Source organism: Artemia sp. Qi Xiang Cuo, chromosome 9 (assembly GCF_049724085.1).
Source record: "Artemia sp. Qi Xiang Cuo chromosome 9, ASM4972408v1, whole genome shotgun sequence".
Lineage (NCBI taxonomy): Eukaryota > Metazoa > Arthropoda > Branchiopoda > Anostraca > Artemiidae > Artemia > Artemia sp. Qi Xiang Cuo.
The window spans coordinates 60790076-60918988 of record NC_142802.1 but is presented as its reverse complement, the minus strand read 5'-3'; the positions used below and the strand labels follow the sequence as shown (position 1 = coordinate 60918988).

General features: G+C 35.8%; 1 protein-coding gene across 1 annotated transcript; it reads left to right on the top strand.

The window, feature by feature from the left end:
- Positions 1-14322: 14322 nt before the first annotated feature.
- LOC148948898 (uncharacterized) lies at positions 14323-111690 on the top strand. The gene is made up of 10 exons (XM_089094124.1): positions 14323-16137; positions 20551-20683; positions 39513-39671; positions 41044-41190; positions 55711-55847; positions 61727-62797; positions 63670-63853; positions 93086-93277; positions 109359-109475; positions 111553-111690. Exons 1-10 carry the CDS (start codon positions 14323-14325, stop codon positions 111666-111668), a joined length of 4071 nt encoding a protein of 1356 aa, XP_088950250.1. The 3' UTR covers positions 111669-111690.
- Positions 111691-128913: the final 17223 nt, after the last annotated feature.

The window sequence follows — 128913 nt, the reverse complement described above, 5'->3', positions numbered from 1 at the left end:
GATTTTTTTCCGGAAACTGGCATTATTTAGAAAACGATAATACAATAAATTAAAAAAAACTGTGCTGTTCTATTAGTAAAGAGAATCTTTCAAGCTTTTATCATCAAAAATGTGGAATTTTGCAGTTTTGACAGAGTAGAAGGATTTTGTACGGGGATTAATTTTACATGAGGAGGGGGGTTTCCAGGGGTGAAATTTTCAGGGGGAAACTTTACAGATTTTTTTTCCGGAAACGTGAGCTAACTTTTAAAATAAATTTTAGGTCTTTTGTCTTAGGGATTTGCTCCTCAAATTTTTAAATTGAAAAATGAGTGTGCTGTTCTATTAGTAAAGATAATCTTTCAAGCTTTTATCATCAAAAATGTGGACTTTTGCAGTTTTGACAGAGTATAAGGATTTTGTACGGGGATTAATTTTACATGAGGAGGGGGTTTCCAGGGTGAAATTTTCAGGGGAAACTTTACAGATTTTTTGTCCGTAAACTGGAATTATTTATAAAACTATAATACAATAAATTAAAAAAAAAACTTTAAAAAATCCGAATCTATAAATAAATTAAACCCAAAATGAACATACATTTTTTTTTTTTTTTTTTTGAAGGGGGAGGGAGGGATTTTTTTTTTTTTTTTGAAGGTGGAGGCAGGGATTTTTCCGTGGAGATGGGGCTAGATTTACTGGCATTATTTAGAAAACGATAATACAATAGATTAAAAAAAGTTTTTTCAACTGAAAGTAAGGAGCAAAATTAAAAAACTTAAAACGAAGAGAATTATTACGTATACGCTAAACAGTTCATGATAAAAAAAGATAGTTTCATTTTTTTAAGGTTAATTTAGATGAGGTTATGTGCGCGCACATAACCTCATCTAAATTAACCTTAAAAAATGAAACTATCTTTTTTATCATGAACTGTTTAGCGTATACGTAATAATTCTCTTCGTTTTAAGTTTTTTAATTTTGCTCCTTAATTTCAGTTGAAAAAAATTTTTTTAATCTTTTTTATTATCGTTTTCTAAATAATGCCAGTAAATATAGCCCCAACTCCACGTCACAGAGCCTCCCGCCCCCTTACAAAAAAAAAAAAAAAAAAAAAATCCCTCCCCCCCCCTTCAAAAAAAAAAAAAAAAAAAAAAATTTATTTTAATTTTTGGTTTAATTTATTTATAGCGTCGGATTTTTGACAGTTTTTTTTTAATTTATTTTATTATAGTTTTATAAATAATTACAGTTTACGGAAAAAAAAAATATGTAAAGTTTCCCCCTGAAATTTTCACCCCTGGGCACCCCCTCCTCATGTAAAATTAATCCACTTACAAAATCCTTCTACTCTGTCAAAACTGCAAAATTCCACATTTTTGATGATAAAAGCTTGAAAGATTCTCTTTACTAATAGAAAAGCACACTCATTTTTCAATTTAAAAATTTGAGGAGCAAATCCCTAAGACGAAAGACCTAAAATTTAATTTAAAAGTTAGCTCACGTTTCCGGAAAAAAAATCTGTAAAGTTTCCCCTGAAAATTTCACCCTGAAACCCCCTCCTCATGTAAAATTAATCCCCGTACAAAATCCTTCTACTCTGTCAAAACTGCAAAATTCCACATTTTTGATGATAAAAGCTTGAAAGATTCTCTTTACTAATAGAACAGCACAGTTTTTTTTAATTTATTGTATTATCGTTTTCTAAATAATGCCAGTTTCCGGAAAAAAAAAATCTGTAAAGTTTCCCCCTGAAAATTTCTCCCCTGGAAACCCCCCTCCGCATGGAAAATTAATCCCCGTACAAAATCCTTCTACTCTGTCAAAACTGCAAAATTCCACATTTTTGATGATAAAAGCTTGAAAGATTCTCTTAACTAATACAACAGAACACTAATTTTTCAATTTAAAAATTTTAGGGGAAAATCCCTAAGACAAAAGACCTAAAATATAATTTAAAAGGTATCTCACGTTTCCGGACAAAAAAATATGTAAAGTGTCCCCCTGTAAATTTCAGCCCGGGAACCCCCCTCCTCATGTAAAATTAATCCCCGTACAAAGTCCTTCTACTCTGTCAAAAATGCAAAATTCCACATTTTTGATGATAAAAGCTTGAAAGATTCTCTTTACTAATATAAAAGAACACACATTATACAATTAAATAATTATATTAGCACTAACATATCACAATACAGCTAAAATTTAATTTAAAAGTTATCTCACGTTTCAGGAAAAAAAAATGAGGAAACCCTCCACCCCATGTAAAAATAATTCCCGTACAAAATCCTTCTACTCTGTCAAAACTACAAAAGTCAACATTTTTGATGATAAAAGCATGAAAGAATCTCTTTACTAATAGAACAGAACACTCATTTTTCAATTTAAAAATTTGAGGAGCAAATCCCTAAGACGAAAGACCTAAAATTTAATTTAAAAGTTAACTCACGTTTCAGTAAAAAAAAATATGTCAAGTTTCCCCCTGAACAATTAACCCCTGGCAACCCCCCACCTCATGGAAAATTAATCCCCGTACAAAATCCTTCTACTCTGTCAAAACTGCAAAATTCAACATTTTTGATGATAAAAGATTGAAATATTCTCTTTACTAATAGAACAGCAAACTCATTTTTCAATTTAAAAATTTGAGGAGCAAATCCCTAGGACAAAAGACCTAAAATTTAATTTAAAAGTTATCTCACGTGTACTAAAAAAAAACTTTTGAAACCCTCCTCCACATGTACACTTAATTCAAGTACAAACTCCTTCTCCTCTGTCAAAACTAAAAAATTCCACATTTTTGATGATAAAAGCATGAAAGATTCTCTTTACTAATAGAACATCACACTAATTTTTAAATTTAAAATTTTGATGATCACATCACTAAGACAAAATTCCTAAAATTTAATTTAAAAGTTAGCTCACGTTTCCGGAAAAAAAAAATTGGAAACCCACCTCCTCATGTAAAATTAATTCCCGTACAAAATCCTTCTACTCTGTCAAAACTACAAAATTCCACATTTTTGATCATAAAATCATGAAAGATTCTCTTTACTAATAGAACAGCACACAATTTCTTGAAGTAATTGATGCTTAATTGAGAAAAAGGTGAAAATTATAGGTTTTATGAAATTGATCATAAGACTTAGATTATTCTATCAGATACGTTGGCACTTTAAGATGAAATTTGACTCGCATATGCTTGCGGGTATTAAGAGTTTGAATCTGATAATAGATATCTTAGCGTTGCATATGCTTTGTTTTAGATGTTAATTTATTCAGTTTCTTTGGTATATAATGTAATTTCAATTTGGATTTTTTAAACAGTTTTGAATGCCCATTTTATCAGTATAAGTTCAAAAATGTATGGGGTTTTTGATTGTGAGTACATTGGGGTGAAGAAATCAGCGTGTGGTGTGATTATTGAATGCTCATTTCTTCTGATGACTACTGATCTTCAGGAGGTCTCTTGTTATCACTGGTTTATAAACTATAATATGTATGCGTACAGTGAAGAGAGCTGGCGGAGTACACTTTACTTTATAAACAAAATGGGTTTGTATAATAGAACGATTCATCCATCATATACCAAGGGGAAGGATTTACCCCATGTTCAGGATGAAGTTAGAGAGATATGCTGTTTTTTTGGCGTAACTGCACTGTATGCAAAAGGGAATGTACCCTCTGATAGACTTTTAATTGAGAAATGCAAGTCAGATATACCAATATTCAACCTGTAAGATTTTGGTTGTGAGAAATTTCCGGGTAAGATACATAACCCCGAGGATGAAGTTCGATTTTTTAGTAAATGGGTACCAATACATATTCCTTCTCGGAATATGTGTGTCAGATATTCTAAGAAGAAGAAGAAGCAAGTCCCTAATATAGATTGGAATCATACTGAGTGGACGACAAACAATGATGTATTATTACAATAGACATCACACTCATGACTAACCAACGGTCTTTTTAAAGACCACCAATTCTATAAACACTTCGTAACTATGGTAATATAAATCTTTTAGGTTCAATGTTTGAAGCTAGCTTCAGCTGAAGCTTAGGATAGTAGTGGACATCCTACTGTAGGGACTCATTTGAATGACAATTAAAAGTTCTAGTGCTCTGTTTAAGTGAACAAAAAAAAAAAAAAAAAAACTGAAAGGGTAACTATGCTCCATTCAATGTTCAATGTCCCCAAAGTTACACAATCCAAATTTTTAGAAAGCCATTTTGTTCAGCATAGTCGAAATATCTAATAACTATGTCAGACATGCGTGTGTGTGTGTGTGTGTGTGTGTGTGTGTGTGTGTGTGTGTTTGTGTCTGTGTTTTTTTTTGTGTGTTGTTTTGTTTTTTTGTGTGTGTTTGTGTGTGTGTCTTTGTTTATGTGTGTTTTTTTCTCTGTGTGTGTGTGTGTATGTATGTGTGTGTGTATGTATCTGTGTTCGTACATGTGTATGTCTGTGTGTGTGTGTATGTGTGTGCGTGTGTGTGTGTGTGTGTGTGTAAGCCGTTACCAAAGCCTAAAAGTAAAGTACAAATTAAAAGCAGTCAAAAAAAGAAGAAAATAAAACCATTTGGTTTTGATTTTGGAAAATGTCCAAAAAGTGTCCTTTTTTTCAAAAAGTTAAACTTTGTTAAGATTATTTGCTTATGGTTTCTTTTTTTTCAATTTGAAGTGTTTCTTTTAAAAGAATCTTTTCATAGGTGACGTTTTGAATCAAAAACTCTTCTTAGGAAGTTTCCCGCAGTGTTTAGACAGCATTGAGCTTGTAAACATTTAAAAGAACAAGAAAAAAAAAAAGCTCATATCTTCAAAAATCTGCAACTTTGTATTTTTTGTCAGAAGAAAAATAGACGAATATAGAAGTTAGTAACGTAATTTAATTTTTAAAGACATCCATTTAGAAAAAGAAAATTAAAATTTTTATGCAAATAAAAGCTGCATTAACTAAAAAACGATCAGAAATTAAATAAAAAAAAACAAAACAAGTTTTTAAGACTGAAAGTATGGAGCGACATTAAAACGAACAGAAATAAAATCTGCAACTTTGTATTTTTTGGCAGAAGAAAAATAGACGAATATAGAAGTTAGTTACGTAAGTTAATTTAGTACTTTACTAAAATGTACATCAGTGTACATGTGTATACTCACATGTACACACATGTACACACAGATCAATTCTAAATTTTTCAGTGGAAGATATAAAAAGTAATACCATACTTGTGAATATTTTCACGGTAGATAAAAAGTTCTAGTTCCTGTAAGGGTATTTCAGTCCTTTACGTAGATGTAACAGAAATAAAATCTGCAACTTTGTATTTTTTGCCAGAAGAACACTAGACGAATATAGAAGTTAGTTACGTAATTTAATTGATTACTTTACTAAAATGTACATCAGTGTTCATGTGTATGCTCACATTTACACACAGGTAAACACAGCTCAATTCTAAATTTTTCAGTGGAAGATATAAAAATTAATACAATACTTGTGAATATTTTCACGGTAGATAAAAAGTTCTACTTCCTGTAAGGGTATTTCAGTCCTTTACGTGCATGTAACAGAAATAAAATCTGCAACTTTTTATTTTTTGCCAGAAGAAAAATAGACTAATATATAAGTTACTTAGGTAAGTTAATTTATTACTTTACTAAAAAGTAAATCAGTGTACATGTTGTTTATATCAAGTACACACATGTAAAAACAGTTCAATTCTAAATTTTTCAGTGGAAGATAGAAAAATTAATACCATACATGTGAATATTTTCACGGTAGATAAAATGTTCTACTTCCTGTAAGGTTATATCAGTCCTGTACGATGATGTAACAGAAATAAAATCTGAAACTTTGTATTTTTTGCCAGAAGAAAAATATACGAATATAGAAGTTAGGTACGTAAGTTAATTTATAACTTTAATAAAAAGTACATCAGTGTACATGTGTATGCTCAAATGTACACACATTTAAACACAGCTCAAGTCTAAATTTTTCAGTGGAAGATAGAAAAATTAAGAACATTCTTTTGAATATTTTTAATGAAGATACTATGTTCTACGTACTGTATTGTTCTGTCTGTCATGTTCGTACATGTAACAGAATTAAAATCTGCAACTTTGTATTTTTTGCCAGAAGAAAAATAGACGAATATAGAAGTTAGTTACGTAAGTTAATTTAGTACTTTACTAACAGGTACATCAGTGTACATGTGTATTCTCACATTTACACACCTGTAAACACATTTCAATTCTAAATTTTTCAGTGGAAGATAGAAAAAGTAATACCATACTTGTTAATATTTTCACTGTAGATAAAAAGTTATAGTTCCTGTCAGTGTATTTCAGTCCTTTACGTACATGTAACAGAAATAAAATCTGCAACTTTGTATTTTTTGCCAGAAGAAAAATAGACGAATATAGAAGTTAGTTACGTAAGTTAATTTATTACTTTACTAAAATGTACATCAGTGTACATGTGTGTACTCACATGTACACACAGTTCAATTCTAAATTTTTCAGTGGAAGATAGAAAAATTAATACCATACTTGTGAATATTTTCACGGTAGATAAAAAGTTCTAGTTCCTGTAAGGGTATTTCAGTCCTTTACGTATATGTAAAGGACCCAAAAGCTTCCCCCAAAAGAGACTTTTCTAAAATGGTGCGCAGTTCAACTGGACTCAGAAATACTAAGCTTTAATAGCGTGAATCATGCTTCAAAAACTCCGGAGTGCTAAAAGATTAATTAAAAATAGGACGTTAGCCCAATAAGTTCTATCAAATAGTTCATAGTGTTAAATTGTAATGAAGGAGCGACTTAGCTCAATTGTAACCAAAACTCAAAAAATGGAATTTTGATAACAATTGACAAGAATTGGGTTTTTTATGCAGATTGCAATTATATAAATTTCATTACGTTTAATATCTAGCCAGCAAATGCTCCAAGCCTCAGAAGAAAAAGGGATTTTGAAAACAGGGAGCCCGATTTTCGACAAAGGGATACCCCCCGTGCAACTGAACCCCCCATGTAACTGAACCCCTCTATAACCGGAACCCCGTACAACTGACCCTCCGTGCTACTCGACCCCCCTTTAACTACTCCCCGTGCAACTGAACCCGTATGTAACTGAACCCTCGTGCAAGTCAACCCTCGTGCAACTCAACTCCCTCAAAACACTTTTCAGGCATTTCTTGTTAATTTTTTTTATTTCTAAACTATTTAAAATTGACAACACTGTGCAAATCATCACTTGTGTATTATACAGTACACATTCATTCCATCTCCTCCAAAACACTTTTCGGTCATTTCTTGTTAAAATTATCCAATCGCTAATTATTTTTTCTATGTAATTACAAAAAATGCTATCTCGAGTATAAACGATTCGAAACTGATGGAGTATCTAATTTGAAACCTGAATATATACAAAAAATAATAGGCTATTAAAAAAGAATATAACCCGTTTTTTTTTAATAAAAAAAAAAAATACGTTGAAATTTGAAAGTGCGTCGTTCCTAGAGTTTAAATACACGTAGGACTGTTTTTATGCAAATTACCATGCTAACCATCCAATTCATTTAAAGTATACATTCAAACTTACGCCTAAGGCATAGATATGTATGTAAACTTTCAATTCATTGTACGGTTACTACTGTTATCTTTGCAAAGTTGTGCAATATTTGAAACAAAAGTTGCAATAATAGTCACAGATCATTTTGTCATGTAATTAAATAAAAAAACAACTTTTTTAAACTGAAAGTAAGGAGCAACATTAAAAATTAAAACGAACAGAAATTGTTAGGTATATGAAGGAGGTTGCCTCCTCCTAAACACCTCACTCTTTATGCTAAAGGTTTTTAGTATTTTAAAAAAAAGCTTCTTATTGTTCTAATTGAACGACTCTTGTGTTTTCGGAGTCGTTATTAAGGAATTGGGACAAAATCAAAACTTTAGCGTAAAGAGCGAGGTGTTGAGGAGGAGGCAACCCAATTCATATACATAATAATTTCTGTTCGTTAAAAGTTTTAATGTTGCTCCTTACTTTTAGTTGAAAAAACTTGTTTTTCTTTCAATTTGATTTCTGATCGTTTTTTAAATAATCCCAGGAAATCTGGCCTCACCTCCTCGGATAAATACCCTCCCCACTGAAATATCCTCTAAACAATTCAATCCCGGTGAAGATCCATCCAGGACAATTACCGTTAATAACTGCACGTGTAAAATTAACACAGAAAAGAAAAAGCAAGACATATAAAAAGAATTTATTATAGGAATTCTTGCAAATTCTCCCAGTATATAATTTCCCCTGACAAATTCATCCCCTGGAAACTTCCTTCTTCACGGAAAATTCCCCCGTGGAAAAACCCCCAGCAGACAATTCACCCCGCCCCCACCCAAAAATGTATATATGCTTCCGAATAAAAAATACTATTAGTAAACATTGGGCAAATGTTATAACTTAAAAACCTGTCCCCTGGGGCTGTGTGGGGATGAAGGTCATGTTATAGGAATCAAAGGCATAGATATTGAGCCTTTCAACTATGATGAACAAAATGGCTATCTCAAAATTTTGATCGTACGATTTTGGAGAAAAAAGGGGTCAGGAGGGGGGGGGGTCTGGTTGCCCTCCAATCTTTTTGGTCACTTAAAAAGGGCATTAGAACTTTTAATTTCTGTTTCACTTATCCGTCTCACGATATTTTAGGGCCACTGGGTCGATACAATCACCCCTGGGGGAAAAAAACAAACAAACACGCATCCGTGATCTTTCTTCTGGCAAAATGTAAAAAATACCACATTTTTGCAGATATGAGCTTGAAACCTCTACAGTAGGTTCTTTTTTTCTGAGACAATTCTTTTGATATAACTGTTGGTATTAAAATTCCGTTTTTCAGAATTTCCGTTACTATTGAGCCGGGTCGCTCCTTGCTTATAGTTCGTTACCACGAACTGTTTGACACTGGTATATCTGATTTTAAGCCTTCGTTGGATGGAGTTTTTGACTACCAATGATATTTTGAAGGCATTTTTATGGAGTAAATTTATTAGGATAGAAATAGTCAGGGCTTGCTGTTGCTGGAGTAGCTAGTTCTGATGATTCCAAATTGACATTGAACAATATTGGACAAAGCGAGAAATAATTTTTAGAAAACGATCACTTTTTGCATAATATTTGCGGCAGGAGGGTATGTTAAACTTTGTCCGTGTTCTTAGTTTGAGCGCTAGGGGTTTTTAGTGCGAGTTTAAGGCTAACAGATTTTGGTTCATTCATACCCCATAGCCCTAACTGTCTAATTGCTGGCGAGGGATAGCCCTCTTTCAAAAATTTTGTAAACTATGTGGCTCGTGCACGCGCTGTGAAACTGCACCACGCATTGTACGGTGAGGTTAGAAGTTGATCTATGTGAGGTGCGAAATTTGCCCCACACTGAGGAGCAAGTAGCGCCCCAAGGTGTACTCCCGTCGGCAGAAAGTGGACCCCTGGTTTATTGTCTTTATTAAAGCCCCCGCGCAAGACTACAGTTGTTTAAGAGTTGCCAAGCAACTGCTGTTGATTCCCAATATCTACTGGTAGATATATTCTGAATTACGTAAATTGGTAAGTTATTATACATTTTTTTATATTTGGTAGGGAAAAACGATAACTTCTGCTTCAATCTTTAGGCTTTAGCCATTAATTAAAGGAGCACCGCTATTATTGTACTATTTACTATTTCAGTTTTCACGATATGGATCAAGTAATTACTTTGAGTGCAATTTATAGTGTCAATTTAGCATGAAAAGTTGAGTCTAGTCTTTAATTTGCAATGACTCGTAAGGGATTCGTGATTATTAATATTTCCTAGGCATTGTGAAGAATTTGTAATGAATAACTTGCTCCACATCAGGTCAGTTTAAAAAAATATATATATATATGTAATTTTTTACTTGAACCTGATATTCTTAATTAAAATTTTACTTAAAATAAAATATTTAAGTTGTATTTTCTGGCACTTCGTTTGAAGCGTATCGTGTTTTGAAGTTTGACAAAAATCGTTTTCAGGTTTAACCTTTTCTGGTAACCCAGCCAAACTTTAAAGCGTTTTCATCTTACGAGTTCCAAGCGTGTTGGAGACGGGTTCTTCGAAATTGTAATGTGCCACAATAGCATGGTTGAACACGGGCTCTGAGAATACCCAAATACGGCGCTTAAAACGATAATTTGCACAGACCGTGTCGAACTCCGTGTTGGATGTGGGTGGCCTGAAAACGGAGCTCTGTTTTTTTTTATATGATGGTCTGTTTCTTCTATAAAAGTGAAATATTGCAATCATTTATGAGGGCTGACGCTTCAAACACTAATTCATAATTTTTGTCCATTGCTGGAGACTGATAATAATATCAATTTTTTCACTTAGTGTTTTAATGTTATAATTAAAAAAGGATATACTACGTATTAAAATACATTAAGATGAATTAATATCTTTCACTTCACACTAATGGTCAGTATTTAAATAAATTGATCTTGAACACATGAATTCTTGAGGGACGAATGTGCCATCCCGAGGCAAAATATTCAAACTGTGAACTTTAATACATAGCTTTTTAACGATTTGGAATCGACAGGCTGTGTAAAATTTTTTATTCCACAGCCCCAAGGCCGTACCCAGGCTTTTTTTTGGAGGGGGTTTCACTCTTTTTTTTTTGGGGGGGGGGGGTAGAAAAAAAACTCAGAAAACGCATACAAAACTTGTTTATATCCGTTTTTGTTACGTTTTTACGAGTCAGGCAAGCATTTTTTGGGGGGGAGGGTTCAAACCGGGGAAGCTTTCCCCCCTGGATACGGCTCTGGCTGACCCTATCGCAGTTGCGGCCCTATCGGTCCCACATTGCATTGCGGCATGATTCTGTCGTGAGCAGCTACACCTTGTAGCGACACTATCTCTTTGCTACTAAACACGACTCTTGATACAAAGATTACATTTGAAATGATCCCTTATTCATCTTTTTCTGACCTTCCGTTTTATGTGATGGCCCCTGAGGAGAAGGGGGTGGAAGAAAACGGAAAATCACTGGCATCAATGCTAAAATGCGGTTTCCCTTGGTTTTCAAGATAGGATACTGTAAACATCCGGCTAAATATTCTCAACTATAGATCCCAATAGTGTACTTATCATTTCGACTTCCCATGGCTATTTTCTTGCCGAGAACCATTTCTTTGAAAAAAGTCTTTGCTTTTATTTTTGGCTACTATTATTCTCTCTTTACTAGGTTGAAGCTACAATGGCAATCAGGTGGTTATAAACTCGAATTGCTAAGGCTCCTTAAAAATGTTGGGGATAAAAGAGCGGGCAAAACCTTTATAATACAAAATTCACTAAACCTAAGGTTGTCCATCAGAAGATATTATAAAAAGACAATTTACATAATTTTATAAAAAGGAGATGAACACCCCCAAAAAGGGTATATTTTGATGAAAATTATTCCATCAATTCAACACGTCTAGAAAACAGCTGTTGCGGAATCAAACAGTTCGTGGTAACGAACTGCGAGTAAACTGCGACTCGGACTAATAGTAACCGAAACTTTTAAAAGATTGTAGAGACTTCAAGCCCCCATCTACAAAAGTATGAAATTTTGTATTTTCTCCGAGAAGAAAGTTCACGGAGGCGTGTTCATTTGTTGTTGGTTTCTTATGGTCATTGTGTCAAGCCGATTGTTCTAGAAATCGGGATAGTGCTCATTCAAAAAAAAAAAGTTAAGTTGTAGTGCTCCTTTTAAGTAGTCAAAAAGACTGTGCTACAGGAAAGTGGCATTTTCTACCATCTTGTGGCAAACGACTACAATTTTGCCCCAAGAGAGCTAAGCTGCAATCAATTGAAAATCTTCAGATAGTCAATCGATCTAAAAAATATTAAGAAAACTATATATTGACCTTACCTGCTACAGAGACAGTAATGCTGAGCGGTGGCGCATGCACTCCTAAAAAGTTATGTGGCCCAAGAAAATAAAGGGTTCATAGAAGATTTACTTTAAATCTTCATTTTTCTAAGGGCCAGTGGGTCAATGTTAAGGCAGGGGAGGGCCCTGATGCTTCAAAAGTGTGTTTTTATGTCCAAATTGTTTAACTCTCCACGAGCCTCCAGACAACTATAGAGGGACATTTAGAGGGGGGGGTAGAAATTAACCTCTAATCACCCTTCATTTTGACTAAACCTGAATATGGGTGCTGCGAACTCGTTTTAATATCGAAAAAAATTCTAAAAAGAAGAAGTTTGGAAAGCAATATATTACTGCTCCAGCACAAGGGCCGTTGTATTGGAATAAAAAGTATATTTAAACCACTTTAAAACTTTAGCGTAGAGAGCAGGGGGCTGAGGAAGGACCAGCATTCCTCATATGCGAAATAATTGCTGTTTGTTTTAAGTTTTAATGTTGCCCTTTACTTTCACTTGAAAAAAGTTGGTTTTTTATATTAAATACAGGAGAGAAATACGAAATTATAAAATTGTTTCTAAGTAACAAAGCATATTACGCTATACAAAAAGGCTGATTTATGCCAGTTTGTGCCACAAACTAAAAATGTTGTTTCGATTTGCGCCACAAACACTATCATCTGAAATCTGTGAGATAATCAGTCGATCTAAATTATAAAAAAAACTGTTTACATGATTACCAAGTTATACAGGCCAAACTACCCCACGACGGCGCATTTTTACTTAAACATGTGCGCAGTCTGTACAAAGTGCACACTTATTATAAACCCTGTATGCAGTATACTGGCCAGCTGTAAAGTATTGAGTAGAGTTCTTTGATATTAACCAGCTATTCAATATTGAGTTGCTTCACAGCAACCATTGGGACCAAGGCCGTACCCAGAAGGGGTTTTAACCCTCCTCGGAAATGTTTGTCTGACTGGTAAAAACGTAACAAAAATGTATGTAAACAAATTTTGTATGCGTTTTTGACGTTTTTTTGGTGTAAACCCTCTCCCCCCCCCCGAAATTTTTTTTGAGTAAAACCCCCTCCCAAAAAAAATCCTGGGTACGGCCTTGATTGGGACGAAAGCAAGTGGATTGTTTTGTTGGTTAAAGGGGAGGAGGCTAACATCCAAAAAGACTATGATCTGCATTTGGAAATTTTCATGAGGAATACTTCTCATCTAAATAGAGGTTGTAGAGGTTGCATTTATTGCTTAGATTTCCTCCCTTTACCTGAATATATTTCAACTGAGCTTACTAAAGCGCGTTGAAACTATTATAGCTTCATTCTCATATGGTCAGTGCGATGTCTCGGTGGAAAACTAAAGCTTTAAATTACCAACGAATTATAATTGAACTTTCAGATGAAGATTGGGGATTTGAGGGGAGCGCTTTTTTATGTTTAGGAAGATCCTAGTACAAGATAAAGAATAGCCTCGATATAGGCTCGAAGAAACATAATTATTGAAGCAATGTCATACAGCAGTTATAGTTTAGTATAAAGAGTAGAGAGCTAAGAAAGGCTGCACACTATCCTCATTTTTGGCATTAAAAAACGTACAAAAATCAATTAAATACAGAAAACAAGTTTCGAATATAGAGCACTTAAAATGAGCATAAATTATCCCTAATGAAAAAGACTCGCGGCCCTTCAACGCCACACTCTTTACAGCGAGTCTGAAAAGTGCTTTCTGAAATTATTTTCGAATACAGCAAATTTAACCAGTCGGTAATTTCAATGGGCTTATTTACCTGTTTACAATTTTGGTAACTACTTATTAGAATACATACAGCTAAATCAGCAGTTTCATTGTAGAAGTAATGTGAGAAAAAACCTAATTTGGGACAAGAAACTCATTTGTGATAAACTCAATATAAAAAAAAAACAAAAAAAAAACACTCGTAGAAGATGAATAAAAATACTGATAAAGATTTTTGCATTGCTCTTTTATTGGAGCATTCATTCTTGGAGCTTTGAAATGCAAAAAAGTGACGTTTAAAAAAGACAGGCTTTTAAAAATTTTAAAAAATTTTAAAAATTATGGTGGGATGTTGAGTCGGTAAGGCAGCCCTCTTGTAAAAAACGAAGCTAATTTCTATTCCTTTCAATCTCTAATATTGTTTTCATTTTAATTTGAAAGGTTTGTGTCTTTTTATCTAATGGCACTACGAAACTTGTTTCATTAAAAAAATAACTACAAAAGGTGATAGTTAAGGGCTGATCGAATAAAAAATTCATGCCAATACCAAACAGAGAAAACTAGGCTAGAGACATTTCTGACAAATTTCTTTTAAGCTGTTATATTTCAAAGCTCTATTAGCATTTGTATCTAATTACATTACCTAACAACATTATATGCTTACATGATTTATTTTTTTGTACACAGCATAGACAATGTCACGCTTCCGAGAGATCCTTGGCAAAACTCAAAATATGGGCGATAATAAGCAGAATCAAGTGGAAGCAATTTATCTTAGCCCTGACCCTGAAGAAGGGAAAAACATATCATCCAAAGAACTATGGAGTCATTCAAAAATTGTTAAAGTAGCTGGACCACTAAAAAAAATGGCAGCAACCCAATTGGATCATGAAGCATATTTAAGGAAGGTAAGAGAAAAACTACAGAAAGAAACAACCAGACAGAAACGTAACGAAAGTCGACGTTCTTCGCTTGCTGAAAATGAGCTTTTATCCAGACGAAGCAGTGTTAGCAGCATGACTTCTGTTGTTTCTTCTTTAGATAGCTCACCAAAACATTCAGGAAGATCTACACCTAGGCGCAGGAATAGTGGGTTCACAAAATTATTCGGAAATCTCCTGGTAGAACCTACTTCAGAGAATTTCTTGTGTATGCGGAAAACAGCAACAACCGTAACAGGGGCAGTAAAATTTGGCGTACTACCTGACAAACATGACAACAATGACGAAGCCAGTGAAAAGAACACAGCTGGTCTTAGCTGGAGTAGCAGTGATGAAGATGACTTTTGCGATGGTGCTAGCTTACAAAGTAGTCGCCCACCAAGTAGAGCCGGAAGAACCAAATCAGGCACCAGGTCTCCTAGTGGATCAATTGTTGTTAATGAAGACAATCTCCCAATATTTAATACAGATCTTCCTCCGCAAGGACTATCGAATTTGTCAAGTCCTGATAGAATTATCTCGAGAGATAGTCGGCCCAGTTCTATAGGCAGTAGGAGATCGTCACTTTTGCCCAAAATTTTGGCCCTTAGTCCATGGAACACAGGTTCTCCAGGAAGCAGTAGCTCAAAACTATCGTCCCCCATTCCTCTAGTGCCACAACTACAGGCATTAAACAGACGAGTTAGATCAATGCTCGGCTCCGTTAGCTCTATTTTAGATGGATACTCGAAAGAACCCACCTTACATAAGGAAGGAACTACAAATTTACGTGTGTGCAAAACAAAATTAATTGCCATGAAAAGAAGAAGAAAGGCGTCAAATATTGCACGATCACAAGAACTCAGGGTCCAAGAACGAAAAGGCATTGAGACAAAAAGTAATACAATACTCTCAGATGGCCTTAAACAAGATACTCCATGCATTGAAGATGATCAGAAATCAGAGAACCAAAATAAATGCAATTTGAGCAAAACCGACGCTAGGCGAACAAAAATGGTTACTAACGGCATAACAAGTAATGAAAGAACTCTAGTGAAAGAAACGTCGAACAAATATAATCGTGTGAAGGGACAGGAGCACAAAAAACAAACCATAAACAAATTTCATGACGAACATTCTACTAAGGGTAATAATAATGACGATAACTTTTCTAAAGGAACTAAAAATAAGAACCCATTCACTGCAAAGTCTTCTCTCAAAAAGGAGGACCAGAGCAGCAAGTCTACGGCAAAAGGTCCAGTGATTAAAGTCAGTACTTCAACATACAGAGCAAGCCGGAAAGGACTTTCACTTCCTCCTAAAACGCTTGATCTCTCCAAGCTGCAGTTTCCTAATGTCAAGCGTTTGGCTGTACCAGACTCTGAACGAGAGCAGTTCATTGACAAAGACCGAGCCTCAGCCGTGCTTATAGGTGATACCGACATAAAAACAACTATGGCTAGACAACTTAGAACCAAAAAAGGGCGTTACGTGATGCCCCAAGAATCACCAGTCAGCATCTACATTTCTCAAGCTGAATATGAGCTACGTGTTGGAGGTTTAGAAGCTGCGAGGCAGCTGTTAGATAAGGTAATTTTTATCTGGATTTAAAGCACAAGTTGATTCGTCTTTTGAATAATCATATAGATGTATAATCGTATTGTATGCTTCTTTTGGAATACATATTTTAAAACGGAGATTTTTTAATTTTAAAAAAGTAATAAATAGAAGATTTATTTAAGGAGCAGAAACAAGCCATAATTTTATAGATTTAAGCTATTCTACAATTCTTTTCTCCACTTTCGGACATCCTTTCTAGAATTAAGCAACTTCTCCCATTCTGAATGCGCCATATGGTATTTATTATTGTCAGATAAGTAGTGTCAAATGATAAAATTAATCTATAAATATAAAATTAATTAAATGCTTGGCATACATAGTGTTTTTGTGGCTGTTTCACTAAAATTGATTTCACGATTAAAATCATGTATTTACAACTGTACGGCTTTGACTCCTAATTACCCTACACCAGCCACTCATTTAAATTTTGAGAAACGGCTAAGCGGACGTAACATTGCATTCCCTAGGTTGAAGTACATTGTTCCAACCACAGGCTGAAAAAGGAAAGTCAGCGTCTTTATGGTTATTAAATAAAAAAAAAAACACATTTTTTTTAACTGAAAGTAAAGAACGACGTTAAATCTTAAAACGAACAGAAATTATTCCATATATGAAAGGGGCTGTCCCCTCCTCAACGCCTCGCTCTTTACGCTAAAGTTTTTTATTGTTTAAAAAAATAAGAGTTGTGAGAAAGTCAAACTTTAGCGTAAAGAGCGAGGCGTTCAGGAGGGGACAGCCCCTTTCATATACGGAATAAATTTTGTTCGTTTTAAGTTTTAACGTCGTTCCTTACTTTCAGATAAAAAAAAAACTTGTTTTTTTTACTTAATTTTTGAAGGTTTTTGAATTAATGCAGGTTTTGATTTTGGTTAACCGTATATGAATAATTAAAACAAAATTTGCATATTAATTTTACTTTTATTTGGTTAAATGGCTTTCTCGAAACTTGTTTAGTTTTATTTACGAATGTTTTTATTAGTAATAAATATACGTAACTTACGAATTAACTTACGTAACGAACTTCTATATTCATATATTTTTAATACGTATATTAGGGGGCTCGCCCCCTAGTCAATACCTCGTTCTTTAAGCTAAAGTTCGAATTTGGTTCTAATTCTTTAAAAACGTAATCATAAAGGCTGTTATTTAGAATAAATAGCTCTTTTGAAAGTACTAAAAAATATTTGGCTTAAAGAGCGAGGTATTGAATAGGGGGTGAACCCAATCATACACATAATATTTTCTGTTCGTTTTAAGTTTTGATGTTACTCCTTATTTTCAGTTGGAAAACTTTTTTTTTTTTTTATTTATTTAATTTCTGATCTTTTTTTAAATAATGCTGGGAAATTCGGCGCCCCTTTCATAGCAGTGTCCCTTCCCCCATGAAAACTTCCTTCTTGGAAAGATCTTCCCGCATAACCCCCAATTCACCCCCCCCCCCTACAACCAGAAAAAGTCCCCCCTGAAAACGTCTGTATACTTCCTAATAACCGATACTATATGTTAACATTGGGTAAAGTTCATAACTTTCAGCCCTCCCCCCGGGGACTTCGGGAGATTAAGTCATCCTAAAGGACATACTTATCATATTTTCAACCATGCTGAACAAAATAGCTATCTCAAAATTTTCATAAGGTGACTTTGGGAAAAAAATGAGCGTGGGAGGGGGCCTAGTTGCCCTCCATTTTTTTGTTCACTTAAAAAGGGCGCTATAAATTTTAATTTCCGTTCCAATGAGTCCTTTCACGATATTCTAGGACCACTGGGTCGATACGATCCCCCCTGGGAAAAAAAAACAAAACAAAAAAACAAAAACTAAACATGCATCCGTGATCTTTCTTCTGGCAAAAAATGCAAAATTCCACATTTTTGTAGATAGGAGCTTGAAACCTCTTCAGCAGGGTTCTGATACGCTGAATATGATGGTGTGATTTTCATTAAGGTTCTAGAACTTTTAGGGGGTCTTTCTCCCTTTTTTCGATAATCAGCCAAGTTTTCTTAGGCTCTTAACTTTTGATGGTAGGACTAAACTTGATGAAAGTTATATGTTTGAATTCAGCATTGAAATTTGATTCTTTTGATGTAACTATTGATATCAAAAACCCGTTTTCTAGAGTTTCGGTTACCATTGAGCCGGGTCGCTCCTTACTTACAGTTCGTTACCACTAACTGTTTGATAACTTTAAACTTGTGAAGAACGGACACTCCAAACAATTGCTTTTTTAATTACTGATAAAAAAAAGAAGTATTTCCTCACGGCCGGAAAGTGGTACCGTCTACTAGAAGAAATTTCAGTTTGTGATGTCAGTGATAATAGTTGTCTCTTCAGAGGCAACGCTCTGGCGTTGTCTTAGTAAAGAGTGAAATTTCTTAAATTTAATATCACCTTCTTTTTTCTTCAGCCTCTTCGTTTAAAAGCGGTCGATCTTAGAAACTTAAGAGGGGCTCATTCAATTAGAAATAAAAAGTTCTGAAGCTCTTTATAAGACTCAGAAGTGATTACAGGGCATCGTTCAACCTCTCATGCCTATTTTTGTTACCCCGCCAACCTGTATATCAGTCTCCCCCCAGAGATTTTCAATCCAAATTTGAGATGCCATCTTTTTTTAGAATTATGCGAATAAGCTTCAGTTAATTATTTTATATAAGTAACATAAATCAGTAATGATATGAGAAAATCAGTAATGTGGCCCAATCCCCGGGATTTCGACAAAAGGAATATTTTTAATGATTTTTTTTTTTTACAAAATGTCCACAACTTTAAAAAAGCTCTATTCCGAATTGTCAGAAGTCGATTTCGGATTCAAATGTGTATTACCCAAATGTCAGCTAAGAGGAACTTTTTTTTTACCTATCTGCTATTTTTGTTGAATTAATTGTCTATTTTCTAGTATGAATTTTGACGACCTTATTTCTGAATATTGCTTTCATCTTTTAGTGTGGATTCTAAACATGGACTGTGAGGAGCTTTCTTTAAAAATTGTTTGAATCTGCTAAACTATATAGCATAAATCTTTTGACGACAGCAACTACTACTACTACTACCAGTGCTAAGTACTTAGTGCAGTGACAAGTAGCCTGAGGCAGATACGGCCGCGCATGCTCCTCCTCCACCTCAGTGTAATCAGAGCTTTACTCTTTACCCTAGAAAGTAGAGTAGTGTAACTTAGACATGTTACTCTGTAACATGTAACATTATCTGTAACACTTATGTCAGATATGTAACAAGACATGAATACTTCGAAAATGACTAAGATGAATTTTTAATACAGTTACAGGAAAGAATAGACCGGATTCTAATCGTTATTTTCAACCAAATTTTAATGGTTAATTTTAATTTATAAGAAACTGTCACATAAGTATTTTTTTGTTTATTGTTATTACTTTTTTGATGTGTCTATGTCTATTATAGCGTGATTTGAATTGTTGGTTTTTGTCATATTTAAATGATTTTTCTCTCTCTCTTTCCTTCTGTCTCTTTCCTTTCTTTTCTCTTTTTAATGATTAAATGTTTTAGATAGTACGTATTTAAATGTGTAGTAGATAAATTTTCTAATATTTTAATCTTAAAAGTTTTATTTCATTGCCACCCGCCTTTACATGCCACTGAGCCTTTTTTAGGGATTTGTCATTATGTTTACTGAATGATTTTTGTTATTTTTGATTGAAATATTTTGGATGTATTCTGGTTTATTTTAAACTTGGACTGAAAAAAGAAGATTCAAAGAATTTGTTGTTGGTAATGGGGAATAGCTTGGATTAAGGAGAGAGAAGAAATTTTTGACGATATTTAGGCTGGCGACCACCCTACTGTTGCTCAATGTGTGGATGGTGAATCCAAGCTATTCTTTGAATAGCTTGGATTCTTTTCATTTTGTATGCGAGTGTGAAGCTGAGCTGTGGAATAAATATTTTGGAATGTGTCTGGGAGTCAGAGTTGGTTAATTGAGCAGATGTCTGAAAGGAATGTGTGTGCTACTAAACAGTTATGTAAGTTCCTCCATCTAGGGGCTAAACATAGAGACTTATGGTTGAGGGGATAGTTTATTAAGGTGTGTAGGTGTCAAAATTTATTATGGTTGTTACTCTGCAAGCCAGTTTTGACCTCTAATCCCCCCTTTTCGAATTATATTGCTTATAAATTATATTATACATAAATTATTGATTTATAAAGTACATTATTTATGTATTATTTGTAAAATATATTATTTATAAAAATAAAAAATTTCTTATATTATTATTTATATGTAATATTATACAAATTAAATTATTTATAAATATTTTATTTAGAAATTATATTATTTATAAAAGGTAAAAATTGAGTTCTTCTGCAAGTAAATGAATTTCCAAATATGAATTTTACACCACTTCATTTAATCCTAGGCCTTACAAATTCAACCAGGAGATAAAGTGGCACTAGTCGCTCGAAGTAGGTGTAGACTACAACTTGGAGATATTCCTGGCTCCCTAGACGACGTTGATAAAGCCTTGGAAGCTGACCCGTATTATATCAAAGGTATAGCTTCGTTTTTACAGGTTGAATCTAAAAGAAATATTATAACCTAATACGCTTCTTACGCTTGAACAGTAAATCTTGAAAAAAGAAAATGAATAAAAAAGAAGTTTATGCTGAGAGGTCATTTTCATAAATCTCCATTTACTTTAGTAAGAATAGAATTGAGCATTTTTATTTAAACCAAAATACATCCATACAACCTCGACAGACAGGGCACATGCCTGGTGCTATAAATAAGGACTGCATATTGCACAGAAATGGAGACAAAAGTCGCTTTATACCAATATGTATAGTTAGAAGAAGAAAAAAAAACACACACAGATAGGACTATGCTCCTACAGATTTAACTTCCAGATAATTATCAACAACCCCTTACACAGTCATTTTTTGTCACAATGATTTAAGCTGGACATGGGGTTCAGATAAAGACATAAGTAGTATGTTACCTACCATTTTGCGTACTTTATGTTCCTTCCGGTGTATTTGTCCCACTTTACGTTCCTTGACACCTTTACCTTATGTTATTCTACGACGCTCCCATACAAACAGTTTTTTTTTCTGTTAATTTTGCAGGTCATCACACTCTTTGCCAGGGAATGACTCAATTTCAAAAGTTCAGTCTACTAGTCATCACACTTTGCCAAGAGGATTTGCATAATTTCAAAGTTCAATGTCTTTTTTTAGTGGTAAACCAAAAACCAATGTCCCCTTTTACTCTCCAATTATTTTTGTATATATTCAGGTTTTATATTTGATTCTCCATCAGTTTTGAATAGTTTATATTCGAGATAGCATTACAGGCATTTTTTGTAAAAAGCATTTACATAGATAAATGGATAATTCTAAACAATTTTTGGTGAGTAAAAAATATTCTCATGATTATATTAAAAAGAAATTGTCGTGTCATTAAGTTAAGGAAGAAATTCTTTCCTTACATTAGAACTAAGGGTACTTATGTACTTAGAAGTCTGTTGTTTTTAGGAGCTGAAAAAACCTCTAAGTCTCTTATAGGTTGAAATTTACGGTGCGATTTTTTATCGAGATCAATGGGTCTTTTAGATATTTTTAGAAAAAAGTGCTTAGCTTTCGATCGGTAATTAGGGATTAGAATAAAATATTGATTTTTATATGTATTAATTGTTAAAAAAGATTCATTTTTATAAATATAAATGACCCTTTTTTAGGGGTTTTTTTTAAAATACTTCCAGCCCAGTCTGCAAAAAAAAAAAAAAAATTGTATTTTCATTAATTTAAGGAAGAAATTCTTTCCTTAAACTGTGTGGTTACCTCTTTTAAAAATTTATTAATTGTTACAAAATCTTCCTTTTTTTATCAAGATGAGTGGCTTTTTTTTAGAAATGTTTTTTATAATAATTAAATGCCAGTCTGCATTTAAGGTGTGATTTTTATAAAGATAATTGTCCTTTTTAGTGACTGTTTTTGAAAAATTGCTTAGCTTTCGATCGGTAATTTGAGATTAGAATAAAATGATGATTCTTTTAATTTATTAATTGTTACAAAAGCTTCCCTTTTACTAGAGTGTGATTTTTTTATCAAGATCAGTGTTTTTTTTTAGGGATTTTTTTTTAAAATATTTACTGGCCAGTCTTCTTTGAATAATATCTTACTTAAATTTAATGCTTTCAAAACCCTCACCCCCCCCCCATTTCATAAAAAAAAAAATTTTTTAACTTATAAACCTATATAATAAATAACATTTTAGCTTAGCTATCCTTTTTATTTAACGGACCTTATTATCTCATAGGGGGGGATTGACTGAGCCATGCTAATTAACTTTTCCACTTCTTAAATTTCTATTTATGTCTACATTTGATTGAAATCTGATAGTTTTACTTGACTGTCACATGCAATTCTTCTCCATATTGTTTAATAAGGAATGCAAATACTGCTTTTTAAGTTTTAATTTACAAATACCGTCACGGAAGCATGGACGTAGGAGGGGGGGGCGTTGGTCGGGAGGAGAAGTTTATAAACGGTCCTCCGACTAACTATAAAAAACCTTGCTTTTTAAATAAAGATGTTTTTTACAATAATTGAGATGTCTAACATAAACTGAATTATTTTACAAAAAAACAAAATGCATTTTTGCTACATGCTAAATTTTTGTCTTTTTTTTTAAAGAAAGAAGAGACGTGCAATAATCCCCCTTCCGAGACTAAAGCGAGATATGGCGAACCTTCATTAATACAGACCGCAAGGGCGTCTGTTATCAAATTCGCTGGAAAAGTTACACGCGATCTGGACCATCCATCGAGCTCCCAACTTATAGTGACAGAGCCCTCTGACCCCCGCGTTAGCTCCATGGCAACTGGAAGGAAGTTGAAAAGGGAATGGGCTACTTTATACAATGTCTTAGCTCAGCCTACTGAGCTCGACCCCCTTCAAGTTTTGCAAAGGAGTTCAGGTATAGAAGTCCAGTCAGAATTTGTAAGTATATACATAATTTTTTCTATCCCTATTTTCAAAAATAAGACAAAATTTTCTCAGGCGCATAGCTTTAGATGAGTTAAAAAACTTAAAATTTGTTTCTAAGCTATTTCATTTTCTTTCATTAACAAAATTAGAAATAATATATATAACTGTTTGATTATAAAAATTTCTATAAAAAAAAACATACATTTTAAATTAAAAAAAATAAAATGTATAATTAACTATGTCCTTTTAAACAAAAAAAAACAAAGCGCTAATTATAGCTCTGAAATTCATCCATACAATTATAGTAGTTATATAAAACACTGTTACGTTTATCAAATCGTCACATCGAGGTTAATTTTTCCTGTTTTTCAGGTGACCTGACGAATGTTGTACTACGCTCAAAGTATGGGTTTCAAAACTCAGTCACTTCTTTTCGATTTTTAAAGGGTCAGGATAAGAATGAGACTGTTCTTTTGGAACAGTTTTGTGAAATCTGATACCCCTCTCCCACGCACAGGGTATCGATCCTCCTACCGCGACGGAAGCTCCCGGGTCCCAAGGCTTCTCTCCGGGAGGGGCTTGGGGGGAGGGAGGGGGGCTCTAAAAAGGACCATCCAACATTTTAATTGTTGATATGGATGGAGAAAAAAGTTCTTCTCTCTTACAAGTATTTATTTAGCCCAGGTCGAAAAAATCCGTTGGCAAAATACAGAGGAAAATACGGATTATTGAGAAAGTAACAACACCACCAACCTCCGACATATGGAGTTAGTTTCCTTTAACAGAAGCAGAGGAGCACGTGTTAGGACAGCATCCGGAGTCAGTCTAACACTTTTAAAATTTCATCGACAGTTATAATTTGGATTCTCAAATACTTTAATTGTAATAATTGATTGCTATGTTATTTTGAAAAAAAAATTTTGAATAAAATCATTAATTTTTTTCTATAAGTATCTTTTTATAAATTATACTTATAATAATAAGACTAAATTGTAACGACAAAAAAAAATATTTTTTTTTAAATTTTAAGTTTTCATCACGAAAGACATAAGGCAGTGTAACTTTTTTTCTTCTTCTTTTAATTTTTCAGGTGGTGGGGCAATGACTATGAGACATTTACATATTTTTATAACTATAAAAAAAAATTTTTATTTTAAATAAGAAATAAAACTTTTTTTTTCTAAATATTAAAATTATATCAATACCATAGACACCCGTGAGAGAGTATGAAAGTATATTTAAAGTACCAATTATGTATCCACAAGCAGAGGTCAATTATGAAACTACACTTGTTATATAGAATATGAGGATGCATGAGTGAGTCCTGCATGATTTTTTTGGGGACATGATCAGCCTGGACGACTGAATCTGTGATCTTGACATGCTTGAGGACCCAGAGCGGGCAAATAGTTTCATGTGTGAATATTTAGATGATGCTACCAGTAAATTTGACCCGTATCCTTATAATGAAATTCCCTCAGAGGACAATAAAGTCTGGCTCGACCAATTGTCTCCAAACACCTTGGAATATGTACTAGTGACCCTCATGTCACATCCCCCCACTGGGATCGAACAGACTGGGAGTTGTGTTATTGAAAAGCCCCTTTCACCCTCCTCGACCATTCTGACTAATAGTAGTACTAGTACAACATCAGCTCATTCGTCAGCGGACATTTTAATTAGACATTTATAATTAGTGAATTGAGTCCTGAACAAACAGGGTCAGGACCTCAAAAAAGTACTACGTCCCCGGCCTTGCATGATTTTTATCTGTTACAGTCTGCTCTAGGTCATTTGCAAACAGACAGGATAGATTTTAGACGTCCCGAGGAAAACGCTGTCATTATTTTAACTGACCCCGTTAAAAATCTCCATATTTATATCGACAAAACTTGAGCAATTATTGATATTCAGATCAAGACCGGGGGAGTTCAAGGGGGACATAAAGCATCAGTGATCCAACCAGTGTACCGACAAAAGGGGACATCTGGGGACCTTTTTTATTTTAATTTTTAAAAAGGTAACCAGACTTTCAACCTAGGTCTAAACAATTTTGAAGACAACTTTTTCAACTGGGTAAATAAACTAATTTCAACTTTGGATACATTTAGCGAGAGGGGGAGTGGGTCCACCATTTTATACATTGAACACATGGATCTGAATCTCAGTAGATTTAAAAAAACTTTATTTTAAGAGGAGCAGGTAATCTAAAAATAAAATGCCACCCAGATTTGTCGGCGCAAGGAGGAGTTCGGTTTTTCAGATTTGACACAGGGTTGCAATGCTTTAAGTATGCGTTTTTAGCATCAGCACCTAAGAAATTAAATAATGTATAATCAATGAAAAATCTCGACAAACTTGATAGTAACGTTGGAAAAAATTTCCCTAATGTTAATTTTTATTGTTTAGAGGGAAAATATCCGGTATCCTTTAAAGAAATAAGCATATTCGAGAAAGACCATGAAAATCTTGGGGTGTGGGTAGCTGTTCTCCAATACGACACTGAATTTGTAGATGGGGGAAAACCGAATAAAAAAGGGGTTTTGTACTCAGTGAGGACACCGATGGTGGAAAATGGTAAAAATTGTGTATGGATTATAGACGAACCCCCGAAAGATGTACATTCGTATGACCATTTTTCAACGTTCTGGCGATACGTCGAATCATAGCTCGAGCAATTCATAAGGGAGAATTGTTCTAGTGTACCAGGGGTCTTCCCTCAGACAAAGCGGAGCGAACATTCTCAGATCACATGGATCCTTGCTAACTTCATGGACCTCAGTGACTTGCAATTCCGGCCTAAGGAAATGACACTTTACACTTTAAAAATTTTCAATATTATCTTTTGCACTTCGATAAAATGTCTCTGGATTGTGAAACAAGACTGGTTGAGGTATCAGACCCATCAAGGCCAAATATAGTCAAGGAACACAAACTAGTTGCGTGTTCCTACGCACATGCCCGTCGCGACGCCAACAATAAAATGCTATTGGAAGAGTTTTTTTTAACTATGGACGAGGAGGGCAGTATGGAAAAGCTATTGGTTTCTTTAATAAAAACGGCGAACAGAGGAATTTCACGATTACGTCATACCAATTATCCGATAATATTGTCGGATAAAGAGCAATCAGCGTTGGAAATTGGACCGGTTTGCTGGGTGTGTAGGGCCCTTATCCCAAAAGACGCGGTACAGGACCATAATCACCTTATTGACCCCAATTCAACGGGGCATAGTAACTTTCGGGGGTGAGCTCACACTTCGCGTAATTTAAAAATTAAAAAACAACTTTTTCTACCGGTTTTTATACATAACTCTAACTACGATCTGAAGTTTGTGTTACCTGCATTGGCACATCTTCAAAGAAATGTACCAGTGGATGATAATGCTGCATGGGTGATATACAGCTTTACGTACAAAATCATAACTAACTTCGTAGAAAAGTTTCTTGTTTTTGAATTTATGTGAAAATTTGTTGAAGTCGGTGTTGATTACACGAATAAAATTCATTTTTTATATTCTTACAGTTTTTTCACCAATTCATTGAGTGAATTAATTCAAGTGCAGAAAAACGATGACGGTTGCAATGCTTTCCCCCTTCTCAAGCAACAATTTTCAAATGATTTATATGATTTATTAACGGTCAAGGGCATATATCATTATGACCATTATTGTTCCATGTCGAGAGTCTCCGCGGAGTCTAGTCCCTGTCTTGACGCTTTTTACGACAGTCTTCACGGTCGGAGGTGCACCACCAAGGACTACAGTTTATCAATAAAAGATTTGGAAGAGGGAAGGTGCATAAATGGACCTGAATACCGCAGGCTGTATTTGTCGAGTGACGTGTTAACTTTTTTAGACATGCTTAAAAATATAGATAAAACCTATGAGGAGTTTAGTCTTGATGTGGGGTATTATTTTTCTTCGTCTCATCTAGTGCTAGACCTCATCCTGAAAATCAATGGGTAAAAACTTTGGCTAATTATCGACATTGATCAGCATCTGTTCATCGAGAGGTCAATGAGGAGGGGTGTTTGTTTTTCACGGAGACCGTATCTTGGAAACTGAGCCAACGGGGGAGAAGACAGGGAAAAAATCAAATGCAGTTTTCCTCGATATTAAGTCTCTCTACCCCTCGGCCATGTCCCAATATGCACTACTTTGCAGCGACTATAAATGGCTCAATGATCCTCAAGCTCCCCATTTCCCCAACAGTGACAGTGTTGAAGAGACTGAACCGGTTGGATGGCTTTTTGAAATAGAAGGAGAGGTACCAGTCGAGCTTCGCGATTCAGTAAAGTATTTTGTTTTAACGTGTATCAATATAACTTAGTCAAAGGAATCTATGATCCGTTGCAATATTCGATAAGTCGAGGTGGACGGATGCCATATGGAGCCTTCAAAACAAAAACTTATTTCCGACATTGTGCCGAAAAAAACATATATGTACATCAAGTAGCGTTAAATTGGATGTGTAGCAACGGCTTCAACGTCACAACAGTTCACCAAGCCTTCGAGTTTAGTCAAAAACCTTATTTGAAAACGTTTGTTGACACTTTTGTCGGCAAACATTTTGTAGCACAGACAAAAGCTGAAAAAGAAATTTATAAACTCATTTTGAATTCGGCTTTCGGCAAAATGTCTGAGAGTTTTCGAAATAGGAATCGTTGTGACGTTGTGACCGGTTCGGAACAATGTGCTTGAAGTAATGTTGATTCCAATTATACGTCCGTTACAATCCTTGGCCTGGGCATGGTACTTTTGAATAGGAAAAAAAGACACATTGTCCTGAATAAAAATATTGCTGCAGGCAGTGCTATCTTAGAGATCTCAAAAAAGCTCAGGTTTGAATTCTAATACAATGTAGCTAGGGTACGTTGGCCGGAAAAGGGGCAAGTAGAGGTCTGCTACGGTGACACGGATTCTCTACTGCTCAAAGTAGAAACATCAAATCTAATTGATGATTTGGCGCACGGTGAAATTATCAGCTCACGATTGGACTACACCAATTGGAGTGTTGGTCTTTACCCTGAGCTAGTAAAACGTCGGGCGCCCAATCAGCTTTTATTGTTTAAATCTGAAACGGGAAGCGACTTGATTTCCCGTGGTATGTTTGTAGGTCCGAAGGGGTAATTTATACAGACACACGACGAGGAAATCAAGAAACGTTGCATAGGAGTACCCACACGCTTTGTGGACAAGAATTTCGACATAAACATTTATTGGAATTGTATTGTTGAAAATGCAATTCCACGAGCCAAATTGTTGGCAATTCGTTCATTGAACTACAGGAACTATACTGTAAATGTAGAGAAAATAGCCATGAATACCATTTCCGACAAGGTCTATGTTTGTCAAGATGGTGTGACCACCCTCCCCCTTGGACACTATTTAACTTCAGACCGGCCCGAATGTATTGCCCACAGGGAAAGTCTCGGTTTAAATAAAGTCCTGTAAATAATTTCCAAAAAACCTTTTGGGGGGGGGGGGCCTCGCGGCCTTTGGGGGGGGGGGGGGGGCTCGCGGCCCGGGGGGGGGGCGGCCGCCGCCAGCGCGGGGGGCGCACCGTCACCAAAGTTATCTTCTTTTTTTTTTGGGACTTAGAGCAGATTTTTTTTTTCAAGTGCCATCTCTAATTTAATGTTTTTTTTATCTATAAACAAAAAAAAAGTGTTTTTTCTCTCTCTCTGTACCTATGTAAATGTTGCTGTTGTATTTTTTTTTATAAATAAATTTAAAAAAGTGTATTTTTTCAAGTTATCTATATAAATAAACAAAAAAAAAGTGTTCTTTATATATTGGCACACATGTAAATTGTGTTGTTGTATTTTTTTTATTACGAATAAATTTTAAAAAAGTGTATTTTTTTCATTTTATTTTCAATTTTTTATGTGAATATAATAAAATAAAAAAATATGATTCTTTGTCTTTGTCTTTGTCTTTGTCTTCTTTAATAACAGAGTAGTAGGGAAAAATTATTTAGTTATTAGACAATTAGGGTCTACAGTTAGTTTTCAAGGTGAAATGTTGAAAGGAACATATATCAATTTAAAACAAAATTCAGATTGCTTCTGTGTGGGCCCTCAATGTTGGGCAAAACAACACTCTTAACTAAAATAATTAAAAATTTTGATAAAATATTTGCAGAAAAGCATAAAAAAATCTACTACTGTTATAGTATTTGGGAGGAGTCATACAATAAAATAAAAGCAATTGCTGCCACCACCACCATGGGATCGATGCGGATACAGTTCATACAGGGACTTGATGTTTTTAACACTATTGAACCAAACTCTTGGATGATCATTGACGATCTGGCTGAATTTATTGAATAATGGTCCCAGGAAATGCTACAATTGTTTACTGTTCGCTCTCATCATGAACAGATTTTCGTTACTCTAGTTCTACACAATCTCTTTCATCAGACAAATGTATGTGAACACTTGCTTTGAACTGTACCTACTATATAATCTACAGAGTTGTTTGTGATTCTAGCTGGCTAATAACTCTAAATACACAAAACTATCCAGGTGACCCTAAATTTCTGCTTTCAGCATACAATCAGGCAACTAATAAACCCCACGTCTATATCCTATTTGATCTTAATAATAATACACCCGAGGATCTACGTGTAGTCACAGATATTTTTGACAATGAAATTACAGTATATTTCCCCGTGAGCACTAAAAAGACCTATTAGTCGCTATCATGACACTGAAGAAACTACATAAACATAGACATTTTTTTTCATTTCTAAGCACTTCAAAACCTCCGCTTAGAAAAGCAATACTCAAACATGGTATTGACAATGATTTCATTAATCTAATATCTGAACTTTGTTTAAATTTGACCTAGGTTAATGTTCAACTGCCATAAGTATTTAAGAAACAAAAACAGCCACGTCGGTCAATTTCACGTGCATTAGCCTCTAAAAAGAAAGTAAAGCATTTTAAAAGGAAAGGACTTCTTCAGGCGGGCGGTAGCTTTTTCACACTTTTACTGCCGATAATTGCAGGACTTGTAAACATTTTTCTCTAGAGAATATCAAAACACTATAAATTGACTCAAATAGAACTCGCTCTCTCATCCATGAAACACTTTGAGGACAATCTTAGTCAATTCCTCGACAATGAAACTATTGATGATGATAAAAAACTGATTTTACTTCAAGATGCACTTCGTCGAGTGGGCAAACATTATCGATCAAAGCCTACTGCTGCTGACCCCAAAAAAGAATCATCTTCTCAAGAATCTCCTGGTGCTGTTGCTGTAACAAAATTAAATAAGGAGGATTTGGATTCAATTGTATTTAAATTTTGAATTCAAATGCCCCACTCTTTGCTTTAACAAAGAAAACGACTTATACCTTCTCTCTTTGAAAATTGTGATATTCTATCTGAGGTCAATAGAAAAAGGATTATAGTCCAGGGAAATAGTTAGAGTCTACTTGATATAATGTATAACATGCTTACAAATCGTAAAGGGCTAATATCAATTTACACTCATCTATACAAATTTTTAAATACAATAAATTTCCCCAGAAGTATTATTGACAATAGACAAATTCTAAAAAAATTAAATGAACGTGCATCATCATCAACATTAAAATATGAACTTGAAGAAGAAGAAGATTTTAAATCAATTTTGGAAAATACTAGCACACCACTGATAGCTAGACAAAAGCGAAGACGTATCAAGTCAACGTCCCCACCACCAGCAGCAGCCAGTATACAAAAGGGTAGCGGACGTTACACAACGTGTTTACGTTCAAAATGGCTGAAGTTCTGAAAGGTGTTTATGAAAATATTGGCGAGGCTGGGAGTTTAAGTTCCCCCACAACTCTTTCCAAAGTCACGGGTGTTCGCACTAAAAGTGTACAAGACTATCTACAAAATGAACCAAGTTACACCCTGCATAGAAATCATAGACTTCGTGCCAATCAATATCGAAAAACTAAAGCCTTTTACCCATTGGATATAATGCAAGCAGATCTCCTGACTCTAGATGAGCTTCAAAGACGTCACAATACATCGTACAAGTACATTCTGCGTGCACTCAGTGTTTTTAGTCGCTATGCATATGAAATTCCATCGCAATCGAAGAGAGGTGTTGAAGTTTCTCAGGCCATTGAAAGTATTCTCAGGAAGGATTCATATAAAAAATTCAAAAGGATCGTGGTAGTGAATTTGTTAATCCTCATGTTGCAAAAGTACTAGAGAAATATAGTACACTGCTCTATCATACGCACAGTCCTATAAAGGCTTCATTGGCCGAGCGATTGATAAGAACTATTCGACTTTTAATTTCAAGATATTGTACATTGAAAAATACGCCGGCTTTTATTCATGATCTAGATAAAATCATGTTGATTTATAATCAACGACCTCATCGATCATTGTCCAGCTCTACACCAACTGACGTTTATCATTGGGATCATAATAAAACTGACACCTTTCTTAAACAATATTCCAATGAATCAAAAGTCGAGAAGAAGAAGAAAAATGAATTCAATGTTTGTGATACGGTTCGAATTAATAGAACAACTAATGTTTTTGAAAAGGGAACTTACTTGTGGTCCACTGAACTTTTTAAAGTGGCAAAAATCCTAGACACTAAACACATAACTTATCGCCTGCGTGATACAAAAGATGAAGAGATTTTCGGCGGCTTTTATGACTATGAATTGCAAAAAGTTAAAAATTCTAGTGATATCTATCAAATTGAAAAAAATATTAAAGACACGTACTCACAGAGGTAAAAAACAGTTAGTTGTTCGGTGGCTAGGATACAACTCAGATTTTGAGTCTTAGATTGGTATTGAAGATATTGATAATGCCCAATGATTTCTATGTAAATTTCATTTCCAACGTTTCCGATCCTCTCTACAATGACTTTAATACGACAAGTGATTTTTGGACAAAACTCTCCCCCGCCGGCAAATTTTACGGCGCAGATTTAGTGGCTATTTTAGACTGTATTATAAAAAAAAACAATGAAATACAGAGAAAGGATCGTAAATATTAAATAAAAATACGACCGTTTGAATTCGGTGATGAAGGTGCAATGGCAACTTTTGACTCTAATTAGTACCCTATTGCTAACATCCCCTACAGGGAATACAATAACATGCATGAACTGTGTCGAGTTATCAACAAAAAAATTGCAAGTCGAAAAAAAGGCGGTTTCACTTTCAATTACTCGACGGAACAAAGGAGAATTTATATTACCAATCCATTTGAGAATGAAAGAATTTTCCTCAATGAGAATTTACGTGAGGTTCTTGGTTTTAAAAAACGTATTATTAAGACAGAAAATTTCAGTGGTAGTGACCATGTTATCTATGCAGACTATGCATCCAGCTTCTCCACAGACACTTGTATATTTCTCTACGCATCGTTTGTGGAAACATCTCGTGTTGGCAATTCAAATATCCCCCTCCTACGAGTTCTTGAACGAAAAACCAATCGAGAACACGTTCACCACTACAATATAAAGCATCTTCAGTATATTCCCTTAAACACTTCCTATTTGGAACTCTGTCAGTTAACACTAAGAACTGAATTAGGTGATCAAATAGCAATTTAAAAAGGCTTAGCAGTGATTACATGTCATTTTCGACCCTTTTTCAACGACAACGACGGTACAATAACCTAAAAAATGAACGATAGAAGAATTCCATTTGTCTGTCCCGATATTGACTGTTATGTTGGTGCTTTGAGTCCACGTCAAATAGGCAATGCATTGGACTACTACAAGGGGCATACTACAATGTCTGGCTATGGTCTCGGTAACTCGTTTGCTAGGCTATTTCGTTCTGCTCTACCCCTAACCAGAAAATATCTTGTTTCTGCTGCATCAAATTTTGTTGCCTCAACCCTACAGGACTGGGGGTCCGGCAAGAATTTCAAGGAGAGTGTTAAGGAAAATATTAGATCTTCAGCAAGAGCGGTTATTGAACAATTAAAATCTAGACACACTGGGGAGGGACTGAAAAGGATGCGTTCGCGTCATTCACTCATCAGTATCCACCCAGGCAGGAAGCAAAGGACATCAACAAGGACTTTGAGAAATAAAACAACGACGGCCAATAAGCAGCAGCAGCAGCACAAGAAGAAAAAGAAAAAGATTGTTAGATCAAAGAAGGATTTCTTCTCTTGAGATGACTAATCTCCCCTACAAGGACTCATATTCATCAATCAAATCCTCATTGAATCTATTCAATGCTGAAAATGTTGATGTCAGTGTCAAGTATGGCTACTATGAAAAATATCACACCCAACAACCCCTCTCGGACAATATACACTTTCAAATATTTTCAAATGAAGACTATTTCATTGATTTGTCATCAACATTTATTGATTTAAATGTTGTGGTCAAGAAAAAGTCAGATAATACAACTCCAAATGCCGGCGTTGGTCTCTCCTATGAAAACTGTATTCTACACAACCTATTCAAATAAATTAATGTATTTATTAATGGGACATTGGTGAGCAACAGCAATAATTTATCCAACTATGCAAGCTACATACAATTTATGATGATGACGCCAAAGGCGTACAAGGAGTTGAGAGGACAATCATTGGGCTATGAATATCGAACAGGTATTGATACTGACGGTGAATTGACTACAGCAGTGACCCAGGAGTATCATCTAGTTGGAAAATTAAATCATGAGATATTCAATATACCCCAATGGCTACCCCCCAATGTCAAAATTGACATAAAGATGCATATGGCCCCATCGAATTTCATTTTGAGAAAAACACTTCTTACAGCACCCGATTCAAATATTATTATCACATCGGCAATTCTCCACGTTCGAAAACAACAAGTTATGAGCTCTGTTGCACTGGTAGTGGAGAAGCTTAGAGCCAATGGTAGCAACAGTAAAATTTTTGTCCCCCATACAATCACCAATCAACGTCACATTGCCTCCGGTTCTCGTATCTATAGCGATTCATCATTTATCAATGGAGAAATCCCATCAAAATTGGCATTGGCCTTTGTGAAGAGTGGCAGTGCCGTTCGATCCTGGACTGAATATCTCCAAGATTTTAATTTTTTCGGTCTATCTAGTCTTGTGTGCAAAGTGAATGGTATTCCACTGTACACTCTATTATTTGACAAAAAATACTATAGAACTCTGTACGAGTTGACCATGCAATCCCTAGATTATGACTCTCAACTATTTGAAAATGGAAAAACCGATTCAATGTTTTCAAAAAAACATAGGGTTATTGTTTTGGACTTGTCAGGCACACAAGATATGAGCATAGTACGAACTGGGACTGTACGTTTAGAGTGTACATTTGTCAATGCTCTGACTGAGAGTATCACTCTAATATCACTGAGTCAATTTGAAACCTATTGGGAAACAACACCCGACGGCAGTGTTCTACTAGACCTTGCACCATGAACACAAATCAAATAATCAATTTATTTAGTATGGATCCATACATGTCCCAGTACAAGTCCTATTGCATACTTTCGGACTTCATTGAAAAAATTCCAAGTGTTAACAATACCCTAATCATTGTTAATAGCAGTCCATCGACTTTGAAGACTGGCCATTGGCTATGCATCGTTCAAACAGCGAAGAATATGGAATTTGTTGATCTTTTTGGCCTATCGTTTAAATTATACGCTCCATACATCAGCAACTTTATTGAAAGCAGTGGGAAAATCAGTATTCAAAATCAACGAAGAATACAGGATTTAACAACTAATACATATGGCTTTCATGCACTACTCTTTTTCATGTTCAGATGTCGTGGCTACACCTACACGCAGTTTCTCAACATCTACGTTGACTTACCTCAATTGAACGACTTTCTAGTGGAGAAAATAATTAAAAGTTTATTTAATTATTATTTTAGAGCCATAATAATAAAATGTTCCAAAGATTTTTTTTAAATTGTTTCTTAATAAAAAAAAATTTACACATGATAAAACGACTTTTCTAATCTTTAGATTTCATCCACTACTAGGTATTTGTCGACAACAACTAGTGCTGGTAGATTATTTGAATTCACAGTGTACTGATCCTGATGTAGTGCAATGTCAGGGTCACATTTTCTACAGTAGAGTGTGACTTCACTCTTGTCATATATCTTTGTATAGTCAATGATACTATTCGCATTCATTCTATAAAATTCACATGTTTTAATTTGCGTATTTGAAGCAATTTCACAAACAGTGTCCTCAAGTGTCGAATCACATTCCTTCACAGCCAAATAAAAATCAGTGGGCTTATAATCATAACACCCAGTGTCTTCACAACAATGACGTAGAAATCATATTCTCTTGTTGTTCCAACAGTTGAATCGTTGACCTGGTTCCTCCTCCCAGAAAAATCTAAAACCACGACGATACCAAACTCGTAGCAATAAACTAAAATCATGGTTAGGATTATTTCCAATCATACCGGGATATGTACTCTCCCACTACTTACATTTATCATAATGACAATTGGAGCATAGGTGGCCTCTAGGAAGAGAGTCACACACCTCTTCAAGACAGGAATTACAACCTTTAATGTGTACAGCATATCCTCAATTTATACGTGTTGCAGAATCTACACTTTTCATCATACTCCTCAATCATTGTGCAATTTTCACATGATGACCAGCTGCCCTGTGTGGACATACATAACGGACATGTATGAAAAATTTTGTCATGTGTTAACGCTCTCACTGCTAAAATGAAACTGAGCTAGCAACATAAGAAAATTGCCTGAGATAGAGAGAGAGAGAGGAGTAAATCATCCTTGAGCACCATCTTTCTTATGAAAAAAAAAGTCCTAAATTGCTAAAAACTTATGTTTAAAAGTATATTCACAATATCATTTTGCTGCTTCGTGATCAATATATCAATAAATTGTGTAAATGCATTTGGACCACGATGTAGAAGCTTCATACACTAGTCTAATGATGAAGAATAAGTTTTCATTATATCGACAAGCGTTCCCCGAGAAAATATCTTCCTTTGAATAGACAACTCTAGAAAATCATCATCTAGAATTAAACGTTTGTCAATAATAACTAGTGTCCTCATGATTCAATCTTTCCCAAATCTATCCATTTTTTATAGTCCTAAATCTCTCACAACCAACCGCAGACAAATCAGAATCTCTTTTTGTAATCTATAATATATATACTAGTCTACTATAGAAAAAGAAAAAAATACAACTGATTTAGAAAAAGTTCTATTGAATATAATTAAAATAATAATATTCACGGAAGCATTTTGTTCTCATCAATATATTTTAATAGGACATCTAACGCTGACCGAAGTTTATTTATGTGGAGAATATTTACTTTTCCAGCAAAACACAGCTGCTCATCCTGCTTAAACTTTCTTAATGATATAAAATATCTCGCATACATAGTGTCCCATTCAAGACATAGTTTACAGCCAGCAGTTATTTACATAGCCACATTGGGTACTCGTATATCGTTGCTTCTGCTGCTGTCAGTTCCATCATTAATCTCCAATAGTGTAAATGCACCTCTCATTTTTTTTTCTCCACTAATATCCTCTCAAGTAAAAACTATTCTCTTTGAATCCAAGTCTCTTACTAATATGAATTGTAAAGAAAACTAGTCATTTTATTAAAATCCTAATCACCAATCAAGTTATAGTCGTTCCTCTTGACAAAGTGTGTACTGACCTCTAGAATTAACTACCAGAAAAAAAACTTTTTGTTCTGGAGCGGCGTTTAATTAAAAAATGCACTGTAAATAGGTCAAGGAACGTAAAGTGGGACAAATACACCGGAAGGAACATAAAGTCTGCAAAATGGTAGGTAACATACTACTGACATAAATATTCCTTGAAATACTCTTGATTCGTTGAAAGATCATCATTGGTACCATTCACAGTTTTGACGTTTGTTACAGATAGTAAAGAGTGATACAAGACTTAGATAAAATTTTAATATTGTAGATTGATAAGAAAGGTACTGTAGATAACTGGTCAGTGCCAAACTGGGTCACCATTGACTGGGTCGCTATCAAAGACCAAGAATGGCCCAAGCCCTTTAATCTGACATTATGTATCGAAAACTGGTCAGTATTGACTGGGTCAGTACCGAAGACCAAGGATGGCTTTAATCGGACATTATAAACTGAAGTTTGGTCAATATTGACAGTGTCAGTGCCGAAGACCAAAGATGGCTTAGGTTATTTAATCAGATATTGTATGCTGAAAATTGGTCAGTATTGACTGGGTCAGTACCGAAGACCAAGAATAGCCCAGGTTCTTTAACCGGACATTCTATGCTGAAACTTGTTCATTATTGACTAGGTCAATACCGAAGACCAACGATGGGTCAGGTTTTTTAATTGGACATTATGTACTGAAAATTGGTCAGTATTGACTGGGTCAATGCCTAAGACCAACAATGGCTCAGATTCTTTAATCGGACATTATATACTGAAAATCGGTCAGTATTGACTGGGTCACTACCTAAGACCAAGGATGGCTCAGGTTTTTAATCGGACAAAATATACTGAAAATTGTTCAGTATTGAGTGGGTCAGCACCTAAGACCAAGGATGGCTTATGTTTTTTAATCGGATATTATATACAGGAAATTGGTCAGTATTGAGTGGGTCAGTACCAAAGACCAAGGATGGCCTAAGTTCTTTAATCGGACATTATATACTGAAAATTGGTCAGTATTGACTGGGTCAGTACCGAAGACCAAGAATGACTTAGATTCTTTAATTGGGCATTATATATTGAAAATCGGTTTTCTACTTAAATTATGGGGTCAGAAATACTGAAGATTTGATTCGGCGTCTCAATAAGGGAAGCAAAGGAAATTTTTCTTGAAGCGGAAGAGAACTTATCCAAGTTCCATTTCAAAATCAAAAAATCCTAAATGTCTGTCTTATTCGTCTTCCTGGTTTGACCTTATTTTCACAGTTTAACTGGAAATATTCGTATCTTAAATATTCACGCAATAGTAACAAGCTCTCTGACCTATCCCAATAGTTTCTGCTAGGTACGATATGTTCTTAAAGTATTGATTGGTTCTCATGAGCCGATGTAAACCGCCTCAGTGTTAATTGGCAAATGTAAAAGGACGGGTAAGAGTCGACGTGGAAAACATAAATTTATAAGAAAAAAATTAAATAATTCGCTGGCGATCGTCTGTTATAAAAGGAATCGTGTTTCTATCTGTCCTTCACCTGAAACTCAATGGTAAAATCAGGTGTGTTCAAAAGCGTTTACTCACAATATTGCATGGAGGAAAACCCCCTAAACTCATGGAATGGTAATTCATGTTTCTATAGCCTTAATGTGGACTGCCCAGTTTTTTTCCAGTATTTTTTACCGTTCTTTGTAAATTATCTTTGTTTTTGATACATTTTCTGAGATCTTTCCAAGCTCTTTGTTAAGCTCTTGTTTTATAGTGTTTTATCTCATGAACTTGAGAAACGGTGTTTCCATTTCTATAGTATTACCGTCTAGAACCACGACAAAATTGTATAAATGCTGCCTATGGGTAATGCCCTAAAAGTATAAACAAACCTTTCAATTCATACCAAAGAGTATGCAAAACTTGCAACAATGCCTTTGGCGTTTGGCGTTTCTTGCCGTTTTCTCCGTGCAATAATAGGGTAAAATCAATGTAATTGCCGTAATTGGGAAAATTTGTGTAGTAGTAAGTGTCATATTGTAGTTTATAAAACACAAAAACAGAATTACAAAGTTTGTAAAAAATACCAAAATACACCAAACGGTAGATGGTGTCGAGATTTTTCTTTTAGAAACCATCGCCAATTTTCACTGCTATAAGTTACCAGCAATCTTTGACTCGTGCATTCAATGAAAGAAAATCGGTGAGCCTTTATCGTTTCTGCTACGGAGCTAATAAATAGCTAGTGTCTGTTTTCTGTTTCTTCAATTCAACCCGAACTGCCATCCCTGCTGCATCTATTTATTTTCTCTTTACCATTTAAATCTCTAAATATATCATCAGTACATTTTCATTACTTTTTACATTGGTCCCTTTTGCTTTTTATTTTTCCTTTTACCTTTGGTTGTTTTGTTTCCTTTTACCCCCTAACTATCGTTTGTTTTGTTATTAAAGGCAATTGGAATTGTTGAGTTTTTTTTAAAATAATTTTTACATGCATTGGCAGCTATGAGGGCTATAAATGTACTTATTACTATGAACGCTTACACAGTTGTTTCAAGAGAGGGGGAATGAGGGGTAAATCCATAATTTTTTTTTTTTTTTTACCAAAAACGCTTAGCAAAGGTTTGAAAATCGCCTTTGATAGAATACCGCACATTTTTCTAAATATAACAAAAGTTTGGAATCTATATATTTGGTCTCTAAATGGACGAGGAAGTAATCAAAATTTGAACATCATTTTATTTTTAGCATTGCATCAAAAGGGGGAAGTGCTTTTTGAGAACGGAGATTTTGAAAATGCTTTGGTTTACTACCAGACAGGACGTCAGTACAGACCTGAAATGGAATGTTTTATTCGTGGAATAAAAAAGGCTCAACAAGCAATAGAAGCTGCACTTGGAATTGGGCGTAAGTTTGTTTTTACAAATGAGCTTTTTTTCCACATTTTTTTATAAAAAAGTTCAAATAGCGGTTAAATTGATAACCTCTTTGAACTATTTATGCCAAATTTGAGAAGTGTCTTTATAGTAAATGTCATCCCAGTTGCACTTTTGTCTTCCTTGCAATTTCCAACCTCTTGTGTGTTGAAAAAATAATATTCATACACATTTGACATTCATACGAGGATTAGATTTCTCAGAAGAAGAAAAAAACTTAGAAACTTCGGGGATCCTTTTCGATTAGCAATAAATACTAAAATATTAATAAACAATTAAAAAACATCATTTGCAAATATTTTGGTTATACCTTTTTACCAAAATCTTTTAGGTTTATTTGCACCGCACCAATCAACCTCCGGAGACACGAATTGGGGGCAGGGGGTAAAGTGAAATAGCCCTCTAGATTTTATTGTCCTTCCTAGATTTTGGAATATATCTTTTTGGTATTTTCACTGAAAAAATCAACAAAGAAGCAAAAGCGTCCTCCCCCTCAACTAATTGTTTTAAAACAAGTTTTTACTATCTTCATTAAAAACGAACAGAAAAAATTCCTGTCCCCCTTCTAAATTTTCGTAAATTGGAACCCCCTATCGCTGTGGAAAACCTAATCTACACATGCATAATTCTTTAGCTCAATTATGCAACATCTAAGTGATGTGTGTACGTGACATTATGATATAACAAATGTCCTATAGGTTTGCTTGTAGGCCATTTAGATAATAACACATAATTTCAGGGGCCAATTTTTCTGCTCCTTACAAGAAACCAGCAGATTGAAAGCAGAATCTATTTAGGTAAAAGCTCATCCTTCAAAAATGTAAGCAATCACAAAAAATCCTTGCTTTTATGCCCGGACGTTTGTGCGTTAAAATGAAAACCAGCAATGTTATCTTCGTTTTTAACTTTGTTCATTTCAAGTTTTATGGAGACAATACAATTAGCTTTTGAAAATGTCAGCTACTTATGTCTTTAAAGATCTATTATTACGATTACCGAAATTCCAAGAATGAAACACAAAACTATACAGTGTTTTCGTGTTCAATGACTAGTCTTATAGTCCCCAACTCCCTTTTGTGTTTCCAAAAAACACGGGTAGCTTTGCAAAATACGCTAAATTAAAGACAAAGTTTCTGAACAAATCTGAAAATTTTTTTTTTGCCTAATAGTAAAATTGCCTTTGCGATATTAGTCCTTATATTTTATGAATACAAAAAAAAAAAAAAAAAAAAAAAAAAAAAAAAAAAAAAAAATCTGGAAGTTTTTCGAAACCAAAGCTGCCAAATTTGCATTTCACTACTTCTCTTTCTCCATTTCGAAATTTCACCATTCCCTTTTTGCAGCATGGGCTCTCAATAGAACCCCAAAGAAGAGGGGCCAGACCTCAAAGAACGCGATGCCTCTTCCCCGTTCAGTAAGAAATAGCAAAAGTTGGCTAGGTGAATTGGAAGAAGATAGAGTATACTTAGAAAACGTATTAAGAAGGTCTAGTAAGTCCTACTTCTATTATTTTCAAGCTTAGTAATACCGGCACGGTGAGTGTATTCTCTGCAATCATAGAAATGATGAATTGAAGTAAAATAAAAAATTAACTATTGTGGTAGAAGGTCTTATATAAAATAAAAGAATAAACAAAGGAAAAAATAGTAAAGGAATAGGTAAAAGTTATTTTTGGGCTCTTTAGTATAATGAAATAAGAATATTGAAATTTTTATGCGTCAATTCGGAAACAGATAAATGAACATACAGATATAGAGGCTACAAGTATTAGCTGAAAGCTCTGATCTAATCAATAACTGTTTTAAAAGATTTTTAACTTAGTAGTTCATTTTCCAAAAGAGCTTTTACAATTGAATGGCTCACCAGTTCTTGAAAAAAATAATATTAATATGACCTCTTTTTAGAATTAAATTTAAAAAGACAAGTTTTTTTAACTAAAAGTAAGGAACAACATTACAACATAAAATGAGCAGAAATTTATTCCCTATATAAGGGGGGGGGCTACAACTTTCTGAACCCTCGCTCTTTACGCCAAAGTCTTAAAGCTTTTAAAAAATGCTTCTCATTCAATTTCAATGGGCCTTGTGTTTGAGCACTCTTTCATAAAGAATTGTTACAAAAAGTCAAACTTTAGTGTAAAAAGTGAATATTGCTGAAAGTGCAGCCCACCTCACATTCGGAATAACTTTTGTTAGTTTTAATGTTTAATGTTGCTTCTTGTTTTCAGTTGAAAAAAATGTTATTTTTTAATTTAATTTCTCACCGTTTTCAAACCATGCCAGAAAATCCCTTCCCTCTCCTGTGTAAAATTTCCCCCCGGAAACGCCCTTTGAAAACTCCTCTTTGAACCTTCCCTGCCCATGAAAAATCCCCTGGCAGAAAATCCCCCCCCCAAAAAAAGATTCCTTAGATTTCCCAATAACAAATTCTATTTGTCAACAATGGGGATGCCCACTTACAGCCCTTTCCCAAGGCACTAAGGGGGATCAAGTCATCGCTAAGGGCATGGCAGTAGGGAGCAACGTTATAGTTACCTTGGTGCTGAACACGTTTGTTAGGGAGTACGTAGTCCCCTAGTCCCAAGTTCAAGGTCACGGGGAAAAACCCAGAAATATTTTTGTCAACAGAGACCTTGGGAAAAACCTTTGTTACATAACATGTTTGTGAACAATTCAAGATTTTGTGAAAACCTAGTTAGTTTCTCAACAAGGGAAGACTTTGGCGGAAAACCTAGTTAGTTAACTGATTTGTCAACAGGATTTGGGGAAAACCCTTATTGTTATTATTGATTTTAGAACTGGAGGACAGATAGAGGAAAAACCCCATAGCCTTGGAAAATATTCTACATAAAGTGGGAAAGAGTTAGTTAATGTCACAGTTCTGAATTTTGTTCAATAGTATTATTGTGAATATTATTTTGTTTTTCTTTGGAATATTACAAAAATGAGTAATTTCACTGTATTGAACATTAAGAGACAGGAGAAAGAGCATAGTGATGAAGTGAAAATAAGAGCTGCAAATGTTGCAGTAGAAATAGCACCAGGGAGAAGATTAACTTTCGAGTGGGATGAGATGTTCAGTAGATATGTAATATCTCTGAGTCGATTCAAGATGGATGAACAGTTATGTTTTTCAGCCAAAGTGAATATAAGGAATATATCTACCTTACAAGCAGATTTGAATGCAATTGTTGAGCATATAGAGAAAAATGGACTGAGTCATTTACTGAAAAAGGCTTAAGATTGTGTTATATATTTACATAAGTTTGTTGAATAAAAATATTGATGATCATTTTCTTCTTTTTTTTGTAGTTGAACATTTTGGAGAGTTGTTTACTCTTTCCAGGAGAACCAATAGATGATGAGAGAGTATTTGAAACAAACTATTTTCTTTCTTCATTATTTGTTAGTTAGTTTGTAATCAGCAGTGTAAACATCAAGAGTAAAAAAAAGAAAAAATGAATGCATTTGAGAAAGACAAAAATTATGCAGAACCTTGTCACTTTGGAAAAATATTTAAATCTAAATGATCCGTTTAAGAAATTGTCGGTGCAGAGGAGAATCTTCAGTCAAAGAATGATTGATGACATCATGAAATGAGACTCTCCAACCTTGAACTATTGTATGATGCTTTTAGATTGTGGTCCCAATGCATTCACTCAATTTATTGACATACTAATTGAAACAAAACAAAATAGTATTGTAGACTTGCTTTTGAACATTACTTAGATTTTCCAAAAACAATAGGAACAGTTTGTATGGAAAATCTAAAACCTCTCGTTCCAATGAAGCGACGAGAACGGGAAATAAATCCCGTTCAAACAAGTTTAATCAGCTTAAAGTGTGACGTAACCTGTTTACTCCTCCTCCTATTCCGTCTTTATGAAATCTGGAGCGAGTACTCGAAGTAAAAAAAAAGAATATTCTTTTTAGGAGGGTAGTTAGTTTGTAATCTGCAGTCTGAGTGTCTATGTTTATATACATTGGGCAGTTGGTCGTCCTGTGAGAATTGCACTACTGTCAGTGAATATGATGAAAAGTGTAGATTGTGCAATCGATGTAAGCTTCACCGAGGATATACCATTAAAATTAAAGATTGTAATCCATGCCGTGAAGAAGTTTGCGATTCTCATGTCAGAGGATTCCTATGTTCAAACTGTCACTATGATAAATATGATCAGTGGGAAAATACCTATCCTGATATGATTAGAAAAAATTCGAAACGATCATTTACTCTATTCCTGAGAGACTGGTATCGTCGTGGATTTAAATTATATTGGGAATAAGAATTTGGACAACGCTTCAAGTGCAAAAATAACAAGAGAGTGTGGTTTCTACGGCATAGTTGTGAAGATACTGGATGTTATGATTATAAACCTACGGGTTTTTATTTGGCAGTTACGGAGAGTGATTCTTCATTTGAGAATTCTGTTTGTGACATTGCATCAACTGCACAAATTGAAACACGGGGATTTTACAATATAAATGAAAAAAGTATCATTGACTACACAAAGAGATACAATAAGAGTGAAACTACTTTGTGTTGTAGTAAGTGTGATCCTGACTTTTCCCTACTTGATCAATACAAAGTTAATGTAAATGATCTACCACCACTAGTTGTCGTCGACAATGATGATCATCTACATGTAGAAGAAGGAGAAGAAATCTAAACAAAACAAGAAAAAAACATTTTTGTTATGTACATACTTGTTTTATTAATAAACAAATCTACATACATTTTTAAAACACTTTACTCCTAGTGCGCTAAAATCAATATTATACAATTTTGAGAGCATATTTTCCAGCACAAAGTCGTTCAGATGTGGATTATCAACATAAATTTTGAGAAACTGCCTTTAAGTACAGCCAGAACATCTGAAAACGAAATATAGCAGTGCATGAAAGTCAAAGGGTTTAGTCATTGGATCTTGCACTCTCTTCCGACTTGGACTAATGATTTTCTCACTACTTACAATATAGGTTACAGTATGGTAACGATAGAATGTACATGGGAATCAGAGAGGATGGAAAAATTCAATAGTTTTCGCTGTTTGAAAGATGCACAACCAGTGACCAGTATTTCTTATATTCTGTGGACTGCTATTAAGAGTGATAATGGTATGAGTATCACCTTGAGTATTATCAAGGAAATCCGATGGTAGACAATAGGATTTGTATTTGGACATGAATGGATCCAAGTTAAATACAGTAATTATTTGATTAGTGTTTATGGTGCCAAGCCTAGTAGAACACTACCATCGGAGGTGATCTCCCAATAGGTTTCAAATTGACAAAGTGCTATTAACGTACTGATTTCAGTCAAGGTATTGGCAAATTTGTACTCTAAACGTACACTCCCAGTTCTAACAACAGTCAAATATTGAATGCCAGACAAGTCTAAAACAATTACACCATGGGTTTTTTGAAACATTGAATCAGTTATTCCATTTTCAAATGGTTGTGAATCATGATCCAGTGATTGCATAGTCAATTTATAAAGAGTTCTGTAGGATTTGTTATCAAATGATAAATTGTACAGAGGATCTCCATTCACTTTGCACACAAGACTGGACAAACCAAAAAAAAAAAATCATGAGGGGATGTGGTCCAGGACCCAACGGCACTAGCACTCTTCAGAAAGGCCAATGCGAGTTTTGAGGGGATTTCCCCACTGATAAATGATGAATCAGTATAACTACGAGAACCTGTAGCAATGTGACGTTCATTGGTAACTGTAAGAGGAACGAGCAGTTTGATATTATTACCGTCGGCTCTCAATTTTTCCACTACCAATGCAACAGAGCTCATGACCTGTTGTTTTCGCATATCATGTACTGCTAAAGTGAGATTGACAGTTACATCAGGTGCTCCAGCAATTGTTTTTCTCAAAATGAAATTACCTGGAGCAAGTTGTAACTTTATGTCAATATTAACGTTGGGTGGTATCCATCGGGAAACATATAATAATTTATGATTTAATTTACCAACCAAATGATGCTCCTAGGTCACAGGTGTAGTTAGCTCACCATCGGTGTCGACATTTAATCTATATTCATAGCCCATTGCTCGACCTCTCAATTCCTTGTATGATTTTGGTGTCATCAACATAAATTGTATATAGCTTGCATAGTTTGACAAATTATTGCTAGTGCTCACCAGTGTTCCTATAATGTACACATTAATTTGTCTGAACAAGTTGTGTAGAATACAGTTTTCATAGGATAGACCATCAATAGCTCTAGGAGTTTGATTGTCAGACTTTTTCTTCATCACAAAATTTAAATCAATACATGTGGATGACAAATCCATGAAATAATCCTCATTGGAAAATATTTGAAAGTGTATATTTTCGCACAAGGGTTGTTGAGAATGAAATTGTTCATAGTAACCATGTTTGACACTGACATAAACATTTTCAGCATTGAATGATTTCATGATGAAGTAATCAATGGCTATGATTCTTTATGAGGGAGATAAGTCATCTTATGAGAAAAAATCTTGTTTTGATCTAACAATCTTTTTCTACTTCTTTGTGCTTTTTCTTTTCAAAATTGTTGTTGTTGATGGCTTAAGTTTCTCACCTGGATGGAGACTGATGAGTGAATGGCTACCACGCATCCTTTTTAAACCTTTCCCATTTTGTTGAGATTTTAATTGTTCGCCAACAGCTCTTGCTGAAGATCTAAGATTTTCCTTAAGACTGTCCTTAAAATTTTTACCCGAACTCCAGTCCTGTAGGGTTGAGCCAGCAAACTTTGTTGCAGCTGGTACAATACATTTCTTGGCAAGGGGTAGTGCAGAACGAAATAGCCTAGCATACCAACTACCAAGACCAAAGCCAGACATTGTAGTACGCCCCTTGTAGTAGTCCAATCCATGACCAATTTGATGAGGACTCAGAGCAGCAGCATAACAATTAATGTCAGGACAAACAAATAGGATTCTTATACTATTCAGCTTGAACGACAGGTCGAAAATGACATGTACTGACAGAGTTCCAAATATGAAGTGTTTACAGTAATATACTGGAGGTGTCTTATATTGTAGTGATGAACATTATTTTCTGTACTTTTTCTTTCTAAAACACGTAAAAGGTGGATACTGGAATTACCAACTCTGGAGGATTCCACAAACGAACTGTAGATGAATATATAACTGTTCGAGGAGAAGCTGGGTGCATAGTCTGCATAGATCACATGGTCACTGCCACTACAATTTTCTGTCTTAATAATACGGGCGTTAAAACCGAGAACCTCACGTAAATTCTCATTGAGGAAAATTCTTTTATTCTCAAATGGATTGGTAATATAAAATCTTCTTTGTTGCGTCGAATAATTAAAAGTAAAACCACCTTTTTTTCGACTTGCAATTTTTTTGTTGATAACTCGACACAGCTCATGCATATTATTGTATTCACTGTAGGGTATGTTAGCAATAGGGTAATCATTAGAGTCAAAAGTTGCCATTGCACCTTCATCACCGAATTCAAACGGTCGTATATTAATATCATATGAGATCTCCTTTCTTAGAATATCATATGTATTCTTGATAATGCAATCGACGAGAGCAACTTCATATCTACCTTGAAATTTAATGGCAGGGGACAGTTTAGTCAAAAAATCACTTGTTCTATTCAAATCGTCATAGATAGGATCGGAAACATTGAAAATGAAAGTCATATAGAAATCATATTGGACATTTTGTAAGTCTTTAACACCTATCCAAGAATAAAATTCAGAGTGGTACCCAAGCCAGAGAACCAGCAACTGTTTCTTACCGCCCTGTGTTCGAGTTTTTAATACTTTTTCAATTTGATAAATACCACTATCTTTAACGTTTTGCAATTCATAGTTATAAAATCCCCCCAAAATCTCATCATCTTTGCTATCTCGTATTCGATAGGTCATGGGACTAGTCTCTAGAACTTTTGATACTTAAAAAAGTTCAGTAGACCAAAGTTAATTCCGTTTTTAAAAAATATTACTTTACCGATTGATTCGAACCCTATCACCAACAATCAATTTGATTTTTATTCCATTTTCATTGTTAGAACAATATTGTTTGACAAAAATTTCGAATGTATTGTTATCATTGTGATGAGCTTCAAAAGGACTAAGATTGGACAGTGAACAACGAGGACGTTGATTGTAAACTTGCATAATTTTATCCAAATCATGAATAAAGACAGCAGTGTTTTTGAGTGTACAATATGAAGCCCCTGTGGAATATACATCTGGAAGTGAAAAAAGTAAATAACCGCGTAAAGTTTTGGTTGCGATTGTGGAACGCTTGCGATCGACCCTCTTCCAGTGCTGTGTTTACAGTCAAGCTAAAAACAAAGAAAGAATACAAATCTTGTTCACGTAATGCAAGGCTCAACGGGTGGGACGTTCCAAATAGTAAAATGACTTGGAATAGAGTTATCAATAGCAGTAAGTGTTCTCCCCCACCTCAGTTGGAATTAAACCTTATGAATTTTGTGCGCCATTATATTGACATATTTTCCGTATTTAATCAGTGTGTTCAGAAACGTTTTTCTGATCTACTTAGTTCGGTCCTGCCAGTGTCTGTTTGTCAATATAGAGTCCCTGCGATAAGTATGAGTGATTTACATTGGGCGCTGAAGAAATTAAAAAGATCAGATTCTCCTGATTGTGATGGCCTATGCTTTAGGAATTTTGCTTATGATTGCCCATTATTGTTGAACCACCTGCAGTTATTATTCCAGATTTGCATAGCTCAATTTCTGGTTACTGATAGTTTTATTTCCGGTAGTGTCACGCCTATACTTAAACACAGTAAAGATCCAGATTCATGCTCGAATTATAGACGGATTACTGTATCTTGCTTTATGAGTAAGATTTTTGAGTATGTCCTTTTGCCTGAAATAACTTCTAAGTGCAATTTTTCGTCTTTTCAGCTAGGATTTAGAAGAGGGGTTGGTTGCCCCCAGGCGCATCATGTGCTCAGTCGGCTGTTAAAGGAAGCTTTTGCCCAGAAACGTTCATTGTATTGCTGCACAGTAGACATTTCCGGGGCTTTTGATAATGTTGTTCACACCAAGGCCTTGCATTCCCTAGCTTGTTCCGGAGTCAATTATTCAGTTATTTCTACATTGCGATATTGGTATGATGATTCATATGTGCGTATTAAGTGGTTGTCAAATACTTCTGATTCGGTAGCTGTCAGGAAAGGCGTTAGACAGGGAGGAGTTTTATCTCCTTATATATTTAAATGTGTCCTCGCTACTTGTTTAAAACATCTATCTCCTACTGTGTTTTTTAGTGATATTGGTGTAAGTTATATTGCATATGCTGACGATGTCCATTTAGTTAGTTTTTCTTGTCGAGGGCTGGCTCAGAACTTCCGTAAGCTGTCTTCTCTACTAAGTGATATTGGCCTATCTGTTAATGTGGGAAAGTGTGAGTTTATGTGCTTTAATAGTAGCATTTCTGTATCTCCATTAAACCTTGGTCCGATTTCATTACCTTGTTTGGATAAAGTCAAGTGGCTTAGTATATCGGTTTGCCCGTCCATTTCTGAAACTTGCTCCGAGTTGGTTACTTATGCATTAAAAAATATTCTTGTGTCATATGGTAAGATATCTCCAAATAGAGGGCGTTATAACCGTAAGGGCCTGAGGAAAAAAGATTTACGGAGACTTAGAAGTGGTTACTTTAGATATTGTAAATATCCGATGTATTTACCCAGCCGTTTTAAAAATCGAAATATTGTATCCCGTTATGGTGTCATTGATGCTTGCGCGCGACTGGCATTTGTGACTTCTAATATGATTATGAATACTAGTAATGTTGTTTCTGTCACTGACCCCTTAGTTTGTTCTTTTCATCGTGATATCGGTTAATTTGTCTTTTTTTGTCGTTGTTTGATTTCATAATGATGTTGTTATTTTTTCTTTTTTTTCTTTTATATTTTCCATTACTCCGCAGTGTCATTTATAATGTTCATATGTGGGTCATAAATAAGTTATTATTATTATTATATCTAGAAATGAGAAGACGAATGGTTCTAATCAATCTTTCAGCCAATGCGGCCTTGATTGGACTATGACTATGATATAACTATGTATCATGTTTTAGTAGCATTTTCTTCACATGTGGATTGACAAATTCAATTCCTCGATCCGTCTGTATTTTTTATAGGAATTTTGATCAAGTACTGTTTCTAGAGCAATTGCAATCTCCTCTCCACGCTTAAATTTCAGTGGAATGGCATAGGATTAGCGACTCAAAATACTAATTGCAAATAAAATCTACTTGTATGGTTTATTGTTTTGTCGTTGCAATTCATCCAAAGTCATAAGATCAGCTTGCATGATTTGCAGAGGGTAGAATGCCTTAGTTTTCCGATATTGATTAGTGCGAAGTCTGCGATTTCGAAGTGTGTAGCTAGGTTGATTTTGAAGATATTCTTTTGCTACACTCTGTTGAACATTAGAGACTTGAGCAAGTGTACTGGGAGCGCTAAGACTCCCCATCTCCCCAACATTTGCATAATTACGTTTCGGAGTTTCATCCATTTTGCATTTAAATGTGTACCACCACCTCGTCCACCAATGCCTTTTTGTATACAAACAGAGGTGTTGGCGGTTGTCGGGGAAAGATGCTTTTTTCTACTCGCTTAAGATGAATCATTGCTGCTTTTTAATTGGATTTGGGTGTACTTGTTAGCATTAGGGTCTTGAAATCATCTTTTTCAGAATCATCATCCTCCTCCTTTTCATTATTTAATGATGTCAAATCTTTTAAAATGTTTCTGTTGATGACAAGTGCTTTGGGAAAGTTCGATGTGTGTAAATATTTCAAAAGATTTGTGTCAATGGCTAGAGTTTTCTTGCGATTTGAGACAAAGTGAGTTATTAGATCAATGAGATTGTAAAGGTTGCTTACATCATATATACTTATAGTCACCGCAAGGTTGAGCATAATGAGACATAGCCGAGGGTATAGGGAATTTATAACAAGGAAATCTGCATCCGACTTTTCCCACGTCTTCTCATTCGTCTAATCGTCTTCGTCTTCATTTGGAAATTTTGTTTGAGAAGGGGGAAAGCGTTGAAACCGTCATCGTTTTTTTTATACTTGAATCAATTCGCTCAAAGATTTTGGAAGAAAGCTGACAGGAATCTAAAAAGCGAATTTTATTCGTGTACTCATCGCCGTCTTCAACATATTTCCATATAAATTCCAAAACAAGCAATTTTTCCGATGATTTAGGTATGATTTTGTAGGAAAATCTGTCTTCCAGCCATGCACCTTCTATAACTCCATTTCTTTGAAGTTGTGCCATTTCAGCTAGCAAAAACTTCAGATAATAGTTGGAATTGTTTATGAAAACCGGAAGAAAGAGTTACTGTTTAATTTTTAAATTGCAACTATTATGAGCCCACCCCCGAAAGTTACTTTTCCCTGTGGAATTACCATCAATAAGATGATTATGTTCCCGTACTTTATCATTCTCAGCAAGAGCATCCCTACAAACCCAACAAATTGATCCTAATTCTAGAGCACATTATTCCTCATCTGATAGTGACATGGGATAGTTGGTGTGATGCAATCTTGATATAGACTTATTTGCTGTTTTGATTAGTGCTACAAGTGATTTTCCATGTTACCCACCTCTCTCATAGTCTCAATAAACTCTACCAGTTTTATTTTGTTGTTGGGGTCTCGTTGGGCATTTGCATAGGACACGGCTTCAAGTTTATGTTCTTTGACTATATTTGGTTTTGATGAGTCAGATACATCCAACAGTTTTGCCTCGCAATTTAAAGCCACCTTATCACTCTGCAACAGGGAATTTTGAAAGTTTTTAAATTGTAAAATGGCTTTGTCTCCTGCCGGCATTTCTACCCTTTGATTACCGTGAATTTTGCAATATTTCATATGATCATTGAATGTTCTCTCAGTTCGAAATGGGGAAGGACACATGGGACAGTAATGACGTTCCCCTTTCCGAAAACCCTGAGATAACAACTTACTAATTGCAGTAATGGGGAAAAAATGACCATAAGAATTTACATCTTTGGCAGGCTCATATATGATCCAAACCAAATTTTTTATATTATCTACTGCCAGTGTCCTGACTGAAAACAAAACTCCTTTTTTATTTGGTTTCTTTCCCCCATCCACAAATTCTGTATCATGTTGAAGAACCACTGCCCCCAACCCAAGATTTTCATTTTCTTTTTCAAACATAGTTATTTCTTTTAAGGACGCCAGATACTTGCCCTCCAAACATTTAAAATTTACTTGTGGGAAATTTTCTCCACCATTACATGCGAATTCATCCAGTTTTTTCATGCTAGCTTTCGCCGCAAGAGGTCTATGAGCAGCAGCTAAAAATGCACATTTAAAACATTTCAAGCCTACGTCAAAATTTAAACCGTGACCCCCCCCCCTGAAGCCGACAAATCTGGATGACATTTTATTCGTCGGTTTCCACCCACCCCTCTTAAAGCAAATTGTTTTTTCAATTTACTGAGCTTCAGCCCCATAAAATGGTGGACCCACTACCCTTCTGATTGAATGTCTCCAGAGTGGATATTAATTTATTGACCCAATTGAATAAATTATCTTCAAAATTATTTAAGCCAGGGTAAAATGTCTGATTCCCGGTTGAAAAATAAAAATGAAAAATATCACCTGACTTTCCATTTTGCAAATATACCTGTTGACTAATTGAAGCTTTAATACCATCTCTTCCGCCCCAGTTCTGGATCTGAGCACCAATAAGTGCTCAAATTTTGTCGATATACGTATGAAAAATTTCAACAGGGTTGACTAAAATAATACTTCCGTCAGTTAAGTTCTCCTCCGGGGGATTAAAAGCTACCCTGTGTTTTTCACTGGGACCTAGAGCAGATTTCAAGATATTAAATTCACGTAACGCACTTTTTGGGGGCGTGACAGTGTTTTCAAACACTACACCGTTTTGCACAGGGATCAAATCACTAACAACATCAACATTGTCCCCGGAAACATCACTCTCAAGAATATCCACAAGCTTGTTAAGCTCTTTCTTAAAACTGAAAATCAGGGGGAATATTTTGCGACATGCCTTCACTTATATCATCTTCTGATAGTTGGTCCAGTGAAACAGGATATTTCTCTTCAATTCATTGTAATTCTGAACGACACACACACACACACACACACACACACACACACACACACACACACACACACACACACACACACACACACACACACACACACACACACACACACACACACACACACACACACACACACACACACACACACACACACACACACACACACACACACACACACACACACACACACACACACACACACACACACACACACACACACACACACACACACACACACACACACACACACACACACACACACACACACACACACACACACACACACACACACACACACACACACACACACACACACACACACACACACACACACACACACACACACACACACACACACACACACACACACACACACACACACACACACACACACACACACACACACACACACACACACACACACACACACACACACACACACACACACACACACACACACACACACACACACACACACACACACACACACACACACACACACACACACACACACACACACACACACACACACACACACACACACACACACACACACACACACACACACACACACACACACACACACACACACACACACACACACACACACACACACACACACACACACACACACACACACACACACACACACACACACACACACACACACACACACACACACACACACACACACACACACACACACACACACACACACACACACACACACACACACACACACACACACACACACACACACACACACACACACACACACACACACACACACACACACACACACACACACACACACACACACACACACACACACACACACACACACACACACACACACACACACACACACACACACACACACACACACACACACACACACACACACACACACACACACACACACACACACACACACACACATACATCACACACACACACACACACACACACACACACACACACACACACACACACACACACACACACACACACACACACACACACACACACACACACACACACACACACACACACACACACACACACACACACACACACAGTAATAGTAATAGAGAACAATAGTAATAGTAATAGAGAACAGTAGTAATAGTACTAGAACAGTAATAGAGAAAGAGAGGATAAAAAGAATTATTTCTCTGAATCGATTTCGTTTTTTTTAAAGGGATGTTGGGGGGGGAGTGTTGGGCTTATCATACACAAACACACACACACGCATTCCCCTTTTTTCTTTAGATACAATTCGTACTAATCCTATTTAAGAAATAAAAGTATAATAAGAGGCTTGTGTTTAAACATACACAAGAAAGAGAGAGAGGATAAATTAAATTTTTCTTACGTTTTTGATAGAAGAGCTGGTCATACCTTGTGGAGAGTCCACGTTCGTTATCAGGAGTTCTTTGTCATGAATCTCCTAGGACTAGGGATGGTCTCCACTATATTCAAAAGTTTATCCATAACTGAAAAATAAACATGACCGGGAGACTGACTTTCATCTTTATCTTCCACTGAATGTATTTCTTGTGTCATGGATTTCCTAGGACTAGGGATGGTCTCAATCAGGCTCAATAAACTATCCCTAACCGAACGATCGACATATATATATATATATATATATATATATATATATATATATATATATATATATATATATATATATATATATATATATATATATATATATATATATATATATATATATATATATATATATATATATATATATATATATATATATATATATAATAAAAAAGAAAACTTACCTTTTCCATAGAATCACTATAATCCAAATTTCTTTACTCAGACATAATTTATTCACTTAACTATTCTGCACTAGTCTAGTATCGTTAGACTAATGATAATATTATTATTGATTTCTTATATTATATGTACATTTCAGAAGGTCATGGGTTTCCCCATAGTCCCGGCTTTATATCACGAACAAATTATCCAATCACAATAGCTATTACCCAATAGAGATTTTCCCAAAATCCTTGCAAAAGCGACAAATCAGTTAAGTAACTAGGTTTTTACCCAAAGCCTTCCCTTGTTGAGAAACTACTTAGGTTTTCCCAAAATCTCAAATTGTTCACAAACATGTTATGGAACTAATGTTTTTCCCAAGGTCTCTATTGACAAAAATATTTCTGGGTTTTCTCCCGTGACCTTGAACTTGGGACTCAGGGACTACCTACTCCCTACCAAAGGGGAATAGCACGAAGCTAAATATAACGTCGCTCCCTACTTATGGCTATTGGAATTTTTTCCAATTCTTTAAGAATGAATCCTGAAACACAAAGGCCGTTCAACTAAAATCAGAAGCTATTCTTAAAAGTACTAAGAAAATTCAGCTTGAAGAGCAGGGTATTGAGGAAGGGGCACTCCACTTGTTGTGCGGAATAATTACTGTTCGTTTTAATTTTTATTGTTTCTCCTCCCTTTCACTTAGAAAAACGTGTCTTTTTAATCTAACATTACAGTACGTATTTCAACAGCTTTAAGCATTTAAAAATCAAGGCATTTCAAAAATAATGGAAAAAGGGAAAAAGCAAATTTATATAAAAGGAGAAAGGATATTTATCTGGTAATAAATTAGGTGATATGTATAATATCTAACGGTTTTTCTTACTGTAATGAGAAGCTCCCAAGCAGAAAATACAAATAACTCAATTTTCCAGGAAAATTCCTAAGTCAATTGCTAAAGGGCTTAAGTTTCTTAGTCAATTGCTAAAGTTTCTTAAGTCAATACTGTTCATGATATTCCTATTATCTTTAAATAGTTGATAATCATGAACTCCAGAGATAGTTTTTTTTCTCTTTGTTTTATTTATTTATAGAGAATCAACAAGGAGGGAATTCCTCCTCCACCCAGTTGGTAGCAAAGACTCAGGAAGCTTTAGACTACCTAAGAGCAAGAGAGAATTTTTGGAAGTTACAGCGATTGCCACCACCTCCAAAAGTTTTAAAGAAAAAGGTACTATTTCTATTCAATTTCCAAAAGCCAAGAATAGGAGATGTTATCGTATGAGACTTGTATTTAATAAAGTACGATTTACAATCGCCAATATGAGGAGGCTCAAGTATTTATATTCATTTTTAATGTTACGTGAGTTGTGTAAAAAAAAAGCAAAATTTTTTTTTGGGGTGGGGGGGGGGATGAGTGGAACTGTCATCGAAAGCATTAGAAATTTTGCTTGGTCAACTATGTGTCAACTATTAATATCATTCACCAATTCATAGGCTGAGCATATGTACTAATTACTAATATTTCTCAAGTAATTCAGCTGAAAGCTAGAGTCAAACGGGCAGGGCAACAAATAAGCATCGATAAATAAATGTAACCCAATACGAACAGAAATCATAGGCAGCGCAATCGCGCTCCCTAATTAAAGAACGATGTTGGCAAAATGTATTTTTTTGTAAAAAAACAAAAAAAAACGATAATAATAATACACTGTACCACATCGATCTTTACTATAATTAATTTAAAAAAAATCCACAAAATAAGTTTTTCGAAGAAAAGTGAAGAACTCCATTAAACCAAAAATGAGCAAAAATAAAATCAAATAATCTACCAAGCGTAAAACTACCACAAATCAGCATCAATAAATAAATGAAGCCCAAAACGAACAGAAATTAGAATAAATATCCGAGTCAAACTCAAAACGAGCAGAAATAAACATTAGTCGGGCTCAAAACCCCTATGCCTTCCCACGGCCAGAACATAATTCGCCTTTTACTGAAAAAATATAAATGTTTTTACTTTCATAACTTTAATAAATCAAATAATATTAACATTTTGATTACTAAATATCAGTTTATGTATATTAAACTAACAATGCACATTCCTTTGTATTTTTTCAGTTTTTTGAAGTTTCTATGCCAACGCTTTCTATAAAAACCTTATATGCCCCCAGGGCATAGCTTACAACCCTTGGCCTGACGGCTCTGGGCGACTGTCCTCCTCAAAAACATAATTTCTATTGGAAATCAACTACGCTGAACAAAATGGCTATCTCAAAATTTGGATTTGATGAGTTTGGGGAAATGGTGGGCGTGGAAGGGTTGTTATTTGCCTTCCAATCATTTTCGATTATTAAAAAGGACACAAGCCGCTCCAACTTACAATCGAATGAGCCATTTTCGAAGTTTCTACGACAACTTCTTCGATACGAAATGCCCTGGTCTAAGGAAAAAAAAATAAGCAATACTTTGTGCCAACATCGTTCTTTACTTAGGTAGCGCGATTGTGCTGCCTTTGATTAATCAAAAAAAAATTTTCAAAAAAATAAGTTTTTCAAAAAAAGTAAACAACTCCATTAAACCAAAAATGAACAAAAATAGAATCAAATAATTTACCAAGCATAAAACTACCACAAATCCGTATCAATAAATAAATGAAACTCAAACAAACAGAAATTAAAATAAATCAAACTCAAGACGAGCAGAAATTAATCTGAGTAGGGTTCTAAACCCTATGCTTTCTAAGAGCCAGAATATAATTTGTACTTTACCGAAAAAAATTCAAATGAATTTACTGAAAAAAATTTGCAATGCCAGTTTAATATACATATACTACCATTTATTCCTTTAAATCCAAATTAGTTTTTGTTTTGTTAAAATTATAAGTGAAAACATTTAAAAGACTTTTTTTCATTAAAGTACAAATTATTCTGTTTACTTTAATTTCTGATTGTTTTGGGTTTTATTACTTATTGATACTGATTTGTGGTATTTGTATGCTTGGTAGATTATTTGATTCTATTTTTGTTCATTTTTGGTTTAATGGAGTTCATCACTTTTTGAAAAACTTAAGTTTTTGAAAAACTTAATTTAAGCAAAAATTTTTTTTTATTAATTTCTGTTCGTTTTATATTGACATAATCTTTTTCAGGGACTAAGACTGAGCCTCTTCTGAAGTTAAATAACCATCCCTTACATAACAACCTTTAATACCTCCTGGGCATAACTTACAGCCATTGTTCCTAATCTCTGGGGTTTGTTTCAACCCCAGAAGCCTTGTTCTATGATATTTAGACTATTTTGAATAGAATGGCTATCTCAAAGTTTCTATTAGACGCATTTTGGGACAATAAGACGTATGTGCAGGGATGAGAGGGTAGCTGTCCTCTGATCACTTTGATCATAGACAGCGCGCTAGCGCTGCCTAAGTAAAGAACGATGTGGGCACAATGTGTTGTTTTTTTTCTCCATACCCGGGCACTTCGTATCGAAGGAGTTGTCGTAGAAAGTTCGAAAAGGGCTCATTCGATTGGAAATTGGAGTGGCTAGTGCCCTTTTTAATAGTCGAAAGTGATTGGGGGGCAACTTCCCCCCCCCCACGCCCAACATTCCCCCAAACACATCCAATCCAAATTTTGAGATAGTCAATTTGTTCAGCGTAGTTGATTTCCAAATAGAAAATATCTTTTTGAGGAGGACATTCCCCCACAACCCTCGGGGTAAGGGTTTTAAGTTATGCCCTTGGGGCATATAAGGTTTTTATAGAGGCGTTGTCGTAGAGACTTCAAAAAAGGCTCATTCGATTGGAAATTCAAACGACTAGTGTCCGGTTTAATAATCGAAAGTGATTTGAGGGCAACTAGTCTCTCCCCCCCCCCGCCCATAATTCCCCCAAACACATCCTATCAAAGTTTTGAGATGATAATTTCTTAAACCACATTGGCCTGACATCACATAAAGAAAGAAAAACGAGCAAAAATGGGGTTTTTATAGGCCAAATGAAGATACTGAAAAAAGTTCATAAGCCCGGTAATCCACTTCGACCCATTGTTTCTTCTTTTAATTCTCCTACAGCAAAAATAGGGAAATTCTTATCAGTGATATTTCGCCCACTAATTCAGGCTCAAAAATCCTATATTAAAAATTCCGCTGATTTGGTTTCCAAGGTAAAGCAAGTTTCGGTTAAACCAAATACAAGAATTGGCAGTTTTGATGCAGATTCAATGTATACCAATTGTGATCCTCAAAAGGCCGAACTGTTTTTGGAGCAAAAACTTAATTCTAACCCATCTATATCAGAAAAATCTACTCTTTCGAATCAGACACTTCTTTCGCTTACAGCCCTTTGTAACAGAACTTCTTTTTACTTCCATTATAGAGGCATTTTTTATAGACAGAAATATGGGCTCTCCATGGGTGCCCCCCTTTCTCCAATACAGGCTGATATTTTCATGGAAGACCTTGAAGAAAGGGCTATTTTGCAAAGTTCTTGTAAGCCTGAGTTTTGGGTTCATTTTAAAGATGAAATGTTTTATTTTTGGGAGCATGGTGACGAGTCTTTTTGGGTTCTTTTTTCTGGGTTCTTTTCTTCACTTGCTCAACTCCTTGGATCCAAAACATAAATTTACTCAGGAGTCAGAGATAGAGAGGCGTCTCCCCTTCTTAGATGTTCTGGTGCACCGATATGATACATGTTTGGAGTTTAGTGTATATAGAAAACCCACAAACAATGACCGTTACTTAAGTTATTCCTCGAATCATTCACTTGCTGTGAAAATAGGAGTTGTCAATTCTCTAGTTGATAGAGCATTGAAAGTTTGTTCAACACGTTTCTTGGATTTAGAACTCAACCACCTTAGAGATATTTTATTTGGGAATGGTTATCCAATTAGTTTAATAAATTCTGTAATTGAAAAACGCATTAAAAGATTATCAGATAGTTCCACAGAAAACACAAATCAAAGGGAAAACTCAGTTTATCTTCGTCTCCCATACATTAAAGGGATTTCAGACCACATTTCAAAAAATCTAAGGAAAAATAACATTTACACTTAATATAGACCCAGAAAAACTATCAGGTCCCAAATTTATCAAGGAAAAGACCCTATCCCGATAGGTGAAAACTCCGGTGTCTACAGAATTCCTTGTTCGTGTGGTCTTTGGTATATTGGAAGAACTAATCAGCGACTAACAGATAGATTAACTCAGCACTCTAGTTCAATTAATAATACACTTAAAAAGCGGAAAAAACCAGAAAATTTTGACTTTGTCCTTGCAGAGCACATTTTTGAAAAACCAGACCATACTATTTTGTTTAATCAAGCTAGTCTTATTTCGAATGATAAAGGTATTGTCCAGCACTACAGAGAAGCTGTTGTAATTTATAAATACCAACATTTAGTTCTAGCTTTAAACAGAGATTCCGGTGATTTAAGAATAAACGAGTCATATTTCGGTTTTCTCAAAAGAGAAGCCGATACTTTAGTGATCCCTGAAATAAACCCTGAACCACTTTCCCAATCATCTAATCAAACACGTGAACATCCCCTTAGGTCTCAAAGGGTGTCTGCAAGAAATGCCTTAATTAAAATCCGAAATCAAATGACATAGTTTTCCAACTTATTTAATTGCTGGTTCGTTTTGTTTTTCGAGTGAATGAATTGATTCCTTTCCTTGTTCAGTTGTTTGCTAGTATCCGTCGATGGCAGTTCATATTTTTTGGATTTTGTGCAAATCGTGGATATTGGCGAATAACTCGCTTTTATGGTTTTTAGGTATTTGGTTTTAATTCTTTTAATTTTTGGCTTTTATTGATACATCGTTTCGTTTCGCGCTGAAGAAGAGAGGCGTTTGTCCTCTCGAAATATTCGCTTCGTTTTTTCAGTATCTTCATTTGGCCTATAAAAACCCCATTTTTGCTCGTTTTTCTTTCTTTATGTAGGTTTTGAGATAACCATTTTGTTCAGCGTAGTTGATTTCCAGATAGAAAATATGTTTTGAGGAGAAAACTCCCCTACAATCCTCGGGGCAAGGCTTTTAAGTTATGCCCTGGGGGGGCATATAAGGTTTTTATAGAAGGCGTTGTCGTAGAAACTTCAAAAAAGGCTCATTCGATCGGAAATTCAAAGGGCTAGTGTCTTTTTTAATAGTCGAAAGTGATTGGAGGGCAACTAGCCCCCCCCCAGACCCATCATTCCCCCAAACACATCCAATCACAATTTTGAGATAGCTATTTTGTTCAGAGTAGTAGATTTCCAGATAGAAAATATGTTTTTGAGGAGGACACTCCCCCACAATCCTCGGGGCAAGGGTTGTAAGCTATTCCCGGGGGGCATATAAGATTTTTATAGAAGCCGTTGTCATAGAAACTTCAAAAAAGGCTCATTCGATTGGAAATTGAAAGGGCTAGTGCCTTTTTTAACAGTTGAAAGTTATTGGACGGTACCTAACCCCCCTCTCACGCCCACCTTTTGCCCAAACACATCCAATCAAAATTTGGATATAGCAATTTTATTCAACGTAGTTTAAAGTTCTGGAAATTAGGTCTTTGAGGATGACAACCCCCTCACAACCCTCAGGACAAGGATTGTAAGTTATGCCCTGGGGACATATACAGTTTTTATAGAAAGCGTTGTCGTAGAAATTTCAAAAGGGCTCATTCGACTAGAAATTGAAATGGCTTGTGCCCTTTTTAATAGTCGAAAGTAATTGGAAGGCAACTAACACCCCTTCCACGCCCACCATTTCCCCAAACATATCCAATCAAAACTTTGAAGTAGCCATTTTGTTCCACATGGTTAAAGTTCAGTGGTTTTTTTAAAACCACTCTTCCTGATTCATTGCTAGCTGCAAAACAAAACTTAAGCTCCATGTAGTGTCAATTAAAGTTTTCAGCGTTGCAGGAAAATTTTCCTACAAGCTAGAATTATAAAATACTTATTTAATATCCTAGTCTATAGTGGCGCCTAAGAATTATTTCTGACTTGTTCCGAATTTTTTTTTTGCTATAAACTGATGGACTTATTTTTAAAAATCTAGAAAAGAAGACGGGGGGGGGGGGAAAACTAAAATACTGAAAAAAATTTTTTATACAAACATCTTTTATTCCAGGTCACGAAGAAGTCAAAAAACAAGAAGAGAAATAACGAAACCGTTTCTCCCCAGAAACAACCCGAAACTCTTTGTAGAAAAGACAATGCTGTTAGTTCGTTTGGCGCTACAAGCTCTGATGAAGTAAACTTTAAAGTTTCAAATATTTCAAAAAATTATTTTCATGAGGAGATTGGAACTATTAAGACGTCACATACAGTAATGGAAAAAGTAATGGAATATGAAACACACGAGGCCACCATAACTCAGACAATCACAGCAAGCAATAAAGAGAATAATGTTCAAGTAGAAGACACCAAAAATAATGATATGAAAAAGAGTAATGGTAAGAAATGTTTCAGTTCAATAGAAGAACAACAAATGAGTGATAAACCATCAGATATCATTAGATTTGAAAAGACTGAGTCCCTTAAAACTGAAAAAAACCTAAAACAAGATGACTTTACAAGAAATGAAATGCAGGAAAGCAATGTTGACAAGATATCTAATCAACTTAAAGAAAATCTAAGGCATGAGGGATTTGAGATTAATGAGCATGCTATACTTGAAGCTACTAAAACAGCAGAACCTACTCAACTGCATATTTCTACAAACAGTAATATAAAGAAAAGTACCGTCGAAGCTGTTAAGAAACAGCATAAAAAAAGGTTCCGCGAAGATATTTGCCATAAAGAAAAAGATTACAGCAATATAAGCTCAGAAAGATATATATTTGAAGAATCCGTTAAGCATGAGAAGAATGATGAATTTGGGCCACAGGAACAGAAAAATGCGGTCAATGGAACAAAAGAACTGCAAACAGCTTATGATCCTTTCAGTATGACTAGTGTAGATGGGCGAGAAACTAAGCCCCGTTTTGTATCCCAGCAACGATTTGATTGCCAAGATTTGCTATTTGAAGACAGGCCTAATGACGAAAATTACGAACTTTGTAGCTTTTATCATCTGGGAGATTCTAAAGAGGTAGCAGAAATCCTTCTGAAAGATTTATATATTAATGATGCTGTGAAAAAAGATCTTGAATTGGATCAAAATTCAGAAGTTTCTTCAGTTTTGGCTGAAATCTCAAAAGTGAGTAGTCTTTTGAAAATAAAAAAATTGTAATTCGGAAAGGTTCATTTTATCCTGAATTAAATCCTGAATAGAATCCTGAATTATCCGGATAATCCTGGATAATTCAGGATTATCCTAAATTATCCTGAATGGCAATTGTATAGGTTATTGTCAACGCTTTTTGGCATAATACATAATACGTAAAAATGATCCTATGAGTCCAAGCCTTGTTATAAAAACTGTAAATTGTGTAACAGATCACCTACCAAGATCCTTAAGAATTTTTTTTTTTTTCTGTCAAAAACCTCCAAATACGAAGCTGCCATTGTAGATAATGATCCTTTAGCAGATAATTTTGACCTCATTATTAATTTGTCTTGAGCAACTATTGGTAGAATATTTTGTTTTTCTTCTGGGAAAGTAACTCTTGTCGATAAAACAGTGATGAAAACCCAGAATGGCTTTTAACAGTTAAATTTTGAAATTTTAAACGTCGATATTAAAAAAAAAAAAACTGACCAAATTTATTTCAAATTTTGATTTAAACACATTTAAGACTGTTGTTAATGAACACTTTCAAAGTTTTAGTTACAATAGCCTTTAAAATGAAATACGAGTTAGTTCTTCATTATGTTCATGGGCCTGAAGCTTGTGATTTCTGAAGAGGGGGCTGGTACTTAATATTTAAAGCTAAATTAGTCCAAGAAAGTACAAAAAGAGAATGTTTATAGATTTTCTTAAAAACCATCAGAAGATATTCTTGTGAATTTTGCCCCATCCCCTTCCATGTCCTACTTACTTCAAATTTAGACGTATTTCAATACATTTATTTCCATACAGAACCTAAAGATTGGAATCATGCCTTCATTTTGATTGTTTCTATATTTTAGGAAACTTCAACCCCTAGCCTTCACCAGCCTTCTGTGGTCCAAGTCGGAACCTTAGCGAGTGACAAAAGCAGTAACCCTCTCCCTCGACAAGTCACTGTGGTGACGGTAGAGGCAGAAGTACATGCCATAAATCCGACTGATTTGGAATCAAACATTGAAAGTTCTATTGAAGAGATGCAAAAAGGTAATTCGAGAAAAATTATAGGTATGCATTGTGTTAAGTAATTTAATTTCAACGCTTAAGGGGTTCTACGGATAAATAAAGACGGGATTCATATAAGTTAATAACGAAAAATAAGTTAGTATATTTGCAGTAAAATCGTGAAATCGAGCTAAATTACATTAATGCGGTAATATAATAGGCTATACGAAAGCATACATGTCATACACGGTATCAAACAGTTTTTGGTAACGAAATGTAAGTAAGGAGTGACCCGGCTCAATAGTAAACAAAATTCTAAAAAACGGAATTTGAATACCAATAGAAACACCAAAGAATTAGATTTTAATGCTGATTTCAAATATATAAGTTTCATCAAGTTTAGACTAGCCCATCAAAAGTTACGAGCCTTAGAATATTTGTCTTATTTTCGAAAAAAGAGAAAAACACCCCTTAAAAGTTATAGAAACTTAATGAAAATCCCTTCATCAGATTCAGCACATTAGAGAACCCTAAAGCTTCTATCTGCAAAAATGTGAAATTTTGTATTTTTTACCAGAAGAAAGATAACGGGTGTGTGTTTATTTTTTGTTTTTGTTTTTTTCTTCCCAGGGGTGATGATATCTAAATCCTATTTCTTAGAATTTCGGTTACTATTAGGCAGAGTCGCTCCTTGAATAATTTTTCTGTCTATTTGTGCTTCTCGGTTGCCCTGGTCCTTTGAATGTGTTTCTTTTTTTTGTAATTTGTTGCTTGGGAATCCGTTGTCCTGGATCACAAGACAAGGCTTTGATATTTTCTCGGTTTTATTTTGTTTAGTTTGCTTTCTTGACACCAATATGTTTTTGAGTGCTTTTTCTTTCAAATTACCAACTTTTTCTCGTATTATTGAGATGACTTGACTTGTCATCCTTGTATGTCATTTTATTTTTTAACACTTTTAATGGTTGTAACCCATGATTATGGCGTCATCCATCATCTTGTATACGAAGACGCATTTTTTTCAAAAAATTGATTTTTACCTTAAAAAATCTGTTCTTTTAAATACATAAGGCACTAGCTGTAAGCGTTTTCTTTTAAAATCAGCCATTGTAAGCTCTATGATGTTTCAGTGCCCCACTAGCAGTAGAGAGAAAAAAAACGGGAAAAGGAGGACACATCTATGCTATAACAGGCAAAAAAGGTGATTTTTCCTGTTATTCGACCTACAGGACTGTAATTTCATCCATGGATTTCGGTTATGGCAATTCCAATACTATGCTTTTTTATTTCAACCCAATTTTTTTTCAGAATAATTAATTATGGGTTACTTGGGGTGAGCCTTGTCTTTTTCTAGGTATCAGCAACCATGATTTGGGTGCATTTTGATGCTATCTACCTATCTGGTTTTCTTAACCTGGCATGGTAAAATCTAATTTTCCTTGCAAATTGAGATCCGCAAGATCTCCCTTTCAGTGTTCCCAACTATTCTTAGTGTATTCAACTGTTTCCTGTCCTTGTCGTGATTCCAGTGGTAGCCTAGCTTAATTTTATTTTCTTCAAGACGAATGATGGTAGCGGGTTGCACTTCAGGCATTGATTCAACGTTGTCTGGTAAAGGTGTCTTACTATACGGACGAACTACAAAAACATCTTACTTTGACAAGGCTTGAGGGGGGAGGCTTCTTGCTCCATTTCTAGTGGTATCAATGCTGAAACGTTCAGGTCACATTATCTTCAATTAATGTAAAAGGTATTTGTAGTAGAAGACTTCTTTCTAGTTGTGCCCATGCTGAAACGTTCAGGTCACATTATCTTCAAACAATGTCAAAGTTATTTGTGGTAAAAGAGTTCTTTCTAGTGGCATCAATGCTGAAACATTCAGGTCACATTCTCTTCTAATAATGTCACAGGTATTTGTGGTAGAAGACTTCTTGCTAGTGGTATCAATGCTGAAACGTTCAGGTCGCATTATCTTCCAATAATGTCAAAGGTATTTGTGGTAGAAGACTTCTTTCTAGTGGTATCAATGCTGAAACGTTCAGGTCACATTATCTTCAAATCATGTCAAAGGTATTTGTGGTAGAAGACTTCCAGAATTCGAGCATTTGAGGCTTTTAGCAGGCGAGTTTACACCCATGTTGTTTGATCTAACAAAAAGCCCAGGCATTTCAAGCAACTTAAATTTTCTACAGTTGTTCAAACAGGTAGGTTAATCACTGATGACAATTTTCGCTATCACCATCATTGTTTGCTGGCTTAAATGTAGGCTGATTGATTTGCTGTCATTTGATAGGTGATCAACCCTGAATTACGGTTTTTGGAGAAACTCAGAAAGAAAGATCAATGTCGTTAGTGTGATACTGGGCTTCTTTTGTTATGTCGTGATGCACAAATAATTTGTATACTCTAGCTGGTATCTTGTTTTTTTTTGTATCCTGGTATGGCATCTCCCTTGCGAACATTTTCAGTTTCCTTTACTTTTAATCGAACTCACTTTTCTTTTCAATGGTTTGAGGGGCACCATTGACAGTTCTAGATTTCAATACACCATTTTCGAAAATGGTAATGGTTTCAAAACCATTTCCAAAAACCTTATTGGTGATGGTTTTATTTTTTCCAACTATCCTTATTGTATCTGACTTCTTGTATGTGACAATTTCCTCCCTACCATCTATTATCTTGCTATGTGTTACAGTTGACTTTGAAGTAGAGTATGAAAAATAAGGAACTGACTTTTCCTTTTCTGGATGTTTCTTAATTGTATTCCAAGCTGCATATGCTGCAGAAATCCCAACAATCGCTTTGAATAAAGGACGCATATTTCTAAATAAAATAGTTGTGTCTGAATGTTTCAAAATGTGTTGTTTATGTTTTACTGAAATGGGATAAGTCAATACAAAAAAAAACTGTTATATTTAGTTTGAGAAATGTAACGCAGTATATACGGTTTTCATGCAAAAGCCTTTTGCATCAGGAAAAATTAGTAACTGGTTGATTTTAAATTCGACGTCATGTACAGTATATCTTTGTTTTAGGAACTGATTAATTTAAAATTTCTCAGTATTCTTGGGCAAATGCAATATGATTTAAAAGGAATCTGACGTTATATACAGTACATCTATATATTTTCTCCATTTAAGAGTACTCTCTTTAAGTGAGTAATAATTGTATTTTTCTTAAATATATATTTTTGTCGAGTAAGCAGTAAGTGATCGGATTCACAATTACTTACTTGGGTCCCTACAGTGTGTTACTACAGCAACGTTCAGTCTCTGGGTTCTGTGTTACTAAGTAGAATTCGAACCCGCTGTGCCGGTACAGGACATTAACTTTGTCTCGATATCTCAATTTTTTTTTTTTTAATTGGCAAACTGGGACTTTCTGGCCTGAAAAAACCATCTAAATTGGTTATGGTCATAGGCAGCGCGGTAGCGCTGCCTAAGTAGAGAACGATGTGGGCACAATGTGTTTTTTTTTCTCGATACCCGGGCACTTCGTATCGAAGGAGTTGTCGTAGAAACTTCGAAAAGGGCTCATTCGATTCAAAATTGGGGTGGCTAGTGCTTTTTTAATAGTCGAAAGTGATTGGAGGGCAACTAGCCCCCCCCCCACGCCCCTCAGTCCCCCAAACACATCCAATAGAAATTTTGAGATAGCCATTTTGTTCAGTGTAGTTGATTTCCAGATTGAAAATATCTTTTTGAGGAGGAAACTCCCCCAAAGCCCTCGGGATAAGGGTTTTAAGTTATGCCCTGAGGGCATATAAGATCAATGTTTACACAATGTACAGTTTATTTTTTTTTCTTTAAAGCAGGGCACTTCATATAGAAGGGGTCGTCGTAGAGACTTCAAAAGGGGCTCATTTGGTTGGAAATCGCGAGTTCTAGTGCCCTTTTTAATAGTCGAAAGTGATTGGAGGGCAACCAGCCCCCCCCTCTCACGCCCATCATTCCCCCAAACATATCCAATCGAAATTCTGAGATAGCCAATTGGTTCAGCGTAGTTGATTTCCAGATAGAAAATGTGTTTTTGAGGAGGCCACTCCCCCAAAACCCTCAGGGCAAGGGCTTTAAGTTATGCCCTGGGGGCATGTAAGGTTTTTATAGAAGGCGTTGTCGTAAAACTTAAAAAAAGGCTCATTCGATTAGAAATTCACAGGGCTAGTGTCCTTTTTAATAGTCGAAAGTGATTGGAGGGCATCTAGTCCCCCCACACCCATCCGTCCCCCAAACACATCAACTCAAAAATGTGAAATAGTCGTTTTGTTCAGCGGAGTTGATTTCCAGATAGAAAATATCTTTTTGAGGAGGACACTCCCCCACAACCCTCAGGGCAGGGGTTTTAACTTATGCCCTTGGGGCATATAAGGTTTTATAGAAGGCGTTGTCGTCTAAACTTCAAAACAGGCTCATTCGATTGGAAATTCAAAGGGCTAGTGCCCTTTTTAAAAGTCGAAATTGATTGGAGGTCAACTAGCCCCGCCCCTCCACGCCCATCATTCCCCCAAACACATCCAATAAAAATTTTTGAGATAGTCGTTTTGTTCAGCGTAGATTATTTCCAGATAGAAAATATGTTTTTGAGGAGGACACTCCCCCAAAACCCTCAGGGCAAAGGTTTTAAGTTATGCCCTAGGGGTATATATGGTTTTTATAAAAGGCATTGTCGTAGAAACTTCAAGACAGGCTCATTCGATTGGGAATTCAAAGGGCTAGTGCCCTTTTTGATAGTTGAAAGTGATTGGAGGGCAACTAGCCCATCATTCCCACAAACAAATCCAATCAGAATTTTGAGATAGCCATTTTGTTCAGCGTAGGCTAGTTGATTTCCAGATAGAAAATATGTTTTTTAGGAGGACACTCCCCCACAACCCTCAGGACAAGGGTTTTAAGTTATGCCCTGGGGGCATATAAGGTTTTTACGAGAAGGTGTTGTCGTAGAAACTTCAAAACAGGCTCATTCGATTGGAAATTCAAAGGGCTAGTTCCCTTATTAATAGTCGAAATTGATTGGAGGGGAACTAGCCCCTCCCCCACTCCCATCATTCTCCCAAACACATCCAAGTAAAATTGTGAGATATCCATTTTGTTCAGCGTAGTTGAATTCCAGATAGAAAATAATTTTTTGAGGACACTCCCCAACAACCGACAGGGCAAGGGTTTTAAGTTATGTCCAGGGGTATATAAGGTTTTTATAGAAGGCGTTGTCGTAGAAACTTCAAAAGGGGGTCATTTGATTGGAAATTCAAAGGACTGGTGCCCTTTTTAATAGTTGAAAGTTATTGGAGTGCAACTAGCCCCCCCCCCAAGTCCATCATTCACCCAAAAGCATCCAATCAAAATTTTGAGATAGCCATTTTGTTCAGCGTAGTTGATTTACAAATAGAAAATATGTTTTTGAGGAAGATACTCCGCCACAGCCCTTAGAGCAAGGGTTTTAAGTTATGCCCTTGGGGAATATAAGGTTTTTATAGAAGACGTTGTCGTAGAAACTTCAGAAAAGAGCTCATTCGATTTGAATATCAAAGGGTTATTGCCCTTTTTAACAGTTGAAAGTGATAAGTAATATTTTTTGTTGTTGTAGTTGTTTAGACCAGGGCACTTTGTACCGAAGGAGTTGTCGTGGGAACTTCGGAAGAGGCTCATTCGATTGAAAACAGAAAGGGTCGACGTCCTTTTTAATAGTCAAAAGTGTTTGGAGGGCAAATAATCCCCCTCCCACTCCCACCATCTTATTTGCCCATTAGATTTAAAAACTAAGTGTTGCCGCAATATTGAATCAAAATTCACTGTGTTAATGGTAAGTACCAATAATGTATCTCAGCAGTATCCCAAGAACGACTGAGGGTATTACGTTCAAACTTTCGAGGCTACTTTTGCTCTTAAAATTTAACCAAATCAAAATAGTGTAAGTGTATCAAAGCCATCAAAGAATGTAAACAGATTGTTTTGCGAATGGTATCAAGTTTTCCATTTTAGGTCAACTAGAGGAGGTATGAAACTATGCCTTCCCAAGGCCAGAACATAATTTGCATTTTACTGAAAAAATATAAAGTCTTTTACTTTCAAAACTTTAATAAATCAAATAATATCAACATTTTGATTACTAAATATAAGTATATCTATATTTAACTGACAATTCACATTCATTTGTATTTTTTTCAGTAAAGTGCATATTATGTTCTGGTCTTGGGAAGGCATACAGGTTTTGAGCCCTACTCATGTTAATTTTTGCTCGTTTTGAGTTTGACTCGGTTATTTATTATAATTTCTGTTCGTTTTGGGTTTCATTTATTTATCGATGCTGATTTGTGGTAGTTTCACGCTTGGTAGATTATTTGATTTTATTTTTTGCTCATTTTTGGTTGAATGTAGGTCTTTGCTTTTCTTTGAAAAACTTATTTTGTGGAAAAAGTTTTTTTTTAAATTAATTAATATAAAAAATTTTACGACGATTTCCTCGTTCTGCTTGGCTTTTATCTTTGTCTTTTTGTTATACTGCAAGGTCATCTGAAAATTCTTTCCGATTACTGTGGTCCCATTCGGGAGTAGGAATGCATCAGAAGGTACAGATGGGGCACCTCTGCTACCATCTATAACCAGTTTAACTTTACAAGATCACGCGTTTCTTTCTAGGCCAATCAGGAACTTACAATACTGCGGGAAAAATGCACATGCGCACTGAATACTATCGGGGCAATGTTATTGATCCACTAACGGTACGACCTATTGTTTCTAAGAAATTTTGACCTAGATTTATGTAATAGGCTATGATGGAAATCAAGTTAGACAATTCTATTTTTAAATATGGCTTCTCTGGAAACATTTCTATAACTACATTGTATATCTGCGATATTATAACAGTTCATTTTAAGCTATTGAACAATAAGCACCATGGAAAATCTTGACAATATTGTTTACCAAATATATGCCGTAAGTTTATTTTATAAATAATTAATTGAGATGTTTCGATACTGGTGCATTATACGGAGACTTCTTAAAAAGTCAAGTTTGGTTAATAAAATGAAAATGGATGAATAATAGTTTAGAAACCAATTCGGGGTATATATATTTGCACATTGTGGGGGCGGGAGGGTAAAGAATAGCATATATTAAATGTGACCCAGGTAGCATTTTTCTTTGATGATATTAATTTATTTGGGACCTAGACTAGCCTAGCAATGAAAATTTTGCTTGATGTAAATTTTAGGCCTATAAGCTGATGATGTATTTGCACATTGTGGGGGTGGGGGTGGTTGGGTAAAGCATAAGATATATTAAATGTAACCCTGGTAGCATTTTTTTTTTATCATATTAATGTATTTGGACTTGTTCGCTGTGAAATGTCACTCGATGCAAACTTTATGCCTATTTGCTGCGGCTGTGTGTTAACAATCTTTTTTATTCAATTTAAAGCCTATAGACTAGAACTGTGTTACCAATTTGATATCTTAATACCCCCCCCCCCTGTTTCTAGAGCTTATAAAATTTCGAAAGTTATGATATGGGTTTGTAGCCTATGTTGCTAAGTAAATTTGACAATTTACCCCCTCCCCCATCCCCATAATTCTCGATTTTTTCATTAGCCCTGGTTTTTAGAAACATAATTTCTTTAATGCTTATTGACTACCTCATAATGATTAATGAATGTAAAAAAAATCTTTATTTCAAATTATTTTCGTTTTAGATCTAATATCCGATAGTATATGAATGGCTTCTTTCAACTCTGATAAACTCGTTATTATCCAAAAACATGAAAAAAATTGTTTTACACATAATCATCGAATTTTTAAAAAACCTCACCAAATCTTAATAACAAAGTCTCTTTGCTTGAACTGTACAAGAGTTCAAAATATTTTTTTACACTCCATAATATAAAAATATTTGTCTTCGTTAGAAAGGGAGGTTGACTTTTAAAACCTGTTTGCCCTTTTGAAATTCAGATGTACTATTTAATTTTCGTTTTTATTATAGTAGAATTTTTTTTTGCATTAATATAGAAGAGGGGGAGGGGGTGGGCTGTGTAAAAAGGGAGAGTTTTTTTCACTATGGCTTTTTCACTACATGAAAAACTATATTTTAATTTCTTTTAAGAAAAATTTTGAGCAATGTTCCTCACCTAACAAGAAGGCGAGAACCACTGATGAAACCCCTGTGAGGGCATCAGTTGTCCAGTATTGCCGTTGGCCAAGACCTTCAGCTCCTTCCAGACCAGCTCTGCCTGCACAAGCCGCCGCCCAATCCATACAAGGTCATGACATCACTGCTCAGTGTACCCCTCCTATACATGGCTGTGATATTGCTGCTCCGTCCACCCTCTATCAAGCATTGCCGGGGCCTTCAAGACCTGCAATCCATGTCAGTGAAGTTGATGTGCCCCCTACAGTCCTTCACATGCAAGCTGCAGATCTTAATGTAAGTTTTTAAATTTATTGATATTTTTCGAAAAAAAAGGTTAGTAACCGATAATGATTTTTTCTCCCAAAAGGAAATATAAGGCTCTCCTTTTGAGCTATTTAATCTGCTTGATAAACAGGTTGTAATTGTCAAAACGCACGCATCCAACCTGCTAAATGTTATAAATTAGGATAGCAGCTTAGCAAAGGTTTCGCTGAAAAAGATACTTTTTAATCCCGTCATATTGTCTAGAGTAAATCCTATGAATTGCAAGAGGGGTGGGGGCAGATATCGCTTATGATAGATATTTTCATATGATTTTTGTTTTACATTTTTGAGTTAATTAAGATGAGACTAGAAAGTCATTTTCATAACAGTCAGCGTAAGTGCTGCTTTTCTTTCTACTAGATAATTCACTGAGAAAACTATGAGTCTTGCAAATTCAATGGTAAATAGCGATGCTATTAAGTATGTTACATGTCATGATTTTCACTATTTTATTGTATGTGTGTGTTTGTGCGCGTGAGAGACGCAGGCGCTGATTTTATTATTTTTCTGTCTGCTAGATAATTTGCTGAGATAGTATAATGAATATTGCAAATATATAAGTATTAAAATTCAATTTTTTAACTGAAAAAATAGTTTCACTATTGTTATTGCTATAGAAATAAATACCTGATGTCAGTTTTTGAAATGGACGCAATTACAAAGCTTAGAAACTATCCAAATGACACTATGCGCACACAGATAGTGACATCTCTACGACTGTTAAGTGTGTATTTTTTTAAGCACATGTTTTAAATAATATGAAAATATAGTTCGCTAATAATCCAATTTTTTGACTCTTTTAAAAATAGAGCGTTTTATACACTTTGAAATTAAGTGGTTGTTTCGTTATAGGCTATATCGGTTCCGTATACACTACCTTCCCCTCTATCTGAAGAAATAAGCCACGAAATTATTCAAATTGAGCCGTCATTGGCATTTTATGATATTCAGGTCACTAAAATACTTATTCCTGACAAACAAGACCTAAAAGGATATGGTAAATTTTTACGGGAGTGTTATGGTGATGGTAGTGTTAATTTAAATGATACTTCTGCCATTGACACGGAATGGGTGGACAATTTATTGGGACAATATTTAGATGTAGACGCTAGTTCAGTTGAACAAGGCAACGCAGTTACTTCATTGGGTGATTTACCATGGTTGAGCCGGAATACACTGCAAATTTTAGATAATTTTTCTAAAGAGTTAAATGAGAACCCTCCCTCCACTGATTTAATGGACATCGTCCCTATTGGATCAAATTTAATTGAAAATGAACTGGCTTCGATGGATTTTAGTACACAGACCAGCCCTAGTGCTGAACAAAGTGGGGGAGGGGTTTAGGTAGTGATCTACAAGGAGGGAGGGTTTAGCCAATGATGATATACAAGAGGGAGGGGTAATGATACACAATTCTCGTCACTACCGGACTTTCAACAAACAAATTCGATATTGAATACAATCGCCGTTTATACTGAACAATTTGGTGATCCATTTAATACAATTTTGGGGGGAATTTTATAACCGACCCCATTTATATTCTTCATGAATCTATAGAAAAGTTCGTGCACTTCTAGAAAACCAGATTTAAGTAAGGGGGGGGGGGGTCGAAACAGTATCAAAGCCTCAATTGTTTTAAAAATATTTTATCTAAATGAGAGTCATAGTGAGGTGTATGACCATTATGTACACACCGAGATGTTGGTAGTGTATCCTCATTTGGAAAATTACGAGACTTTATTTATGAAATGGATTGACAGTATTATCAATCATCTCGAAAATTATAATGAGAATGGGAGTGGTTCCGTGGTTTTATTTATTGAAAATTTAAGTGTAAATATATGTAAATTTAAAAAAGATTTTATTTTAAGATGAGGGCATAGGGACACGGGTACAGTTTTAATATATAATCCCGCTTTAATTGGATGCATAGGGCGTTCAACGAATCTATTTCGAAACAGGTCAAAAATGTTTCATGTACGCTTTCCTCATATCAGCTTTCGAGCCTCTAGCATGTGACGCTTCAAAAAAAATTTGGACTACTGGACCGTTCATGGGAAGGAAGGGTCTGATTTTCCCTCAGTAGATTTCTCTTGTTTAGCGGAAAATTTTCCGGTATACCACAGGTCGATAGATATTTTTTAACAGGCCAACGTCCATTTAAATGTCAGTGTTACTGTGCTCCAATACGAAACGGAATTTCAAGAGGGTAAGCGTTCTAATAAAAAGGGTGGAATATTCCCAGTAAAGGACCCGTCGATTGAATCGGTGAAACAATGGGTTTGGTTATTGTACACACCACCTAGTGAACCCAATTCAATTGCTGGGGGAGGGTAAGAATAAGGGGACATGATACTATTGTCCAACATGCCAGTCTATATTTTGGACTGAATTAAAGTTACAAAATCATATGAAACACTGTAAAAGACATGGCTATCAATTGGTGGAAACAGCTTTGGGGGACCTTGCAATTTTACATTTAACAAATTCTCAGAATACTCTATTGCAAAGCAATAAAATAAGTTTGGACTGTGAGGCTAAGCTGGTGGATGTGAACGACCCACAATTTCCGAATCGTATCGAAGAACATCAAGCCATCACAATTTTCTATACCCATGCAAAACGAAACAGATCTAACACTATGCAATTGTTAGAAATAGTCAAAACATTGGATGAGAATGATTTCATGATCAAAGCATTATCTATACTAATCGTCACTGCAAATGGGGTTATTTCTCATTTGAAAAATACCCACTACCCGATGATAATATCAGCAGAGGATCGCCTGGCTATTAATAATAAGAAAATATGTTGGGTTTGTAAGGGAGAATTTGAAGAGGGGACTAAGGGGAAAGGGACTAGGGGGAAAATGACTAGAGGGGGAAAGGTAAATCCCGCGACCAGGATCACTTGTGGCAGGAAATATCTTCAGGGGGTAGTAATCTTTGTGGTATAGCACACCAATGATGCAATGTGAATGTAAGCCAATAGTTTTTTATACCGGTTTTCATTCACAATTCAAATTATGATTTGAAATTTATTTTACCGGCTTTGGCACGTATTCACAGAGGGAGGGGGAGCATATAGTCCATGGGTAAATAACTCATTTACCTACAATATTATCCCACAATCTGCTGAGAAGCTGGTGCTTTTAGAGTTGAAATGGAAGGTAGTGAATAATGAGCATATGTGCTGGAATAAAATCCGTTTTTTAGATTCTTATAGCTTTTTCCCCAAGGCTCTCAGTTAACTCATTCAAGGGCAGAAAAGCGACAATTTTGATAGTTTTCCTCTGCTTAAACAGCGCTTTCCAGACAGTGAAATGTATGACATACTGGCCTGTAAAGGCATATATGCATATGACTATTTCTGCTCTGGAGCGCGGTTAAGTGAGGAGAAACTCCCTCCAATCGAAACATTCTATAATTCACTTACTAATAGTGAATGCACTGCTTAAGAAAATGAATGATCCGAAAGATTTAGAGAAGACGGCAGCTGTAAATACGGCTGGGATCACTCGGAATAATACTTGACTAGTTACGTATTGAATCTTTTGGACATTGCCGCAAAAACTCAATCAAAATCTGCTAGGAATTCTGGATGGACATTGGCTATTATTTTTCCACACCGCACCTCATCATGGACATAATTGTAAAAATTATTAGGGAGTAAATACATATGATCACCGATAAGGATCAACACCTGTTTGTAAAAAGATCTATGAGAGGGGGATATGTTTTCATGGGGATCGCGTCCTAACAACGGATCCAACTGGCCAGAACTCAGCCGATTGTGTAAAGTCCAATCCAGTTTTTCTTTACATGAACTCATTCTACCCCTCGGCAATGTCTCACTAATGTTTACCATGTGGCAATTACAAATGGCCTGAAAATCCTTGTGGCATCACTGACATTCAAACTTTCGAGGAAAATGGTCCCGAAGGATGGGTCTTTGAAATTTACGGGCACAAATCATTGGAGCTTCACGACTCTGTAACAGATTTGATTTTTCCGTGTGTAAATAAACCTTCGACCAAGGAGTCTTTGATTTCATAAAATCAGTCTTCGATCGTTGATATGGGATTGCACTGGACCACCTTCAAGCAAAAACTAATTGTTGATCTAGACACGAAACAGAACATTGTTGCTCATCATGTCCTATTGCGATGGATGGTGAGCAATGGTTTCAGGGTCATAAAAATGCACAGGGCCTTGCAATTTGATCAAAAACCCTACTTGAAAACGTTTACTAACACCTTTGTCAGTAAACACTCAAAGGCAAAAGTAAAGTCGAAAAAGAAATGAACAAACTTATTTTAAATTCGGCTTTTGGAAAAATGTGTGAAAGCGTACGAAACAGATAACGTTGTGACGTCGTAACTTGTCCCAAGGAATGTGCACGAATTATCGCCGATCCCAATTTTACAACATTTACGAGCATAGACAGGAATATGGTTCTTCTACACAGAAAAAAGAGACATGTTGTTTTGAATAAGAATATTGCGGGGGGTAGTTCAGTGTTTGAAATTTCCAAAAAACTCATGTTGTAGTTCTTTTATAAATTATTCAAGGTAAAATAGCCGAGGGAGGGGGAGGTTCAAGTTTACTATGGGGACACAGATTCTCTGATGTTGAAAGTTAAATCCGGGTATTTATTGAATGATTTGAAAAACGGGGTGCACATCAGCTTGCGGATGGACTACACTAATTGGAATGAGAGCATCTACCACGAGTTGGTGAAACGACAGGCCCCCAATCAACTATTAATGTTAAAATCAGAGACGGGGAGTGATTTAATATCCAATGGGGTGTTCCCCGGTCCAAAATTTTACTGTGTGGAAACACACGGCAAGGATATAAAATAGGCGTGCAAAGGGGTGCCTACACACTTTGTAAAAAATAATTTCGACCCGAATGTCTACAGAAACTGTGTAGACACCTGTCTAGTACCAAGAGCAAAAGTGCTAGCAATTCGCTCTCTACAGTATATAGGAACTATACGTTAAAGTGGGAAAAAATGCCATGTCATGCATATCCGATAAGGTCTATGTGCTCGAGAATGGTGTAAAAGTACTCCCCCAAGGTCAATATCGAATTTAAGATCGAGTTGAATGTGTAGACTATCGAAACCAACTCGGTCTGGATAAGTTAACTTAAATTCAAAAAGTACTTGGTGGGGGGGGACAACAATTTCTCATTGTCATCATCATTTTGCAGCTGCGCCTATTGCATACAGAGTTGTTTTTTCGCCTCCCGCGCGGCCCCAGAGGGGCCAGGGGGTCCCGCCTGCACCCGGCCTTCGGCTCCTGCTTGGCCTTCGGCACCCCGGGGGGAGGCCTTGGGGGGAGATTCTCATCTTTTAAATGTTGTCAATAGTGTTTTCTCATATCGTATTCTTAGTGTTCAACTGTGCTGCTATTGCTGTTCGTGCTGTATTTTAAGTTGTTTTTTGTAAATAAATGTAAAAAAATGTTGTTCTTGTTGTTGTTGTTCTTGTTGTACAAAAAGTGTTGTTGTTAATAAATGAAAAATATTGCTATTGTTTTTTCTGTATTTTAAGTTGTTTTTTTGTCAATAACTGAAAAATATTATTCTTGCTATTATTGCTATTGTTGCTGTTGTTGTACAAAAAAGTGCTGTTAATAAAAGAAAAAAAATATGTTTTAGTTGTTCTTGCTATTGAATAACGTACTAGGTAGATCTAAGGGAAAATTATTATTATTATTTATTCATTAGACAAGTATGGTTTACAGTTAAATGTAGTCCAACTGTTGTCAACAGCAGTATGTATCAATTTAAAATACCATTCAGATCATTTCTATGTGGCCCGTTAATGTCGGGGAAAACGACACTTTTAGCTAAAATAATTAAAAATTGTAATAAAATGTTTGAGTCCTACGATCAAATAAAAGCTATTGCCACTACCACATCCATGCCAATACAATTCATACGGGGACTTGACGTTTTTAATAGTATTGAACCAAACACATGGCTGATTATTGATGATTTAGCTGAATCAATTGAACAGTTCTCACAGGAAATGCTACAACTGTTTCATCAGAGCAAGTGTATGAGAACCCTTGCTTTGAATTACACCATCAATATTAACTACCGAGTTTTTCGTGACTCTAGTTATCTAATAACTCTCAATAAGCAAATATGTCCCAAATTTCTACTTTCAGCGTACAGTCAGGCGAAAAATAAGCCCTATTGGTACATTTTGCTAGATCTTAATCAGAATACCCCCGAGGATCTACGTGAAGTCACATATATTTTCGACAAAGAAATTACTGTATATCTTCCGATGAACAGTAGAAAGAGCTATTATTTTCCATCATGACATTGAAGAAACTACACGAAAATAGACACTTATTTTCTGTTCTAGGCACTTAAAAACCCCCACTCAGGAAAGCCATACTCAAACTTGATATTGACAAAGAATTTATTAATCTAATATCTGAACTTTGTTTAAATTTAACTGAGGGCAATGTACACTTGCCAGAAGGTGCTAGACAAGAGACAAAGCAACATCATTCCACTATACGTGCCTTGGCCTGCAAAAAAAATGAAAAAATTTAAAAAGAAAATGTCTCCTTCAAGTGGGCGGTAGCTTTTTTACACTTTTACTGCCAATAGTTGCAGGACTTGTAAAAAATTTTCTCTAGATGGCTAAACCCTATAAATTGATACTAATAGAACATGTCCTCTCATCCTTGGAACACTTGAAGACCGTCTAAGCAAATTCAAGAATGATGAAAATATTGCCGATGATAAAAAGCTAGTTTTACTTCAAGATGCATTGCGTCGTGTGGACAAACATAGACCTTATCTTGAGAGAGATCCACCACCATCACAGATCCCCCAAAACAGGAAACATCTCCCCAAGATTCTGCAGCAGCAGCAAAATCAAAGGAGAAGGAATTGAATTCCATAGTGACATCAATTGGAAACCAATTGCCAGTGACCTATCGAGAACAGAGTAAAAGTGTATGAACGTAGTTCACTTTGAAAAGTGATGATTATCAAGTTCCAGTCGATAGCCCTGAGAAACTAATTTTAATTGAAGAGCACAATTGTAATCTACTTGATTTAATTTGTGATATGGTTACAAATCGAGAAGGACTTTCATCATTTGGCAATGATTTATACGGCTTTCTAAATGCACCAAACTTCCCCAAAAGTCTTATTGGTAATAAGCAAATTCTAAAGAAATTAAGAGAATATAGTAGAGGTGCCAGCCCTCCAATAACGCCAACAACAACACCATTTAAAAAAGAAGAAGATGATTTTAAATAAATCTTGGAAAATACTAGCACTTCTAGCAACAACAGCAATGGTTTCATAATATCAATGATGATGATGACGGCTATAAAAAAGCGAATACGTATTGATATCAACTCATCGTCACAAGCAGCTCGCTCCAGTGTGCAAAAGGGGAGTGGATATTGTCCTACGTGTTTATGTTCAAAATGGATGAAGTATTAAAACATGTCTTTGAAAATATTGGTGAAACGGGAAGTCCAATTTCCCCCACAACGCTTTCTAAAATTGCCTCTGACATAGGTGGCAGCACATTAAAAAATGCAAAAGAGTATCTAGAAAGTAAACTGAGTTACACACTGCATCGGAATCTCAGGCTTCGTGGCAAACAATATCGACAAACTAAGGCCTTTTTCCCTTCTGCATATAATGCAAACAAATCTTTTAACTCTAGACGCGATTTAACGGCGTCACAATACACCCTACAAACATATTCTAGTGGCAATCAGTTTCTTTAGTCACTATGCATATTTCATTCCATTGCGATCAAAGAGAGGTGTTGAAGTTGCTCAGGCTTTAAAAAGTATTTTTTGAACAAGATTGTTATAGAAAAATTTAATTGGATCGTGGAAGCGAATTTGTTAATTTTCATGTGCAAAAGGTTCTATGGAAACGTAATACAAAGTTATATCACAGTCAGAGTCAGACAAAGACTGTATTGGCTGAAACATTGATAAAACCTATTCTTCTATAAATTTCAAAACATTGCACGCTGCAAAATACTGCTGCTTTTATTCACGATTTAGATAGAATCATGCAAATATATAACCAACAACCACATCGATCCCTGTCATGTGTTAGCCCTCAGGTAGTTCATTGCAGTAAAAATACATTTGATACTTTGCTAAAGCAATATTCCATTGAAAAAGCAGAAAATGTGAAGAAAAAATTCAATGTTGGTGATGCTGTTCGAATTAATAGAACCAACTATGTCAACTATTCAAAGGAAGAAGGCAAGATCTACATGAGTTCACCCATTGCCAATGAAAAGGTTATTCTCAATGATAATCTAAAGGATGTTCTTGGCTTTAAACTAAATATAATCAATGGTAAAAGTGATGGAAACACTAATTTTATCTTTGCTGTCTACCCGCCTGCCTTCTCCACGGACACTTTTATATTTCTCTACGCTTCATTTGTTGAAATATCCCGGGCTTGCAATAGCAATGCCCCCCTCCTATGAGTTCATGAATGAATACCCAATAAAAATCATGTTCGTTATTACAATAGCTAGCATCTTCAGTATTTTCCCGTAAAAACCTCCAATTCGGAACTCTGCCAGTTAACACTAAGAACTGGATTTGGTGACCCCCCAGAAATATGAAAAGGTTTGGATGTGATTACATGCCATTTTTGACCCATCGTTGTCGGTGTTCAAAAAAACAAACACGATGTCTAATAGAAAAGTGGTATTCATTTGTACCGATATTGACTGCTATGTTAATACTCTTGGCCCAAGACAATTGGGAAATGGAATGGATTATTACAAAGGTTGTTTATCGATGTCAGGTTATGGTCTTGGTATTTGCTTTGCTAAGCTGTTTCACTCGGCGCTACGTCTGGCTAAAAAATACATTGTACCGGCTGTGACAGATCTTCTATCCTCTACGTAATACGACATAGACTCTGGCAAGGATTTAAATAAAAATCACTTCGGAAAATCTTAGGTCCAGTGCGTGAACCCTTGGCGAACAATTAAAATCTCACCAACATGGAAAAGGTTGAAAAAGGTCGAGAAACAGTGCACTACTCATCAGTCTCTACTCAGGTCAGAAACAAAAGACATAACCCCTGTCAAAAAAAAAGAAAAAGACGACACGCACAGTAAACAGAAGAAGAAGCTCCAGTAAGAGATTTGTTAGAACAGAACCTGATTTCTTTTCGCAAACTTAACAATGGAGTATCCAAGGCGGTGAGTGTCCCATCCTTAAATCCCTTCCTTTTTCAATTTCTTCAAAACTGAAGATATCGACTGGAGCGCGGAACATTGGTATTATGAATAATTTGATCCACAACAAACCATCTCCGATAATATCCACTTTCACATTTATTCCAATGAGGACTACTTTATGGATATTTCTTCGAAATTTATAGATTTACTAATGAAAGTCCGGAAATCCGACAATACAATGCCAATTCGTGCTGATGGAATATCCTATGAAAATTGTATATTACATAATTTATTTCGTCAAATCAGTGTCTACATAAATAGCACTTTGGAGAGCACAAGCAACAATCCCTCGAATTATACAAGCTATATGCAGTTTATGCTGATGACACCCAAGTCATAAAAGGAATTGAGAGGCACATCCGATGGATATGAATATATTACTGATACTAATAGTACAGATGTACCTAAAAATTCTACAACTAGTGAATTACATCTAGTTGGAAAAATTTATAATGGAATATCTAATATACCCCAATAGCTACCACCAAATATTAAAGTGGATATAGAATTGACACTTGCTCCACCTAATTTCGTTTTACGAAAGGAACTTGCTGCAAACCCTGATACAACTCTCTCCCTCACCTTGGCAATACTAAATGTACGCACGCAGCAGGTTTTGATTTATGTTGCTTTGGCAGTGGAAAAACTGAGAGCCAGTGGAACTAATATTAAACTACTTGTTCCTCATACCATCACCAATCAACTTCTTATTGCCACAGGCTCGAGCACCTTCACCGACGCATCCTTTATCAATGGTGAAACTTCATCAAAATTAGCATTGGCATTTTTAAAAAGTGCTAGCGCAATAGGATCGTGGACTGGCTGCCCACATAAATTTGAACTGTTTGGCCTTTCATCTCTTGTCTGCAAAGTAAATGGAATCCCACTCTACAATCTATCTTTTGATAAATCCTATAGGACATTGTATGAGTTGACAATGCAAACCCTAGATCATGATTCACAACTATTTTAAAATGGTATAACCGAAGAAATGTTCGCTAAAACACATGGTATCGTTGTACTAGACCTGCCTGGCACCCAGGGATGAGTATAATACGAACGGGGAGTGTGCGTTTAGAGCATACATTTGCCGACCCATTCACCTGAGAGTATTGCACTAATCTCGCTAAAGTCAATTTGACACCTATTGGGAAATCATTCCCGAAAGAAGTGTTCTACTAGACCTTGCACCATGAACACCAGTCAAATAATCAATGTATTTAATATGGACCCCTACATGTCCAAATACAGATCCTATTGTCTGCCCTCAGACTGCCTTGGAAAAATTCAAGATGCCAAGAATACCCTAATGATTTTTAATAGCAGTCCGTCGACTGTGAATACTGGCCATTGGTTGTACATTTTTCAAACAATGAAGACGGTTTTTTTTATCCTCTCGGCCTACCCTATATATTCTAGACTCCACACATCAACAGCAATATTGAAAGCAGCGGGAAAACTATTATTCAAAACCGGGAGAGAGTACAAGATCTGACGACTAAAAGCTGCGGTTTCCATTCGCTACTATACTTCGTGTTCAGATGTCGCAACTATACTTACAAGCAGTTTCTCACCATTTATGTAGACAATCAACGTCTGAACGACTTTACGGTGGAAAATATCCTCTCAGACCTGTATAACATTGATTTTAGTGCCCTACGAGTGAACTGCTTAAAAAATGTATGTGCATGCGTTTATTAATAAAGAAAAAATGTGTATAGACAACAATGTTTTTATTCTACACTTTAGATTTCTTCTTCTTCGGTGTGTGGGTAACTGTCAAGAACTACTAATGCTGATAGATCATTTGAATTCGCTGTATATTGATCTTGATTGGCTGCAAAGTCAGGGTCAAATTGTCTACATTACAATGTAACTTCACTCTTATCGTATCTCTTTGTATAGTCAATGATACTATTCGCATTCATATTGTGAAATTCACGTGTTTCAATCTGTCTATTTGAAGCAATATCACATACAGTGTTTCAAATGGTGAAACACATTCGGTAACTGCCAAATAAAAATCACTAGGTTTATAATCATAATAGGCAGTGTCGTCACAACGATGGCGGATAAACCAAATTGCCTTGTTACCACAACAGTTGAATCGTAGACCTGATTCTTCCTCACAAAATAATTTAAAACCAAGACGATACCAATCTCGTAGAAATAAACTAATATCACGTTTAGGGTTCTTTCCAATTATGCCTGGATAAGTGTTCTCCCACTAATACCAATTGTCATTATGACAATTGGAGCATAGTTGCCCTCTAAGGTGCGAGTCACAGATTTCTTCAAGGCATGAATTATCGCCATTAATTTGTACTGCATATCCTCTATGTAATTTACAGGGATTGCATAATTTGCACTTTTCTTTAGACTCATCAATAATTGTACAAGTCTCACATGATGACCAACTGCCAAGAGTATACATACATAGTTGACACGTATAGAACATTTTGTGGTTTCCGATGTCAACTCTCTCACAGCTAGAAAGAAACTCCACGTTCGATAAATTCAGATGGGGCTGGGAGAGAAGTAACTCTGTGACGTTACATAACCTCTTTCGAAGGGCGAGCCATCTACCTAAAATCTATGACAATGTATTCAAAAGCATATCCATGATATTATATTGCTTTGTTTCAATTAATATATCAATAAAATGAGTAAAAGTATTTGAGTCACGTCGTAAAAGCTTCATACAATAGTCCAATGGGGAAGAATCAGTTTTCATTATATTGTCAAGTGTCCCCTGTGAGAATATCTTCCGTTGAAGGGATAACTCGAGAAAATCTTCATCCAGAATCAAATGTGTTTGCATGATCACAATATTCGACCTAATTCTCTCTTTCTCGAATTTATTTATTTTTCAATCCTATCACTCTCACTGCTGACTCTAGACTAACCATGATTCGTTCTACTTGGAGAATATTCTATAGCCTATGGAAATATTACCTAAAAAAAGAAAGGGGAACATTTTCGATTTCGAAACAACTTTATTGAGCGTTTATAATTACAACAATAATATATTATACGTATATAATTACGAATATAACTTATTTTCCTCTATATACTTTACTATTGCACTTAAAGCAATTTAAAGTCTATTCACATGTGATATATCAACTTTTGCTGCGAAGCATCATTGGTTTTCCAATTTGAAATTTACTCAAAGATAACATATATCTTGCATATACTTCATCCCATTCAAGAAAAAGCCGTGATCCTCTTGTGATTTCTACCGCAATGTTTAATGTTCTTGTATCGTTGCTGCTGCTGCTACCAACTCCAGTATCAACTTCTAATAGTGTAAACATTCCACTCATTATTGCAAATATATCTCAATGAATAAAGTCAAACTGTTCTCACTCCTTGAATTCTATTCTCAAACTAATAACAACTGTAGCAAAAATCCTTCCTTATATTCACTGCGATCTTGTTCCGTTAGTGGATCAATAACATAGTCCCGTTAGTATTCAGTGCGCATATGCATTTTCCCCTCAGTATTCTAAGTCCCGTGACTGGCCTAGAAAGAGACACTTGATCTTGTACAGTTAGACTGGTTATAGATGGCAGCCGAGGTGCCCCATCTGTACCTTCTGATGCATCCCTACTTTTGGGGTCATACAGATGACGATACTTCGGTTTTTGATTATCCACTAGCGAAGCAACTTCTTTGAATTCCATTGGGATACCGAATTGGTATTACAATTTTTAATTTTTATTAATTATACATCAGGCATTCCACTCAACTCCGCATGGATTATGAATCATTCACTTTCACGCTAATTCTCACAATATAGGATAACCGGTATTTGGAATTTCCGCTGATGCAAAGACTTTATTCAGATTATTGGCGTCAGATTAAAACAAAAGTGCACCTTCAAATTTGCCATTGTCATATCTTGGACAACAAGATAGGTCATATAACAAGAAATATCATTTTTTGCAAGGGTAGCACTGATGTTCCTCTTTATTTCTATTTTTTCTTCTACTGCTTGCGTGGTGCTGAAACAGAGCTTTTTAAAGGGTCTATTTTAAAAAGAATTGCTATATATACCTGCCTTGGTGATTAAAAAATATAAAGTTCAAAGTAAATTTTTTTTTTACGAAAACTGCATATTCGTATGCAAGATGATTTTATATTGTGTATGATGTAATATTGGAATGATTCTGCTGCCCGATTCTCTTGGACTCATTCTCTAGTATATCCGGCTAAGAAAAGTTATGTTTTTTGTTATTAATATATGCAGTAATTAAACTGAGGTTTCTATCTTTAAACGAACAATAATTGTGCATATATGTATTTTTTCTCGAAATTGATTTTAATTGCGTTCTTAAGAGACAAAATTGATTCGATGACGAGCACCGCAGCGGCTACTGCTGCAACCTGGTAAGAAACTAATCACGACCCAGAGTAACCAAAAATAAAGAAACGAATTTTAATAAAAACTGCCTAGGGAGAAAAATTGCCATTTTTGGATGATTCATGAATGGTAACTATTATCTCTACGGTACCTATGGATTCTAAGAAGTGGCATAAAGTGGGCGTGAGAGGGGGTATAGTTGCCCTCCAAGCATTTTCGACTATTAAAAAGGGCAGTAGCCCTTTGAGTTTCGAATCGCCTTTTTGGAAGTTTCTACGACAACTTCCTTCCATATGAAATGCGTCTTGAAAAATTGTAATAAGCAAATCATTGAAACCTTATGTCTCTTAGTATAGGCAACGCTAGATCGTTGCATCTGAAACAATTCTAATCCATGTACTTGCTGCTTTTTTTTTTTTTTTTTTTTTTTTTTTTTTTTTTTTTGTCTGTGTATTTTAAGTAGCTCAAAATTACTCAGTAGGGACAGGGAGTCGAGAATAAGTTTAGTTGTACATTGTTAGTAAATCTTAATTACCGCAGCTTGATCTTAACTTACATGTCCCACCAATGGAGAGTATTATGGCAGTCATTTAAGTAAACCTAAAACAAAGTTGTTCTGTTATAGGGCAACCATGCCTCACCCACGCCCCTTTACACTGCCTCTCCTCAAAGACATATAGTTCAATATAGCTGAAAATTCAACTAACTATGCCGTTTGGGATGGCAAGACCCCACACAATCCTTGGGCAAGGGCTGTAGTTTATATAACTTGTTCATTGTTTATAAATGGTATTAGTGACATGGAAAGGGGGAGGGGGCAGGTTCGATTCTTTGTTTCAAAAAGGGTAAGGGTATTAAGGTAGAGCTCTTATGGAATCTTAAAGGGAATGTCGAGCTAAATAAAACACACTATGTTCATGTAGTCTGTAAAAAGGGCATGCCAGCAACATCCCAGAAATGGTTTAGGGTATTCAGTCGAAACTTAAAGGATACGATAAGTTGAATGTTCAACAGACCCAAAGGGAAAATGTGCGTGCTACTTCTACTACTACTACTACCACTACTACTGCTTCTATGACTGCTACTACTACTACGACCACTACGACTAGTACTAAAGTTAAGGGTATTAACGTGAAAATTTTAGGGATTGTTCATCGAGAAGCTGAATTAAACCAAAACACTATGTGCATGCAGTTACAAAAGGGCGTATCAGCATTACCTTATGGACGGCTTTCAGTATTATGTTGGAGCTTTCAGGTATGTTGATGTGGATGTTGAACTAACCAAAAGGTACTATGTACATACTGCTAATACTACTACAACCGAGGGGTTAACAACTGGGCATTTTGAGGGACACCTGGAGGCATGAGGCACGGAGGCACGCCGGAGGCATGCCTCCGGAGGCATATTCCAAAGGGCGCAATATGTAAATATATACTGCTTGCCTGTTATTCGGTATCTGTCGAATATTTCAGCACCTTCAAAAGCGATTTTTTAAAACTTGGAAAAAATCATTTACGGGTTTATTTGGCAAGGAAACGAACCCCCAATACTGAAAACAACTGATATGTACCTAAAGAAGAAGAACGGAGGACTGCAAGTGGTTGATATCCATGCAAAAACTAGGTAACCCTACGATGGCACTGATGGTTTCACTTTTTCCTATTACGCATGCAGCGTTGCCACCAGCTCAAAAATAAAATTCCGATTTTTCTTCAAAAAAAAAAATCCCGAAATTTCAAACAAAAATCCCAGAACACTGTTTTTAAGTTATACAACATATAACTCGCGTCATCAACGCGGTGATGACGTAAAAAGCAAGGTGCGAAATTCAAAGTACCGTGAAACGTGGTTTCTAGTTGTAACTAACAACTGATTGTCAATATTCCTAGTATTATTTCGACGTTAAAACGTTCTGGTGGATTAGTAGGATTTACGACAAATATTTTAAGCCAAAACAATTCGCTAAAGTTCCGGAAAAGCATGTCTACGATTCCACGTTTCATCGTTATCTGAATTTCCCGCCCAAGAATTAACGTCACGCTTCGCAGCCCTATTCAATATGGCTTTGCCAGCGGTAAAAGTTGCCATTTGTCACGTCTTCACACGTCCCTTTCCCTTTTACCATACCTGCTTTTCTGTTTAGTGGCTGTGCCAAGACGCACCCTTGGATCTCGGATTCTTAATTGTACTAAAAAAAAGGAATCTGCTGCTTTGACACGAAAGAATCCGGAAGAAACACAGATCCCTTTTTCCCAAATGTACTTCGAATCCAACTTTCTTGGTATTAAACCCGGCATTTGGTTATTTGAATAGAAAACTAAGAAAACAGTCAGAAAAACTGTTACTACCGAGTTATTAGTAAAAAGCGCTAAGTGAAGCAACCAACTAAAAAAAAAAACTAGTTTCTCAGGTATATGTTGGTACGATTCAGTACTCATTTGGATAATCAAAGCTCAAATGACAACCCTAAGAAACTGGACAAATGAGCTTCAGTAAATCAAACTACGCTCGGTTAGCACAAGTATAAACACTAAGTCTTCTACTACTAAGTCTTCTACTGAGCATAACAAGTTTTCCGATGATATTCATCGCTTCCGCTGCCCTAGATCTTGGAATGCTTTCGAGACTCATAAAATTATAGCAAGAACTCAAGTGAATGGGGGACGAGGGGCACACGCACTTGAGCTGGAAGGACCAGCCCCGCCGTGGGTGGCCTCTTCGTCCGTAGGAGACATGGTTCAAGATTCTATTCAGTTCTGTGCCCTCATGCACGTCGGTATTACGGTTATTTTGGGTTTTTTGTTGATAGGTTGGTTGCATTTTGTTTTTTTGTTGATTAAGGTTGGTCGTAAAAAGGGCTGAAAAAAAAGAAAAAAAAAAGAAGGAAAAAAGTGCAAATAGTTTTTTTTGTGTTAAAAAATTTTAAAGTTGTAAGAGTAAGTCTTTTGGAAGACCACCTTTAAAATTCGAATTTGTATTAGTGAAAATTGAAGGATATGAATTTTAAGAAATTGAAGTAAAAATACCACCGGAAAAGCGTTTCCTAGAGGGGGAAGGACACTTTGGAATGGGGGGAGCGATAGATATTTGGCAAGAAAAAAGTTAAATGGTAGTGTGCCTTCATGTCCACTAATACATTGACCGGTATATAATAAATTTTTTTTTTGAAGTTTAGGTGATATGATAATGTATAAAGTTGTAAGATGTATATATTTTTGTATTAAAATATCACCGAGTGGAGAGGAGGAGGGGAGGAAAAAAAATAACAACTACCCCTGAAAAATGTTAAACAAAATTCCTTCTGACACACAGAACATAGCGATTGTGGTGGTTATGGTCTTGAGGTCAGTTTTGGGTTTAGGTGCCATTTTTAACATGATGATTGCGATGCTGACGAGACATTAAAAAAGTGGAACCCTTTCTTCTGGATAAATGAATTCAGCTTTGTGAAGACGTCTGAGTCAAAGCCAAAGACAATGTTGGTGCCGATTTCTATAGACACGGGTGAATGCATTATATACAGGCTGGAGTCACAGTAACCCTGGTCTACCAATGCGGCAGTTAATGTGAGATCAGCATTCAGCCGGAACCACTGGCACAGAATTCCTATGTCGTCAGGGAACGGCATCGCCATATTCTGCGTGTCAACAGAGTGGCATCTTCGCCCATACAAGTAGCCAAACTGCATGACCCGCCCAACTAATACTCTCTTTCCCCTGCCAACCGGTCTGTAAACGCACCATTCACCGATACGCAATTCCGATTTCACACCGACCTCTGCATTGGCTTGTGGCAACTCACGTAGTCCTACTTGTCGGCCCTGGACCATCACCCATTTTAATCGGTCACTACTCAGCTTCTCAGAGCTTTCCCTCAGAAGCCACAACAGCGTGGATTTTTTTAATGGTGTTATGGAGCCATCAGAAGTCTTGACAAGACAAAACCAAGAATTCTTCATGTTTGTCACAGGCTCACTAACCCAATTTTTCTCAACTTGGTGTTTCACACAGGGAGCAATCACTGGCAAATCTTCAAAGATGCCGTCACTTTCCGAGCCGATTCAGTGTCAGTCGCGGAAGCCTTTTCCTGCTTATCGGACAGAGTATTTTCCTCTGAGTCATCGTCTGAGTCACTGTCGTGAAGTACAGAAAGACGAACATTCGGTACTTGGTGACCGAAAGCAGAAAGTACGTCGTCGGGTATCAAGGCTTTCAATATTCGCTGGCTTTCAATACGAGCCCGCCCTAGCTCGAGCTTGATTTCATCGTCCCCGGGCAAAGAAAAATCGGAACGGACAGACACAACACCAATGGATCTAACTCGCTTGGCCTTGGGCAAGGACAACTGTTCATTAGAATATTGAGCTTCAAAATTCGTTATACATTCATATCGACGAATTCGATGTAGAAGTTGGAGGAACGAAGTTTATTACAGTACTCTAAGTGCTGGTTTGAGACCGCATCTTCCTAAAAAAATCTTCACACGGTTGGTTATTCATGTCGGAGAGTTTGAAAAGACGTTCGAGCCCAAGCCGTTTGAATCGACGAATGAGAAGCACTAGGGAATGCATATTTATCTCTAGGCAATGGTAAAGGTTTGTGGTAATAAAATTTTCGTTCAAAGCATAATGTCCACTTTTTAGGACCCAGGATCTCCAATGTTGAACGCAGTAAACAACACGACCAAGTAAAGATAATCTCTCAAGAGGAGAAAGTTTGCCGTCGTAAAAAACGCGCCGTACGCTTTTCATAAGCCAAAGATAACTGTGTTCCTTCGTTTCCAGGAACACGCTGTTTCAGGTGTGCCGGAGGCACGGAGGCATAGTCGGAGGCACGAAGGAAGGGACACCTGCGACGGTCGGTTATTAGCCCCTCGACTACAACTAATTCTATTACAACGAATACTGGCCTTTTCTGGGGCCCTTTCCTATCTTTAACAGGAACAAGCCAGGATTGAGTATGCTATATCTATTTATTAGCATACCAGTACAAGAGATTAATATTTTGCAGTCTGGCTGCATCTGCTACATCCTTAGCAATTTCATCCATGACATCCACTTCACACCTCCTTAATTCGCATTTTTATGCTTTCTCCACTTTCTTCACATTCCTCTCATTTTCATATGATCTACCACTCAAACAATTCTTATACAGGCACCTCCTCCTCTATATTAAACATAAAGTATTTTCACAAATATTCTAGCTACGTTTAATACTTTCTTCCCTAAAACACCATCTGCAACTTCACCAACTATTGTCCTAAAAGTGTCCCATTCATCTTCTACATTGTCAAATTTGAAATTCTCAAGCCTAGTGTTTAACTGTTCCTGGACAGCTTATATCAAATTCTTATCTTACAATCTATCAGCGTCGACAGCAAAACAAAGCTTTCTTATACATTATCTTGACAGACACTTATATCATGACTTTAAAAAACAAAAAGTCCAACAAGGTCGAAAACATAAAGATTTTAACACGAGGGTTCAGTTGCAAGGGGGTTCATTTGCACGGGGGTTCAGCTTTACGGGGTTGAGTTACAAGGGGGTTTAGTTAAATGTAGTTCAGTTTCACGAGGGTTCGGTCACACAGGGTTCAGTTGCACGGAGGTTCAGTTGAACAGGGGTTCAGTTGCTTGGGGTTGAACTACACGGGGGTTTAGTTTTAATGCCCAGTGGCTCTGCTGCCTGATTCTGTTGGGCTTTTTCTGTAGTATACTACCCTCACCCACAAAAATGAATACTAATCACGAGAAATCACGTAAAGCAGGTTGCAAAGTGGCAGAAGAATGCGAAGTGAGGCACAAACTGTGCCAACTGTGTGGCCCGTGTAGCGTTATAAGAGGTACATCAGGTGGGAAAAGGTCGATACCCCTCCGAGAGTCACAAATATTCATAAAATAACCTGCTCATTTTGTTTTGATTACACATAAAAAGAGTCGGAAAAAGATATGCAAATTAAATTCAATTTAATATAGATAATTCTTCCCCACAAAAAAATCACCCCGGAGAGCCCCCCCCCACTGATAATTTTCCCTGTAAAATTAAATTAAAAGTAAAGACGACAGTATTTTTTAATTTGAAAAGTTCAGAATACCAAATTCAGGGAAAGTTTACTTATTGAAAAAGAAAGTTTATAATTTTGGTTTTTAAGTGTGTTGTGTGACAGGATTCATAATTAATTAACCCGTTTATTGAATATCCAGAAAATGTGGATAATTTGACTAAAAACATCCATCTTGTGTTAATCTCGGTTGGCTCAAAACGTAATACGAGGCTCTGGGTGTGGGGGGGGGGGTATGCCATAAACCCTTACAGAAGTGTAACAAATCCAAGTTTTTGGCGACCGGACAAACAGTTTAGTAATCCATACAGGACATACATTTGATTTGATACATTAAAATGACGAAAAATTATGAACTCAGTTTTAATTCAGAAGGCTGATAGTAAAAACAGAAGTACCTGCCATTACCCCCTCGCCTGGGGTGTAATTTACTATGAGGCAGGGGAACAACTGCCCCCTCCAGACCCAAGTTTGACCCCCCCCCCAGCTGAAATTTATTTTCTGCAGAAAAATCTTGTCAAAACTAAGATAAGCCTGCAAAATCCAAGAATCCAGAGAAGGAGGTCAGTTTTGCTAGATGTTTTCCAGAGAAACTACGTAAGGATTGTTCTGGGTACCCGGCTGACTGACCGTGTTTCAAATCATAGGCAATACGAAAAATGTGGTTCAATACCACTCTTTAGGACTTTAATAAAAGAAAGGTAGAGGTGGCTAGGGCACGTTTTACAGATGAAGGATGACAGATTGCTGAAGATTGTTCTTTTCGGCCAACCATCTAGGGCTAAACGGAAAGCAGGTCGTCCCCGTCTGGGGTAGGAGGACGTCATAGAAAAAGATTTAAAGGAAATGGGAACTTCGTGGGCGGGTGTAAAAAGTGAGGCTTTGAATAGATTGGGGTGGAGGAGGATCGTGCGTAGCTGTGTTGGCCTCAGGCGGCTTGGTGCTGCGGTGAGTTGTTAGTAGTAGTAGTAGTAGTAGTTTATGGTAATATGTGACCATATTTCAGTTTTCACTGTCATTTCCACTTGATTTGGGAAAATTGGCTCCAATTTCGCTCCCCCAGGATTCGACAAAACTAAAACACTGTCCCCCTCCATATTTTATAAAATGTTTTCTATTTCTATCTTGCAGCTGTAAATGCCCAAGACTTGGATGTCTTGGTAAAAACGTTGAAGATGATTAATTGTCCGTTGATTGTATCAAAATTTGTATCATACTGTCATCTAGAAGAAGTTTGCAAAGAAACAAAGACCCGACTGCAGCTATCACTTTCAGAGAATAACGAAAAAAATACATTAATCCAAGCTGGACTTTGTTTTATGGGTGAGTTCTTTTTCAGTTTTTCAGTAAGAAGAGTAAAAAGATACCAAATGTCGATTAACAGGCAATACTATAACTTATCGATTATCTTCAAAGACGACAGTCACAATGCGTTGGTTTCAGGCTATCGGTTGGGGGCAGGAGAGGTGGACGGGAAATAGTAGTCGCAGCATTCGCAAATAGTAGTAGACTTTGATGTACTGAAGTCACGGCATAAATATATATATATGAAAAGCAGCGAAACGTCCTATACTCTCTATTAAAGATTTCACATCAAGGAACACACCAATCTAGAACTCTCTTCATAACTCAGGCTCTTCGCACACGCGCAATGACAAATGTTTAGCAAATTAAGACGGAAATTATCTGATCAAATGCCAAATAGCAACTGAAACTATTTCTCTGACGTAGGCTACTGGGAGCTTCCAATTCAGCGCGCTATAATCTGTGTCATTTTTGAAGAAACTTTTTGCTACTGTTTGTATACATATTTATGCTGTGATTGAAGTGAACTACGAAAAGTTAAGCAAGAGAAACGGGTTTTAATTTAAACAAAGCAGTGACAAAACTTAAAAAACAGACAACATTTTAATTAATAATAATGAACCGAGTTTTAACATTGATAATTCAGATGAAGAAAATTGAAAAAATTATCCGGTTTACAGCATTTCAGATGAATCTCACGGCAAGTGTAGCAGGAATGCTGTTGTCATATTTTTAAGTTTATTAGAGACAAATGCATATTAAAAAAAAATATTTCGCCTTTTAAATCTTCGGTAAATATTGTAATTTTTTTCTCCCTCAATAACATAACAAGGATTTGTACTTTATAGCAACCATTTTGGCTTGAAACTAAGGAAAACGCAAAAAAAGAGAGACGCAAAAGTACAACCTCTTCAAAGTTTGATTTTCCTTGTTGCTAAATAGAGGGAACAAAATGACGGCTTTTTTGACAATTGAACATCATATTCGAGGGGTTTTGGGCTCTTTTTCGAGGTTCTATAAATTTCTTCTCGGAATTATAAATTACTGTTCAGTCGAATTTGAATGAATATCACTATATACAATATAATGTTTTGTGATAAATATTTGTCATTTGAGCGTTTCTCTAAAAAAAAAACGTTTTTAATATTTGTGCTAACATTGGCCGTAATTTACTTCAATAATTTGTTAGACCAAGCTCCTTTTCCATTGACAAAAAATTAAGCAAGAGAAACGGGTTTCAATTCAGACAAAGCAGTGACAGAAGTTATAAAACAAACAGCACTTTAATTAATAAAAAAAAATTCCGAATATGACGTCATTGGAATACTATCATGTATCTTTTTTGCTCTTTAACTGCATATGAGTGTGACGTCATTCTCTGGAAAAAGGGTTAAAATATAGTCAGCCAAAGGGTTTACGTCCGGCCTATGAAATTTAAACTTTTTCGCATGCTAACCAATGGTCTACGTAGCGCAGATATCAACCCCCTGATTGTCTGCCTTTAACCGTGAGCGCAATGCGTGGTTGGAGGCAAATAATCCAACTCTCCCCGTGTTTTTCCTCCTTATTCTGCAGGTACCCATTTAGAGCTGGGTCGATTTCGCTGATCTTTAGAGAGTCACACAATTGAACCCCGTTTCAAAAAAAAAAAAATAGCAAATCCTGCCTATCACCCATAAAAATATTGCCATCCCCCCTCGGTAGCGCCTTCGCCCCACGCTGTGATTCATGGCTCTAGACGGAAATAATTTCTATACAGAAAAAAGGTGATTGCGTCAGCATGTTGGCCGGGCTGCACATGCCAGGTCAGAAATTGACACGAACATTCGGAGTGATTTAATGGTGGTAAAGAAAGAAAGTGTTTGAGTCACTTGCACTTCAGCTTCGTTTTGGTGTTTATTCTTTTTACTTAATAGTGCATTACCGCCTACCAGCTTCTTCATGCAATGAATCTTTTGTTCTCTTAGAAGAGCCGCTTGAGAAGTTGCATGTGAATCTTCCGTGCCTCTTCGCAGCAGATGATCTAAACGTTGATATGATTGGAATTAATACGAAATGCAACCGAGTATGATCCATACTCTCATATCATCTGGTATGCTTCTGTTACTTAACCAGAGTCACCAGTCAGGGCCGTATCCAGGATTCATGTGTGTGGGGGGGGGGTATTTCTCCAGAGGGGGATTAACACAAAAAAACTTTACAAAACGCGCCAGAAATTTGTTTATATGTATTTTGTTACGTTTTTACGAGTCAGACACACCCCTACTCCCGCCCTAGATACGGCCTTGTTACCGGTCCTAGTGATTTATCGCTATATCTGACGATTTTTTCTTGCCTAGTGGGTTGATTTTGACCTGGTAGCAACCTTGCAGTCATCAATAAATAAATGAAACCCAAAACGAACAGAAATTAATTAATAACCGAGTCAAACTCAATACGAGCAAAAACTACCATGAGCAGGGCTGACAACCCCCATACCTTCTCAAGACCAGAACATAATTTTTACTTCACCGAAAAAACAAATGACCATGGATTGTCAGTTTAATACACATATACTCATATTTATTCCTTAAAATTATAATAATTTTTATTTATTAAAGTCAAAAAGGTGAAACATTTACAACGTATTTTATTTTCAGTAAAATGCAAATTATGTTCTGATCTTGAGGAGGTATGGGAGGTATGGGGGTTGTCAGCCCTACTCATGTTGATTTTGGCTCGTTTTGAGTTTGACTCGGTTATTCATTGTAATATCTGTTCGTTTTGGGTTCAAGTCTCCTGGACTTGGATTATGCTGATGATTTAAGCATCCTAGATGAAAGTGTGAGCAAAATGAATAAAGTTTTAGAGGTTTTGCGAGTTCAGGGTGCTAGTATTGGTTTACCTTGGTAGTATTATTAGTAAAGATGGTGGGAGCAGTGAATATGTTAAAATTGGAATAGCCAAGGCTCAGGGTGTTTTTTCACAGTCAAAAAAAGGATGGAAGAATAGGAAGATAAGTCTGCAAATCATGATTAAAATATTAGAAGCTACAGTGATGACAGTGGTCAAATATGACTCTGAAGAATGGACGCTCTGAAAAGCAGATGAAGATTTGCTAGATGTTTTCCAGAGAAATTGCTTAAGGATTGTTCTGGGTACCCGGCTGACTGACCGTATTTCAAACAATAGGCTATACGAAAAATCAATAGGCTATACGAAAAAGATTTAAAGGAAATGGGAACTTTGTGGGCGGGTGTAAAAAGGGAGGCTTTGAATAGATTGGGGTGGAGGAGGAGCGTGCGTAGCTGTGTTGACCTCAGGCGGCTTGGTGCTGTGGTGAATTCGTCACCTGAAAATATTTCAGCCAAATCTTTTTTTCCAAAACCAGAAGGGAAACGAGCTTGAAAATTATTAAATAGTCATTTCAGAATCTAATATAACTAGAGCGTTGATTTTTGTTTCGAAATTAAGAACACCACTTGCTTATTTTATTTTGTTTATTTTTATGGGCTTAAGATGAGCCTTTCATGAAATAAAACGGGATGAATATCAGTTTCGGCCAAACCGCCTGAAAATTTCGGAACATAGGTAAGACATGGCAAAACGGAATCAGCTCAGCGTGAATTAGAAATGCGACTTTCGGCAAAACATATTTCATCTGATAGACAAATTTTAATTTCGACAATTAACTGGGAGTTTCACAATAAAATGTAACAAAAGATCAGTGGGAGGTCTCACTTAGCAACAAGCTTCTTGGAATTTCTGGTTTTAACCTTCAGAGCATTAACGGCAGAGGCTGCTTTGGGACACGCTGTGATTTCAGCTGAAGTACTATGCACCTCAGCTCTGTTACAACTTCTATTATGACTTTTCATATATGTCACATCTACTGCTGGCATGAAACGGTAAAGCGATTCTACGTCTTTTATTTTTGCTGTTGGCAACTCAACTACTGTGCTAGAAGGTACAGGAGGCAGCAACCTTTCCACAACATTCCCTGCTGACACATTGGGCAATGGCCTCCTTGGGCTAGCCTCTGGTGCAATCAGCGCTACAGGAGTAGTATCCGCAAGCGAAGTTTCGTAGAACACCCTTTTGCATAGTCCTTGCTTAAACTGTAGTAACTTCACCTTTGAAAATGGCAATAAGCTATAGCCTACTTGTAGCATTTGGACGTTTTGGCGTAATTAAAAAACTTCTGCTTGGTCATTGGAATAATGACGAACGGGTCACGGGGCCGAACAATCAAAAGCTTTTTTGTCAATTCTAGTAGCAAAAAGACTTCCTTGTACTTCAAAGACCTCTCAATGACGCTGTGAACAGCATCCACCTCCTGAATCGTGGAGTGGCCAGGCTCAGAATACTTCATCGTTATACTCTGGACGTGTGAATGCTTCTTCAGGATGTCTTGCATCATGCTGCTCATTACTTGATTAAAATTTTGAGGCACATATAAATCTGACTATGAAACAAAGTTTTTATGGCAGGATTGGTTGTTAAAACCTTATCAAGGATAGCACAAAGACCACAGGTAGTACCATATCAACTAGTTAAAACAAGGTATTCTGACCACAAACATCTATAAAGTTTTTTTATTAGCTATCATATATGTTTGCGAAATTTAAGAAGAGAAGTTAAGTTAAAACAAGTGATCTTCCTTTTGTAAAAAAAAGGACGGAACATCCCCCTTTGGCAAAGAAAAAACTTTTCCATATCAAAACACAATACGGGGTCATCCAAAGCCCTGTCCTTATCTCTTTCTTCTTTGCTGTCTAGTTTTCCTTTCATATGTTGTGCTTGAGAGGTTTTGACCTCCTCAGATACTTCAGTGCTATTTTGTTCATTAACCTTTTTTTTCTTCACAAACATCGCATCTCCCAGTTTAGGCACATGAAACGCAAGATTAAATTCATAATTGTAAACTTTTCTGTACATGTGTTCCTTGAGAGGCAACTTACCATCTTCCGCACACTTACTTTCATACAATGAATGCATTTTGCTTATATTGATTGAGAGGTTGAGGAACTTTCTGTTGGTTTTGGCACGACAGAAATAGGATTCAATGATTTGGAAGCTTTCACTTTGCTTTCTTATGTATGCGAGATCCTCTTCTTTACTTTTAGTCACATGATTTTGTGGTACTCTAACAGGAGGTACTTTATCACTTGATAACTTATGAGCATACTGTATCCACTTATCATCGATGTATAGGGTAGCAAAATAAAATCCTTTGCAGACCTCCACAGTTTTCTTATGAACTGACAGGTAATAGTGGAATGTATGCTTCCACCGAGTTTCTCTTTTTTTGTTCTTTTTTTTAGGTGAAGGTTTTGTTTTTTTCACATATTATATTCTTTTGGAATATTTTTACAATGACCAAAAGTTTTGAAAAACAATGTGACGATCAGTCTCCGAGAAACGTTCAAAACATTTGAAAGGACAGAATGAGGGCAATTAAAGGATTTCGCTTCCTTCTCCTTTCCGTATGCTTTTTTGGTAGCAGCGTTCAGACAAAAATTTTCAGAGTTTGCTGAATTTTCATCTGATTTTTTACCCACTTTTCCTTGTTACTTAACCTCTTTCTGACTTTTTTGGATGCAATATTTCTCATTTCTGTGCCATCATTTCCTTCTGTGGTTGGAGATATGCTAGCAGAAGCTGTTTCACTGATTTCTCTTGTAGCCTCTGGTTCACTTTCTGTTCTATTACTTGTCCGAGCAGTAGGAGAGCTGGACTGGCCAGCATCTTCGCAGAGTGCAGTACTTTCGACTTCCGATGAAGATCCCTTACTGGGTGGAGATTCTGGATCACTTTCCACTTGCGAGAAATACGTCGGGTCAGAATCTTCATCTGAAGACAAATCTTCGGGGCTAAAAAAGAAAGCTTTATGTTCACCCATGTTACTGGAACATTTTCTAAGAATGATTTTAGTGACACAAACCATTTCCACGCCTTTTCATTAGCCTACGCACAGAAAGGTCAAGGAACAAACACCTCGTATGTTTCATTGACTGAAATATTTGACCCAGCTTTTTGTGCTGGTCTAGAACACTAATTTGTTTCCTACTTGGGGAGCTAGTCCTGATTCAGCTGGCAGACCTCTTCCTAAATGGGATGTTCATGTCAATATTACATTCATGTGTCTTCCTAACTCTGATGAATACCCCAGATAGGCATTGTGATCCAAAATGCATTAAACCATGATAGCGGTTTGTGACTTCTTTTTTTTACTGGTTTACCTCAGGAAATTGTTATTGCAAGTGGCTCCCCAAAGTTTTCTTTAACTGAAAGCATTAAAAAACAATAAGTTCTATTTTCTATTCAATCTTATTTTTAGGGAGCCACTTGCAATAACAGTTTCCTGTGGTAAACCAGTATAAAAGAAGTCTTTAACCCCTGCCTAGGTTTAATACATTTAGGATCACAGTGCCTATCTGGGGTGTTCATCAGAGTTAGGAAGACACATGAATGCAATATTGACATCCATTCAGGAAGAGGTTTGCCAGCTGAATCAGGACTAGCTCCCCAAGTAGGAAACAGATTAGTGTTCTAGACTGTTTTCTGCCCATGAACCTTTATTAGCACCTCCTTTAGAACTGTTGAAGCAAACTCCAATTAATGCTGCTATACATACTTCTGTCTCAAAATATCTAATTCTTACCGTTCTGTTTCAAAAATATCTGGGGAAATCGACATTTTCAATCTCTTGGGCCTCATAATTATATCTTGTTCATCAAGATAAGAAAGATCGTCTTCTTCTTCTCCCTGGTCGTGTTCGGCAAATCAGCAACTTTCGACAAAACAGACCATGCTATAATCCCGTATGCGATTTGGCAAAACCACTTTAAAGAAATCGAAAAATACGCGATTCGGCAAAGGAGAACTGCAAAATACAGGCAGTTAGAGACGTCTTACAGCAATGTCAATTAGACCATTCGAAAGGAGATTTTTTTTACACAAGATGGCGTTTGTAACTTAGTTTCTCAAAAAATTGTTATTTTCGGCAAAACCACTTTCAGGCGACGAGTTGTTAGTAGTAGTAGTAGTAGTATTTGTGGTAGTTTTACGCTTAAAAGATTATTTGACTTTATTTCTGCTCATTTTTGGTTTAATGGGGTCTACCTTTCTTTGAAAAACTAGTTTTTTTTATTCATTTCTGTCCGTTTTCTATTCCGCAATCGGTTTCATGGAATTTTTTTTTATAGCTTTTAGGTTTTTTTTCTATAAGAATCCATATTTTAAATTGTCATTTTTGTATGTTGGAGAAACTTTTTCAATAATTATTAATCTTGACACAAATAGTATTGTTTGAGCTAATTTTGTAGCTCCTCAAGTTGGGCTGAAAAATAAAACTTAATATCATTCCCAATAACTATATTCCTAATATCTACTATCCTTGATATATATGCCCTTTGACAACCTGAATATATTTACGCTCTTTTGATTTATTTAATTTGTAAGTGAAGAAGTAGCATTAGTAGTAGCCCCGGAAGTATCAACTTTATATTCCCTGTCGTTCTCGATATATTTCTGTGCCTTTTAACTTATTTTGAAAGCAACATTTAGTTTTAAAGCATTATGAGCTAATTTCATAATTGTGGGGGGTTGACATACGCAATATTATTATAATAATAATATTTTATTGCCCGTCAAAATAAAACAAAAGAGAGGGAGTACACAAAAATATAAGAAAAAGATAAACAAGACGAATATACACGACAAAAACAAAATGCATAAAAATACAAGTTTTAGACACAATATAATACTCACTAGCAAGAAAAGACTGCTTAAACCATAGAGAAAACAAAAACACATTGAGTTCTACTGGCGAAGGATTTCAAACCACGGATGGCTTTTAACATTGTTATTGAACTTTGAGATTTGATTAAGGATAGCTGAATTTGGGTATGCTATATTATAATTTCTAATAAGAAAAGAATTTCAGGACCAAAGCAGGAGACAAAGCAGAAACTTAGCATACTTAAAGAAAACAGATCGAAATTTATGTTTATCGCACTTGTGAAAAATTCTGCAAAAAGGAATCAAATGCAAAAATGGGGGAGTGCAATTGCATTATAAAGGTGAGCTAAAACTTTTCTGTTGAACTCAGCTTATTTGAAACAATTTTACTATATGCAAAACCAATTCGCTTCTGTAGATGGTCGATAAGCAATCGGCGGGTTTGATTTTAGAGTTGAACCGATAGGAAGGCCAAGGTAAGTAATGAACTGGACTGGCTTAACATTTGTATTTACAAGAGCAATCGTAAAACCATCGGGGACTGATTTCTAATTAAAAAGCAGGATTTCCGACTTGTCTGCGTTAAACTCTAATCCAAGCTGCTTATAATCATTTTGGAGGATGTTAAAGTTTTCCTCTATACCCAAAATAGTACGAGTCGATTTAAGTATATCATCCGCGTATAATATTAACAAAACATTGATACATCGCAGGACGCAAGTTGTTTTACATCTCTCTTGTCCTCGGATTATTGTATTATTAAAAGCAGTAGGTGAAGACATTGCCTCTTGTCGAGCCCCTTTTTTAACCGGGACAACAGGATTATTTTTTATTTTATGATCCGGATGCTGATGCGAGAGCTTAAGTTCGGCTTTAAGATTTGCATACAAATCTTTTAAAGGAAGAAGGGTCCCTTTTTTTACACTGCGATTTCCCATATCCAATATCAAATCATCATGAATCAAAGAGCCAAAGGCACGTTGCACATCGCAAGCCACGAGAGCCAAACTTTCTCCAGTTCTCTCGGCGTCAACGAGAATAGATTCTACGGCAGACAACGCGTGGCAACAGCCCAGACGCGGCTGGAATCCAAACTAAGAGTCTGGGCTATAACACTTATATTGGACTTCATTAATTATGAAAAGCTTAAATAGTTTACAAAAAGTTGTCGAAATCGTGATCGGCCGAAAAGAAGAACATTCCCGATGAGGTTTACCTTTCTTCGGGAACGGAGTTAAAGCCCTAATGTCAAAATATGACAGAACTATTCCGGTGACGAAAATCATTTGAAATAACAGTGTAATATGATGAAGGAATAATTGACTACATATTTTGATCTGGAACGCGGAAATGCTATCTGAACCCCTGGATTTCTTTTTCTTAAGGCGATTAATAGCATTCATTACACACTCTCGAGAGACTATAACATCAGAATTAGACGAACTAGCTAAGAAAGAATCTAACTCTCACTTATCATAATCCGCAAGACACTTTTCAGGGGCAGAGAACATGTTCTCATAATATTTAACCCGAGTTGATTCAGGGATGTCATAATCCGATATATTATTAAGGCAATTACTCTGTGGTTTTAGCACACATTTTTCAAAGCTCATTTGGATCCCTAAGAACTTTTTCGGAATAAACTGACTGAATTGAGCTCCTATGCTTGGCAAGCTCATTTGCAAACTGTTTTTTAGTCTGGAATCTTATCTGATGTACAATACCAGACCTAGGAGAGCCAGTCTCTCCAAATTGTGCCCTATCATATGCTTCACAAAGTGCTGGGTTCTTTGACCACCCAATAATTTCCGTCCCTCTTTTAATACGCTTAATAGGAACAGCCACAAGTTCGGCAACACGCAAAGAATGAATCAATTCGGCACAGTGTACATTTAGCTGCAATCGCGTATCAACTGAGTCTGCACAAGCAGACTTACAAAGTAGATCATAGGGCACACGGATTTTGTCCAGGATTACATCACACGACTCATTAAATTTTTGAACATTAACCCTAGACCAATTCGGTAACTTAATCCACCTTTTACTGGACTCGGCACTGTCTATATCTTGTGGTAACTGAGCCTGCGGGAAATATGCTCTAAACTTGAGTGGGAGATGGTCAGACATAAATTTATTATCCATAACAAGCACAGAGGGAACATTAAGAGATTCGCTTGCTACAACATGGTCCAAGTTGGACGTACTTCCAGAGTTATGAATGAATGTGTATTTTTCACTTTTGGCTCTGACGCATTAATCATCACTCATAATGCCGAGTAAAATACTTCTGCGACTTGACACCGCGTGGTCGTCGAATTCCAGGTTGCAGTTGAAGTCACCGACCATAATACAATGAAGCTTTCCTTGACGAGCTTTTTCCAGGCATTTAAAAGTTTTAGACACACTAATTCCGAAGCGACGTTCCAATTTGTCGTCCCTGTAGTCAGTGGGAAGACAGACATGAATTAGAGCTACGTTGCTTACTCTAACAGCAAGGCAGTAGTCCTCCGAATCCAAAAGATCGGAGCTTAGGTTTGATTGAACTTTCGCTCCCAAACCACCTGAAGGAAGACCACAATATTTTGTGTGCTTCGCAGGGACAGACTGTGTATTATGAAAAGGTGAAATATTCAACAAGTTTATGCCCTGCTCCATAGTAAAATGCTTTTGTAGGCATATTATGTCGCACTCACGTAGAAAATCAAGGACGAAGGTGGATCGGTTTATAAAGTTCCCATTGATATTCCAAGATATCAGACTATGTGATGTTCGGGGTTGCTCGGTCATGGCCTAGCAGAGGCTGGCTTCTGTTTAGCAACGGGGCAATTTACGCTGTAGCATGTGTGACGGTTTTTCTTACATACTACACAAAACTAGCGCTAGTGCATGGATTGGATTTGCTGGACGCGTGATCAGCTGCTCCAAAGCGACCGCAAATGGCGATATTATTACAATTGGTCGCAAGATGGCCTTCGGCGTGACAAGAGAAGCATCTTCTTGGCAAAAACTTGTATTCATCAACAGGAAGTACTTCGTAATCAATTTTGGCTCCGTGTTCAAGGAAGGAGTCCAAATCAGTGCGGGTGTCAAAGTAAACTTTGTAAGAACGTGAGCTTCCGATCCTGACTGCTTTGCAAACTCTGGGGATAAGGTATAACACATCTTGTTCCTCAATCTTGACGGGAATTCTTTTCACTACCCTAATAAAGTTTGGGGGCCTTAGTGACGCATTTATCGTGGGTTGCTAGCCTTTTATGTGGTCAACAATAGCTTCAGCAGCATCTCTAGATTTAACTATAAGTTTCCAGTCAGCTTTAATCTTACGTAGTTTACTGATTTGAGAACGATTCAAACACACTGAGTCGACAAAGGATTTACGAGCACTGGGGGTGTTCAGTGATCCAGGTAAGTTCCTGAGTACAACTGCATAAGATGGAGCCTCGGATTCCGATGTATTGAATTTCGAGTGCCAAGAAATAGGTTTTCATTGTTTGGTTCCACTAAATAATCAATTTTCCGGCCTAGTTCGTTTAGTTTCACAGCCAGAGTAACCACTACTGCATCACCTAAAGTGGGAACAGAGCAAGGATTTTCAATTACTAATTTTGGCATTGGCTTCTTTTCTTTATCTCGAGCGTGTAACCATTTACAAATTCCTGTAACATTGTCTTCGCATTTCACATTTCTAACGAACCTACTCGTAAACTGGAACTTATCACGCAGCATTTCTTTCGCTGTAATTATGTCGTCTTTACTAAAGAAGCTTGTTGTTTTACCAACAATTAACTTAATCTTCGCATCCTCTGTCATTGATCAATAAATAAAGTTCAAAACAGGGTTTAATATTAATCCCGTCATGGTACCAGAAACTTGTCTAACTGGATTTATCACCTGGCGATCAAACTCCAAATCACTGTCAAAATATCCAGTCTAATATTCAGGGCAAAAGTCCGTTCATTTCACTAGGTAAAATAAGTTCATACACTGCACCGCAGGTACGTGCCATGTTTTTGTTTTTAAACAGTGGGGATTTCACACTCACCGAGATACCTGAGGTACTGTTCTTAGCATTCTCGGCAATTTTTTTCGCAGCACGCTTTGACTTAACAACAAGTTTCCATTCTGAAGTGGATTTTTTAAGTTCAGTTATTTCCCGTGAGGCCTCAGGGCAAAGCTTATCAACAAAGTCCTTACGAGCACTAGGTGAGGCCAGGTTTGCAGGACAGTTCTTTAGTACAAAGGCATACGTAGGAGCTGGAGCAGGGTCAGTGGTTAGGTTGGTATCCATTCTAGCTTGCCAAACAGGGCCAGAATACGTCACATTCTCTAAAAAGCCGTCAGTTTTTCGAGAAAGTTCATTAACTTTCGAGACTAAAGTAGCCGTGACTTGCCTCCCCGATTGTTGGGGTTTAGGAAGGGGAGAAGATCAAAAAAGTGGGAAGAGGTAGATTATCCTTTGCCGCCTGATTTAACTGTTTACATATGTTAAATACATTATCTTCATCCTTCGCATGTTTCACACATCGGCTCTGAATACTCAGCTCTTTATACAAGAACTCTTTAGCACTGATAATAGTACCATGAAATACTAAAATATTAGATAATAGTACTATCCCTTGAGACACAGTTACTGGACTGTTCTACTCTTCTAAACAAAATGTCTGTCTCAAATTTTTTTTGGATATGTTTGAAAAACGAATGGGCTTGGGAGGAAGGATACTTGTCCTCCAATTTTCTTTGACTCTTAAAAAAGGCACTGGAACTTTTAATTTCCAATTAAATAGGCTCCTTTAAAAGTTTCAATGGTATTTCTAGCTATTATAGAGTGGCGCTGCCTATGATATTGCTAATATGCCCTTTTGAGCATCTGCATGCATATAATTTTTTCGTTTAATTGAAAATCCCCCTAAACGTGCCCTAAAAGTTTCACTTTAATACCCTTAGCGTCATTAGTTACAGTTACTGTAGTGGTTGCATTTCATAGGCAGCGCAATCGCGCTGCCCAATTAAAGAACGATGTTGGCAAAATGTATTATTTTTTTTCCCTTTAGACCAGGGCACTTCGTATCGAAGGAGTTGTCGAAGAAACTTGGAAAAGGGCTCATTCGATTAGAAATTGGAATGGTTAGCGCCCTTTTTAATAGTCGAAAGTGATTGGAAGGCAACTAACACCCCTTCCACGCCCACATCCAATCAAAATTTTGAGATAGCCATTTGGTTCAGCGTAGTTGATTTCCAGCTAGAAATTATGTTTTTGAGGAGGACACTCTCCCACAGCCCTCAGGGTAAGGGTTGTAAGTTATGCCCTGGGGGGATATAGGTTTTTATAGAAAGCTTTGTCGTAGAAACTTTAAAAAGGGCTCATTCGATTGGAAATTCAAAGGGCTATAGCCCTTTTTGATAGTCGAAAGTGATTGGAGGGCAACTGACCCCCCTCTCACGCCCACCTTTTCCCCAAACATATCCAATAAAAATTTTGAAATAGACATTTTGTTCAACTTAGTTCAAAATTCTGAAAATTAGGTCTTTGAGAATGATAACCCCCCCCCCCCCACACACACACACACACACACAGTCTTCAGGGCAAGGGTTTTAAGTTATGCCCTGGGTGCATATAAGGTTTTTATAGAAAGTTTTATTGTAGAAACTTGAAAAAGGGCTCATTCGATTGGAAATTAAGAGGGCTAGTGCCCTTTTTAATAGTCGAAAGTGATTGGAGGGCAACTAACCTCCCTTTCACGCCGACCTTTTCCCCAAACACATCCAATCAAAATTTTAAGGTCGCCATTTTGTTCAACGTAGTTAAAGGTTTTAGAAATTAGGTTTTGGAGTGCGAATTGTTTTCTGGCCTTGGGAAGGCATAGGGGTTTTAAGCTCTACTCATGTTAATTTCTGCTCGTTTTGAGTTTGACTCGGTTATTTATTGTAATTTTTGTTCGTTTCGGGTTTCATTTATTTATCGATACTGATTCAGCCCTCTATCGATTTTGGCTATTTAAAAGAAACTAAAACTTTCAATTTCGAACAAAATGAGCCTCCTCTAAAGTTCACAAGACTACCCATTCCATAAAGCTTACATGTCCCGGGGCATAGCTTACAACCCTTGACCCCCCCCCCGACTCTGGGTGCTCTTGCCAACCCTGAAGGCCTTGTTATGTATTATTTGGACTATTTTTAAATAAATGGCTAAGTTAAATTTCTATTAGATGCATTTGAAAAAAATAGGACTTAAGAGGGGGGGGGCTAGTTACCCTCCAATCACTTTGACTCTTAAAAAGGACACTAGAACTTCTGATTCCCAATCCAATCAGCCTCCTCCAAAGTTTATGCGACCCTTTCCATAAAAACCTTATATGCTCCCAGGTCATAGCTTACAACCCTTGAGCTGAAGGCTGTAGGGGGGGGGGTCATTCTCATAGACATAATTACTGGACCCATCAACTACACTGAAAAAATTGGCTATCTCAAAATTTTGACTGGATGCGTTTGGGGAAATGATGGGTGTGAGGGGGGGGGCTGGTAGCCCTCCAATCACTTTCTACTATTTAAAAGGGCACTAGAGCTTGCAATTTCCAATTGAGTGAGCCCCCTTTGAGTTTCTACGACACCTCTTTCTATTCAAAGTGCCCTGATCTAAGAAAAAAAAAATCATAAAAAAAGGAATAAATAAACAACATATTATGCCCATATCGCTCTTTACTTAGGCAGCGCTATTGCGCAGCCATTGAAATGAGTTCAACTAGTCTTTTGACGCACCTTGTTTCCGTGGCTAGCCTGTGTGAGTAACGACAGAGTTTCTGGTCAGAAGGAAAACACAAGTTTTTTGGCTCTACTGGTCCATGATTCATAAGAGAGCATTTTTTTAGATTTTCTGCAAGAATCCTTTCTTCTTCCGCCTTGGGACCTGACAGTTTTACTATGTTTTCTTCGCAAACTGATTGTACAGTGTCTCTGCCTCCTCACGCTTTCTTGACTCACAACTGATAATCTCGTCCTCTTGATCTAGGCAAGTAGTGTCGATTTTTTAACACAAAATACTACTGGGCACAATTATTTGACTTGTCTTTGAGAGCCATATGAAGCAGCCTTGTCCATCTGTTCATATTTGTTCAGCTATGGCTCTAACTTTGTCGACAGAGAACTTATTTCATTTTGACTTAGTAGAAAACACATATTGTCAAGGATTCATCTGTGTTTATACCTTGAATGCCAAACTTTTAGTGATGGGGTTGGTTCGGACTCAAAATTACTGCGTCTGGTCTATCACTATGAATCCTCTTGCGACATTAATGTAATTTGAGAAAAAATAAATAGATGGCGCCCAATCATTTGTGCTAAGATCTTCCTGAGTCAGCTATTTTTGTCCTGAAGAAATACGATTGCAAATCCAGCATTGGGTTGCAGCACCAGCAAGATGGTTTTATATCGGGTTGAAGAAATCGGTTCACTCTCCGTCTGTAACTTTTAATTTTCTTGCTTTTCTTTCTAATTTTAAAAAGCAGGAACTTTCAACTTGATCTAATTTATTTCCAAGTCTAACTTACTGTAAAAGACTCCAGAAGAAGTTATCAATTATTTTTCTATTATAAAGAATCAGAAATTATGATAGAGGTATAGGATGCGGTGCCACGGGAGAACCTATCGAATACTCTATTATCCAGATATATTGACGGGGGTGCAGATTAGGCAGGCTAGGAGAGTAAATTCGCCCCCCTATATCTAAAAAAAAATTGTTACATGTATTTTCATTATGAAAATTAGGAAGAGAACTGTTCCCTCCTAGATTTTGCATATTACCTTTTTTGTATTCTCATTAAAATAAAATAGAAAAAAATCCTCCCCCTACATTTTCGTGAATAAGTGCCTCTGTACAATTGCATTAATATTGTGAGTTTGCAAGTAATTCAGCGGTATTAATTAAATTGGATGATTATATTATACCGCTTTAGACACTGCTTGAATAAGAGTAATTTATTTTAGCTGAACAAGACTCCCCAACCATTCTCTGAATAACACTAGCCCAAACCTCTATATAGTTTTAATCTTATTCCTTCTCTAACTACATGGAAGGAAAAGCTAGTTTTCCTGCCAAAGTTATGATTGAATTTTGAGAATGCATGATTCAAATGAATTTTTTATAGATCTTATTTATAATCTGTAAATTTTGGAGAGTTTTTGCTTTTTTTATCAGTTAATATTTTTACGTTAAAAAGCTTATTCTGCTTTAAAAAATTTATGACTCTTTGATGGTTCCTTCGATATTGTACGAGTTTATATTAACTTTCAAGATATTCTCAAATAATTTAAGATAATTAAATCAATATTTTGAGGAATACTCTGCGATTTGAAAAATATAAATGTTTTTTTTTCTTTCTAGAAGCTGGAAAGTTGAGGGAAGCAAAGAAATATGCTCAATGTGGCCTGGAGCTTAGCGTAATATCCAAAGACAAGGAAATGTCGATATTCTGTTGTCTTCTGATAGCTGTTATCCATGGTAAGTTTCAAAAAAGTTCAATTTTTGTAAAAAGGTGTGACTAGGCAGCTAAGAGCTATATCCGAGCTATATCTCTCTAGTAGTCCCACAATTCTTTATACTATCTTTGTATGCTATATCTGTATATTCATATTTGCTATATTATACGCAACTATACTATGTCTGCATTTATGATGAGTAATTATATTTACTATATGTATTTCTTTGTTTCTTCTCATTTAGCTAATTTTATTTTGTGTAGACTTTGGTATATAGCCTATATTCATTTCTTAAAAGAAAAAAAGTGAAAAAACACTATATAAGTTACCCCTCTGTCTCCTAATTATTTTATTATAGATGTGTAAATTATCTTCATCTTAACTAAGTTAGCCCAACTTAAGCTTATGATTAGGGGGGGGGTTCCGGGCTGTGAGACTTAAGTTACACCCCAAAAGGGTTTCGGATTGCAAAAATATGGCCCAAATATAGCAGAAAAACTTAATATTTCACTAGGTTGAATTATACTTTTTTCCTTTTGACAAAATGAATGTTTTAAACTAAAGTATTACTACTTGAACAAGCAAATATGTGTAACTAATGTGAATCTTGTAATTTTTTCATTTTTTATTATTTTTATAATTAATATAATTTTTTCGAAACCCCAAAAGGGTTTCGAATTGCAAAGAGGTGGCCCAAATTTTGCAGAAAAAGTTAACATTTCACTAGGTTGAATTGTCCTTTTTTCCTTTGACAAAATGAATGTTTTAAACTAAAGTATTACTGCTTGAACATGCAAATATGTGTAACTAATGTGAATCTTGTAGTATTTTTATTTTTTATTATTTTTATAATCAGTGTAAATTTTTTTTCAAAATATTGTTTGTACGTGTAAGGGAAGACGATGCAAGTTAGTGAAATTCTCTTTTGAATTCCTTTTGTCTTCGAGTCTCCCATTTCCTAACTCCACAGAAGAAATTTCTATATATCCTGTGTTTAAGTATATGCCTATCTTAAAGTCACTTGGATTATTTCTTTACCAAACCAAAAAAATATGGAGTATAACTAAAACAAATGCTTTAATAAAAAAAAATTAGTACCGTAATTAAACTAAATAAATGATCGAAGAAGAAAAATTATTTAGCACTGTAAATGCTTAAAATTGGCTTCAAATCCGTCGAAGGGGTTTTAAAAGGGAAATACGTCAACACTTTTCCTAAAATTTGTAGGAAGGTTGTTTTTGCTGATGTTGGTTAAATTGTTTCTTAGAGGTCTACTAAGAGCATTCAAATAAAAAGACGGCCAAAATTAGGCTGATTTTGACTGCACACATTTCTTAGAGGTCTACTAAGAGCATTAAAATAAAAAGAGTGCCAAAATTAGGCTGATTTTGGCTAAACATATTTCTTAGAGGTCTACTAAGAGCATTCAAATAAAAAGAGTGCCAAAATTAGGCTATTTTCTGCTACAGATATTTCTTAGACGTCTACTAAGAGCATTCAAATAAAAAGAGGGTCAAAATTAGGCTGATTTTGGCTATACATATTTCTAAGAGGTCTACTAAGAGCATTCAAATAAAAAGAGTGCCAAAATTAGGTTAATTTCTGCTACATATATTTCTTAGACGTCTACTAAGAGCTCAAATAAAAAGAGTGCCAAAATTAAGCTGATTTTGGCTAAACATATTTCTTAGGGGTCTACTAAGAGCATTAAAATAAAAAGAGTGCCAAAATTAGGCTAATTTCTGCTACAGATATTTCTGAGACGTCTACTAAGAGCATTCAAATAATAAGAGGGACAAAACAAAAAGCAGAACAAACGAAAGTGCCCAATGAATCATTGATCATAATTGTAAGCAAGGATTCCCCCTTGAATAAGTTTGGGGTCTTAGTTTCCCCCAGACAAAATTTATAGGTAATCCCCTATAGAAAGTCAACATATCTAGAATATATATCTTCCTTTATGTACTTAGATTATGTAGACTATTGAGTTTGAACAATTTTCTGTTTATATCTTAGGGTTTTTATTTGAAAAATAAAATAAAAACAAGAAAAAAAATGTGACTGGATCACAATGCTAAAAATATTCAATTTCTATTTAGGGTTAAATGGCAACTTCGACAAAGCATCTGATCGCATAATTCATGCTCGCCAAATCTTTGAAATGTCCAGGATACCATCACCAGAACCATACTCACAATCCTTCGACAAGCCTTAAAATTTTAGGAGGAGAATTGCTGAAATTTCTACAAATCATTTTTTTCTGAATATAAACTTTATAAATATTGTGTTCGAACAAAAGGTTAGGCTGTCTTTTTTAGTTCATATTTATTTGATTATAGAAGTGCGTTTAAACTGTAGATCACAAGAAATTGCAAGAAAAATACACAAGGGGGTTTTTCGGGCTGACCATCGAAGTGATTACTCATCTCCCATTTGTGTACAAGTCCGGACATGAAGAAAAAGCTTTTTTTTTTTCAAGGAATGTTTTGTTAAATTAGGCGAAATTAATCAAAATAATTGACAATGTCTTGTAAGTGATAAGAACACAAATTTTAAAACTATTCGAGCAGGACTCTTTGTATCATAACTACTCCATATGTTTAATTTTAGTCATGGAAAGTATCTGTTTTTCCAAGTAGCGGAGGATTTCCCTTTTACATTTAGCAAACTTAGGCGATAAAGCCTTATTTTAAGTTTTTAAAACATTTGTATATTACTCTTTTCGGTACTTGGTAAATTTTGTGAATTATTCTTTCCGTTCACATTCCATGCTAAGGACTTAAATTTCATTCCAACTATTCTTGCTGATAACATTTTCTTCCGAGACCGCACCCACCTCCTCTTGTAACAACCTAAAAATATAGCATTACCTGTAGTTGTTGTCTTTCAAGACAACAACAAGTCATCAAAATACCTAAAAGCAATTAAGTGATCTTCCTTAGACGGTTACCTAAAAGGATGAAGTTAAATAAGTGTCAAATAATAACATAACTCATCTTGTAACAAAAAGCTATTAGAACCTAGAACAGCTACCAGAGACCGGCCAAGAAAAAAAAATTAATGTACGCAAATATCATAAGTATTCTTTGATGTTAAATAAAAGCTTAAAAAGGGATAAAAATCCTTTTAATAGACAGTGATAAATTTCACAAAAATACTAGATATTTCGGTCAGACATGCAGTGACCATCATCAGTAGTAAAACTGATGTGATTGAAATATCTAGTATTTTTGTGAAATTTTATCACTGTTTGTGAAAGTTATCACTGTCTATTAAAAGGATTTTATCCTTATTTGATCTTTTATTTATCGTCATGGAAAGGCAGTGTGGTCTCCAAAATTATCTAATTCTTTGATGTTTTAAGTAAGATTTTGCCAGAGTTGGATTTTTGGTAAAACTGTGTATTTATAAAGATATCCGGCTCGTATCTTTGATGTGACTGATGGTCAAGGTTGCCGTCCAGTGAAAAAAAATCACTAGACTTTAGTTATTTTCTAGTGATTTTTAGTGATTTTCTTCAATAATCTAGTGATGTATGTGCTGATTTAGTGATTTTTTTGTTTATGCAATATAAAAATCACTAAAAATAGTGATAAATCACTAGGGGTGGCAACCCTGCTGTTGGTTGTTAAACTCGGGACCGTTCGCGGTCCTAGTAGCTTATCTGTACATGCCTGGATGATAAGTACATTCTGTTCAGATGGAATGAATTTATTAAAAGACCTGAAAAGGGAAGAGGGGGGAGGGGACAAGCCTGAAACAAAATAAAAGAATATGAGGCAAGTCTAAATTTCTTAACATTTTGGGAAAGAGGGAGGGGGCAAAATTTCTCTAAAAGGCAAATTATTTGGAAGTCAAATCACAATACAACGAAAAGTAAATTCGTAAAATTTGGGAGTGGCTCATCAGTCCCTTCCCCCTAATATAGTGCAGGCTGACTTAAAACGCATTTATTTTTCGGGAAAAAGATGCATAAACATAGATGGGAAATCTCATGCGGGATGCAGAAAAATCGCAGCTACCTTTACCTTATTTTATAGAAGATGAGTTTTAATCCATTCGTTGCAGTTGAGCTTCTATTATCATGACAAAGAAGTGAAAAAAAGATAATCTACAGCCCATAGCATTAAAACAATTGAACAATTAGCTATTCATTTGATTCCTGACTGCGTTTGATTCCCATGCATTAGATAAATTCAAAGCCCGCGATTTGCGTTTTTCGAGGAAAAGGCTGGTAAAAAAAAATGGCCCAGAAAACGCACTATGTTGGAACTAGCGTGTGATGTATTTAACAACATAAACGTTATCAGGTATATTAGGAGGTTTGGGAGGGGTAGATTGAAATTTATATCTGATCCTCATTGATTCCGGGGAATATTTTATAACTACAACTGTAAGATAGTGCTGGTGGAGGAGGGGATGAGGTCCCTCTTATCGGAGATAAGGTGCCGTAAAAAAATTACCCGGAGGTGGGGCGAGTGCTATCAAAGAGCTTTGTTTTTACCGAGAGTTAAATAGTAATATTTCTCATTTAAGTATTTATATATATATATATATATATATATATATATATATATATATATATATATATATATATATATATATATATATATATATATATATATATATATATATATATATATATATATATATATATATATATATGTTTAATATATATATGATTATTCGAATGTTTAATGCAACTGATATATTGACGTCATATAACAAGTTGGACTCCAAGTTAAAAGATGAGGCCTGCAAGCGGTTGGGTCCTTTTCATCCTCTTGTGCAATTGTTTTGATTTGTATTTGTAGTTTTTATATTGATATTGTTTTGCATGTGTTTTGTTTTTGTATGTCTTTACTTTTTATTTTCTTTTGTTACTCCACTTTTTATAATTGTTAGTCGGTCAAAAATAAATAAATATATATATATATATATAAATATATATATATATATATATATATATATATATATATATATATATATATATATATATATATATATATATATATATATATATATATATATATATATATATATATATATATATATATATATATATATATATATATATATATATATATATATATATATATATATATATATATATATTTTATATATATATATATATATATATATATATATATATATATATATATCATGTAATATGTCCTTGCTTCCCATAGGGCTTTGACCCCCCCTACTTGCATCCAGGGGGAACATACATATGCAAAATAGATCCGTCTGAAGAATTCACCATGAAAACTGTAGAACTTACGAACCTATAATGAATGCTCAATATTTTAGACTTCTGTCCTAATAAATATTTAGAGGGAAGCAATTTTCAGGGATGATTGTCTTTTTCGATGTCTTTTTTTATGAATATTTAACTTGAATGTAAAAAAGAGGTTTGAACAGAGAGTAGTAGCCCTCAATCACATATAATAGAGCCTTGGATCAAACAGCTCATAGTAACAAATTGTACGCAAAAAGTGACCATTTTCAATAGAAATTGGAATTTTAAAAAGGAAAGTTTTGATTACAATATATACAAAAAAATCTATTATTCCTGCTGATGATGAGTATATAAAATGTATCAGTTTTTAAGTAGCTCCTTAAAAATTATTAGTACAGAAAATTGTGTAATTTTAGAAAGAGAAATTAAGCTTCCCCACAAAGGATGCAATCCTGATAAAATATATACAATTAAATTCAACATGTATGACAGCTTTCAAGGCACTATCTTCAAAATATGAAATTTTTCATATTTCTTGTGAAGAGGGTGAATATTCAGATCATTACTATTTTACGGATATATATACAAACTAAAACGTGCAGTCTGAGGTCTGCGAAGGGGGAAGGGACTCCCTTACATTGCGGAGCTGAAATTTGTTTCGAAACATAACACTTTTTTTCGAAAAGCAAGTACACTGAATTAGCTCTTTTTCTCTGCAATGAAACCTTCCCAAGTACAGCTTTTTTTCAAATGAAAGGAAAGAGTGACATTAAAGCTTATAAAAACAGAAATTATACCGTATATGAGGGTGGCTACCCTTTCTTCACCCCCTTCCACTCTTTACGCTAAAGTTTGACTTTTAGTACTTATACTTTAAGAAAAACAGCTCAAACACAAGGGCTGTTGGTTTGAAAAAAGAATTATTTTAAAGCGCACTAAACCTTTAAGGTAAAGAGCAAGGGGTCTAGGAGGGGGCAACAGCCTCATGTGTAGTATAATTTCTATTAATTTAAGTTTTAATGCTGCTCTTTACTTTCACTTGATAAAACTGGTTCTTTTCGTTTAACTTCTTTTCTTGATCTATTTCGATATTTAGCATCTATTCAATCAGAATGTCTATTTAATAATATATTATATTACATAGAGTGAAAGCTTAATGACAAACAGAGTAATAAAAATGGATTATAAAAATCAACAATAAAGTAATAAAATATGTCTGCTCTTTCAGGAATCTTTTGCGTTATTATGGGTGTCGTGTTGTGTGCATCAGAATTTAGGTGGTAACTTTTAACGGTAATTACGTAACTTTTTAATTATGTAACGGTAATTTAGGTAACTTTTAAGTAATCGCCACAAATCGATTCACTCCATAAATAATGCAGAAAAAGGCAAAGAAGAAGATAAACTATCGAGTTTTTTGTGTAATTGATTTAAAAAGACTTTTTCCACAAAATAAGTTTTTCAAAAAACAGTGAAGAGCTACATTAAACCAAACATGAGCAGAAATAAAGTCACATAATCTTCAAGCGTGAAACTACTATAAATAACTATCAATAAATAAACAAAACCCAAAAACGAACAGACATTACAATAAATAACCAATTCAAACTCAAAACGCGCAGAGCCTAAGAGAACTAGGGCTGACGCACGCCGTGTCTTCTAAAGGCTAGAACATAATTTGCACTTAAACAGCGTGCCTTTTGGTTAATTCAACGTCCCTCTGAACACGACCTGAAACTTTCAAGGTAATGCTTTAAGCTGTTCCTGAGAAATTCTCATGCATTGTTTTGGCAATCTGAATGCATATAATACATTTTGATTCTGTTCTGCATCCCCCTAAATATTCCTTGAAAGCTTCACCTTATTACCCTTAGCCTCAGTAGAAGTAGTAGTCGCACCAGCAATATTAGTAGTAATTGCGGTAACAAGCACATAGTGTCTTTTATTTAGTTCAACATCCCCCTCAACATGCCCTGAAAGATTCAACTTAATACTCTAATCGTTTCTAAAATATTGCTTATATGCCCTTTTGACAACCTGGTTGCATACAGTGCTTTTTTTTTATCTAGTTTTAGAAGCATTCTCTGAAAGTTTCACCTTAATACCATTAGTCTCAATAGTAGTAGTAGTAGTAGTAGTATGCAGACAGTACCTTTTGACTAGTTCAAAATCCACCTTAACATACCTTGGAAGTTTCAAGTTAAGGCTCCAAGCCATAACTCATATATTGCTGGTAATTTTGACAATCAAAATGCTCATAGTGTGTTTCGATTCAGTTCCATATCTCCCTGAAGATTCCCTTGAAAGCTCCATATTAATACCCTTAGCTCTAGTAGCAGCAATAGTTGTAGTACTAGTAGTAGTATTGCATTAGTAGCAGCATGCACATAGAACCCTTTTTTTCAACATCACCCTCAGCATACGCTGAAAGCTTCAACTTAACACAGTAGACAGTTCCTAGGACATTGCGTAACCTTTATGCACATGGTTTGTTTTGATTTAGTTCAATATCCTCACAAAATTCCCTGAAATTTTCTCCCTAATAACCTTAGCTTTAGCAGTAGTAGCATTATTAATATCAGTAGTAGCAGTAGTAGAAGTGGTAGTAACATGTTAATATTGACTTTTGGTTAGTTCAACATCCACCACAACAAGCCCTGTAAGTTTCAAATGTATACTCCAAGCCGTTCCTAAGATATTGCTGATACATGCTTTTGACAACCTGCATGTACATACTGTGTTTTGATTTACTTAAACTTCCCCCTCAATATATCCTGAAATTTCCACCTTCATACCCTTAGCCTTAGTCGTAGTAATAATAATAGCCGTAATAACAGTACTAGCAGTTGTAGTATGCAAATATTACCTTTTGGTCAGTTGAACATCCTGAAAATTTCAACTTAGTACCCTAAGCCGTTCCGAAGATATTGCTGATAAGCCTTTTTGACAATCTGTTTGCAAATAGTCTGTTTTAATTTAGTTATACTTCCCCCTCGACATTTCCTGAAATTTTCACGTTAATGCCCTTTGCCTTAGTAGTAGTCACAATAGAAAAAGCAGTTGTAATAGTATTAGTAGTAATGGTGACACTTGTAGTAGCATGATCTATGTCATGAGATAGGTTCCGCGTGACCTACCTCGTGGACAAAAGCCATGAAAATATCCTACAACGGCAATTTTCGGAAGGCAGCTCGGCTCCATTTGGTTGACACGGCCAAACTGATGCACCTGTTTCTTCTTGATAATGCCAGAAATAGTTCCACTGGATTGGAGCCTTTGGAATATTTCCACGTGATCTATCGTCTAGATGAAAGCCATGAAGACATCCTTCAATGGTACTTTTTAGAAGGCGGCTCGGTTCTACTCGGTTGACACGGTCAAGCAGACGCATCTGTTTCTTTTTGATAATGACAGGAATGGTTTCAGTGGACTGCAGCTTTTGGTGTACTTCCAAATTTGTGATCCAGCTATTGTATTTGATTCTAGCAGTGCGGCAGAAGCACCTCATCTCGAAACGTTTTTTACATCGCCTGTTATTTTGAGTGTCCATGTTTTGCAACCATGCATGACTATGGGAATGAACTAACTGGAGAAAGGCGTACTTTTAGTTTTTTTCGATAAACGACATTTCCCGAGAATGCCTATACTTAGAAGGCTAGGACTAGCAAGTACAAGTAGCCCGACCTATGGCAAGTATCAGAGGAGAGTAGGGTATCAAGATAAAAGAGGTCGATCGTTTTAACATTTTGTCCATCTATGGTGATAATGGGAAAGTAGGGTGTTTAGTTCATAACTTGTAGTTACCATAACTTTGGTTTTGTTGGCACAGTACGAGCCAGCTATCAGTGTACCTGCTTTTTTTTGTAGGGATCCTTATAATTTTGTATTATAGATAGTCAAATTTGCTTTTTCAGTATTATTGAAAATTCCTGGACGCCACTTTTTTGAAGCTTTGATGTATCAGCCACTCCTAAACCACATATGGATCCAAAATATAAAATTAAGAGACTAAGTTCAACATCAATAACCGAGAGAGCTAGACAAATTGAAGAAATATATTCGCCTTCTATTCGGTTTAATCATCTCTACATACTGTTCAGATTTATCCTCTTTGACGAGACATATCCATTAAACCTATCCTACCTACACATTCCTTCAATGAACAAGGTCATGAAAAGCAAGGAAATGATTTCACTCAAGCGTAACAGGAATTAAGGTACATCAGTTCCACGAACAGAAATATTGCTAATTGACTTTCTTTCAGGTGCGGAAAGATTTTATAGAACTAACTAGACCAAAGGATGACTTTCATCCGTATTTGAACATTCTAGATAACTTCAAGCACTTTCATCTCTGTATTTACTTTATATCAATAAATGCTTTAGCTAGACTTCGTCAGGACATAATAAATCCTCAAAGCACTTAAACTTTAATACTCAAGACAAGACAAGAATACGTAAGGTACAAAATCTTAAGAACAGCAGGAACAAGCGAGGTCACTGAACAGATGGAGACATAAATAATGGCATAAGTGAATCATAAAATAATAACGCTAAGAGGCTAAGAAGCTCGTGGATATCAATATCTGAAAAGGCTAGGGAAATTGAATCAATACTGAAAATAAAATTTAATGAAATGAAATGAGACATTGAAATTGCCTTCTGAACAGAAATACTGATACCAACTTAGTTCCCACCAAATTAATTCCGGTGATTTAACCTAAGAATTTGCTTTATATTAACTGTGTCGTTGCTAAAGTTTGCAAAGGCATATATTGAAATCTTAATTTAAAAATAATATGTAAGAAAAATCAATAAATTTGATAAAGGAATAAATAAATGCATAAGTCAATCATAAGTGCATAAGTCAATATAGCTGGTTGACAAACTGAAATTGCCTTTTGAACAGAAATTAATTTAAAAAAAACTTTCCGAAAAATAAGTTTTTCGAAGAAAAGTAAAGGCCATTTTAAACTTAAGCTCAGAAGATATGAATACCTGTTAAAACTCAAACTCAAAACGACCAGAAATTACTATTAAAGAATAAATGAAACCCAAAACTAACAGAAATTAAATAAAAAATCATAAAAAAAAAAATACAACAATTAATAATATAAATGAATAAATACATCTTAAAGCGAGTAATGCTTAGATTGAATATGAAAATCAAGCTTAAAACGAAAATGAATAGTTTGCTATTAAAGTATAAATGAAACTTAAAACGAACAGAAATTAAATAAACAATCAATGCGAACAAACATACAATATATATCAATGTAAATGAGTAAATAAATCTTAAAACGAGTGAAACTTAAATTGAATATGTAAATCAAGTTTCAATCAAATAAAAATAACTACAAACAAGAGTTTGGGTATCGCCTCACTACAGAAGCCTAAAACCTACTGTGTCATTGGCGCCTTACTGAAAACTATATGAGTCTTGAACAGTCTTGGAAAGTATAAACAAAATCAAATTGAATAATAGATATATAACGATATTAATTGTGGAAAGATCCATCAGTTCAAGATTTTTTTTTTCCCTGTAATTTTTATTTTCATTTTCAATGCTGTAAGAACTGGAAAAGAATTAATTTGTACTATAAGAGAAATTCGTTTTCAGTGAAGCGCCAGTGACGTAGAAGGCTTTAGGTTTTTGCAGCTAAACAAGAGGGCAGTATCCAAGTTTTGTTTGTAGTGAAACTATATTTGTCTTGACCAATCTTGGAAAGAACTAATAAATTCAACTGAATATTTGATGTATAGGGATTTAAATTGCTGAAAACCCATCAGTTCAAAATTTTACTGTAATTTTAATATTTATTTCAATATTAAGTACAAAAGAAAACATTTGTAATATAATTCGTTTTCATTAAAGCGCCAATGACGCTGTAGGTTTTAGGCTTCTGCAGTGAGACGATACCCAAACTCTTGTTTGTAGTTATTTTTATTCGATTCAAAGTTGATTTGCATATTCAATTTAAGTTTCACTCGTTTTAAGATTTATTTAGTCATTTACATTAATATATATTGTATGTTTTTTCGCATTAATTGTTTATTTAATTTCTGTTCGTTTTAAGTTTCATTTATACTTTAATAACAAAATATTCTTTTTCGTTTTAAGCTTGATATCCAATTTAATCTTTACTCGCTTTAAGATTTATTTACTCATTTATATTATAATTTGTCGTATGTTTTTTGCTATGATTGTTTATTTAATTTCTGTTCGTTTTGGGTTTCATCTATTCTTTAATAGTAATTTCTGGTGGTTTTGAGTTTGAATTTTAACAGGTAGGCTATTCATATCTTCTGAGCTTAAATTTAAAATGGCCTTTACTTTTCTTTGAAAAAATTATTTTTCGGAATTTCTTTTAAATTAATTTTTGTTCGTTTTTGATTGCAAAAAGTTTCAAGTTTTTTTTGCATGGGGGGGGGGTGCGTACTGTCCGATTATTATTGACTTTAAAAAACGGATCTAGAGCTTTCAATTTATAAATTGAATGAGGCTTTTTTAAAAGTCTATACGATTACCTCTTTGATAAAAACCTTACATATGAACAATAGACAGCTTGCATAACTTGTGAACAGCGATTGGCAACAATGAATAGATTGAAAAAATAGCTCCAATGAGGGTGTTTTGACCATTTCACTGGCTGACACAAAGGGATCACGACTGTTTGGAATTGACCTTATTAGGATTTTGTGTGCCAAAGCAATTTTGCATCTATCACAGAGTATGTATTTTAACTTTATAATTGGATAATTATAATAGATTTACTATGTGTTCTTCCCATACAAAAATTTTACCTTATTAAAGTCTTTGGGGTGGGGGCGGGGTAGTTGGCGGAAGGAAGAAAACTTTAGCTTAGACAGTAGGAGAGGGGAAGGTGAGGTTGTAGACTCATCCAATACGGGGTGGAGCTTCACTTATCTCCTCCGTTCCCTATTTAGAAGATCAGACAGACTCATTGGGCTGTAGAATGTTGGACCGCTTGAGTTGTGGAAGACGTTAAAATACTCAAAAACACTTTATATTTCCAGTTATTGCAGGATTGATTTCATAGATTGTGGAATGGTGAGCTCCCTGGTCCATCATTTGGGTGAACCTCAACTCATAATATGCAATTTTGATTAATTGTTCCGTGTTATGTGAATATATTATTCTATATATATTATTTTAACTTATACTTTTATCGCATTGCGTTCATTTTTAAGCCTTGAGATAATAACTGAAACCTTAGCGTAGACAGTGGTGGGGGGAAGTCTCCCCCCTCACATGCATAATTGAGCAGCCACAGAGAAATTAAGACAAATGAATATAATCTGTGTTTTGAAAATGTCTTTTTTCAAAAGACACGAACAAAATCGTCTAAAGGAACCTGAAGTTCTATCTCAGACATTTCCGTTGATTCTTTATTCAGAGTTCATGGTTATAAGACCTGTTTTGGATTCAAACCTATTGCAAAGGATTATATCAATGCAGACGAAAAAAATTGCTTTCTCCTGGATTATAAACAAACCTGTGTGGCAAGTTTTTCTTTAATAAACTTAATTTACTATTATTCAGCGCTCGTCGCCTGACCATCACGTGTACTTCGCGTGTGTTGGTTTAAATTATTTTTGAAGTGAATTTATAACGAGATGAGTGTTTTCGAGCTTTTGCATTCACCGCCATTGAACTTTGTTTTTGAAAATTTAAGTGGTGTTGATGAAGCCGTTATTTTACGGAAAGGAGTGGACTTTTTTAAATATTTGGAAACTGTTAAGTCAGAGAAAGCAAAGGTATGGAGTTTTGTAAATGAAAATGATCCCCCTGTCAGAAGGGGCACTAATGCAATTATCAGTCACCTGCAAGATATTATAAACTTTATGAAGAAATGAGATGCCGATGGAAAACAGCTCCCTTGTTTTGTTATCAAAAGGCCAACATAAGTCCCTGTTATCTCTGCTACAGCGTTTACACACGTCACAGCCAAGCTTACGAGCCTTGAGCAAGCGATTTCGATTGTTTCTGCCAAGATTGATTCGTACAATCTGAACTTTCCTCAAATACCTGTTATTAGCCAACCTGCTGCGTGTGATACGCATACTACAATTTTTCTCTCCGATTTTGATCTCCGATCCCCCACCTGAGCATGGTGACCCGCTAAAGCAAAAATCAGTAATAGACTCAATTTCTGGTCATCAGCTGGTGTCCAGAGTGCGAGCGACTAAAAAGCGGTGGACAGTGAATATTGAGAAATCTGCATCTGAAGATTTTTGCAAATCAGCAAAGGAAGCTCCACCTGGTTCTAGTGTGAAAGTTTTATCTAAAAAACACACTGGTGTTATTCGAGAAGTCCCGTCTGATTTTAACCTTGAAATGCTACGGAACCAGTTTGGTATAATCGGGTCGAGTCGTGTTTGAACAAGCAAATCGGTTAAGCTTTAATTTTCAGACGCGATTAATAAATGATCATTTCTGCGAAAAGGTGTGAAGATCGAGTATGAAAACTTCCGTGTTTAAGAGTTCAAGCAATTGCCAAAGTGTTGCATCAAGTGTTAGTCCCCAGGGCATTCGGAAAGTGTGTATACCGGTAGTATTCCTAATTTGGCTAATTGTTCTAGGCTGTATTTATCTATGAAAAGCAATTGTTGTATGGAATCTCTTATATATACTAATTATGGGGGATATCATCCGTCTTAGAGTCTACAGCGCCCCGTTAAGAAGATCACGGATAAGGTATCTTCTCAGAAATGGATACGGGAATAAGTATAGTCTCATTTAATAATATTGGAACGAGAGGCAAGGACTTTTTTATTGATGATCTATATGCTAATTACGACGTTGTTTGTCTCCAAGAACACTTACTGACTGCCTTTAATGAAAATTTTCTGACACGAAGGAGTGATCACGTTGTTTTTGTGCGTCCAGCTAAAATTACGCGTGGCCGCCCTTCTGGTGGCTTAGCATGTGTTTTTAAGCAAAATATTTCTGGTGCGAGTCCTGTGCTTTTCCAATCAGATGGCACTTTTCTTGCGGTGCGTCTTAGTAATATCGTATTAGTTCATGTGTATCTGCCATATAACGATCGTTCCATTCGTTCACTTCAGAAGTTCTCTTGTGCTTGTAATGGTCTTAAAACTTTAATTCAAAAAATATCGGATAACGGGTTGCATTTTGTTGTTGCTGGTGATTTTAATACCGATCTATTTTCTGATAATGTAAGGAATGGTCAGCATTTTGATTCTCTCCCGGCTTATAAAATTGTTCGGAAGTCTCATGATTATACGTATATTCACCATTCAGGTAGTAAATCAGACATTGATCACGTAATTTTTTCTGCAGCTCTTGTCTGCTCGCCAGTTACGGTTCATTTTGACGAGAATGATCTTGATCACCTTCCCCTCTCTTTTTGTTTATCAAAGTCTGTTGTTTGTTCTGGGAGTATGTCTAAGAGTCGTGGTGTACGTTCTAAATGGTTTTATAAGCCTGATTGGAATGATGCGAATTTTTCTGTTTATCTTATAACATTGTCTTCACTTCTAAGTACGATTTATGTTCCTTATCAGCTTTTGCAGTGTAGTCAGAATTTTATTTATGCTAAATATGAAATAGACCGATATTATCATTCTATCCTCTCTGCTATGAAAGAAACTGAAAAAATTTCTATCCCAGTAAAGCGAATCCGAAAGAATACTCAAAAGGCTCTTTGGTCGCTTGACCCTAACCTTAAGGCCCGTAAAAATAAAGCTAAATTTTGGCTAAAAATTTGGACAGATTGTGGTCGGCCTAGGTCCGGTAATGTTTTTCTTATTAAACAGAAAACTAAATTAGAATTTAAGAAGTATCTAAAAAGTTTCCGATACCGAGGGCTTGATTTTCCATCTTCGCCTAATGATTGGCGGAAAGTAATTATATATATATATATATATATATATATATATATATATATATATATATATATATATATATATATATATATATATATATATATATATATATATATATATATATATATATATATATATATATATATATATATATATATATATATATATATATATATATATATATATATATTCAAGTAAAACAGACGACTCTGATGTAAGTAGTAATGCTATTCCACCAAGTTCTTGGCATGCATATTATTCGAAGATTTTCTCCGTTTTGAATTATCCTGTTCATAGAAAGTATGGTGAAGCGTTTGTTAAAATTGTCCCTAGATTTCTAAGTCAGCGCTTTGTTTTGCCTATATCGCGTTGTGAAGTTTTGAATGCTTTGAATCATCTTAAGTCGAAATCTATTGATGCTGATGGTATCTCTAAAATGCATCTAACTCCCCAATGTGCTGAACTTGTGTCACATCTTGCGCTTTTGTTTCAAATGTGCTTGGCATCTTCTGTCGTCCCGGAAAGCTTTTTGTGTGGCAGCGTGACTTAAATTTTAAAAAGAGGTAAACCGCCAACAGATTGCTCTTCTTACCGTCCAGTTTCTGTTTCTTGCAATATTAGCAAGGTCTTCGAGTATATTCTTTTACCTAATTTAACTCGAAATATTTCTTTCTTTGGTGAAAATCAACTTGCTTTCAGACCTGGTGTGGGGTGCCAACATGCTCATCGTGTCCTTTCTTCTATTCTACTTTCTAATTCTTCTAAGGGTAAAGGCGTATATCTCTGTACACTTGATCTATCAAAGGCTTTTGTTTCTGTTGTTCATAACCAGCTTTTCTTTTCTTTGGCTTTTTCTGGGGTTAATTTTTCGGTTATTTACCTTTTACAGTTTTGGTATTCTAATTCTTCCCTCCGCCTGAAATCTTCTCCAGAAACAACTATTAAAGTGCTTCGTGGCGTTAGGCAGGGAGGTGTTCTATCACCAACCCTGTTCAAAATTTGTGTTTCTACTGTTCTGGAAAAGATCTCAGGCACTTATTTTTCTGGTTCTACTGATGTTTCTTACATTGCCTATGCCGATGACATTCTGTTGATTAGTCGTACTAAGTCTGCTCTTTCTGCGATGGTTTCCTTAGTTTCTCAGTCTTTCCTAAATATTGGTCTATCCTTGAATCTTGATAAGTGTGAATTCTTATCTCATAATCTGTCTTCGTCTACTCTTCTGGTATGTAATGAATTTTCTGTACTTTCTGTCTCTTCCTTTCGGTAGCGTGGTATTACTGTTTCTAATTCTCTAGCTCTCTTTCGTAAACAGATTGTTGCTGATTCAGTAAGAAAAATTCAGTTCAATTATTCAAAAATTGTAGCAAACCGTGGAAAATATAACAGAAGAGCTCTTGGGTGCTTATTCTCGACTTTTTCTGATCATTCTGTGCTTTATTTTTCGGGTGTTCATTCTGTTCTTAAGCTAAAGGATTTAAAAAAGATTAAAGTTAAATATTTCAAATTTTGAAAATTTCTTCTTTCTCTGCCACTTTGAACTAGAAATCGGTATGTAGTTAAAATAGTTTATGTTACGGATGTAACTCAAAAGCTTGGTGACCTACACAAAAAGCTTTCTGCAGATACGTCTTGTAAAATTGTCCCTGACAATGGTCTTTTACAGTTCTTTTCGTACTTTAATTTAATTGCTAGTGTTTGTTGAGTTCTTTTTTTTTTTTTTTTATTATTATGTACTCCACTTGTACTACTTTTTGTTAGTTGTGGGTAATAAATGATTGTTTGATTGATATATTATTCTATATATGTTATTTTGAGTTATACTTTTATCGCATTGCGTTAATTTTTAAGGCTTGAGATAAAAACTGAAACCTTAGCGGAGACAGTGGTGGGGGGAAGTCTCCCCTCTCAAATGCATAATTTAGCAGCCACAGAAAAAGTAATACAAATGAAATTAATCTGTCTTTCGAAAATGTCTTTTTTCAAAAGACACGAACAAAATCGTCTAAAGGAACCTGAAGTGCTATCTCTGACAATTCCATTGATTCTTTATTCCCGTTACTTTCAGATGTAAAATTTAGAATATTATCGAATGGGTTTAGTCGTCCCCTCCCTGAATGATTCACATTTGGAAAACCCACCCCTGGGAAATTCCTCCCCCCTCAAAGAACATTTTCTTTTCCTGCTGATAAATCCCCCGCAATAAATTCCACCCAGCAGAAATTTCCCAGCCGTGGAATATGCTCCCCCAAACATATTCCCCTCAGATAATTTCGGATATTCACAAAAATGGAAGCAGAAATTTCTACTCAACATTTTAGGTCAGAAGCAATACTAAAGCGTTACCTAAGTAAAGAGCCGTAAGGGTTCAATGAATTAATACTTATTTATTTTTCCCGGAGCACTTTATTTGGAAGAGGTGGTCGCATAAACTTTGGAACGGGGTTCATTGAATTACAAATTAAAATTTATAGTGCCCTTACACCAGGGGTGGATCCAGGATTTTTTTGGGGGGGGCGGGAAAAATAGGTTGATCCGATAAAATTGCGTTAGGAGCAAGTTTAATTTACGCAATCTTGCGTTAATTAAGTAAATTACGCTACTTCAGACTACGTTAGGAGGAGGCGCCCTCTCGCCTCCCCCCTAGATCCGCCACTGCCTTACACTCTCTGTTTCTTTCCTTGTTAGGGAGGAGAGCAGATGCCTAATAGGTGTGTGTTAATACCAAAACATTTTGACTCTCATTGGGCCTTCAGGTATAAACAGAATTAGTTCAAAGGGAGGGGTGGGGAAAAGGGCGTGGGGGGAGGGTATTTGCCCTTAGATCGATTTTGACTCGTTAGAGCTGGACTAGAACTTCCAATTTCCAATCAAAAGAGCCCTCTCTGAAGTTTATACGAGAATCCCTTCCTACCCCGGGCCCTGGGGGGTTTTGTCGACGCCAGAGTATTGTTACTTAACCTTTCAACTATTTTTAACAAAATTTTTATCTGATGCATTTAGGGCGTGGAGGAGGGGGTGGGCTAGTTGCCCTCCAATCATTTTTTACTCTTAAAAAGTGAACAAGAAGTTTCAATTTCCAGTCAAATGAGGCCTCTCTAAGGTTTATACGAGTATCCCTTCCATAAAAATAATATGAAGGATTCGGAGAATCCTTAAATTACAACCCTTGCTCTGAGGGCTTTGGGAGAGTTGTCACCCTCAAAGACCTAATTTCCAGATCTTAAAACTACGTTTAATAAAATGGCTGTCTCAAAATTTTGATTGGATGTGTTTGGGGAAAAGGTGGGCGTGAGAGGGGGTTAGTCAAATCACTCAAATCACTTTCGACTATTAAAAAGGGCACGAGCCCTTTGAATTCCCAATCGAATATATGCCCCAGGGTATAGCTTAAAACCCTTGCCTTGAGGGTTGTGGGGGAATTTCCTCCTCAAGAACATATTTTCTATCTGAAAATCAACTATGTTGAGCAAAATGGCTATCTCAAAATTTTGATGGGATGTAGTGGGGGGACTGAGGGGTGTGGGGGGGGGGCTAGTTGACCTCCAATAACTTTTGACTGTTAAAACCTGCAGTAGCCAAAAGAACTCTCAATTGAATAATCCTTTTTTGATGTGTATCCGGCACCGACTTATACAAACACTGTGTCTGCCCCTAGTAACTGACTTAAAGTGCTTGCCTTGAGGGTTGTAGGGGAGTTTCCCCCTCAAAAAAAAATTTTAAATCCGTAAATAAACTACGTTGAACCAAATGGCTATCTCTAAATTTTTAATCGATGTGTTTTGGGGACTCATGGGCGTGAGGGGGGGGGGGCTAGTTGCCCTCCAATCACTTTTAATTATTAAAAAAGGCACTATCTCTTTGAACTTCCAATCGAATGAGCCTTTTTTGAAGTTTCTACGACAACGCCTTCTATAAAAACCTGATATGCCCCCAGGGCATATCTTAAAACCCTTGCCTTGAAGGTTGTGGGGGAGTGTCCTCCTCAAAAACATATTTTCTATCTGGAAATCATTTACGCTGAACAAAATGGCTATCTCAAAATTTTGATTGGATGTGTTTGGGGGAATGATGGGCGGGGGGGGGGATAGTTGCCCTCCAATCACTTTCGACTATTAAAAAGGGCACTAGCCCTTTAATTTCAATTCGAATGAGCCTTTCTTGAAGTTTCTACGACAACACCTTTTATAAAAAACCTTATATGCCCCCAGGGCATAACTTAAAACCCTTGCCCTGAAGGTTGTGGGGGAGTGTCCTCCTCAAAAACATATTTTCTATCTGGAAATCAACTACGCTGAACAAAATGGCTATATCAAAATTTTGATTGGATGTGTTTTGGGGAATGATGGACG

What these genes read in the sequence shown, in the direction of transcription:
- LOC148948898 (XM_089094124.1), top strand. Translation starts at nt 14,323, where the DNA reads ATGTCACGCTTCCGAGAGATCCTTGGCAAAACTCAAAATATGGGCGAT. An exon ending in CGAGGCAGCTGTTAGATAAG is followed by an intron (nt 16,138 to 20,550) that starts GTAATTTTTATC and finishes ATTTAATCCTAG; the next exon opens with GCCTTACAAATTCAACCAGG. An exon ending in AGCTGCACTTGGAATTGGGC is followed by an intron (nt 39,672 to 41,043) that starts GTAAGTTTGTTT and finishes CCCTTTTTGCAG; the next exon opens with CATGGGCTCTCAATAGAACC.